This window comes from Molothrus aeneus, chromosome 28, assembly GCF_037042795.1.
Source record: "Molothrus aeneus isolate 106 chromosome 28, BPBGC_Maene_1.0, whole genome shotgun sequence".
Lineage (NCBI taxonomy): Eukaryota > Metazoa > Chordata > Aves > Passeriformes > Icteridae > Molothrus > Molothrus aeneus.
The window spans coordinates 862,295-972,758 of record NC_089673.1 but is presented as its reverse complement, the minus strand read 5'-3'; the positions used below and the strand labels follow the sequence as shown (position 1 = coordinate 972,758).

The 110,464-nt window shown below is 58.2% G+C and overlaps 7 protein-coding genes across 11 annotated transcripts; 4 read left to right on the top strand and 3 right to left on the bottom strand.

Annotated features, from left to right (window-relative positions):
* Positions 1-14,444: 14,444 nt before the first annotated feature.
* Positions 14,445-25,841, bottom strand: LOC136567406 (vasoactive intestinal polypeptide receptor 1-like). 2 transcript variants are annotated; one of them, XM_066567005.1, is made up of 13 exons: positions 25,692-25,841; positions 22,480-22,591; positions 19,603-19,710; positions 18,758-18,867; positions 18,164-18,261; positions 17,199-17,331; positions 16,419-16,572; positions 15,878-15,938; positions 15,543-15,609; positions 15,347-15,438; positions 14,995-15,124; positions 14,707-14,748; positions 14,445-14,545 (listed from the first exon to the last, which is right to left on the bottom strand). In XM_066567005.1, exons 1-13 carry the CDS (start codon positions 25,758-25,760, stop codon positions 14,453-14,455), a joined length of 1,269 nt encoding a protein of 422 aa, XP_066423102.1. In that variant the 5' UTR covers positions 25,761-25,841; the 3' UTR covers positions 14,445-14,452. The 2 variants fall into 2 exon arrangements, with proteins under 2 accessions (XP_066423102.1, XP_066423101.1); XM_066567004.1 differs by having other exon boundaries at positions 14,453-14,615; positions 14,666-14,748.
* Positions 25,842-32,781: 6,940 nt separating this feature from the next.
* Positions 32,782-39,545, top strand: PRR29 (proline rich 29). Of its 4 annotated transcripts, none has more exons than XM_066567017.1 (6): positions 32,782-32,863; positions 33,588-33,708; positions 36,468-36,577; positions 38,273-38,403; positions 38,496-38,563; positions 39,255-39,545. In XM_066567017.1, the coding sequence occupies exons 1-6, from the start codon at positions 32,792-32,794 to the stop codon at positions 39,287-39,289; spliced, it is 537 nt and encodes a 178-aa protein (XP_066423114.1). In that variant the 5' UTR covers positions 32,782-32,791; the 3' UTR covers positions 39,290-39,545. The 4 variants fall into 4 exon arrangements, with proteins under 4 accessions (XP_066423114.1, XP_066423112.1, XP_066423111.1 ...); XM_066567015.1 differs by having other exon boundaries at positions 38,493-38,563; XM_066567014.1 differs by lacking the exon at positions 39,255-39,545 and adding an exon at positions 38,694-38,852.
* Positions 39,546-43,441: 3,896 nt separating this feature from the next.
* Positions 43,442-50,995, top strand: AGPAT1 (1-acylglycerol-3-phosphate O-acyltransferase 1). The gene is made up of 6 exons (XM_066567012.1): positions 43,442-43,623; positions 47,676-47,809; positions 48,323-48,498; positions 50,030-50,125; positions 50,518-50,590; positions 50,772-50,995. Exons 1-6 carry the CDS (start codon positions 43,442-43,444, stop codon positions 50,993-50,995), a joined length of 885 nt encoding a protein of 294 aa, XP_066423109.1.
* A 4,200-nt stretch (positions 50,996-55,195) lies between these two features.
* On the top strand, positions 55,196-70,247 carry LOC136567140 (alpha-2-macroglobulin-like protein 1). The gene is made up of 36 exons (XM_066566644.1): positions 55,196-55,278; positions 56,103-56,292; positions 57,175-57,337; positions 57,814-57,866; positions 58,297-58,317; positions 58,406-58,559; positions 59,157-59,241; positions 59,737-59,845; positions 59,926-60,046; positions 61,301-61,410; positions 62,251-62,415; positions 62,520-62,741; positions 63,060-63,117; positions 63,365-63,510; positions 64,086-64,235; positions 64,395-64,496; positions 64,714-64,792; positions 65,004-65,163; positions 65,293-65,518; positions 65,996-66,122; positions 66,352-66,473; positions 66,627-66,678; positions 66,871-66,945; positions 67,082-67,258; positions 67,377-67,458; positions 67,551-67,707; positions 67,815-67,889; positions 68,060-68,216; positions 68,314-68,531; positions 68,622-68,837; positions 68,908-69,026; positions 69,122-69,212; positions 69,348-69,416; positions 69,506-69,608; positions 69,741-69,782; positions 70,231-70,247. The coding sequence occupies exons 1-36, from the start codon at positions 55,211-55,213 to the stop codon at positions 70,245-70,247; spliced, it is 4,281 nt and encodes a 1,426-aa protein (XP_066422741.1). The 5' UTR covers positions 55,196-55,210.
* Positions 70,248-70,846: 599 nt separating this feature from the next.
* FTSJ3 (FtsJ RNA 2'-O-methyltransferase 3) lies at positions 70,847-80,542 on the bottom strand. Its single transcript, XM_066566869.1, has 22 exons — positions 80,497-80,542; positions 79,394-79,519; positions 79,209-79,314; positions 78,163-78,209; positions 77,943-78,022; positions 77,733-77,832; positions 77,276-77,470; positions 76,507-76,622; positions 75,903-76,007; positions 75,720-75,820; positions 75,533-75,613; positions 75,277-75,429; positions 74,891-75,026; positions 74,604-74,800; positions 74,381-74,504; positions 73,650-73,743; positions 73,216-73,372; positions 73,051-73,127; positions 72,751-72,847; positions 72,467-72,650; positions 71,887-71,981; positions 70,847-71,698 (listed from the first exon to the last, which is right to left on the bottom strand). The coding sequence occupies exons 2-22, from the start codon at positions 79,458-79,460 to the stop codon at positions 71,509-71,511; spliced, it is 2,502 nt and encodes an 833-aa protein (XP_066422966.1). The 5' UTR covers positions 79,461-79,519; positions 80,497-80,542; the 3' UTR covers positions 70,847-71,508.
* A 304-nt stretch (positions 80,543-80,846) lies between these two features.
* On the top strand, positions 80,847-85,245 carry PSMC5 (proteasome 26S subunit, ATPase 5). The gene is made up of 12 exons (XM_066566748.1): positions 80,847-80,959; positions 81,447-81,518; positions 81,976-82,045; positions 82,377-82,474; positions 82,698-82,754; positions 82,847-83,077; positions 83,153-83,279; positions 84,183-84,373; positions 84,457-84,555; positions 84,648-84,758; positions 84,844-84,930; positions 85,136-85,245. Exons 1-12 carry the CDS (start codon positions 80,921-80,923, stop codon positions 85,187-85,189), a joined length of 1,236 nt encoding a protein of 411 aa, XP_066422845.1. The 5' UTR covers positions 80,847-80,920; the 3' UTR covers positions 85,190-85,245.
* Positions 85,246-85,318: 73 nt separating this feature from the next.
* SMARCD2 (SWI/SNF related, matrix associated, actin dependent regulator of chromatin, subfamily d, member 2) lies at positions 85,319-102,274 on the bottom strand. Its single transcript, XM_066566747.1, has 13 exons — positions 102,183-102,274; positions 95,147-95,334; positions 92,292-92,334; positions 91,746-91,868; positions 91,298-91,417; positions 90,170-90,265; positions 89,275-89,376; positions 88,429-88,590; positions 88,144-88,241; positions 87,137-87,272; positions 86,937-87,059; positions 86,328-86,429; positions 85,319-86,227 (listed from the first exon to the last, which is right to left on the bottom strand). The coding sequence occupies exons 1-13, from the start codon at positions 102,207-102,209 to the stop codon at positions 86,174-86,176; spliced, it is 1,374 nt and encodes a 457-aa protein (XP_066422844.1). The 5' UTR covers positions 102,210-102,274; the 3' UTR covers positions 85,319-86,173.
* Positions 102,275-110,464: the final 8,190 nt, after the last annotated feature.

The window sequence follows — 110,464 nt, the reverse complement described above, 5'->3', positions numbered from 1 at the left end:
ACTTACAGCCCTGATGGGAAAAGAGACTGGAAATGGAGCTGGGCAGGGGCTCAGCCTGGAGCAAAGGAGGCTCAGGGGGCCCTTGTGGCTCTGCACAGCTCCTGCCAGGAGGGGACAGCCAGGGGGGTCGGGCTGTGCTCCAGGGAACAGGGACAGGAGCAGAGGGAACGGCCTCAGGCTGGGCCAGGCGAGGTTTAAATTGGGTGTTGGGGAAATTTCTTCATGGAAAAGTTGGCCAGACTTTGGAAAAGTCTGACCAGGGCAGTGGTGGAGTCTCCATCCCTGGAGACGTTTAAAAGCCCTGTGGATGTGGCACCTGGGGACAGGGGACAGTGGTGGGGGAACAGTTGGGCTTGATACTCTCTGAAGGCTTTTCCAACCCTAAAACCTGATTTTCTGACTTCATCTTATTTAGGGAAAGCTCTGTCCTTGCCGCACGGGGTTATTTAACAGCACAAACTGAGTCACATCACTGCAAATGGAGTCCAGGCCCAGCCCAGCTTGTGGCCCCACCTGGTCCCACATGGGTGGGGAGGGGGATGGCCCCCAGAGGTGGGACCCCATCAAAGCAAACAAAAAGGGAATTTTGGGTCCTGGGTGTCTCTGAGAGGGGACAGTGCCTGGGCAGGGGACAGAGGTGCCACCAGTGCTGCTTTTCATTGAATTGCTCAGGACTTACAAACAGCTCCTGCTCCACTTGAGCAGCTCTGGAACCTTCCCCTCGATAACAGGGAGCTCAAAAAAGCTGAGAAGCACAGGGCTGTGCTGGGTTTATCACCCTAAATCCCAGGGGGAATGCGCTGGTGCAGGGGATCACAGAACAGCTCAGCTGGGAATGGATCCATTGGGGTCATCAGAGGGAGCAGCACACAGGCTCCAGCAGGACCCACAGGGCCCGTGGGGGAACCTTCACAGAATTCACAGAATCACAGAATTCACAGAATCACAGAATTCACAGAATCACAGAATCACAGAAACACAGAATCACAGAAACACAGAATCATCACAGAATCACAGAATTCACAGAAACACAAAATCACAGAATCACAGAAACACAGAATCACAGAAACACAAAATCACAGAATCACAGAATTCACAGAATCACAGAATACACAGAATCACAAGCCTGGAGGAGACCTTTGAAACCAATCCAGCCCCAACACCTCAACTCAACCCTGGCACCCAGTGCCACATCCAGGCTTTGTTAAACACCCTCAGGGATGGTGACTCCACCACCTCCCCGGGCAGCCATTCCAGAACTTTATCACCTTTCTGTAAAAAACTTTTCCTGATATCCAGCCTAAATTTCCCTTGGCACAGCTTGACCTTCCCAACTCATCTCTGGCAGCTCTGAGGGCTCAGAGGAGCTCGTCACTTGGGAGAGCCTCAGTTTCCCTGGCAATGGGCACTGGCAGAGCTGTCAGGAGCAGCCTGTGCCGGGGCTGTGCCATTGCTGTCCCCGCTCATGCAGGGGGTGCTGCCCGGGCCGTGGTTCCCCGGGTGCTGCCACCGCGGTCCCCAGCGCTGTCCCCGCTGCCGGAGGTGGCTCTGCCTCCAGCTGCCACCAGCGATCAGCGCCGGGCTCAGGTTTCTGCAGCCCCATGACTCTGCTCATTCCTGTCCCGGGGAGCCGCTGCGAGCAGCCCCAGCTCTGCTCCTGCCCTGGTCCCCTCTCCTGCCCCTGTCCCTCTCCTGCCCTGGTCCCCTCTCCCTGCCTGTGTCCCTCTCCTGGCCCTGTCCCCTCTCCCTCCCCTGTCCCCTCTCCTGCCCCTGTCCCTCTCCTGCCTGTGTCCCTCTCCATGCCCCTGTCCCCTCTCCTGGCCCTGTCCCCTCCCTTGTGGCCGGGCTGGAGCCCCCAGTCCCCTCCCCAGCCATGGAGCAGCACCAGGAGCAGGCTGGGAGATGCTGGGGCAGGGCAGCACTGCCTGAGATTACACTGGGAGGCTCAAAGGGGGTGTTGCCCCTGGCATGGGAATTCTCTGTGGCTTTTTGGGGTCTTTTGCAGCTCCTGGTGCTGCTCTGAGCCCTTTGGGGCCACTCAGAGAGGATGGGGTGGCCCCAGGGAGCAGGAGCAGGGCTGATCCCGTGTCCAAATCCCACACAGCACAGTGGAGAAGCCACCAGCATGTCTGGTGGCCTTCCATCCTCGGAAGCAAAGCCAAGCCTGGGCTCTGTGGGGGCTCAGCCCAGCACCCCTCTGTCCCCAGTGAGCCCAGCCCCATAGGGGGGCACAGGGTGGGGCACAGGGCTGGGTCCCACCAGCCCAGGGGAAGGGTCCCACCCTGGGACAGCCCCTGGCCATGGGGACAGGAGGAGCAGCCCCTGGCCCGCCCTGGCAGGTTTTTAGCAGCTCCTATGAATAACCCAGACCAAACTCCTTGTGCTCCCACAGGTAAAGGCAGCTCAGGCCCAGTGACAGGTGTGGCACAAGTCACCCTCAAGGTCCCTCTCCAGCACCTGAGTCCTCCAAGAGTCCCTGATTAAGGAAGATCCCCGTCCCTCATCTTTCCTGCTGGGCAATCAATCACTTTAAAATCTCTCTACAGAGCACGGATTTATTTGCTTCTTAAATTTTGGCCACCCAGCTGAGATGAATGGCTCCTTTTTGCTGTGACACTGTGGCACAGAGAGCAACAGAGAACTTTCCCAGGGAAAGGCTGTGAGAAGATCAGAGAAAAGAATAATAAATAATTCTTAAATTGTGAACATGTGGAATGTGTTATGGTGATTTGTTTACCAAAGAGTAGTTTCTTAATTAGCCAATGGTGTGATGGTGTTTGGAGTGGAGCACCAATTAGGTCCAAGAGTATTGTAAGTGTCTATAAATAGACAGTTTCTAAATAATGATGTAATAATAAAGAGATTGATCAGCTTTCTGTGAATCATGGAGCCAATGCTAATTGTCACCTGGCTGGGGCCCTGCGGCTGTGACACAGGCGAGCTGCAGCTTTGGGACCCTGCCCAGGGCATGTCCTGGGTGGGCATCTCAACCCCCAGCAGGGAACTGGGAGCAGCTCCTGGCTCAGGGGTGCCCAGGCTGCACTTGGAGAGAAATGCAGCTTCCTCTGATATTTTTGCTGCTGAGGGCACACAAAGGAATCAGGCACCAAAGTAACAGGACTGGTTTGGGAGCTCCCAGGGATGCTGTGTAAGAGGTTCTGTGGAACAGGACAGTGGGGGGGGGGGGGGGGTCTGAGGCTGCTGGAAAAGTGACCCCATCCAGGCACTTCATTCTGCCCAGAAAATAACCTCCATGGGCTGGGGAAGAGAGAGAGGGAGGGCATTCTTGGCTCTGGTGGACACAGGAGCTTAGGATCTCCCTCACCTGCCTGATCCAGGCTCCAATTCCTCCCTAAGGCATTTATTTTTTGGGGGATCACCTGCAAACCTGGAGCCTCCTGTGCTCTGGGGTGTTGTATTTGCTGGGAAATGCCCTGGCAAAGGCAGGAATGATGCACCTGACTCCATGTTCTCAGAAGGCAAATTTATTACTTTAGGATACTATATTATATTAAAGAATACTATACTATACTAAAGAATACAGAAAGGATACTTACAGAATGCTAAAAAGATAATAATGAAATCTTGTGACACTCTCCAGAGTCCCAACACAGCTTGGCCCTGATTGGCCAAAGAGTGAAAACAACTCCCAGCAGAATGCAATGGAACAATCACCTGTGGGTAAACAATCTCCAAACACATTCCACATGAGCACAGCACAGGAGAAGCAAATGAGATAAGAATTGTTTTCCTTTTCTCTGAGGCTTCTCAGCTTCCCAGGAGAAAAATCCTGGGTGAAGGGATTTTTTCAGAGAATGTCATTGCCACACTGGGGGGCACCTGCAGCTCTGGAGTTTCCCAGGGAACCAGAGAGATGCAGCTTCCCCCCAGGCACACAGGGCTGGGTGAGGACAGGGCACAGGGAATGGCTCCCAGTGCCAGAGGGCAGGGCTGGATGGGATATTGGGAATTGGGAATTGTTCCCTGGGAGGGTGTGCAGGCCCTGGCACAGGTGCCCAGAGCAGCTGGGGCTGCCCCTGCATCCCTGGCAGTGCCCAAGGCCAGGCTGGACAGGGCTTGGAGCAGCCTGGGACAGTGGGAGGCGTCCCTGCCATGGCAGGGGTGGAATTAAATGGTTTTTAAGGTCCCTTCTGACCCAACCCTTTCCATGATTATCAGATCCCTGGGCCATTCCTAACCCTGCTCTCCTAAACCTGCTGTGTGTCCAGGAAACCCCCTCCCCACCCCTGCATGCTTTGAACAGGTTTTAAAACCCTCAAATCCCACAGATTAAGCTGCCAGGAAAACACAAATTTGCTTCAAACCCAGCCAGGGCAGCAGGAGCCTGCAGGGTGACAGGAGCTGTGTTGGAAAATCTGATGGCTGCAGAAAACCCTCCTGGCATGGTCCCAGGGATGCCACAACCTCAAAAACTCCTATGGGCTGTTTGTTTGTTTAGTTCCTATGGTATTTCCCACAAGTTTTAGGAAAAAACATGGGAAGATTGAAAAAATCTGATGTGAAATGGGTTTTTTTTTATCCAAAAGTGGCACAAGGGCTGGAGAACTCCAATCCTGCAGGTGGGGGAAATTCACCTCAGCTCCTGCAGATTTCCCAGGGGCTGAGCAGGGCTGTGGAATATTCAGGATTATGGGAGTTTCTCTCAGGGACCCTGGCACCCTCAGTTGTGCCAGACAAAATCAACCATTTTATAAACAACTTTACATTCCTTTCTGTGCCATTTAAGAGTTTGATGCTTCCACCCCTGGAGAAATTGTGGTCCCTTAATTCTGTTCTGTAACTCCATTACAAAAACCATCTGGAAAGATACAGGAAATCTCCAGAATTTCCTTTCACACACAAATGGCTCCTAGGACACTGCTGTGGGATGCTGGAATTCCAGCAGCACGGTGGTTCTGGAAACTCGCGGGATTTTTAGGCTGCTTTAAAGGCAGAGGGTGGGAGATTTTCACAAGAAAACAACACCATTAAGAAAATTAAGTGACCCCAAGCCTTTTCCCACTCTATTTTAAAATAGTACCGGGCTCAGAAGACTTAGAGTAAGGAAATATATATTTTTTTAAATTTTCGAGCGTTATCCTTTGAATTGCAGATGTTTTAAGCACCTGGCGGGGCCATGTGGCTGTGACACCTCTGGCACCGGTGGCTCCCGTGAGTGGCACTGAGTGACACGTCCCCAGGGCGGGTTCTGTCACCACCGCGGCTCTTTGCCCTGCTCTGGGTGGGGTTTGTTGCTCTCTGCCTGCAGCGTGGCCCAAGCCAGGCGTGCCAGCAGGGATGGGGGATGTTTCCAAGTGCATCCGTCACCAAGGGCTGCCTGGAATGTCCCCGAGCCCAGCCAAAGGGAAGGTCCTTCCTTGGGAAACGATTCCAGAGCCAGGCCAGCACTGCTGGATGCCTCTTCCCAGCCAGAGCAGGGCACTGAGATGCTGCAGCAGCTCCTGCTCCTCCTGTGCCACCTCTGTCCTCCAGCCAGGCCACTGCTTGTCACCCACAGGTCACCAGGGCAGCAGCGCAGGGGGCTGGGGAGGGACTGGGGACAAGGGATGGAGGGACAGGACACAGGGAATGGCTCCCACTGCCAGAGGGCAGTGCTGGATGGGATTTTGGGAATGAGGAATTGTTCCCTGAGAAGGTGGGGAGGGGCTGGGATGGAATTCCCAGAGCAGCTGGGGCTGCCCCTGGATCCCTGGCAGTGCCCAAGGCCAGGCTGGAGCAGCCTGGGACAGTGGGAGGTGTCCCTGCCATGGAATGGGATGAGCTTTAAAGTCTTTCCAACCCAAACCATTCCCTGATTTCATGATTTTAAGCACACAGAGGATGAGTTCCCTGCTATGGGAACAATGCTTTTTGCCTGCCTCGAGCAGAGAGGAGCCCTCCCAATTCTCTGCAGCCTTTTCCTGGCAGCAGCCAGGCTGCTCCAGCCTGGTGCTGCACTGGGACAGGGACACCCTGCAACTGTGCTGGGGATTTCCAGGGAATGGGATGGATACACAGTTCCTTTGGAGCTGTGTCCTATTCTAGCAGCACCTTCTGTGGGCTCTGCACTGCCCTGGCTGCTCTGCACCTGCCAAAATCTGTGCTGCTCCCTCCTCCAGCTCCTTGCAAAATCCCAGCCGAGCCCACCCGGCTCTGCCTTCCCTTGGAAATCCAAATCCTCCGTGCTGAACCTCCGAGGGGGCACGGCTCCTCCAGGGACATCAACCCCAAAAAATCCAGCCCTGCAGAGGCGCCTCCGCTCCTGCAGCAGCACCAAACCCTCGTGGGAAGGAATTCCCCGCAATTCCCGGATCGCTGCTGCCCCGCAGCTCCTGGGGCTCGGTGCCCTGAGGCTGTACCTGCTGTGCTCAGCGTGGGGGTGGCACACACAGCCCGGGAGCTGTGAAATCCTGGGATGCTCTCCCCGGCCGCAGATGGAAATAGGAGGTTGCACCATCCTGCAGCCACGCACTGACCCGTTCCTGCCCGGAGCCGGGGATGCCACCCCATCCCCACGCCTGCTGTCCCTGCCGGGGGACAGGGCATTGCTGGAAAGGGGACACCGGCCTGGGTGGCGGCTCGGGGTTATTTTGGGGGAATTTGGCAGTGCTGGAGGCTTGAGCAGCCAGGGAAGGGTTAAAGTGGAGACCCTGCGCTTGCCCACTGCCCACCCTGCACTCGGGTGTCATCCGGAGCTGCGGCTCCTCCCTGCCGGCAGCTCCCGTGTCAGGCTCGGAAAAGATCTGAGCCGTGCCGGGAAGGCAGCGAGCGGACAGCGAGGGGACAGCGAGGGGGAAGGGAGGGTGGCGTGGGGCTGCAGTGACCCGCTGCCCCCCAGGCTCGGGGCACGGGGACAGGGATGCCCCCAGCCCTGGGGGATGCCAGGAGAGGCAGCAGCTCCCGCAGGGATCCCCAGCGCAGCACCAGGAGCAGGTCCCAGCCCTGCTGCTCCCGTTTGCAATATTGGGATCCCTGCAGCTTCCCAGGGCTGGAAGATGCCCCTTTCCCACTGCAGCCTCTGGATCCCAATGCCCTGGAGCAGATTCTGCAAAGCAGGATCAACACAGGGCACCTGGAGCTGCCACAGATGCTGAGCCCCACAGCCCCAGGGATCTCATCCAGATCCACCTGGAAATGGAGAAGGGGAACCCGAAGACGAGATGTTCCAGGGATTTATGGATCCCAGGAGGGAGGCAGCAGGACAGGCACAGAGGTTGAGCACCCTCCCTGCTCTCTCCCGAGCTAAACTGGGATCTTTTCCCTCACAACTTCCCAAAGCATCCACCACCTTCTCCCCTTTCTGCCCTGCACAGAAACCACCTCATTAATCCAACCTGCTGCAAACAGAACCTCATTAATCCAACCTGCTGCAAACAGAAACGGTGCTGGGCGTCTCCTCATGGCTCTGCTGCTCAGTCTCATATCCCAAATCCAGCAAATTTCCCTGAGTGGAGCTGGAGCTGCCCAAGGGACTCCACAGAGCCGGGCAAAATCATGAACTGGACCCTTTTGCACAGATTACAAAATAGAAAATGCTATTTAAATATTAGCACAGCACGGTCAAGGGCAGGACTTTGTGCTCGTTAACCAGTTCCTGTAAATATGCTCTTTCCCCCTCAAACCATTATAAATCCAACATTTTTCCTGGAATGAACCAGAGGGAGCAGCTCCAGTGCTGCATCAACCCATCCAGGATCTCCCCGGGATAATGGGAGTGACTGGGATGTCCTGCTGTCCCCAGGGCTTTGTGGAATTGTTGTTCCTTGGTGACAGCAGCAGTTCCATCCCTCGCCTGCCGCGGGCTGATCCCTGACAGCTCCATCAGTGCCCTGAGGGCAGGAAATGCTTGTGCTCCTCGGAAAACATCCTTCTGCAGGGATGGGGGAATGGGGGAAATGGGTGAAATGGGGGAAATGGGGGAATGGGAGGGAATGGGGGAAATGGGGGGGAATGAGGGGAATGGGGGAAATGGGGGGAATGGGGAAATGGGAACAATAAGGGAAATAGGTGGAATGGGGAAATGGGGGAAAGGGGGGAATGAGGGAATGGGGGAAATGGAGGAATGGGGGAATGGGGGGGGATGGGGGGAATGGTTTGAATGGAGCTGACTGCCCCTGGATAAACCCCAAAAGGGCTCTGGGGGAGCCCAGCGGGCCCTGCCCATGCAGCAGGGGATGGGAGCTGGCACAGGGGGGATACAGCACCCAAAAACCCTGACCTGAACCCCACCCTGGCACTGCCTGATTGCTGTGGGGGATCCAACCCTGAACCCCACCCTGGGCTCATCCTGGCACCCTTTTGGCTGTGCCTGTGTGCCCACAGCCCCAGGGTGGGAACAGCCTCCCCTTCCCTGCCACCCCATTCCCGCGTGGCACAGGGGTCCCAGTGCCCCCTCTGCCCTGGGGGTCCCCCCCTGCCGCCCCACAGAGCATGGGGGCTCTGCAGGGACAGGGCCCTTCCCGAAAGGAGACACTGGGAGCACCCGCAGACCTTTCCTGCAACCTTGGCTTGCCCAGGCCGGGGTTTATATTTAGACCTCCAGGAGGAGAAGCCAGGAGAAAGGAGCCTGAGACTTGTGCGCCCTGCCCGTGGCTCCTTTAGTGACACGGGGAAGGTGGCTCGGGAGCCCATTGCCTGGCTGTCCCTGACTGTCCCCTCTCAGCCCGACACAGCCCTGCGGCCACTGAGAGCCCGCTGGCTGCTGCCACCCTCGTCCGTGCCCCGCCTGCACCTTTGTGGGGACTTTGTCCCCTGTCCCGGACAGTTTTCCATGCAGGGGAGTCCAGCAGGTGCCTCCAGCCCTAAACACCCCCCTAGAGCCACCGGAGTCCATCCTGGTCCCGTCCACCTCCAGCACTCAGACTGCAAATCCCGGGACACTGCCGGTACCGCTCCAGGCACGGTGACAGTGACAAACCTGGGCACATCCCCGACCCTGCAGCCCCGCCCGGGGGCCTGGCAGCCGCCCAGGGCTGACCCCGGTACTTACTGTCGGGTGGAGAGTGCGAAATCCCAAGGAGAGACCTTTTAGGGCCAGAATTTCCCTCTCCTTCGACTCCTGGAGCCTTTGGCTCGGCGAGTTGGCAGCGCAGCTGCTGCTGCTGTCAGATGGTCATGAGTGAAACCTGAGGACATGCGGGCTCCTTCAGGTAGCCTGGCCCGTCTCAGCTGTGGCATTCGTTCCGTTCCGTTCCGCTCCGCGCCAATCACGGCGCTGCCGGGGCCGGAGCCCCCGCGGCTGCATTGCCCCCATGGCCCCATGGCCCCCATCACCCCCATGGCATCACCCCCATGGCCCCCATGGCATCGCCCCCATTGCCCCATGGCCCCCATCACCCCCATGGCATCACCCCCATTTCCCCCATGGCCCCCCTGGTCCCCATTGTCCCCATTGCCCCCATGGCCCCCACGGGGCGCGCTGCCCGGGCACGGCGCAGTGCCCCAGGTGTGCTGCGGCTCCGGGCCGGCTCCAGCACCCCAAGGGACTCGGGGAGGTGGAGGGGAGGTGGGAGCGACCCTGGCCAGCGCCTCCCCGGCAGTGACAGGCACTGGGAAGAGCAGCAGGACGACTGTGAGGGCGGGGAGAGCGCTGTGCCCGAGCCTGTGGCTTATCTCTGATCGGGATCTGTGTGCAAATCACCACCGGGATGGCACTGCTGGGAATGTGCCTTGAGCTGTTTTATGTTCCAGCGTCAGTCTCATTACACGGTTGTGACAATGGGAAGATGCCAGCAGCTCACATCCCAGGCAGCAGACCAAGAACTTAATGTTACAACTCACTTTATAAGTTTTTTGACCAATCACACAAAGCAAAAGCACATTGACAGTAGTTCCATCCAGTCACTATAAGCACATGTACCTTTGGTTAAACCAATGCCTGCTTATTTGCTATATTGCTGAGTCCAGTTCTGGGCCCCCAGTTTAGGAAGGACATGGAGGGGCTGGAGCGTGTCCAGAGAAGGGCAACAAGGCTGGGGAGGGGTCTGGAGCACAAGTCCAGTGAGAAGCAACTGAGGGAGCTGGGGTTGTTTATCCTGGAGAAGAGGAGGCATAGGAGAGACAAGGTGGTGTCAGGGCACAGGTTGGACTTGATGATCTCCAAGGTCTTTTCCAACCTTGCTGATTCTGTGACTCTCTGTGATTTCAAATACAATACCTGCTTGTCAGCCTTAAAACACAATGCACAGAGCTCCATTATTAAGCTTCAACCTTCCTAATATCTCACTAGATATACTTTTCTGTAGCTTAGAGAGTTATTCTAGACAAGCATTAATACACAGACCATTCTTCTATTTGTCCTTACTTTTCTACTTTTTACAGAATTTTTCTGCTGATCTATCTCATGGCTGCTGCTTAGCTCTAATCACATTCTGCTGTCTCTTTTGCAGCTTTCCCAAAACCCTTCTGATTTTGTGGATTCCCACCCCAGGCACTGGGGGTTAACCCTTGCCTGGCCGGGGCTGCCCGGCTGTTCCCGAGTGCCCAGAGCAGTGTGACCCATTCCTCACCCTCTGGGGCTCTTGGGGCTGGGCTCAGTGGCTGCTGTCACCCCGGGGTGACAGTGGCCAATAACCTTCTGCCCTCCATCACAAATCCTGTTCTGAACCCTAGTCGCTAACGTCCTCATTGTAACCTGAGATGGGGTGGTGGGGTAACTCTAAAAAGGGGTTTAGTCTTCAATCTTTGGCTAGTCCTTCTGGGCCGAATATTTTGTATCAGGAGAGGTCACTTAGGTGGGAGGCAGTGTTTTGTCCTCCGTTGAGGAATTAGGTTATGCTTAGGCGGTGGATTAAAGGGTTAAAGTATCCTAGGGATGCTGAAAAGTTTGAGAGAGGAGTTTGTTTTGTGAGGATGAGTGTTTGGGCTATTTTTGAAATTTCTAGGGCTAAAACGATGCCTAGGGCTGTTACGCTTAGGGCAGTTGTTTTAATGGGCAGTGCTATGGTTATTGGAAGGGTTTTTGTGGGGATGCTGTCCCCCGCTGCAGCGCTGCCATCCCCGCCGTGCCGCTCTGCGGAGGGGCCGCAGTGCCACCCTCTGGCCCCGGGCAAAACTCCGCCGTGCCCGGGCACCGCTGGGGACACACGGGACACGCTGCGGGAGGAGGGTGCCAGGCTGGGGCACTCCTGGGGAAGGGATGTGGGAAACCTGACCTGTTGGGGAAGATGAAACAGGAAAGCCTGATAAATATGATTGCCTGGCAAAAGATTTTGAGAATATGGAAAGTATAAGTGAGATTGCAATGAAAGCAAGCTTTGAGATCCCTCAGTTACTGAACAACTGGAAAACAATGGTGTGGCCACTGAAGGTGATCCCCTTTTGATGGAACAACACCCTCTGCTTGCAGACAGGCCCAAGGGGCAGAGCAGACCCTGCCAGCTTGGCAGAAGGGGCCAAAGAGGAGTTTTTAGGGTTTAAAATGTAACACAGTGTGGTAATGTAATGATTCTTATAGGCTGTATGGAAATGCTATAGGATTTGTGTATTGTACTAGATTGGTTAGTGAGAATTAGAAAATTCAACACAGAAAATGATTTATTGTATTGTAATGGGAACTTTGCTCACTTATTTCCTATAATCTTACTCTTGCCTCTTAGCTCTCAGCTCTTGCCTTGTGCTCTCTTGCCCTTTTACTCTCTCACCCTCTCTTCTCTCAGTCCTGCTCTGAGCTGTGGCTGCAGCTCCCAGCAGGGCCCTGCACCCAGGCCCTTTGCAATAAACCCCAAGTTCCAGCCCTGGCTGCAGAGATCTCTCATCTCCATCCATCCTGACTGTGCTACCCCCGTCAATCCTACACTGACCCTGCTCTGCCTGGGCTCAGTGCTCCTGAACACAGCCTTAGCATTGGGCAGGGTGGAAAAATCTGTGAGATTGTGGCGATCTCCGGAAGAAATTCCTCCCTGTGAGGGTGGGCAGGCCCTGGCACAGGTGCCTTGGATCCCTGGCAGTGCCCAAGGCCAGGCTGGACAGGGCTGGGAGCACCCTGGGACAGTGGAACTGTCGTTCCCCATGAGATTTAAGGTCTCTTTCAACACTCTAAGATCCCTTTCCAGATCTTAAGATCTCTTTCCAGACCTTAGAGATCTTAAGATCTCGAAGATCTTTTGCAGCTGCAGGGAGTGGTCCATGCTGGGAGCCTTTGGAAAACCTTTGCTGCAGGCTGAGGGTGATTCCCAGGCCCCTCCTGGAGCCACACTGGGCTCCTGTCCTGCAGGGGCTTCAAAGCCCAGCAAACCCCAGAGAGTCATTTGGAGTCATTTATCACCCCAAAAACCCATCTGCACCTCAAAATAGGTGCAGATCCAAAGTTTTTTAAAGTTTAATGGAAACAGGCTTTCCTACTGAACATCTCCAGTCCTGCTCAGTCTGCTGCTGTCTCATCTCTGCCAATCATCCCACCCTCATTGATGATGGAGAGGATTCTCTTCACCTCTGGTCCCTTCCTGGCTGCAGACAGGGATTTATTGAGCTCCTGAGCTCCTCTGGAGGGTTCCCGATGATTCAGGATGTGCTGGCTCTGGAGGGGTTTTTAATGGAACCTCTCCCATCTCGCCCCAGATCAGCTCTGGGGCTCTGTTTCCCTTCAGTGCCCTCCCAGATGGGATCTCTGGAGATTCTGCAGCCTGGACAGGGGCCAGCAAGTGGGGTTTATTTAGGGAAGGACATGTGGCACCCAGGCAGGGTGAGAAGCAAGGCTGGGATCGGGTGGCTCCGGTCTCAAGAGCAGGGGAGAGGCCAGAAAGTTTGGCAGGAGGGCGTTTGGGGCCTCTCACCCTCCTGGAGGCACCATTTTCCAGGGCAGGAGCTCATTCTGGGAGGATGAAGGATGTTCATGGTGGTGGAACAGGCTGGGGGCACCCAGAGGGGACAGGGCACCCCAGGACCTCTGGGACAGCTCATGGTGCCCCCACCTCAAGCTCCTCCTCCATCTCCTCTCTGTGAGCTTCATCAGGCAGGGGAAAATCAGAGATTGCCTGAGAGGTACTTCCAGGGGTTCCGTCATGGGCAGGGTTTTCATCCTGCAGCACCCCCAATCCCAAACTCCCTGGGTGTGTGGAGTGAAACAACACTCTGAAAAGTGAGGCTGGACTTGGAATGAGATTTTATTGGCAAAAACCTTCCTATCTCTGGAAAAAGACCCCCAGGGATGCCAGGTGAGTCCCATTCCTCAGAGCAAAGGGTTGGGAGAGCTCTCCTCGCAAGGGAACATCTCCAGCTCAATCAACCCACACAGGAAAGGGAAGGATTTTGGGAATGGGAATGGGGAGGAACTGGGTCCAGAGGCCACTGGGGGTCTCTTGTAGAGGTTTGGGATTTTGCCTCTCTCTGTATCCTCCCCCCACCCCCAGGGGGGCTCCTGGCTGTGTTTAGGAATCTTCCCAGACAGGAAATGATTTTGTAAACCAAGGGAGGGGTAAAACATCCATCAGTGAATCCCTTTAGTATCAGTGCTGCTCCTTTTCCTTCAGTGCAAACAAAACTCACCAGCTGTGCTTTGGTGAAGGATTTCTGTGTTTCCTTCCCAGTTTCAGGCAGAAAAGTGCAGAACTTCCCTTCCCTTGCCTGGAACTCTGCCCTGAAGCAGTGAGAGCCCTGGGAGTGAGGTGCTACCACAGGGTACAAGATCCACCAGCACTGAGCAGGCAGAGCCTCTCCCATGGTTGTTCCCAGCACCCTCTGAGGGTGGCAGACCCAGAGCCCCCAAAATCAGGAGGGGTTGGGTCTTTCTGGTTGTTCCCTTTTAGGGTGTAAGACCCAGAACCTCCAAAATCAGGGGGTTGGGTCTTTCTGGTTGTTCCCAACACCCTCTGAGGGTGTCAAACCCAGAATCCCCAAAATCAGGGGGGGTTGGGTCTTTCTGGTTGTTCCCAGCACTCTCTGAGGGTGTGAGATCCAGAACATCCAAAATCAGGGGGGATTGGGTCTTTCTGGGGGATTGTTCCCTTTGAGGGTGTCAGACCCAGAACCCCCAAAATCAGGAGGGTTTGGGTCTTTCTGGTTGTTCCAAGCACCTTCTGAGGGTGTGAGACCCAGAACATCCAAAATCAGGGGGGGATTGGGTATTTCTGGTTGTTCCCAACACCCTCTGAGGGTGTCAAACCCAGAATCCTCAAAATCAGGAGGGGTTGGGTCTTTCTGGTTGTTCCCTTTAGGGTGTGAGACCCAGAACATCCAAAATCAGGGGGGGATTGGGTATTTCTGGTTGTTCCCAACACCCTCTGAGGGTGTCAAACCCAGAATCCTCAAAATCAGGAGGGGTTGGGTCCTTCTGGTTTTTCCCAACACCCTCTGAGGGTGTCCGACTCACAACCTCCAAAATCACAAGGGGTTGGGTCTCTCTGGTTGTTCCCTCTGAGGGTGTCAGACCCAGAATCTCCAAAATAAGAGGATTTCTGGGCTGCAGCCATGGAGCTGCTCCTGCAGCAGCAGCTCTCCAGGAGCGCTGTCCTGCTCACGCCGTGAAGTCCTGGGTGGCCAGGTTGAAGACGTTGCTCTCCATGGACCTTTGCCACGTGCCCCAGTTCCTCCTGATCTCAGCCTGGACCTGCACCAACGACATGGATGGTGCTGGCACCCAGGGACACCAGATGGAGGGGACTGGGGGGCAAGGGGAACTGTCCCTGCCCACCCCTGGCTTTGGGGCACCCTCGGGGTGTCCCCGTGCCCGCTGTGGTGCCCGGGGTTGGGGTGGGGACACACACTCACCTCCCCGTTGAGGAAACAGTAGAGCAGAGCCACCAGGAAGCCCTGGAGAGGACAGGCAGAGTAATTTGCACCCAGAGGAAGGGGCTGGACCCCTCTGTGCTCATCTTCTCCCTCCCTTACCTTGTCCCACACCTCTGACCCACTGCAGAGGAAATCAGTGCCAGGTTCTCCAGGCCCTGCCCCAGGTGTTTGGGGGCACCCTCTCCCAAAAGAGACCAAACCCCCACATTCCAGAGGGTCCTGGTGTGATTTGGGGTGGGGCCATGGGCCTTTCCCTGCCCTTCTCACCTGGTAGGAGCCCAGCACCAGCTCGAAGTAGAGCCGGGCGTCCACGCCCACGTGCTCGGGGAAGAGCGCGAACACCACGTAGTGCACCCCAAAGAGGGGGATGAGCAGCAGCGTGGACTTGGTCAGCCTCCTGTGGAGAGGGACATGGGTCTGGGGGCTCCTGCTGCCCCATGAGACCCCCCCAAAACCTTGGTCTCAGCCCCAAGGAGGTTCTGTGTGAGAGGCAGGTCTTGGAGGCTCCAGGGCTGTCCTCCAAGAGGAGGAGGAGGGTCCCTCTGCCCTGGGACCCCGAGGTGGGCACAGCCCTGTCCCCACCCCAGACCCCAGGGTTGGCACAGCCCTGTCCCCTTACATGTACTGCTGCTTGTGGGTTCTGCTGAGGTCTGGGCACCGGATCTTCTGTGCCAGCATCCTGGTGACGTTGAGGAAGATGAGGAAGTTCACCTGTCCCGGGAGGCCACACCTCAGGCTCTGTGCAGCCCCTGGCTGGGTCCCCTGGCCATGTGGGACCCTGGCTCTGGGGTGGGACTCTCAGGGAGCACACTCACAAATATGGCCAGGAGGATGGGAGCCTTGATCACCCACCAGTACACACTGGCGTAGTCATCCCAGCACCTATGGGACAGCAGAGGTGGCTCTGGCACCCACTGGGACTTGTGTGGCCCAGCTGTCCCCCTGCCATTTCTTTGGCCAGACCCCTGACCCCTTTGCACCGCTCTTGCCACAGAACCCACCAGAAAACAGAAATAACATTTAAATGAAGTGCTGGCCCAGTCCTCCCCTCCTGAGCATCCATCCCATGCCAAAGGTTCATTTCCCAGCCCTTGGACTGGGACACGTGGCTGAGGTGGCCTGGACAAGGCCAAGGGACAGCTGCTCTTACCCGTGGTTGTCATACTGGAGCCTGGTGAGCACCCACACCCCGACTGTGACCATGGGGACACCTGCAAGGACAGGACACAGGCAAGGATGGTCCCTCCAGTGCTCTGGGAAGCCCCTGTGCCACCCCTCTGTCCCTTGTCCCCAGAGACATGTGTCTAGCTCAGTTCTGGATGTGGCAGGAAGGTGACAACCTTCCCACCTTCTCCAGGAGAAGGAAGTGGTGCCCATCACTGATGCTATGTCTGTGTCACCTCCTGGCCACCCTCCTGTCCTCATGCTCTTCCATCACACCCAAGCACCTGGGATGGGCATTCCCAGCCCCGGGTGGGTGTGGGAAGAAGGGAGGAGCTGTCCTGATCAGGCCATGCTTCCAGCAGCTCTGGGCTCTGGCAGGAACGGGTGGGTGCCCACCAAGGCATGCAGGAGATGTTGGGATGGGACATCCTGGAGCAGCCCTGGGGACCTCTGGCCAGGTGGGTGTCAGATCAGGCCATTCCCAGGTGGTTCCTGCCCAGGGATGTCCGGGATGTCCCCAGGCTCACCCCAGCCCATGAGGATGTAGCCCCAGGTGTAGCTCCTGTCGCAGGTGAAGGTGAGCAGCAGCAGCGTCTGCAGGTACAGCCCCTCCACCAGCAGCCAGTAGAAGTTGGCCAGCACTGAGTACTGGAAGAAGGCAATGGCTGCCTTGCAGGTCACCTGCCAGGGGAGGAGGGGACAGCTCAGGGTGCAGCACAGCCTGCCCTGGGGGCATGGGGGACTGTCACCCTCCTGTCCACCCTCTTGAGGACACCTGTGATGGCCTTTCAGTGATGGCCTTTCAGTGATGAACTTTCAGTGATGAACTTTCAGTGCAGTCCAGAGACTCTGCCCCAGCCCCTCACATCACCTGCACCAGGTTCTGCTCTGCCTGTGCCCCACGGGCAGGTGACCACGGGCTTGTAGGATCTTTAAAAACCCCGTGGTTGTGTTTGTGGTGTTCTCAGTGCCGTGTCTTCACTCAGGGGTTCCTGTTTTGATTGAAAACCTCAAATCTGAGCAGCACCTGGTGCTGGTGGGCTGTGCTGAGCTTTAGCCCCACTGGGGGACACCCAGCCTGAGGCCAGAGCAGTTTTGAGGACAAAATTTATTCCCTGCACGGAGGGAAATGCAGAAATGCTGAACCTCCCCAAGGCCACCCAGGACAGAATTTCCTCCATCCCACAGCCTCTCTCTCCTCTCTGCAGTGACAAATCCCCCCATGTCCCACCAGCTCCCTCCCAAGGAGCCCCTGCTGCTCTCCCTGCCGTGCTCCAGGGCTGGGTTTGGAGCAGTTTGGGATTCACCGTGGACATTGTGCAGTGGTCAATGGACTCATCCGAGAAGAGGACGTGGTCCTTGATGAACACGGCCGTGCCCCGCAGGATGAAGGAGGTGAAGAAGTGGATGTGGATGGAATTCCTGGTGCAGTGCAGCTTCCTGCAGGAGGGAGAGATGGGCTGGGCCCAAACAGGGGCAGAGAAGGTGCTTTGGTGTCCCCTTCCCTGGGATCACTGCTGGTGATGGTCACAAAGCCCTGGAGAAGCTTTCCTGCTCTAAAATCAGGAAGGGCAGGGTTGTGCTGTGTGGCATTCACATCCTCTGAAAAAATCCCTTTGCCCGGGATTTTTCACCTGGGAAGCTGAGACACCTCAGAGAAAAGGAAAACAATTCTGATCTCATTTGCTTCTCCTGTGCTGTGCTCATGTGGAATGTGTTTGGAGATTGTTTACCCACAGGTGATTGTTCCATTGCATTCTGCTGGGAGTTGTTTTCACTCTTTGGCCAATCAGGGCCAAGCTGTGTTGGGACTCTGGAAAGAGTCACGAGTTTTCATTATTATCTTTATAGCATGCAGTAAGTATCCCTTCTGTATTCTTTAGTATAGTATAGTATTCTTTAATATAATATAGTATCATAAAGTAATAAATTAGCCTTCTGAGAACATGGAGTCAGGTGCATCATTCCTGCATTTGTTGGGGAACCCCTGCAAATACAATAGTGCTCTGCTTGGGGCTGCTCAAGGACAAGAGAACATCCCAGAAACCTCTGGAGAGCCCAAACCTGCAGCACAGGGACATCTGCAAAACCAGAACCCGAGAGGGCCACCAGGGAAGGACAAGGCTGCCATTCCTCTCCTGCCTTCCCTGTTTCCCTGTTGGCTGGGATGGGACCTGGTTGCTCCAGAGGGGCCAGGCTGGGGGCAGCTGTTCCTGCTGGGATTTGTCCCGTGTCCCTCCAGCCCTGGAGCTGGAGCAGCTCCCAGCCCTACCTGAAGCAGCAGAAGATGCCGATGGCCAGGAGCAGCGCTGCCAGCGACGTGGAGTAGCCACAGGTGTAGAGCACCTTCATGGTGACAAAATGGCCTCTCTGCAAGGGACAGCACCAGTGGAAGGAGGGGACAGGGACGGGGAAGTGCTGGTGTGGGGCAAGCAGGAACAGCCAGGGGTGATGGGATAACCCAGGAGCATCTCCATGGTTCTGTGGCCAGTGGGCAGTGTGGGAACACAGGGACATGGGGCCATAGGGCCATGGGGCAGTGTGGGACCATGGGGACATGGAGACGTGGGGCAGTGTAGGGACATGGGGCCATGGGGACACAGGGCCATGTGGGGCCATGGGGACACAGGGCCATGGGGACACGGGGCCATGGGGCCATAGGGACATGGGGCTATAGGGCCATGGGGACACAGGGGCATGGGGCTATGGGGACATGGGGACATGGGGCAGTGTAGGGACATGGGGCCATGGGGCCATGGGGATATGGGGACATGGGGATACGGGGCTATAGGGCCATGAGGACATGGGGAAATGGGGCCATGGGGAAATGGGGACAGGTCCCCACAGCCCCAGTGGTCCCACGTGCCTTGGCCTCGGTGTCATTGCTGCTGCCAAGGGTTTCCAGCTGGCAGGCACTGTGGTAGGGGGGGCTGGGGGGGCTCCAGCCCCACTCAGTGCAGTTCCTCTGGATCAGCCCTGCAGGACAAGGAGGAACCTCAGGGGAGCCACGGGTGTCACCTCTGAGGGCACCCCCAGAATGCCTGGCCTTGAACAGACAGGGACAGCAGCGTGGTACCCATGGGCTGTCCCATCCCTCCCTGATCCCATTGCTCCATCCAGACCCTATCACTGCCCTTCCCTCCCAGACCCCATCCCTCCCTCCCTCCCAAATCCCATTGCTACCCCATCCCTTCTGGATCCCATGGCCCCATGCCTGGAGCTGCCAGGAAAACTTCTGACAGGGTGTGAACACAAGCACAGATCCCTCCAGGGGAAGGGAATTGGGAATTAAGGCTGTAAAAGTGCTCATTCATCCTGTGAGGGCTCCGTCGAGCCTCTCCTGAGCTGTTCCTGCCCCAAAGCAAACATTTCCCAACATTTCCCCAATTACTCCTGTCTGAGGAAGTGCTGGGATGTTCCAGTGGGAGCTCGGGAGCCCTGGGATGGTGAGTGGGAAAGGAGGGCAGTGAGGGGACTGTCCTGGTGTCACCAGGATGGGGATGAGGTCCCCAAGTGCTCCACCCACAGAGGTATGAAAGGATTTGGGTCCCTGAATCTCTGTTTTCCTGTCGCTGCTGGGGCTGCAGTTTCCACCGAGGACATTTTGGGAGAGGCAGGAGCTGTGGGGTCGGAGGGAAGGGCTGGGGTGGCTCAGGGGCCCTGGCAGGGCGGGTGGGGCCGTGGGATGAGCGATCCCCACTGGATCCAGACCTTTGGACTTCTTGAAGACGCTCAGGATCTCGGGACAGGCGACGCCTCGGGACTGGCCACGGGGCAGGGCGGGCCAGCAGCTGAGCCCGTCCCACTCGGTCGGGCAGCCTGGGGAGGGAGAGGAGCCCAGGGCAGGGAATTCCTGCTGTGCCTCAGTTTCCCCACTGATGCCATCAGTCTCTAAAACCCTGCCAGCCTCCAGTGCTCCTTCAGCCCAACTTCCCCTTCCCCTTCCCCTTCCCCTTTCCCTTTCCCTTTCCCTTTCCAGACCATCCTGGCTCAGCTCCTGGGCTCCTCGGGATCCCCTTTCAGCTCCTGTGGGAGCTCCTGGGGCTGTGTCAGACCCAGCTCCTATGGGAATCCCCTGTGTGTGCCATGGGCTGGGATTTGCCTGTGCCTCCTGAAATAACCCAAATTTAGTTTGGGTTTTTGCACCTGGAGGCTGAGCTCGGGATGTGTCCCCAAGGACAGAAGGAAGTCATGCAAGGATTTCTGCGTGACTTAAGATTAAACAACTTTTGCTTCGCTATCCAGCACTGAAATCCTGTTTGAATTATTCTCCAATTTTCTAGGGCCAGGCAGATTCGGGGCTGGGGGAATTTGTGATGGGACAAGGAGATCCCAGTGCAGGCCAGCTCCTGGACCAGCACAGCTCCATCATTAACCCTGCAGATCCACATTATTCATGGAGGAATTGGACAGGTCTGATGAATTTCCTCTGATTTCAGCCTGGGATGGCAGTCCTGGCAGGGAGGGATTTGCATCCACAATGCCAAAGTGGGGCTTGGTGAATTGGGGTCATCCCTGAGAGCAGTCACTTCATTTCTTGGGGTTGTGGGAGCAGGTAATCCTGGAATGATCTGGGTTGGAATGGACCTTAAAGCTCACCCAGTGCCACCCCTGCCATGGCAGGGACACCTCCCACTGTCCCAGGCTGCTCCAGCCCCAGTGTCCAGCCTGGCCTTGGGCACTGCCAGGGATCCAGGGGCAGCCCCAGCTGCTCTGGGCACCCTGTGCCAGGGCCTGCCCACCCTGCCAGGGAACAATTCCCAATTCCCAACATCCCATCCATCGCTGCCCTCTGGCAGTGGGAGCCATTCCCTGTGTCCTGTCCCTCCATCCCTTGTCCCCAGTCCCTCTGCAGCTCTCCTGGAGCCCCTTTGGGCCCTGGCAGGGGCTCTGAGCTCTGCCTGGAGCTTCTCCTCTCGAGGTGAGCACCCCCAGCTCTCCCAGCCTGGCTCCAGAGGAGCCTTTGGAGCCTCTCCAGGGCCTCCTCTGGAATTTTAGCCCCCACAGTCCAGAGGATACCATGGATATGGTGCAAGAAATGGAAGAGGAAAGGCTGGGTGTGCTCACCTGGAGAGGAGAAGCTCCAGGGAGAGCTCAGAGCCCCTTGCAGGCACTAAAGGGGTTCCAGGAGAGCTGGAGAGGGACTGGGGACAAGGCATGGAGGGACAGGACACAGGGAATGGCTCCCAGTGCCAGAGGGCAGGGCTGGATGGGATATTGGGAATGAGGAATTAGGAATAAAGAATGAGGAATTAGGAATAAGGAATAAGGAGATCCCAGGGCCCTCCCACGCTGTCCATGGGATCTGAGCCTGTCCTGGAGTCCTGCTCCCCACGCCGGTGCAAGCAGGGAAAGGGATGGGTGCAGCTCAGGTGGGCAGGGGCAGCAGGAGCCCCAGGATTAAACCCAGATTTTAATTATGCATTCCCACATCTCGGATATTTTCCTGCAGTGAGGTTCCTTCCCCTTGGCTGGCACAGTTCAGGTTGCAAAATGGACCTTTTCCAATCAATTAGGCTTTTCCCTGCTAAGCTGAAGCATAAATGACATCTCTGCAAAGTTACTTAAGCAATTATGCACCTTCATATGCATTTATTGCTTAATTTTTCCACTGCTATGAGATGAAACCCCTGGAATTATGCATTCCTTATTCTCCAGGTGACAATTTTTGCCTGGGATTTGGGCCATTCCACTTTTGGATGGAAACTGAGATGCAATTTAAAAAAATGATGTCCAAAAGCAGCACTAGAAAATTGGTTTTTCAACCAGTTAATTCATTTAAAATCCCAGATATGGGAAAACTGAGATGCTCAAAAAATGTTTGGCAGTAGAATTTACTGAACTAGGAAGGGGAGCAGATGTGAGATGGTGACACCACAGAGTGACCCCGGTGCTGGTGGCCACAGGGCTGGCATTGGTGCCAAGGGATGGAGGGGACTCTGGGGCATGGACCAATCCAGCACTGCCATGTTCCATGAATCCCTCCCTGTGGGAGTGAGAAGCTCCAGGGAGAGCTCAGAGCCCTAAAGGTCCTGAAGGGGCTCCAGGAGAGCTGGAGAGGGACTGGGGACAAGGGATGGAGGGACAGGACCCAGGGAATGGCTCCCAGTGCCAGAGGGCAGGGCTGGATGGGATATTGGGAATTGGGAATTGTTCCCTGTGAGGGTGGGCAGGCCCTGGCACAGGGTGCCCAGAGCAGCTGGGGCTGCCCCTGGATCCCTGGCAGTGCCCAAGGCCAGGCTGGACACTGGGGCTGGAGCACCTGGGACAGTGGGAGGTGTCCCTGCCATGGCAGGGGGTGGCACTGGATGGGCTTTGAGCTCCCTCCCAGTCCCACCCAGTCCAGGATTCTCTAAACCCACCAGGGCTGAGTTCTGTCTGTTGTTTGCATCCCCCAGTCCCCTCTATCCCATCCCAACAGCATTTCTGGGGCTCTCCAGGGATTCTCCTTGACCTTTGCCTTGGTGCTGCTCTCCATCTCCCTGGAAATCCCAAATCCACGCGTGCTCTCCAATCCCCTCCCATGGTCACCCTCCAGGGACTCCTCAGGAACTCCTCCCTGCTCCCAGGGAGCTGTTCCAGGCTCACCCTGTCCTGCCTGCCCCGGGCTGGGGCTCTCACTCCGGATCCTCTGCAGACATTCCTCCTCCAGCTGCTGGAAGTGGAGGACGACGGAGCAGTCGGGATGAGTCCCCTGCACCTTGGAGAGGGGAAAGAGCAGGTAGGAAAACCATGGAATTGTGGAATTGGAGTAATGGAATTGTAGAAATGGAATCATGGATTTGGGGTAGAAGGGACCACAAACACATCCCAATCCCCACCTGCCATGGAATAGTGGAATTGGAGTCATGGAATTGTAGAAATGGAATAATAGAGTTGGGTTGGAAGGGACCACAAGCCCATCCCAGTCCCCACCTACCATGGAATTGTGGAATTGGAGTCTTGGAATTGTGGAATTGGAGACATGGAATTGTGGAATTGGGGTAATGGTTGTAGAAATGGAATCACGGATTTGGGTTGGAAGGGACCACAAACCCATCCCAGTCCCCCCCTGCCATGGGCACGGACACCTCCCATTATCCCAGAGGAATGTGGGCACAGCAAACCCCACATTCCCAGCTCTGGGCTTTGCCAGCAGAGCTGATGGAGCACCAGGGAGAATGCCCAGATCCCAAAGACGTGAGAGATGTGGTGGCTGCAGGGATTGGATTGTCAGGGAATCCCTGCTTTGGGATTTGCCTCCTCGGCTCCCAGCTGGAGAACTGGGAGGCTGAGGCTGAACTGGGAGATGCCAGGAACTCTCTGTCCATTGCTGGGTATCCCTGCCCAATTCCCAAGTTCCATGCCCATTCCCACACATCTGTGCCCATTCCCAAGTGTGTGTGCCCATTCCCTGCCGATTCCCAAGTGCCTGTGCCCATTCCCACACATCTTTTCCCATTCCAAAGTATCTGTGCCCATTCCCAAATGTCTGTGCCCATTCCCAAGTGCCCTGGCCCTTTCCCACATCCCTGTCCATTCCCAAGTGCCTGTGCCCATTCTCAAATGTCCATGCCCATTCCCAAGCATCCCTCCATGTCCATTCTCACACATCTCTGCCCATTCCCAAGTGTCCATGCCCATTCCCAAATTTTTGTGCCCATTCCCAAGTGTCTGTGCTCACTCCCCCACATCTCTGCCCATTCTCAAAAGTTTGTGCCCATTCCCAAGTGTCCATGCCCATTCCCAAGCATCCCTCCATGCCCATTCCCACATCCCTGCCCATTCCCAAGTGTCCATGCCCATTCCCAAGTGTCCATGCCCATTCCCATATATCTCTCCATGCCCATTCCCACATCCCTGCCCATTCCCAAGTGTCCATGCCCATTCCCAAGCATCCCTCCATGCCCATTCCCACATCCCTGCCCATTCCCAAGTGTCCATGTCCATTCCCAAGTGTCCATGCCCATTCCCAAGCATCCCTCCATGCCCATTCCCACATCCCTGCCCATTCCCAAGTGTCCATGTCCATTCCCAAGTGTCCATGCCCATTCCCATATATCTCTCCATGCCCATTCCCACATCCCTGCCCATTCCCAAGCCTCCCAGCAGGTTCAGGGCTGGCTGGGGCACCCCTGATGCCCAGACCTGGGGTTGAGTTGCTGATTGTTTCAGTGAGGGGCCAGAGGTGTAAGAGCTGCAGGAACAGAGGGATGAGGGTGGATCCCTGAGCTTCCCAACACAGGGAAATGTGGGACCTTGGAGCATCCCTGGGCTGAGCCCTGCCCTGCCTGTCCTGGCCAAGCAGCTGCTCCTCGGGGTCCCCTCACCTCCCCCAGGAGATTTTGTGTCCTTTTCCTGCTGAACACAAGATTTCAAGGGAATTTCAGCCTGGAAAAGGCATTTTGGGGATGGCTTTGGACGCAGCACTGGGAAGGCCCAGGAATTCTCCTCCTCCTCCATCCTGCCAGTGATGGGGGGCATGGATGGGGCAGGGGGGTTTCTCTCACCCCTCTCTCGCTGCAGAGTTGTGGGTTTGGTTTGTTATTTATGACAGCAGGGCCAGGATGCTGGAGCAGGAACAGGGAATGTGCAGGGCTCCCTTCCGAGCTCCCTGCAGGGCAGGGAATTCCTGCTGTGCCTCAGTTTCCCCCCTGGAAGGGGCCTGATGCCAACAGTCTCTGAAACCCTGCAAGCCTCGAGTGCTCCCTCAGCCCAGCTTCCCTTCCCCTTCCCCTTCCCCTTCCCCTTCCCCTTCCCTTTCCCTTTTTCCCTTTCCCTTTTTTCCCTTCGCCTTTTTTCCCTTTCCCTTTTTTCTCTTTTTTCCCCTTTCCCTTTCCCCTTTCCGCTTTCCCTTTTTTCCTTTTCCCTTTCTTCCTTTTACTTTTCTTCCTTTTCTCTTTTTTCCTTTTCTTTTTTTTCCTTTTCCCTTTTTTCTCTTTTTTCCCTTTTCCCCCTTTTCCCCCTTTTTCCCCCTTTCCCCCCTTTTTTCCCCTTTTTTCCTTTTTCCCTTTTCCCCTTTTTCCCTTTCCCTTTTTTCCTTTTATTTTTTCTTTTCCTTTTTTATTTTTCCTTTTCTCTTTTTTTCCTTTTCCATTTTTTTCTTTTCTCTTCCTCTTCTGCTTTCCTTTCCCTTTTCCTTTCTCTTTTCCTTTCCCTTTTTTCCCTTTCCCTTTTTCCCTTTTCCTTTCCCACTTTTCCTTTTCCCTTTTTTCCCTTCCCCTCCCATTTCCCCTCCCTCCCCTTTCCCCAGCACAGCCTGACCAGCCCAGGGCTCTTCCTCTCCCTCTGGCAGCACAACCACCCCAGTCCCCCCATTCCCACAGGGATTTGGTGCCAGCCACGCCCATGGCCCTGTCCTGGGGGTCACCCACGGCTGTCCCTGTCCCCTGCACCCCCAGCCCCCCAACCCCTGTGCCTGGGGGTGCTCCGGGTGATGTGGGGTGGAAGATCCATTCCCAAGGGATCATCCCTGGGACCCGAACCCTCGGGACCTCTGCCCTGGGGGGGTCCCTGAGCACTGCCGGGTCCTGCGGGGTCCCAGCAGCACCTTTGTCACCACATTGTCCCCAGGAGCTGTGGGAAAGTCCCCAAGGGGGGCTGGCAGGTCTGGAGCATGAGAGACGGGGATGGGATGGGATGGGATAATGGGATGGGATAATGGGATGGGATGGGATGGGATGGGATGGGATGGGATAATGGGATGGGATGCCATGGGCGCCCCCACCCGGGGCAGGAGGACCCCTCACTGCTCCCAGCCCCGGGGGTGTCTGGCATGGGGGACCCCCGGTGCCCCCCGCGCTGTCCCCGGGGCCACTCACCTGGAGCGTGGGGAGGAGCAGCAGCAGCAGCAGCGAGCGGGCCCGGGGCGGCTGCCAGGGACCCCCCATGGCTGCAGCAGCGGGGTCCCGGCTCTGTCCCCGAGGGTCTGGGGACAGCCCAGCTCCTCCTTCACGGCCCGGGGCTCTGGGGGTGCCCCGCACCTCGCTGTCCTCTGTCCTGCCCCGTGTCCCGCGGGACCCTTCCCTGCCCGTGTCCCCGCTGTGCTGTCCCTGTCCCCGCTGGGCTGTCGCTGTCCCCGCTGTGCTATCCCTGTCCCCGCTGTGCTGTCCCTGTCCCCGCTGTGCTGTCCCTGTCCCCGCTGGGCTGTCGCTGTCCCCGCTGTGCCGTCCCTGTCCCCGCTGTGCTGTCCCTGTCCCCGCTGGGCTGTCCCTGTCCCCGCTGTGCTGTCCCTGTCCCCGCTGGGCTGTCGCTGTCCTCGCTGTGCTGTCCCTGTCCCCGCTGTGCCGTCCCTGTCCCCGCTGTGCCGTCCCTGTCCCCGCTGTGCTATCCCTGTCCCCGCTGTGCTGTCCCCGCTGTGCTGTCCCTGTCCCCGCTGTGCCGTCCCTGTCCCCGCTGTGCCGTCCCTGTCCCCGCTGTGCTATCCCTGTCCCCGCTGGGCTGTCGCTGTCCCCGCTGGGCTGTCGCTGCCGCCGCCGGGCTCGGTGTCACCGCTCGGGGATGCGGAGGCTCCTCCCTCCGCCGGGATGGATGGAGCAGCTCGGGAGGGACCCCGGGCTGGCACTGCCCCCCCCCCGGCACCACCGGCACCTCGGGACCCCCAGCCCGGCTCGGGGGTTCCCAGGGGGACACCGAGCCCCTCCCGACCCCTCGGGACCGCCGGGCTGGAGAACCGCTGGAAAACCGCTGGAAAACCGCTGGAGAAAGGCTGCGGGAATGGGGTGCGAGGTGCAGGGGTCACATCCCTTGGCGAGGACAGGGATGCTCCCTCCAGCCCTGCCCCAGGGTGGCTCTGCTGTCCCCAAGGTGGCCCTGTTGACCCCAAGGTGGCTCTGCTGTCCCAGGGGTGACTCCTGTCCCCAGAGTGGCTCTGCTACCCCAGGATGGCTCTGTTGTCCCCAGAGTGGCTCTGTTGTCCCAGGGGTGACTCTCCTGTCCCCAGGGTGACTCTGCTGTCCCCAGGGTGACTCTGCTGTCCCCAGGGTGGCTCTGCTGGCCCCAAGCATCACCTGGGCTCTTCTTACAGGAAAAAATAAAATTCTGCATCTGTAAATATATAAATATGGATAAAATCCATATAAATATGTATTGGGGATATGTAAAATAAACCCATTTATAGAATTCTCTCTGCTGGAAAGCTGCAGCCCCCTCAGCAAGGGGAATTTTGACTCAAACGTCACAATTTTAATTATTTTAGTAATGGGACCCCCAATTCTGAGGAGAATTTAGGGGTTCCATACCCAATTTTGGGGAGACTTTTGGGTTCCCATTCCTGGTTTTGGGAAGATTATGAGGAAATTTCTCTGTTTCCAAACCCCATTTTTGGGGAAATTTTTGTGGGTGTCTGGGGTTCCCACCTAAACTTTAGGGGAGACTTTGGGGGTCCCAAACCCGATGTTGGGAGGGGTCTCTGTGGGTCCCATCTCCATTTTTGGGGACACTTTTGGGGTTTTCTGGGATCACCATCCCCAGTATTAGGGGACATGTTTAGGGGTCCATTCCCAGTTTTGGGGGAGTCTCTGGGGGTCCCATCCCTATCCCTCCTGCTCCCCGTCCCTCCTGCTCCCTGTCCCTCCTGGTCCCTTTTTGGGGAGACTTTTGGGGGTTTCTGGGAGCTCCATCCCCAATAATAGGGGACATTTTTGGGGGTCACATTCCCAGTTTTGGGAGAGTCTCTGGGGTCCCATCCCCATTTTTGGGGGTTTCTGGGAGCCACATTCCCAATATTAGGGGAAATGTTTAGGGGTCCCATCCCCTGTTTTGGGAGAGTCTCTGTGGGTGCCATCCCCAGTTTTGGGGGAGACTTTTGGGGTCCCATTTGGGGTGGCTGTGTCTGGTGACAGCGGCAGTGGTGATGGGGAGAGGAGAAGGAAAGGAAAGGAAAGGAAAGGAAAGGAAAGGGAAAGGGAAAGGGAAAGGGAAAGGGAAAGGGAAAGGGAAAGGGAAAGGGAAAGGGAAAGGGAAAGGGAAAGGGAAAGGGAAAGGGAAAGGGAAAGGGAGGATTTGCCTGGGGCACACGGCTGCAGGGTGGCAGCACGGCCCCGGTGGCGGGACCGGCCCTTGTCCCCGCCGAGGCCCCGGGAATGTCCCCAGAGGCTGCCCCGGGCGTTCCCGCTGATCCCGCCGCCAGCTCGGGGTGACTCAGCCGTTTCCAAAGCAAAGGAAGTCACTGACAGGACTCTTCCTGCAGGTGACAAACGCTCATTTAGGGGGGGCTGGGACCGCCGATTGTGCCGCCTCCATCCCACCGGGGATGTGCCGGTGCCAGCTGCGGTCCCCGCCCCGCGCCAGCTGCATCTTCCTGGGGTTTTCCTTTATGGAAAGAGGCAAGTCTGGGAAGGGGAATTCCGAGGAAGAGGAGGCTGGTGACACCTTGGGGACGATGAAGATCAAAGCACCGGCAGCGTGAGACCTCCTGGGAAGCGAAAGGGGATTTTTGTAGTTATCGTTCAAAATGAGGAGCTTTAACCCATTCCCAGCTCCGGACACAGAGAGCGTCCCCAGAGGCGTGTCCTGAATGTGACAGTGATGGTGGGCAGCCCAGGGGACAGCAGCTCCCTGTCTGCCACCCCCCAGGCAGGGTTTGTCCCGGTGTGCAGTGACAAACAGGTCCGGGGCTGGTTTTGGGAGCCCCTGGGAGGCTGCAGCAGCTCGGGGGGATGCGTTGCCTCAGCCGCAGCGTTTCTTCATCTCCCCCGAGGCTTGGGCGAGGCTGATCCTGCCGGGGTTTCCTCACTCTGGGAATCTCTTGGTGTCCCGGGAAGGGAAGTGGCAGCAGGGATGTGCTGTCACCTCCAGGGCACCTCAGGGCTCGGTTCCTCCCCTCCCCTCCCGGTGCTCCCGGTCTGAGCCGCCCCCATGCCCTGCCCACCTCTGCTCTCTGTGCTGCCAGCGCTGGGTGATGCCCCAGAGAGGGGCTGGACCCCTCTGATCCCATTGCAGGGATCCCTCTGATCCCATTGCAGGAAATCCCTCTGATCCCATTGCAGGGCATCCCTCTGATCCCATTACAGGAAATCCCTCTGATCCCATTGCAGGGATCCCACTGATCCCATTGCAGGAAATCCCTCTGATCCCATTGCAGGAAATCCCTCTGATCCCATTGCAGGGATCCCTCTGATCCCATTGCAGGAAATCCCTCTGATCCCATTGCAGGGATCCCTCTGATCCCATTGCAGGAAATCCCTCTGATCCCATTGCAGGGCATCCCTCTGATCCCATTGCAGGAAATCCCTCTGATCCCATTGCAGGAAATCCCACTGATCCCATTGCAGGGCATCCCTCTGATCCCATAGCAGGGATCCCTCTGATCCCATTGCAGGGGATCCCTCTGATCCCCATTGCAGGAAATCCCTCTGATCCCATTGCAGGGGGTCCCAATGATCCCATTGCAGGGATCCCTCGGATCCCTTTGCAGAGATCCCTCTGATCCCATTGCAGGGGATTCTCTGATCCCATTGCAGGGATCCCTCTGATCCCATTGCAGGGGACCACACTGATCCCTTTGCAGGGGACCACACAGGTTCCATTGCAGGAGCTGCAGCAGCACCCACAGGGCCCAGGGGTGGCAGAGGGTCCCTGTCCCTCCTGGTCCCCAGGGACTGACCCCATTCCAAGGCCTTGGTCCTGACAAGAAAACTCCTGGTCCAAAATCCCTGTGCCTGAGCAGGGACAGGGCTGAGATCCCAGCCCTGGCAGGGGCAGTTTTTGAGGGTTTCCAGAAGAAATCCCAGAGCTTCCAAAGGGAGCAAATCCTCTGCTGGGCACCCTCAGGGTGTCCTTGGCACTGAGTGGCTCTTCCAGGAGACAGCAGGATCTGTCCCCATTGGAGCTGGAACATCCCCTGGTCCCTCCTGGGTTTTCCCAGTGGATGTTTTATGTTTTCTGTGTCCCCACCAAACACTCCAAGGTCAGCAGAGGTGTCACCTCCAGCTGGGGCAAGGTGACCTGGGGACAGCACAGCCACAGCCGCCTTTGTCCCCATCCCACCTGGACACTGGCACGTCCCTGTGCCCAGGCTCTGCTTTCCTGGGCAGCTCCTGTCCTGCCCCTCAGCCCCCTCTGCCATGGATCCTCAGAAGGGCTGGGAGTGCTCCTGCCCTGGGGCTGTCCCCAGCCCGACCTGCAGCCCCAATTCCATGACCCTGAGCTGTGACCAGGTCCAGGAGTTGGGCTGAGGGGATGTTCTGGGGGATTGAAAAGGGCCAGGGGCCAGGGGACAGGGACAGGGACAGGGAGAGGCAGGAGCCAGGCACAGCCCAGAGCTGAGCCCAGCCTGAGCCCTGCCCTTGGGACCAGCCTTGCTTGTGTTTGCTTTGGCTCAAGAAAACTTCCCAAATTCCTCCTCCTCCTCCTCCTCCTCCTCCTCCTCCTCCTCCTCCTCCCCTCTGTCCATAATGTCCCCCCAGAGGGCTCAGGCTGCCGTGGGAGGCTGAGGACATCCCGAGCAGGTCCCTGTCACCCCTCATGTCCCTGGCACGAGGCTCTCTCGGACTCCTCACCCCCATCCCAGTGTTTTAATTCCTCCTAAGGGGAGATAAGACCGGGATCAGCCCAGCCCGGCTCTGCCAAACGGGCAGGAAGCAGCACAGTAATTAAATGGGCAAATAATGGGAATTTAGGATTCTAACAAAAGGCAGAAAAGCAATCCAGAGGGGGTCGGGAAAATCAGGAACACAGTGAAAAACCCAATCAAGCAGAAAATAGCCCGGACTGGAGCCAAGGGAGGGGCTGAGGCAGCCGGGCTCGGCGGGGAGGAGGGGATTTGGGAGCTGGGGGGAGGATTTGGGGGGGTCTACAGTGCCGTTCTGGGGCAGAACGAGAGTTTTGGGAGAGATTTGTCCCCGAGCAGAGCTGGCTGAGGGCTGAAACCCCGGGAAAAGTTCCCAGATCGGCCCTGGGGGCACGGCAGAGCTGGGATGTGAGATCCATGGAAATGCCCCGGGGGGCGGAGGGGGCGGGACGGGCGGGATGGGGGCACAGGGGGCATTTTGCTGGGATTCAGCGTTTCCTGCAGACTCCCCATCCCCAGCATTTCCTGGGATGAGCTCTCTGCCAGGGGCTGGCTGTGCCCTGTGGGCACAAATCCCCTCGGGAACACCCTGGCAAGGACCCGCGGTGGGGTCCCAAACACTGGGGAGCTTTTGGAGGGTTCTGTGCTTCCCACCCCCAATTCCGGGGGGACTTCTGGAGGTCTCTGCGGCTCCTATCCAAATTTTAGGGAAGACGTTCGGTTCCCATTCTCAGTTTTGGGGGATTTTGGGGCTGTTCTGTGGTTCCCATCCCCAATTTTGGGGAGGTTTCATCCCAAATTTTGGCTCTGCTGCCAGCATTTCCTGCTCATGCCCGTGGTCACTGCATCCCTGGGGACATGGACAGGGAGCTGGGACACAGCCCTGGGGGACCTGGCACAGTGACAAGGACACCCCGGGGACCCCCAGGTGGCACCGAGGCTGTGACACCCTGAGGAGCGGCCCTGGGGTGGCACTGGGGCTGGTTAATCCCGGGGACCATCCCCAATTTTGGGAAGACTTTTGGGGGTTCCTAGGAGTCCCATTCTCCAGCACTGGGGGAGATGTTTAAGGATCCCATCCCCGATTTTACCGGGGTCTCTGAAGGTCCCATCCCAAATTTCTGGGAGACTTTGGGTGTCACCTCTCCAGTTTTGGGGATACTTTGGGTGTCCCATCCCCGAATTTTGGGGAGACTTTCGGTGCCCCATCCCCAAATTTGGGGAGATTTTTGGGGTTCTGAGGAGTCCCATCCTCCAGTATTAGGGGATATGTTTAAGGATCCCATCCCCAATTTTACAGGGGTCTCTGGGGGTCCCATCCCCAATTTTGGGGAGACTTTGGACATTTCATCCCAAATTTTGGGGAGACTTTGGGTGTCCCCTCTCCAGTTTTGGGGATACTTTGGATGTCCCATCCCCAGATTTGGGGATACTTTTGGGGGTTCTGAGGAGTCCCATCCTCCAGTATTAGGGGAGATGTTTAGGGATCCCATCCCCAATTTTACAGGGGTCTCCGGGGGTCCCATCCCCAATTTTGGGGAGACTTTGAGGAGGTTTTTGTGATTCCCAACCCCAATTCTAGTTGAGAATTTTGGAGGTCTCTGGGATTGCCACCCAAATTTTGGGGACACTTTGGGCGTCCCATCCATATCTTTCATAGACTTCATTACCCCAATGTCCCTCCCATTCCCTAATGAGCCTCAGATGCCACTGACTGCTCCTTTCACCCCTCACCACGAGGCACAGGGTTGGGTGTAGCCATGATATTTTCTGAAAAATCCTTTTCTTAGGATTTTTCCTCCTGAGAAGCTGAGAGGCCTCAGGAACAAAATGTAACCAATGGTTATCTGCTGCTGTGGAATGCACCAGGTGCATCTGGGATTGGTCTCATGTGGTTGTTTCTAATTAATGGCAAATCACAGTCAGCTGGCTCGGACTCTCTGTCCCAGACACAAGCTTTTGTTATCATTCTTTCTTTTTCTATTCTTAGCCAGCCTTCTGATGAAATCCTTTCTTCTATTCTTTTAGGATAGTAATATAATATAATATAATATAATATAATATAATATAATATAATATAATATAATATAATATAATATAATATAATATAATATAATATAATATAATATAATATAATATAATATCATACCATAACATATCATATCATAATATTCTGAAACATGGAGTCAGATCCTCATCTCTTCCCTCATTCTGGGACCTCTGTGAACACAGTCACAGTCAGGGACACGGCCCAGCCCCGTGGGGACCCAGGAACAGCCCGGGCCGGTGTCCCCAGGGCCTTTCCTGGGGATTTCCTGCCGGGAGGAGCTGCCCGGGGACATTCCTGGCACGGCCGAGCCTCCCTGGGCAGGGTTTGTTTCCCCGGAGCCCTGGAGACGATCCCGAGCCATGGAGCGGGGAGCGCCCGGGGACCCCCGCGGGCTCTGGGGGAACCCCCCTGCAGGGACCCCCCTCCTTGGGGTGAGCCTGGAGCGCTCCTGCCTCGGGATTGACGGGATAAGGGTGGAGAGGAGCTCGGGGCTGGGCTCGGGGCTTTGGGTGGGCCCTGGGCTTTGCAAACGCCCTGCAGACCCCGAAAGGTGCCCGAGTCCTGTCCCCAGGGGTGGGGACTCTGCGGGTCTGGGAGTGACCCAGGATGGGGGGGCGCTGTCCCGGGAATACCAGGGGAGAGCAAATTCCCATCTCCAGGGCTCCCGTCCTGCTCCCCCGGGCCACCCGCTCGTCCCACCACAGAGCCCTGTCCCCTCTGTCCTGCCACTGCCCCCGTCCCCTCTGTCCTGCCACCATCACAGTCCCGATCCCGCCTGTCCCCAGACGTGCCTCCTCTGTCCTGTCCCCACCCCAGTTCCCTCTGTCCTGTCACCACCCCTGTCCCCTCCATCCCGCCACCAGCCCTGTCCCCTCTGTCCTGCCATCCTTGTCCCCCTCTGTCCTGCCCCCACCTCGGTCCCCCCTGTCCTGCCCCCTGCCCCCAGCCCTGTCCCCTCCATCCTGCCACCATCCCAATCCCCTCTGTCCCCTCTGTCCCCACCCCCGTCTCTCGTCCCCGCCACCATCCCGGTCCCGGTCCCGGTCCCGCCTGTCCCCAGCCGTGTCCCCTCTGTCCCCTGGTGTCCCGCTGCCAGGACTCCGCATTAACCCTTGAATTTCCAAACCCGGTTTTCCCTCCCCTCCTCCCTCGCAGCCCCGCGCCCTGGGATCGCCCCCCGGAGCATTCCCGGAGCCCTCCCGGTGCCCGGTGCTGATCCTGCAGCCGCTGCCCGCGCCCGGGGCCGCCCCCGCGGGACCCCCGCCCGCCCGGCCAGGTTCGTGCAGGGCTGGGGGGGGCAGAGCCGAGCCCGGCGGGTTCAGCCGAGCCGCACTCGGCCATGTCCACCCATCCTTGGGTCCTTGCGTGGAGGTTCAGCACCACGGGCTGCGAATTTTGGGATTTTACCAACTCTGGGCTCCAAGATGCTCCCGGGGAACAGTTTTTGGTTTTTTGTTAGGTTTTTTTTGTTTGTTTGTTTTTTGTGTGTTATTTTTTCTGTTTTTTTTGTTGTTGTTGTTGGGTGGGTTTTTTTGTTTTTGTTGTGGGGTTTTTGGGGTTTTTTGGTTGTCTTTTGGGGTTTTTTGGGTTTTTTTTTGGTTTTTTTTTTGTTTTTTTTTGTTTGGTTTTTGGGGTTTTTTGGTGGTTTTTTGTGGGGTTTTTGTTTTTTGTTTTTTTTTTTCCGGTTTGTTTTTTTGTTTTGTTGTGGGTTATTTTGTTTTTGTTGTGTTTTATTGTTGTTGTTGTTTTTTGGGTTTTTTTGTTAGTTTTTTTTTGGGTTTTGTTTGTTTTTGGGGGTTTTTTTTTGTTTTTTGCGGTTTTTTTGTTTGGTTGGTTTTTGTTTTTTGGGGGTTTTTTGTTTTGGTTTGGTTTTTTTTCTTTTTTTTTCTGTTTGTTTGTTGTGGGGTTTTTTTGGTTTTTTTTTTTTTTTTTGGGGGGGGGGTTCGTAATTCAGCTGTTTTTGTTCTCCAAACCCCCATTTCCTGCTGGCATCCATCCATCCCCAGGGGACACCGGGGTGTGACAGACAGGCTGCTGGAACTGCAAGGTGGAGTTGAGAGGGGCTGGAACCCTCGGCTCTGCCCCTGCCCAGAGGGGCTTCACCCACCTGGGTGCCCCCAGGCTGAAATCTGGGCTGGGAGGGGCTGGCAGCAGGGCCAGGGCCTGTGGTGACATCAGGGACAGCAGAGACAGGGGCTGGGGACAGCAGGGACAAAGAGCTGTCATCACTGGGGACACACCACAGGCAGAGTCATTTTGTGCTGTGGGGAGGGGGAAGGTGGAGCTGTCCTTAAAAATCCGAGGAAAATCCTTAAAAATCCAAGGAAAATCCTTAAAAATTCGAGGAAAAAGGATGCTGCAAATCAGTGTGGAAGTAAACAGAGCCAGGCTGGCCCCAGTGGGATGGGTGCATCCACCCAGAGCTGCCAGCACCCTGTGTCCCACCCCAGTTCAGTCCCTGGGGTGCCCCCAGCTCAGCAGAGTCCCAGGAGGTGCTGGGGTGCTCCTGCCTGGAGGCACAGTCACCTCCTGTGTCCTGGCAGCCAGCCTGGCTGGAAGGACTGGAAGGGACCTTAAAGCCCACCCAGTGCCACCCCTGCCATGGCAGGGACACCTCCCACTGTCCCAGGCTGCTCCAAGCCCCAATGTCCCACCTGGCCTTGGACACTGCCAGGGATCCAGGGGCAGCCCCAGCAGCTCAGGGTGGATGAAGCCAGCAGGATTTCAGGGGATTCCAGCAGGTTTATAAGAATTTTCCACGGGAGTTTCACACCTGCAGAAAATGGGGGTGTTTTCCGGGGCTCCAGAGGCAGATTTGGGGTTTCCTCTGTGTGGATGAGCCTCAGCAGCCCCACACCCTCAGTGTGGCCTCCAGCCAAGGGGACAGGGACACTGCCCTGGAGCAGGCAGGAGCTGAGGAGGCACTGAGCATCCCCACCCTGCTCCTCCCTGGATCCCAGCAGTGGGGATTGGGGTCCTGGGCTCACCCCCAGCTCCTGCCCTGTAGGAGCATCAGGGGGTAGGACAGTCAGGATGGATGGAGATGAGAGATCTCTGCAGCCAGGTCAGGAACTTGGGGTTTATTGCAAAGGGCCTGGGTGCAGGGCCCTGCTGGGAGCTGCCAGGCACAGCTCAGAGCAGGGCTGAGAGAAGAGAGGGGGAGAGAGGATGAGAGGGTGAGAGAGTAAAAGGGGTAAGAGGCAAAGTTCCTGTTCCAATACAATAAATCTTCTGTGTTGAATATTCTAATTCTCACTAACCAATCTAGTACAATACACAAATCCTACAGCATTTCCATACAGCCTATAAGAATCATTACATTACCACACTGTGTTACATTTTAAACCCTAAAAACTCCTCTTTGGGCCCCTTCTGCCAAGCTGGCAGGGTCTGCTCTGCCCCTTGGGCCTGTCTGCAAGCAGAGGGTGTTGTTCCATCAAAAGGGGATCACCTTCAGTGGCCACACCATTGTTTTCCAGTTGTTCAGTAACTGAGGAATCTCAAAGTTTGCTTTTATTCCAATCTCACTGATGGTTTCCATATTCTCAAAATCTTTTGCCAGGCAATCATATTTATCAGGCTTTCCTGTTTCATCTTCCCCAACACTGCCCCTCATGCACAGAGCAGGGCTGAGCCTGGCATGCTCTGAACGCTGCCCCTGCCAGGGCAGCTGCCCCCCAAGGCCCTGGGCACTGCCAGGGCTGCAGAAACTCTGCCCAGAATGAGAGGAAAGTCTGGAGCCTCCAGCCCCATTAATCGCTGACCACAGCCCCTGGCCCTGCTGTCCCTGCTCAGCTCCCTCTCGTGAGCCAGCAAGGAAGAAAAGGCTCAAATATGGCAATTTTCAAGCTTTAGTCAAGCAAAATAATTTTTAAACACCACATGAGGCTTCCAGAGCAGGGTGGGGGAAGGCTGGCTGTGCTCCCACTGCTTGGGAACAGGGAGGAGCCTGGGGGCCGCCCCATCCCGGGCACTCATCCCAGGCTCTGCTCCCTCTGCTCCTTCTCTGATGCAGAATCTCCCATCCTCGGGCAGGTTTGATGGAGTTGATGCTGATTCAAGGCTCCCAAATGCACCAGCTGCTGATGCACGGCCTGGCCATGGCAGCTCTGATGCCCCGTGGTGCAGGGACAGCCCCAGCCCAGGTGAGGCTCAGGGGGATGGAGGGACCAAAGAGGGACCAAAGCGGGGGAAAAGGGGATAAAGATGGGGAAAAAAGACCAAGGACCAAAGAGGGGGGAGAGGGACCAAAGAGGAGGCAATGGGACCAAAGAGGGAGAAAAGGGACAAAAGAGGGGGCAGAGAGGGGGCAGAGGGACCAAAGAGGGACCAAGGAGGGAGCAAAAGGACAAAAGAGGGGGTAAAGGGGACAAAGATGGGGCAAAGGGGACCAAAGATGGGGAAAAAGGACCAAGGACCAAAGAGGGGGGAGAGGGACCAAAAAGAGGGCAGAGGGGACAAAGATGGGGCAGAGGGACCAGAGAGGGGGCAGAGGGACCAGAGAGGGGGCAGAGGGACCCCCAGGGCTGTTCAGGGTCACCACGTCCTGCTCTGGGACCCTCTGGGGGCAGCACCTGGGTGGTCCTAGCCCAGCTCAGAGCAGCCCTTTGGGGTTTTGGGGCTTTGTTTGGAGCCCAGCTCTGAGAGCTCAGAGAGCAGCCAGGCCCTCTGGAAGCACAGCCCAACCCAGCAGGAGCTCTGCAGGGGCTGCCAGTTAAAAATCCATCTCAAACCAAAACATTTCATCTCCTTGGGGGGAACAATGCAGCTTTTGGGGCAGGGCTGGGCTGTGGCAGCTGCGGAGCTCGCTGCCAGCTGGCACCTCCTGGCACCCAGCCCCTGCCCTCCCAGTGCCACCAGGGCAGGGCTGGCCAGGGCTGGACCCTGCTCAGATGGTCTCACACAGATCAAAGGGCTCTTCCCATGGGGTTTGGTCCCATCTGTGGGGCTGCCACCCCCTGTGTCCCCCCTGGGGCTTTGCTGGGACTGAGCCCACCCAGCGGGAGCAGCTGGGCGCGATCCCGTGTTATATTTGCCCAATTATCCCATCATTAAAAAAAACAAATCGTATTAGAGGTAGCAGCAATTTTAATTGAATAGTTTAGAAAATATATAAAATTGGATACACTTGAAGTATTGACAATATAATTTGATTAAAATAAGGGATGATTTGGTTCCAACAATAGCACATAAGCAAAAGATAACTGTGGGGTACGGAGTGCAGGGCTCTGGTCCCCTGCCACCTCACGTACGAGCTTGCCAAGTGAAGATTCCCCCCTTTTATGCCCTGTGTCAATGCCATCTCCTCCCATTTTTGATTCATCCCACTTCTACCTCCGCCCTCATCACCACCTTTACCACGCATGCTCCACCACTCGTTTTGGTGGTCACACAAGTCTTTGGGGGTCGTTTTTGATGAAGGCCTCTCCTCTTCCTCGATGTCCTTTAATTCACCTTTGGGTTACACATGCACACCAAGCCAGTACAATGTAAGCCAAGACTAACATAATATTATATTTAAGCATCAAAGCAATAAATCTCTCATTTTCCTGGGACCCAACCAGTTTTCCCTTCTTTCTGTTAATTTTTAGTAACTGTTATCTCTTGCTTTTTCCTGTCCTTGAACATCTGCAGGAAAGGGGGTGGGTGGTGGAACCCCTTCTCTCCCTTTCTTTCTTGGCATTACACCTTTTAAATGTTTTATTATTTCCAAATATTAATTACTATATCAATATTGATTACTGTTTCAATTTTGTCAGCATGAATCATTCCTATTTATCACACCGGCCAGCGGCGCTTTGGGAGCCCCGGCCCAGCCCTGCCTCTGTTCCCCCCCTCAGGTGCTGGCGGGGCCTTTGCAGGGTGAGGAGGAGGAGGAGGAGGCTGTGGTTTTCCACCATCACTACGTGCCCTGGACCCCTCCCTGCCCGGCCCCCGTGCGGTTCCTGCGCTCCTCACCCGGGGAAGGGCGGTGAGTGCCGGGGCTCGGTGCCACCCTGGTGTGGCAGCGCCTCCAGGGACGCCATCCGCCCCTCACCGCCCTGTCCCCGCTCCTCCCAGCAGAGCTGTGCCCCCCCCGCCGCCCCCCAGTGCCACCAGCACCGTGGGACCCGGCGTGTCCCCTGCAGCGGGTAAGGACAGCCCGGGGACACTGTCCCCATGGTCCCGACAGGGCAGCCGTCCCTCGGGCTTCCATCACCCTGGGCTGAGCTTCCCTGCTCCCGTCTCCATTCCATCCCATCCTGTCCCATCTCTTCCCAGTAATGTCCCATCCCATTATCCCATCCTATTATCCCATCCCATCTCAATAATGTCCCATCCCATTATCCCATCCCATTATCCCATCCCATCCTATGGATCCCATCATCCCATCCCATCCAATCCCATTATCCCATCCCATACCACCCCAATAATGTCCCATCCTCTTATCCCATCCCATCCTATGGATCCCATCCCAATAATGTCTTATCCCATCCCATCCCATTGATCCCATCCCAATAATGTCCCATTCCAATAATGTCCCATCCCATTATCCCATCTTATCCCATCCCAATAATGTCCTACCCATCCATCCCATGGATCCCATCCCATCCCATCCCATCCCAATAATGTCCCATCCCATTATCCCACCTTATCTCATCCCAGTAATGTCCCACCCATCCCATCCCATCCCATGGATCCCAACCCATCCCATGGATCCCAACCCATCCCATCCCATGGATCCCACCCCATGGATCCCATCCCATCCCATCCCATCCCATCCCATCCCATCCCATCCCATCCCATCCCATCCCATGGATCCCCTCCCATCCCACCCCACAGAGTTTTACACCATGGAGCAGCACTGGGGGCTCTGAGTTCTGCTTCCCTCCACCCTGAAGATCCTGGATGGATGCTTTTGGGGTTTTGGGGTGGTTTCCCTGCTGAGCCCCCCGGCAGGGCTGTCCCAGCCCCGGTGTCACCCTGGTCCCCCCAGGCTGGGGTGGCACGGGCCGTGCTGTGCCCGGGGGTGGGACAGAGGACGGTCCCCGCCTCCATTCATCCCTCCAGCTCCCAGCGCAGCATCGCCTGTAATTAATGTGCTTTGTTAAGAGAGCGCCCTGCTGTCGCTAATTAAACATCTGTAATTACATTAATTGCATCTGTAATCTGTAATGGGCTGGTGGCTCCGTGCCTGGGTGCAGGGGCTCCCTCGGGGCTGGGGGGGTCTGGCAGTGCCTGGGGGGCTGAGAGGAGCCCGGGAGGGGGGGTCTGTGAGGTCTGTGGGGGAGAGGGGGTGCTGGGGGGTTCCTGTCAGGTCTGGGTGTGAGGAGGTGCTGGGGGTCTGTGAGGTCTGGGGGGGTTTTGTTAGGTCTGGGGGCTCCCGTCAGTCTGGGGGGGTCTGTCAGGTCAGGGGGGGTCTGTCAGGTCTGGGGGAGGGAGTGAAGGGATGCTGGGGGGTTCCTGTCAGGTCTGGGGGGGTGAGGGGGTGCTGGAGCAGTGCTGGAGCTCCAGGCTGAGATCTCCTGGCTGAGCAGGGGCAGAGCTGGATCTTGTGGGGAGAGCAGCCTGAGAGGGAAATCCCAGAGTTTCCCAGCATTCAGTGACCCCTGAGCTCCCCGAGAGCAGGAGGAAGGGGGCAGAGGAGGTTTTTGGATGCTGGGAGCTGTCCCCTGCCCGTGCCACCTCCCCAGCCCTGCTGTGCCCTGGGGGGCTCCAGGCTTTTCCCTGGAGCAGAGCTCCTGGCAGGAGACCTCAGGGCCGGTGGTCTGGAGCTCTGAAGATGCAGAGAGGCACCGTAAACCCCTCCTTGGACAGCCCTGCCTGTCCTCTGCCGGTGGAAGGCAGGATTTCCCTTCCCTGGGCTCTGCAATGGGCAGATCCTCCCCAGCCTGGCCCCTGGAGGAGCCCCCAAATGTGGAGCAGGAGGATCAGGTGGATTCCAGCAGGAAGGTCCAGCTCCTCCAGCTGGGAGCTGTGACCGTGTTCACGGGGATCTGAGGATGAGGGAAGAGATGAGGATCTGACTCCATGTTTCAGAAGGATTGATTCATTATTTTATGATATATATTATATTAAAACTGTACTAAGAGAATAGAAGAAAGGATTTCATCAGAAGGCTGGCTAAGAATAGAAAAAGTAGGAATGATAACAAAAGCTTGTGTCTGGGACAGAGAGTCTGAGCCAGCTGACTGTGATTGGCCATTAATTAGAAACAACCACATGAGCCCAATCCCAGATGCACCTGTTGCATTCCACAGCAGCAGATAACCATTGGTTACATTTTGTTCCTGAGGCCTCTCAGCTTCTCAGGAGGAAGCATCCTAAGGAAAGGATTTTTCATAAAAGTTGTCTGTGACAGGGAGGGACTGAAGGAGGCATCCAAAAGCAAGGCTGGGATTGATGGGAGAGCAGCCTGGTGCCCAAAGGCTCCCCCATGGACACAGAATGGGGAGGAGGAGTGAGGAGTCACCTGGAATGGGCTGGGCAGGAAGGGTGGGCTCGGGATGTGACCCAATCTTTGCTTTAATATGAGAATAATGAGAGGAATGGGAGGGTGAAGCAATGGGCATTGCAACAGCCCTGGTGGACATAACCCCGGGGTTACTGGTCAAACTGGGGCACCCTCCAGCCTGGCCAGAGCCTGGGGACATCTCTGTCACCTCCAGGGTGGGAGGGCTCTGTGGTGGTGTTTGAGGGTCCCCAGGACGAGGGAAGAGATGAGAATCTTGACTCCATGTTTCAGAAGGCTGATTGATTATTTTATGATGTAATGTTATATTATAGTAAAAGAAAATTATATACTAAAACCATACTAAAAAAATAGAAAGGAGACATCAGAAAGCTAGAAAGGAATGAACAATAAAATTTTGTGGAGAAAGGAATGAATAATAAAATCTTGTGACTGACCAGAGCCCTGACACAGCTGGACCTGGGATTAGCCATTAATTAAAAACAATTCACAGGCTGGGTAAACAATTCTCCAAATCACATTCCAAAGCAGCAAAACATGGAGAAGCTGAAGCTTCTCAGGAGAAAATGTGCTGTCAAAGGGATTTTTCATCAAATATCACAGTGACAGGGCAGTGATGCAGAGATGCTGGGCTGAGGGTGGGTCCTGCCAGGGGAGGGCAGGGAGCTGGGGTGGTCCCAGCAGAGGTGACAGTGCCCAGGAGTGGCCTGGGGGGACTGGCAGCCCCCAGAGAGGCACAAGGGCAGGCACAAGAGGATTTTGCTGCTGCTGGGTCAGGGCTGAGCCCAGGGATGGCAGCAGCACAGGGATGTCCCCCCTTCCCCAGCCCTGGGGGTGTCCTGGGGGCTTGCAGCCACCTGGGATGGTGGCAGGTGTCCCTGCCATGGCACTGGATGGGCTGTGAGGTCCTTCCCACCCAAACCCCCCTGGGATTCTGGGATTCCTCATTTGGGATTGGACCAGCAGGGCTGGGAGAGGCTCCTGGGGGCTGACACCGGCCCAGTGTCCCTGCTGTCACCAGGACTTGGTCCCTGCTGTCACCAGGACTTGGTTCCAGGAGTTTCCACGGGGCTGGCCTGGATCCTGCAAGGCATCAGAGCAGGAGGAGAGGTTAATTACAGCCTGTGCTAATTGCGCCCCTGAAAACACCTCATGCAACACGGCCCCTGGCTGCCAACTGGGCCAAGGGCTGCCACCCCTGCAGGGCTGGCAGAGGGGGTGGCAGAGCCCGGCCCCAGGCACTGTGGGACCCTGGGGACACAAGCTGGGCACTGGGAAGGGAAGGGCAGAGGGGCTCCTGCTGCCCAAACGGAGCAGGGGATGGGGAGCAGGGGTTCCTGCTGCCATTCCAGGTGGGAGATGTCTCCCAGCCATCTGAGGCTCTGCAGGGTGAGGTTTGGGTGCCAGCAGGTGGCTGTGCCCAGCCATGGACCAGGAGCAGCTCCTGCTGTCCCCACAAGCTGAGCCTCCCTTTCCCAGGGCCGGCAGCCCCTGGCCAGGACTATTGTAAATCAGAGGTGAGGGAGAGAGGATGATGCATCTGACTCCATGGATATCACAAGGCTAATTAATGACTTTATTATACTATATTATTCTATACATCTAAACTGAACCTGCCCAGCACTCAACCCTGCACACACTGCCCAGAATCTCGTGGCTGTCAGTGACAGTCCTGACACACACACACACACCTGGCCCTGACAGGCCAAGGAAACAAAACTCCATCACTGTGGGTAAACAATCTCCACGTTGCATTCTACTTGGGCACAAACAAAGGCACAGCAAATGAGATAAGAATATTCTTGGGAAGAGTTCTGCCTTGCTTTTCTCTGTGAAGGGAAATGTGGGGCTCCACACTTGGCCCTAATAAGCCAAGGAACCAAAACCCCATCACTGTGGGCAAACAATCTCCATATTGCATTTTACTTTGGCAAAACACAGGCACAGCAAATGAGATAAGAATTGTGTTTCCTTCTCTGAGGTTCAGAGAATGTGAAACCTAGAAATATTCTTGGGAAGAATTCTGCCTTGTTTTCTCTGTGAAGAGAAATGTGGGGCTACACACCTGTCCCTGACAGGCCAAGGAAACAAAACCCCATCACTGTGGGTAAATAATCTCCATGTTGCATTCTACTTCGGCACAAACACAGGCACAGCAAGTGAGATAAGAACTGTGGTTCCTTTCCCTGAGGTTCAGAGAATGTGAATCTCAGAAATCCTTGGGAAGAATTGTCCTTGCTTTTCTCTGTGAAGAGAAATGTGGCAGCACAGGACAGATACCTGGGACAGGAAGAGTTCAGTGAGCAGCAGGTCTGATCTCACCGCCCTGGAGTCTTCAATAGCCCAGGAGGTGACAGCAGTGACACCTCAGGTGACTCAGGGTCCCTGTGTGACTCACAGCCACTCTCCACCCCTGGGTGGGTGTCCTGCTTCCACCTGAGCCATCCCTGAGCCGGGATGAGATGCACAAAGAGCCTTCCCCTGGGCCAGCCCCAGCCACCCACACAGGATGCTCCTGATTCACCTGGCCCGGCCCGGGCTGAGCTGGGGCAGCACCATGGACCTGCTGCTGCTCCAGGGGCTGCTGCTCCTGCCCCTGGCAGCGCTGCTGCTCTACAGGTGCAGCCCCCACTTCCAGTTCCTCTGCAAGGTGGCCTTCTTCAACTGCTGGATCGTGGCCTTGGCCACCCTGCTGTCCCCCCTGGCTGCCTTCCGGGGACGCTCCGTGGAGAACATGAGGTGAGTGAGGGATGGAGATGGGGAGAGCTGGCTGGGCTTGGCTCAGCTGCAGGAAATCCCATGGTTTGTGGCCACAGGCTCTCCCTGGCTGGAGCCACAGCTGGGTCACAGCTGGTGGCAGAGCCCTGGGGCCAAGGCCAGGGCTGTGGTCACATCCGTGGGGCAGTGAAGTGCAGCTTGTGGTGTGAGAGGTGCTGGCTGTGCCCAGGAGGGGTCAGACCATGCTGGAGTTGGGATTTGTGGTCCCTGAGGGATGAAATAACATAAAAGGGAACATTCCTGACCATGGCAATGTTGGGGTCATCACCTGGGTGGGTAATGGGGGGGTTTGGAGGTACCATCAGGGCAGGGGGCAGATACATGCCCAGTGCTGTGTCCCTGGCTCTGGTTTTGCCTATGGAAGACCTGGAAACAGCACCCTGGCAGAGGGATTGAGGGTGGAGAGTCCTGGTACAGATTATTCCATGGCTGCCCCATTCCTGGAAGTGTCCCAGGCCAGGCTGGAGGTGATTTGGAGCACCCTGGGATAGTGTGAGGTGTCCCTGCCATGGCAGGGGGTGGCACTGGGTGGGTTTAAGGTCCCTTCAAACCCAAACAATTTCATGTTTTTATGGTTTTGGGATGTCTTGGTGCCATCACCTGTCAGGGTCACAGCCCTGTCCCTGTCACAGCCATGTCCTGATCACAGCCGGGTCCCGACTCTGCTCCCGGGGGTGGAAGCAGGGAGATAACACCGGTGAGATAACAACACCGGGGAGATAACACCAGGGAGGAGATAACATCTCAGTGCAACACCGGGGGAAGGCCTGGGCGCGCTCAGGGTGTTGCAATCCCGCTGCTGGATTCCTGGGCAGGATGAGCACAGATTAATTACACAGGGAAAATGTCCCAGCTTGAGAAACTCTGAGGATTTGTGTGGAGGGATCCCGGCCTGCGGCGGGAGCGTGGCCGCAGGTTCGGTGTTGTCATCGGTTCAGTGGTACCGGTGGTGGTTCGGTGGGACCAGTCTGAGCTTCGGTGTTCTTGGTCTGAAGTTCGGTGTTATCAGTCCAAGGTTCAGTGTTCTCGGTAATGGTTTGGTGTTCCCAGCCGGAGGTTTGGTGATACCCTTCCGAGTTTCGGTGGTACTGGTCCGAGGTTCAGTGTTATCAGTCCAAGATTTGGTGGTACCGGTCCGAGGTTTGGTATTTCTGGTCCGAGGTTTGGTGTTCTTGGCAGTGGTTCAGTGTAACCAGCCAGAGGTTTGGTGTTATCAGTCCGAGGTTCGGTGTTACCAGTGGTGGTTTGGTGGTACTGGTGGTGGTTTGGTGTTATCAGTCCAAGTTTCGGTGTTACCAGTGGTGGTTTGGTGGTACCGGTAGTGGTTTGGTGTTCCTGGTCTGAGGTTCGGTTTTCCTGGTGGTGGTTTGGTGTTCCCGGTGGTGGTTTGGTGGTACTGGTCCGAGGTTCTTTGTTCCCAGTCAGAGGTTCAGTGTTCCCGGTGATGGTTTGGTGTTTTCAGTCCGAGGTTCAGTGGTACCGGCGGTGGTTTGGTGGTACCAGTCCAAGGTTCAATGTTACCAGTCTGAGGTTTGGTGGTGCTGGTCAGATGTTCGATGTTCCTGAAGGTGGTTCGGTGGTACTGGTGGTGGTTTGGTGTTCCTGGTCAGAGGTTCGGTGTTCCCGGTGGTGGTTCGGTGGTACTGGTCTGAGGTTTGGTGTTCCCAGTGGTGGTTCGGTGTTATCAGTCTGAGGTTCGGTGTTCCCGGCAGTGGTTCAGTGTTCCCGGTCCAAGGTTCAGCATTATCAGTCTGGGGTTCGCTGGTACTGGTCAGAGGTTCGGTGTTCCCAGTGGTGGTTCAGTGGTACCGGTGGTGGTTCGGTGTTTCCAGTCTGAGGTTTGGTGTTATCAGCCAGAGGTTCAGTGGTACCAGCAGTGGTTCGGTGCTCCTGGAGGTGGTTTCGTGGTACTGGCGGTGGTTCAGTGGTACTGGTGGTGGTTCGGTGTTCCCAGCAGCTGTTCGGTGTTATCAGCTGGAGGTTCAGTGGTACCACAGGTGGTTCGGTGTTCCCAGAGGTGGTTTGGTGGCATCAGCTGGAAGTTCGGTGTTCCCGGCAGTGGTTCGGTGGTACCAGCGGTGGTTCAGTGATACCAGAGGTGGTTTGGTGTTCCCAGTCAGAGGTTCAGTGTTCCCGGTGATGGTTTGGTGTTTTAAGTTCGAGGTTCAGTGGTATACCGGTGGTGGCTTGGTGGTACCGGTCTGAGATTCAGCGTTATCAGTCTGAGGTTCGGTGTTCCCAGTGATGGTTCAGTGGTACCGGCGGTGCTGCAGCAATGGTACCGGCGGTGGTTCGGTGTTCCCAGTCTGAGGTTTGGTGGTGCTAGTCAGATGTTCGATGTTCCTGGCGGTGGTTCGGTGTTCCCAGTCCGAGGTTCGGTGTTCCTGGTGGTGGTTGGGTGTTCCCGGTCGGAGGTTCGGCGGTACCGGCGGTGGTTCGGTGTTCCTGGTGGTGGTTGGGTGTTCCCGGTCGGAGGTTCGGCGGTACCGGCGGTGGTTCGGTGTTCCCAGTCCGAGGTTCGGTGCTCCCGGCGGTCGTTCGGTGTTCCCAGTGATGGTTCGGCAGTACCGGTGGTGCCGCAGCCTGTCCCGGGTTCTTCCCGGGGAACGCCGGGCTCATCCCGGGCTGCTCCAGAGCTTCCGGCTGGGCGGCGATCCCGAGGGCGGCTGAGCCTCTCCCGCCTTATCAGCGCCGCTTATCTCGTCCCACCGGCAGCTCCGTGCCCGCCCAGCTCCCGCTCCTGCGGATCCCAGAGCCTGCGGCTCGCAGCGCTTCCCTGTCATTATCCTGGCTTTGGGGCACCGCTCCTCCTCGGATCCTCAGGGATATTCGAGCCTGCGGCTCCCGAGGGATGGGGGCGATACCGCGGACCCTGTCCCGCATTCTCACCTGGTGCTGAGCCCTTCCTTGAGCCCTTCCCTGTGCCCTGGGGGCAGTGACAGATGTGGGGACAGTGGCACAGACCCTCTGTGGGTCGGACAGTGCCCCATTCCAACACTGACGTGTCCCAGGATTTTGTCTCCACGGCTGCTGGAATCCCTGGTGCCCCCTCCTCCCTCCACTCCTCTCATTATTCCCATCCTGAGCGTCACCCATCGCTGCCATCCCCATATTCCTCCTCCTGTCCAGCCCTCCCGGGATGTGACACTGCTGTTCTGCTCAGATCCATCTCTTCCCGACACTGCAGCTCCGGTGGAGCCATTTGTGATTCCCCATAGGAATGGATCCGGGCTGGTTTTCCCTTCCCCCTGCCGCACAAAGCAGTGCAGGGGCGGTCCCTGGGGTCACCCACATCCCTGGGGATCTGTCTGTCCCTCTGCCACCCATCCCCAGCTCAGCTCCTCCCTGCTGGGATTCACCTCTGGCTTTGGGAGTCTGGGATCTGCATTTCCATCCACACACGGATCCAGCTGAGCACCTGGGGAGCTTCTCCCGGGCAGAGACAGTTTGTCCTCGTTAGGATGTGAAGATCCCATCCCCATCCTCATCTCCGTCCCCTTCCCCATCTTCATCCCTTTCCCTGTCCCCATCCCCATCCCCATCCCCATCCCCATCCCCTTTCAATCCGCCACTTTCTCTTTTTGCTTTCCCATCATCCCTGCACATCAAAATCCCGGTTTTTCCCTGCCACAACCTCGTGCTCCTCACTCTCCCTCCTCAGCAGCTCCCTCTGCTCTGAGCCAGGAGCTGGGCTCAGCTGAGGTGGGAGCCAGGTGAGTTCTGAGCCTCACAGGCTGCAAATGTGTGAGAAATCCAAAATTCCCTGAGCCTGAGCCCGGGTCCAGCAGCACAGCCCGGCCTAACCCAGCCCTCCCAGAACCGTTCCTCACACGTATCCCTCTGCCTTATCTCGTTCCTTATCTCATCCCTTATGTCGTCCCTTTTCTCATTCATTATCTCGTTCCTTATCTCATTAATTATCTCGTCCCTTATCTCGATCCTTATCTGGCCCCTTATCTCGATCCTTATCTCGTTCCTTATCTCGATCCTTATCTCGTCCCTTATCTCGACAGGCTCCTACGGGCGGCGCTCCTGCCCCTCAAGCGCTTCTACGGCATCAGGATGCGGGTGAGGGGCTCGGAGCGGCTGCAGCTGCCGGGGCCCTTCGTGATCGTCTGCAACCACCAGGCTTCCCTGGACCTCATGGGTGCGTGGGGGGACCCCCGGAACGTCTGGGGGCTCCAGGGGTGCGCCAGGATGGATTTCGGGGGTCAGCACCGGGATCAGGGCAGGGATGTGTGGTGGGAACGGACCAGGAGGGCTTTTGGGACTGGGCTGTGCTGCAGGGAGAGGAGGGATAACAGGAGGTGATGCCACAGGGTGATCCTGGGATTGGGGACAGCTGAAAATCCTTTAAGTCAAGGCTAAAATAACCCCAACCTGGTCCTATATTAGGGTATGAATTATTAAATAGTGTATAAATTATATTAGGGCATAAATGATTAATTATTCTGTGCACTGATGTAATTTGGCCTCTCCAGAGAGCTTCTCTCTGCAGTTATCACCTCTCAGGACTGGCTGAGCTGCAGAATTTATTGCTGATATCCAGCTGGTTGCTCCAGCCTGGGGGGTTCCATTTCCAAGCAGTTTTCCCTGGTGATTTTTCTGCTGCCACTGCCGTGGGTTGGGAAGGTGTTAACGGGTGTTCTCCACGCCCCAGGAATGGTGGAGGTGATTCCTGAGCGCTGCGTGCCCATCGCCAAGCGGGAGCTGCTGTACCTGGGCACGGTGGGCTGGGCCTGCTGGCTCAGTGGCATCATCTTCATCGAGCGCCAGCGCAGGGACGCGGCCATCGAGGTCATCTCCCGCACTGCCAGCACCATGAGGAGAGAGAACGTGAGGGACAGGGCTGGGGGACACCGGGGGGGTCAGGGGCTCTTAGTGTGAATGCACCGTGAACCCCCTGGTAGGGAAGAATGATGCATCTGACTCCATGTTATTATATGGAGTTATTACTCCATAATTACTTTACTATTATTTTATTATACTATAATATTACTTTATTATTACTTTATTGTACTATATTATTACTTTATTATACTATATTCTATTAATTATACTATATTCTATTAAAGAATAATTATTATAGAATTTATTATTCTATATTAATAAAATATTAATGTAGAATAATAAATAATTTAAGAATATAAATTAAATAAATTAATATTTATTATTCTATTTTAATAGAATATAGTATAATATGTAATATATATATTATTATTATTATACTATATTCTATTAAAGAATACCATACTATACTATACTATACTAAAAAATACAGAAGGGATACTTACAAAATGCTAAAAAGATAATAATGAAAACTTGTGACTCTTTCCAGAGTCCTGACACAGCTTGGCTGTGATTGGCCAAAGAGTGAAAACAACTCACAGCAGAATGCAATGGAACAATCACCTGTGGGTAAACAATCTCCAAACACATTCCACATGAGCACAGCACAGGAGAAGCAAATGAGATCAGAATTGTTTTCCTTTTCTCTGAGGCCTCTTGTTGCCTTTCAGCTTCCCAGGAGAAAAACCCTGGGCCAAGAAATCATGTTCAGAGAATGTGAATGCCACAGGCTGTGGGCAGGACTGACCCAGCTGAGGTCGGGGTGTCTCAGTTTGAAAAGCCAGATGTCTGCTGAGGAAGGCAGGAGCCTCCCTTGAAATAGAAAATGCAAAGCCCTCCCTCTGAATTGTTATAATTTTGAAATTAAGCAGCTCTCAGGCAAAGATATGGGAGCAGGAATAACAGTTCTTTATTAGGAAAAATAAAATACAAATGCAATAGTACAAAAAATCCCCAACAACCACGGACAGAGTGAGAGCAGTCCCTGTCCCCTGTGTGTCAGGGGGGTGGCACAGCCCCATCCCATGGGGGCTCAGCCCTCCTGCAGTGCCAGCTGTGGCTCTGCTGGAGCAGGGATCCTGCACAAGGGGGGAGTTTTCCTCTGCAGCTCCAGGGCTGCTGGAGATGGGCCTGGGCTCCCTCTGGCCATGCAGGGCAGCAGAAGCTGCTCCTCTGGCAATGCACTGGGCAAAGGCTGCTGGGGTGTCCCAAAGCTCAGATTGGATCCAGGTAGGAATGCTTGGCTCCTCCCCTGGGCGCAGCATCTCCCCATGGGATGATGGGATTGGATCAGCCCTGCAGGGACACTCAGTGGCCATGGACAGAAGATAATTAATAATTAACGGCCCATGAACAGAAGAGATCTCCTGGAGGGAGGATTGGCTGTGGGAGAGATAAAGAAAATGCCCAAAGAACAGCAGAGAACTGCCCCAGCTCTGACAGATGGGGACAGAACACACATCCCAGCCACACCTTTCAGCCTAAAACATGGGGTCACCTCTGTCCCTGTCCCCTGCAGCTCCGTGTGTGGGTTTTCCCTGAAGGCACCAGGAACCTGGGCAAGTCCATGCTGCCCTTCAAGCGTGGTGCTTTCCACCTGGCCGTGCAGGCCCAGGTAAGGAAATGGGCAATCAAATGTTGGACTCGATGGGCTTGGAGGCCTTTTCCAAAATGTTTCCTTCCCTTTGGCTCACCCTGGATGGAGCGGAGTGGGTGTGAACCCTGGGGCAGAGGGATGGGGGGTGTTTGGTCCCCAGGGATGGATGGGGTGTTTGATCCCCAGGGATGCGGGGATTTGGTCCCCAGGGATGAGGGAATTTGATCCCCAGGGATGAGGGGTTTGGCCCCGAAGGATGGGGAGATTTGGTCCCTAGGACTGGGGGTCTTTGGTCCCCAGGGATGAAGGACATGGTGCTGGGCAGCACCAGGAAGGGACAGGCAGGAGCAGGAGTCTCACCTGGGGAGGGCTCTCTCTGGGGGCCCCCCCTGACCCTCCATATCCTGCAGGTTCCCATTGTCCCCATCGTGATCTCCCCGTACAGGGACTTCTTCAGCCCTGAGGAGAAGAGATTCACCTCTGGTAAGGGATGGGCAGGAATTCCCATGGCAGAGGGCAGGGCTGGCACTGGGGATGAGGCACCTGAGGGTGTCTGAGGGATGCTGAGGGGTGGGGAGGCAGCTGGGGTGGAAGATGCCTGGGGGAATACCCAGTTCCTGCTGGGATCCTCTAACACATCCCTGGCTTTTCCCTCCTCTCCCAGGGACCTGCACCATCCAAGTCCTCCCCAGGGTGGAAACGTGTGGCCTGAGCCCAAAGGATGTCCCCAAACTGACCGAGAGTGTCCGCCAGGCCATGGCCGAGGCCCTGGCCGAGATGTCCATGAGTGATCACAGGGACCAGGGCATGGAGCAGCCTCTGCTGGGGCCAGGGGAGGACAGGGACAGCCCCCAGGGCCAGGGGGACACAGCCAGGAGCAGCAAATAGGCAGGGAGCGAGTCCCTCGGGGACACCAGGGAGGTGTCCCTTGTCCCCTGAGGAGGTGTCCTGCAGCCCTGCCACCGCCCCAGCAGGACGGTGCCCTAAGGGGAGCAGAGCAGGGCAGGATGGGGACCAGGCAGCACCCCCAAAAACAGAGCAAGGTGCCCCCAAAAACTGAGCAAGGTGCCCCCAAAAACTGAGCAAGGTGCCCCCTAAAAACAGAGCAAGGTGCCCCCAAAAACAGAGCAAGGTGCCCCCTAAAACCCCTTGTTGTGACTGCATCCCCTGGATGTCCCTCTGCCAGACCTGGAGCTGTGGCTGTCCCCCAGGATGGCCCCTGCCTGCTCGCTGGGCAGGGCAGGGATGGTCCCAGCAGGGCTGGGGGCTCACAGCCCCATTTTCCACCCCTGATTGTTGGGCTCCCCCATGGATTCTCCTTCCAGAATTCTCCTGCAAGCTGGAAATGCCATTTGAGTGCAGCCAGATCTGAGTGTGTGGCTTGGGGGGGACACGAGGTCCAGGGGAGGTTGCTGGGGGGGAAGAGCATCCCAGGGGGGGAGAGCATCCTTGGTGCTGAGCTGTGAGCCAAGGGTGGGACATTAAAGAGTTTGGAGCTGGTGCTGTGTCCTGGCTGTGCTGAAGGGGATCCATCTCCTCAGGGAGACTTCACACTGCCCACAAAGCAACCCTGAAAAGGGAACACCGCTGAACAGAGCACCCCTGAACACAGAACACCCCTGCACCCTGCACACAGAGCACCCTGCACACAGAGAACCCAGCACAGGGAGCACCCTGCACACACAGAGAACCCTGAACATAGAGCACCCCTGAACAGGGCACCCTGCTCATGGAGCATCCCTGTACATGGAGCACCCTGCACACAGAGAGCTCACTGCACACAGAGCAGCCCTGCACACAGAGCACCCTGCACACAGAGCAGCCCTGAACACAGAACATCCCTGCACACAGAATATCCCTGCACATGGAGCATCCAGCACCCACAGAGCACCCTGCACACAGAGCACCTTGAAAAGGGAGCACCCTGCACATGGAGTACCCTGCACACAGAGCTCGCTGCACACAGAGCACCTTGCACATGGAGCACCCCTGAACAGAGCACCCTGCACACAGAGCACCCCTGAGCACAAAGAACCCAGCACAGGGAGCACCCTGCACACACAGAGCACCCTGCACACAGAACACCCTGTACGCAGAGCTCACTGCACATGGAGCACCCTGCACACAGAGCACCAGCACAGGGAGCACCCTGAAAAGGGAACACCCCTCAACAGGGAACACCCTGCATATGGAGCACCCCTGAACAAGGAGCACACTGCAGAGGGAGCACCTGCACACAGAGCACCCTGAACATGGAGCACCCTGCTCATGGAGCACCCCTGAACAAAGAGCACCCTGCACAGAGAGCACCCCTGAACAGGGAACACACTGAACATGGAGCACCCAGCACAGGGAACACCCAGCACAGGGAACACCCTGCACACAGAGCACCCTGCACATGTAGCATGCCATCCCCACCCCAGGGCTGGTGTGAGGAGCACATGGCAGGGTGGGGGTTACCCTGGTTTGGGGCTGCCCCTGAGGCAGAGCTCTCCCTGCACCAGTAAATGCATAAGAAGAGCATTCATTGAAGCCTCAAATGCCCAGCAACACCTGGGTGGTGCCCACCTGCACACAATCCTGCCTGGAGGTGCCTCTCCACGGCCTCTGGCCCATGGCCCATCCAACAGCTGGATGGTTCCCTGCAGCCAGGCGGGGATTTGGGATCTCCTGGCTCCTTCCCAGCTGAGCAGCTCCTATGCCAGCACCCCGGGGTGGCAGCAGGGCAGGGACAGGGCAGGGTGTGGCTGTCCCCTTGTGGGGAGCAGGGTGTGCAAGGCTTCCCTCCCACCCTGGGATAAAAGGTGCAAACCCAGGCACAGAGCTCCGGTTTGGCACCATTCCTGCTCCCAGGAGAACTGGATTATGGAGGAAATCCTCCTCAAATCTGTTGCAACACCAAACTGCAAAGAAGCTTCCCATGAGGAACAACTCACAGGATCAGGAGATGTCACATGGACATGGCCAAGGGTACAGGAAGGTCCCACGTCCCAGAAAACTCCTTTAATCCTTTCCTGCGTCCCAGGATTCCCAACATGTGCTGTGGTTTGTCAGCTCTGAGCTGGCCTGGGGGTCCCACCACACCCCCGGGGTGGTTTGGCTGCCCAAAGTTTGGGTCGGGGGGTTGAGCATCAATGGAACCATGGAATGGTTTAGGTGGGAGGAACCATAAAGCCCATCCAGTTCTGCCATGGCAGGGACACCTCCCACTGTCCCAGGGTGCTCCAATCCCATCCAGCCTGGCCTTGGGCACTGCCAGGGATCCAGGGGCAACCCCAGCTGCTCTGGACAAATCCTTGTCCTGCCTGGAGGAGCAGGGCCCATCCAGCCCTCCCTGGGTTTTCCCCTGCCAGTGGGAGGTGAAAGCTTGAGGAGAGGAAAAAGTCTTGGCATGGGGGCTCTGGGAACAAATTGCTTTTTCTGGTGCTCCAAGGCCTGCCCTGCCTGGCTGCTCTGGGTGCCCAGCCCTGGCACAGCTGCCCAGGGCAGTGCTGGGTCCCCATACCTGCAGGGGTGTCACAGACATCTTTTATGGAAAATCCTTTCCTTAGTATTTTTCCTCCTGAGAAGCTGAGAGGCCTCAGGAACAAAATGTAACCAATGGTTATCTGCTGCTGTGGAATGCAACAGGTGCATCTGGGATTGTTTCTAATTGTTGTTGTTTCTAATTAATGGCCAATCACAGCCCAGCTGTCCAGACTGTCTCAGTCAGTCACAAGCACTGGAGGGGCTTTAAGGTCCCTTCCCACCCAAACCATTCCGTGATTCCATGGTTCCCACAGCCTCAGAGGGAAGGGAACTGCAAAACCCCAGAGCAGGGGATGTGCTCAGGACTGTGGGGCTGTCCCACATTCCCACCAGGACACAGGGAAGCTGTTGGAACCCTGGACACTGAGAGTTTCAGACTTTCTGTGCTGCCAGGCACTGACCCCCAGGAGAACTCTGCATTGACCTGAGGCTGTGGAGCATCTTCCAAACTGGAATTATAGAACTGGGATTGTGGGTGTGGGGTTTGGATAGAAATGTGTAACATCACAGGGTGGAAAACTTGGAGTTTAAGGGTTTAGAATATAGTAATATATGAAAAGCAAGATGGAGGTTTTAGAGTGGAGGCTGGTCCTTCTTCTTCTTCACCTTCTTCTTCTCCTTCTCTTCTCCTTCTCCTTCTCCTTCTCCTTCTCCTTCTCCTTCTCTTTCTCCTCCATGGGTTTAGGTGGTTTTGTGTAATTGGATAAAAAAGTCTGCATTGCGGGTCACAGGTGCTTGGTTATTGGGTTAAAAGTAAAAACAATTTAATAATTAATTAACAAATAATTAATTTTTATGATTAGACAGCTTATCCTTAAAAGGCCTTGTAGAGGGAGAGATGGGCCTCCATTTTTAGTTTGTTAGAATGAAGTGCTGGTAGAACTCAGGGTTTGTGAGACTGTAACATAGAATAAGAACTAATAAACATTTGGATCTGAACAAAAAATATTGTCTCACACATTTAATCCCAACCTTAACAGAAAAAAGAGGCAAAGAATCCACAGGAAGCAGCTGGGGCCTGCCCTGGCAGGTGTCCAGCTCCCATGTGTGCAATGGGAGCAGATGGGTGATGCCACATCCCCACACTGTCCTGTTCCTCTGTCCAGACTGCATGAAACTGGGCAAAAAGCCAGCCTGAGACATGTGATTTGCCCAAACCTGGTTACATTTGAAATACCTGTAAATTTTTCATTTCTGAGAAATCAGCCCCAGCTCCCAGCCCGTCCTCAGGCTGTACTCCCTGTTTTCCTTTCCTGTGTGTTCCTGCTGCCTTCTGAGATCATTTCCCAGCAAACCCGTGTGGAGTCCTGGCTCAGAGTGAAACTCCAGGGACCTTTCCCAATACTGCAAACATCCCTGGAGTCCTTGACCCCCAGAAGCCGTGGGCAGAGGGCAAACATTGCCTGGACTTATCTGCAGGTGCCCAGGGCTCCTGTGGCAGCCCTGATTTCCTCAGTGGCTGGGACACACGGATCCATTGCAGAGCCTGCAGCGGATCAGACACAGATCCAGAGGGATCCCAGAGCTGCAGGGGGAGGCTGTGGCTGCTCCCAGCATCCACATCCAGCTGGAGACATGATGCCTCCAGCCCTTCCCATCCTCTTCACCATCCTGCTCCTCTCAGCCGGGGCCTCTGGAGCACCGTGAGTCCCCTCTGTGTCCGTCTGTCCCTGCTGGGGTGTTTAACCTTGGCTCCTTGGCAGTTCCCAGGGGGATTCAGTCCCTCCTGTGCCTGCTGGAGTGGTTTAACCTTGGCTCCCTGGCAGCTCCTCATGGGATTCAGTCCCTCCTGTGTCTGGGGGGAAGGTTGAGCTTCAGCCTCTTGGCTTCAGCCTCTCCTGGTGGGATTCAGTCCCTCCTGTGCTTGATGAGGTGTTTAACCTTGGCTCCCTGGCAGTTCCCAGGGGGATTCAATTCCTCCTGTGCTTGCTGGGTGCTTTAACCTTGCTTTCCTTGCAGTTTCTGGTGGGATTCAATTCCTCTTGTGCCTGCTGGGGTGGTTGAGCTTCAGCCTCTTGGCTGTTCCTGGTGGGATTCAATCCCTTTCTTTGTCTGGTGGGATGGTTGAGCTTCAGCCTCTCGGCTTCAGCCTCTCCTGGTGGGATTCAATCCCTCCTGTGCCTGCTGGGTGCTTTAACCTTGGCTCCTTTGCAGTTCCTGGTGGAACTCGATCCCTCCCATGCCCTGGTTGCTGCCCAGGGTGCCCCAGCTGCTCAGGCTGGGGGCTCTCCCTGCCCAGGAGCACTGAGGACACGGCCCCGGTGGCTCTGGTGGCCCCGGTGGCCCTGGTGGCCCTGGTGGCTCCAGGAGCTGTTGTTCCCTCACCTGCAGAGCTGAGCTGAGGCGCTCAGGGCAGCCCAGCAGCAGAGAGGGGACCCTGGGGTGGTTCCTGTGCTGCAGGGGCTGTTCCACTCTCTGTGCTGGATGTGCCTCAGCCCAGGGCTCTCCTGTCCCTTGTCCCTGCCAGGAGTTTCGTGGTGGTGTCCCCAGCTGTGCTGTACCACCCGCACCCTGCCACGCTCTGGGTGCACCTCAGGGACCTCCAGGGGCCCGTCCAGCTCCGTGTGCAGCTGCAGGGGGACAGCGGGACCCCTCCCACCACCCTGCTCAGCAGAGAGGTCCTGGAGCCCCACCTGTACCTCAACGTCACCTTCCCTGTGAGTGCCACCCCAATGTCACCCCAAAGGAGCCAGGAGCAGGTGGAGGGGCCCTGTGGGAGCTCCAGGCCGTTTCCATCAGGGCTGGGGACAGATGTGACTCCCCCATCTCGTGGCAGGGTCTCACCCTCGCCCTGACTGTTTCCTACCCTTGGTTGTTGGGTTCCCCCATGGATTCAGGCTCAGCTGGATTCAGGTTATCCCGGCTGGAATGGTCCCTGGGTGTTGTGGGAATCTGCGAAATTAGAGAGTTTTGGGAAAGCTGCAAAGGCAGGCCCCAGAGGCAGCAGAATTGTGATTAGAGCTAAGCAGCAGCCATGAGATAGATCAGCAGAAAAATTATTTAAACTGTAGAAAAGCAAAGACAAATAGAACAATGGTCTGTGTATTAATGCTTGTCTAGAATAACTCCCTAAGCTACAGAAAAGTATATCTAGCAAGATATTAGGAAGGTTGAAGCTTAATAATGGAGCTCTGTGCATTGTGTTTTAAGGCTGACAAGCAGGTATTGCATTTGAAATAAGCAAGCATTGTTTTAACCAAATGTACGTGTGCTTATAGTGGTTGGATGGAACTACTGTCAATGTGCTTTTGCTTTGTGTGATTGGTCAAAAAACTTACAAAATAAGTTGTTAACACTAAATTCTTAGTCTGCTGCCTGGGATGTGAGCTGCTGGCATCTTCCCATTGTCATAACCATGTAATGAGACTGATGCTGGAAAATCAAACAGCTCAAGGCACGTTCCCAGCAGTCCTGTCCCGTTGGTGATTTGTACACAGCCCCCAGCCAGCGTCAGCTGTGGGGGGATCCTGGGGCTGGGCGGGCTCGGGGTCACCCTGGCGCTGTCCTTGTCCCCACCCCGAGCCCGCTGATGCCCGCAGGCTCCAGCCCCCGCCCGAGGGAAGGAGGAGATCGTGTCCCTGCACGTCTCCATCCGAGGAGAGTCCCTGGATGTCTCCGAGAAGAAGAAGGTGCTGCTGAGAGCTTCGAGCCCCGGGGTGTTCATCCAGACCGACAAGGCTGTGTACAAACCCGGGCAGGAAGGTGAGGGGGCGGGAGGGACCCCCTGCCCTGGGGACAGCCCTGGAGTGAGGACAGGGGTAAGGGGGCCGAGCCGTGCTCCTGCACTGCCCGGAACCGGGGGGGTTATCCCGGGATGTCCTGGGTTGGGTTATCCCGGGATGTCCTGGGTTGGGTTATCCCAGGATGTCCTGGGTTGGGTTATCCCGGGGTTTCCTGTGTGGGTTTATCCCAGGATGTCCTGGGGGGGTTATCCTGGGGTGTCCTGTGTGGTTTTATCCCGGGGTTTCCTGTGTGGGTTTATCCCGGGATGTCCTGGGTTGGGTTATCCCGGGATGCTCTGGAATGCCCAGCACAGGCCCAGGGCAGTGCCAGGCTCGCTGTGGGCCGTGCTGCTGGGGGCAGGGCAGGGCTCAGGGTGGGTTTCCCTCCACCTTCCCATGGGGAATTCCCCTCCCTGCGGGATGAAGCTGCTCCTCCATCTCCATTCCCTTTCCCAGTGAAGTTCCGAGTGGTCTCTTTGGATAAGGACCTGATCCCCAGCAGCCAGAAGGTGAGAGCAGGGCTGGGACACGGGGAGGGGACAAAGGCTCCCTGCAGTGTCCCAGCAGCCGTGGGAGAGCTGTGGGAGTCACCTTTCCCCTCGGGAATGCTGCCCAAAGCCAGGCTCAAAATCCATCCCAGAGCCAGGCTCAAAATCCATCCCAGAGCCAGGCTCAAAATCCATCCCAAGCCAGGCTCAAAATCCATCCCAGAGCCAGGCTCAAAACCATCCAAGGCCAGGCTCAAAATCCATCCAGGGCCAGTCTCAAAATCCATCCAGGGCCAGGCTCAAAATCCATCCAGAGCCAGGCTCAAAATCCATCCAGAGCACCTTGAGGGCTCACAGCTCACAGCTTCCCACCCTCCCTCTGCCGTGCCCACCCTGCTGAGCCCCCAGAGAATGGAATTGCTCCTCTGACCATTCTCTCTTTGCCTTCCAGCTGCCCCTGGTGTTCCTGCAGGTCAGTTTGGGACCCCCAGTGGGACAGGGAGAGGGGGCCCAGGGCTCTCTGCCGGCTCTCTGGGCACTGATCCCGGTGTCTCCGGCAGGATCCCAGCGGGAATCGCATCGCGCAGTGGCGGGAGCTGAGCCCTCAGCAGGGAATCGTGGATTTGTCCCTCCCGCTGGCCTCGGAGCCGGCGCTGGGCACCTACACCATCAATGTGGGGAGCAAGAGCCACTCCTTCAGCGTGGAGGAATACGGTACGGGGCTCTGGGAAAGGGGAACCCCACCATGGGCAGCAGGTCCCGACCCCTGCAGCCACCCAGGAGGTGTTGTCACTGTCCTGGGAGTGACCCCTCCATGTCTGTTTTGCGGAGATAATCAAAACTCCACAACTTTGTGAAAGTTGTAAAGCCGGTATGTTTATTATTACAGCACCGGATGCAAGTGGGAATCATTCCCCTAAAATGACATGTGTACTTCTGGGAACTTCAGGTCCTTTTTTATCGCCCTCTCAGATACATATGCATGCAATATCACAATAGGTTCATACATATTCATTTTTACGAATTTCACATGACATTTGCCGCTAGTTCTTCTTTATCAGAAAGAATTCCTAGGTCAGGTTGACCTGCTCTCACAGCAGTCTCTTTGTCTCTATCACCCTCTGTCTCCCCCCCCCTTATCTCTGTCCTTCACTGAAGCAGTTTCTCTGAGCCTAGGTTCTGCAGTCAGGCTAAATAGCTATGGTTTCTAACCACAGACTCAACTCAAAAATATACATTTCACCTAAATCAAAATGGATTTCTACCCTGGAATATTTCCACTTTGCCTCATGTCCTTGTGCCTGTCCACAGTGCTGCCCAAGTTTGAGGTGACCATTCACCTCCCCAGCATTCTGGGGGAGCAGGACGAGAAGATCCCGGTGGAGATTTGCGGGCGGTGAGAGGGGAGAAGGGAACAGGGGAGATGGGGGGGATCCGGCGGGGTGGGGTGTGACCGTGTTCACAGGGGTCTGAGGATGAGGGAAGAGATGAGGATCTGACTCCATGTTTCAGAAGGCTGATTTATTATTTTATGATATATATTGTATTAAAACTATACTAAAAGAACAGAAGAAAGGATTTCATCAGAAGGCTGGCTAAGAATAGAAAAAGAAAGAATGATAACAAAGGCCTGGCTCGGACTCTCTGTCTGAGCCAGCTCATTGTGATTGGCCATTAATTAAAAACAACTAACATGGGCCAATCAAAGATCTATTTGTTGCATTCCACAGCAGCAGATAGTTATTGTTTACATTGTTCTTGAAGCCTCTCAGCTTCTCAAGAGGAAAAATCCTAAGAAAGGATTTTTCATAAAAGATGTCTGTGACAGTGGGGGCTCCCCAGCACAGCCTCTCCCCTGTCCTCACACAGCCTCTCCCCTGTCCCCACACAGCTACACCTACGGGAAGCCCGTCCAGGGGAAGGTGCAGGCTGACCTGTGCCTCAGAGGGAGCTTCTGGGCTCATGGGATATCGAAGATCTGCACCCGGGTTATGGGGCAGGTGAGTGTGGCTGGGGCTGGGCTGTCCCTGCAGGGGCTCCTTCCCAGGAATGCTGCTGATGGGGTTGATTTTCTCTCCAGACGGGGAAGAACAGCTGTTTTTCCACAGAGGTTTCACTGGCTGCCTCCAAGGAGAAGATTTTCCCTTCATTTTCAAGGAAGACACTTGAAGTCGAGGCATCGCTGGTGGAGGATGGGACAGGTGGGGATGGGGGTGCGGCCATCCCAAGGGATTGGTGCTTTCCAGGAACACCCAAAAGCACTGCTGGGGTTTAGGGATGCACATGCAAGGATGGGGTTTGGGTGGGGGTGTGGGTCAGGGCAGCCTGGCAACACTTGGAACTCCCAGTGCTGATAGCCATCAAGGCACCAGACACCAGGAATACCAGCAGGCTCAGCCTCTGGCACCCCTGAGCAGCCGCTGGAGTCCCTGCAAGGGCAGGATGGCCCCAGATTAAAGGGGTTCTGGACCCTTCCTAAGGCACTGGGAGATGCCACCTCTCTGTGCCACGCTGGCAGTGCCCTTGGCTCAACCATGCCAGAGCCAGGCTCAAAATCCATCCCGAACCAGGCTCAAAATCCATCCTAAAGCCAGGCTCAAAATCCATCCCGAGCCAGGCTCAAAATCCTGGAAAAATGCTGTTCCATGATGCAGCAGCTGTGGCAGGGCTGGGAGCTGAGCCCGGGCAGTGCAGGGTGGTGGGCTCAGCCAGGCTGCTGGGGTGGCCTCCAGGCTTGTCCCTCACTCCTGTCACACCAGGAGTGCCTGGCCTGGCTGCAGGGAGGAGAGCAGGGCTTGTCCCTCTGCCCAGCCCCCTCATGATGCTGCTTGGGTGAAGAACCTTTTCTTCTGAAGTGTCTGCCCCCAGCTGCACCCCAGCTTTAGGTCTGGAATATTCCACAGGGCTTGTGCTGCTCTTGTAGGAGATGCAAACTGTGCTGGAGGAAAGCCCAAATGTGGTGGTGTTCACAGGGGTCTGAGGAAGAGGGAAGAGACGGGGATTTGACTCCATGTTTCAGAATGATTTATTGATTTATGATATGATTCATTATTTTATGATATATATTATATTAAAACTATACTAAAAGAATAGAAGAAAGGATTTCATCAGAAGGCTGGCTAAGAATAGCAAAAGAAGGAATGATAACAAAGACTTGTGTCTCAGACAGAGAGTCTGAGCCAGCTGACTGTGATTGGCCATTAATTAGAAACAACCACATGAGCCCAATCCCAGATGCACCTGTTGCATTCCACAGCAGCAGATAACCATTGGTTACATTTTGTTCCTGAGGCCTCTCAGCTTCTCAGGAGAAAAATATCCTGAGGAAAGGATTTTCATAAAACACATCTGTGACACCCAAATGTCCAGGGACCTTTTCTGCAAGGGGACAGGGGCACTGGCCAGAGCTAAGCTGTGTCCTGCAACACCCTGAGCTCCCCACTGGCTCTCCACAGGGCTGGAGATGAAGAGCACCAAGAGCTGGAAGGTTTTACACAAAACTGTCACGGTCACCTTTGAGAACCCCGATCACGCCTACAAGCCAGGCCTCCCCTACAGCGGGACGGTAACGAGGGCTCCCCTCTGCCCTGGGGCTCACCTGCCCCTGCTGCTCCCATCCCCGTCCCTGCTGCTCCCATCCCTGTCCCTGCTGCTCCCAGCCCCGTCCCTGCTGCTCCCATCCCTGTCCCTGCTGCTCCCAGCCCCGTCCCTGCTGCTCCCATCCCTGCTCCTGCTGCTCCCATCCCTGCCCCTCCTGCTCCCATCCCCATCCCTGCTGCTCCCAGCCCCGTCCCTCCCATCCCTGTCCCTGCTGCTCCCATCCCTGCTCCTGCTGCTCCCATCCCTGCTCCTGCTGCTCCCAGCCCTGCTCCTGCTGCTCCCAGCCCTGTCCCTGCTGCTCCCATCCCTGTCCCTGCTGCTCCCATCCCTGTCCCTGCTGCTCCCAGCCCCGTCCCTGCTGCTCCCATCCCCATCCCTGCTGCTCCCAGCCCCGCCCCTGCTGCTCCCATCCCTGTCCCTGCTGCTCCCATCCCTGTCCCTGCTGCTCCCATCCCTGCTCCTGCTGCTCCCATCCCTGTCCCTGCTGCTCCCAGCCCTGTCCCTGCTGCTCCCATCCCCATCCCTGCTGCTCCCATCCCCATCCCTGCTGCTCCCAGCCCTGCCCTTGCTGCTCCCATCCCTGTCCCTGCTGCTCCCAGCCCCGTCCCTGCTGCTCCCAGCCCCGCCCCTGCTGCTCCCAGCGCTGTCCCTGCTGCTCCCAGCCCTGTCCCTGCTGCTCCCAGCCCTGCTCCTGCCCACCCCAGCCCTGCCCTTGCTGCTCCCAGCCCTGCCCCTGCCCACCCCAGCCCTGTTGTGCCCCAGCTTCAGCCCCAAAGTGCAGCATCTCCCCTTCCTTCCTGCCCAGATCCGGCTGCAGGAAGCCGATGGCTCTGGGCTGCCCCAGAGGCAGGTCCTGCTCTCCATCAGCAACCGGGGAGAAAAGAGGACACAAAGCTTCCTGACTGACAGCTCAGGGAGAGCCTCCTTCCAGCTGGACACCTCTGGCTGGGGTGACCGGGTCTCCTTGCAGGTTAGTGCCCACCTTTGTCCCCCGCTCCTCCAGTGGGGTGAGGCCTTGGAGCTGCACCAGCCTCGGGGGCTGCTGCTGGATTCACCCCCCGATTCCCCCCTCAGGCTGAAGCCAACAGGACAGCTGAGAGCCAGGAGGGCTCCCTCAGGCCCCGAGGTGCCTCTCTCACACTCGTGCCCTACTCGTCCAAGAGCAGGAGCTTCCTGCACATCCGCGCCCCGCGGGGGGAGCTGCCCTGCGGCCACTCCCAGCTGCTCCATGTGGATTCCATCTTTGGCAAGAAGGCTTTAGGCACTCAGCTGAGGAACCTGGATCTGGTTTTCATGGTGAGCCTTGGCCCAGGGAGGGAGGGCAGCAGGAATCAGGGTGGTTCTGTGGGAAGGGCCATATCTCCACAGACGTTGTTCATGGTGGTGTCCCCAGGGACAGGACAATGAGCAGCCTGTCCTGGAGGGACTGAGGGACCTGTCAGAGGAGGTGGCTACTGCCACTGTGGGGCCTGCACCCCCATGGGAGCTGGTGGGGGGCTGGAGACTGGGCATGGTCAGAAATCATCCCAGAACTCTCATTGTGGGTCCATCCTCTACCAGGGAACTTTGATTCCACACTCAGCATCTGTTTTGTTTTCACCCCCTCCTCTGCAGGTCCTGGCCAAGGGGTCCATTATGAGCATCTTCAGGAAAGAAGTCTCTGCAGAGCCTGGTATGTCCCATAGCATGGAGGGGCTGTGCAGGGCTCTGCTCCCTGTGCCTGCTCCTCACAGAGCCATGAATGATTTGGGTTGGAAGGGGCCTCCAAGCCCATCCCATTCCATCCCCCTGCCCTGGGTAGGAACACCCTGCACTCTCCCAGGGTGCTCCAAGCTCTGTCCAACCTGGCCTTGGACACTTCCAGGGCTGGAGCAGGCACAGTTTCTCTGGGTAACGTCTGTCCCCTTTCCATGGCCCAGGACAGAGAGCCTCCCTCTCCCTGGAGCTGCCCATCGGGCTGGAGCTGGCACCCATGGCCAAGCTTCTGGTCTATGTGCTGCTGCCCAACGGCGAGATGGTGGCTGATGTCACTGAGCTCTCTGTGGCCAAGTGCTTCCCCAACCAGGTGAGAGGAGCTGGGCTGCCCATGGCTGCTGCCTTGGGATCCATCCCACCCCAGGAGCATCACAGTGTCAGGGTCTCCCAACCCATTCTCTGCTCCCAAACCCTCTGAGAAGAGCCTTCGCTATGTGTGGCTGTGTCACAGACATCTTTTATGAAAAATCCTTTCCTTAGGATTTTTCCTCCTGAGAAGCTGAGAGGCCTCAGGAACAAAATGTAACCAATGGTTATCTGCTGCTGTGGAATGCAACAGGTGCATCTGGGATTGGGCTCATGTGGTTGTTTCTAATTAATGGCCAATCACAGTCAGCTGGCTCGGACTCTCTGTCTGAGACACAAGCTTTTGTTATTCATTCCTTCTATTCTATTCTTATCTAGCCTTCTGATGAAATCCTTTCTTCTATTCTTTTAGTATAGTTTTAATATAATCTATATCATAAAATAATGAATCAGCCTTCTGAAACATGGAGTCAGATCCTCGTCTCTTCCCCCATCCTCAGACCCCTGTGAACGCTGTCACATGGCTGGGTCTGCCCTCCACAGGAGGTGACTGCCCTCTGTCCCTGTGTCCCTGTGCAGGTGAAGATGGCATTTTCTGAGGCCAGGGCCCTGCCAGGGGCGGCGCTGAGGCTGCAGCTGGGGGCGGCCCCGGGCTCCCTGTGCGCTGTGCGGGCCGTGGATCGCAGTGTGCTGCTCCTCAAGCCTGAGGCTGAGCTCAACGCTGAGGCTGTGAGTGCTGGCCCTGCCTGGAGTCCCCCTGCAGCCCCAGGAGCAGCCTGAGCTGGGGTGGGATGATGTTGGCTCAAGCGTCCCTCACATGGAGCCAGTGCTGCAGTGGGCAGAGCCCTGTGCTCTGGAAATGAGGGTTTTCCATGTCTTTATTTGCAGGTCTACAAAGCACTGCCCAAATTCAGCAACCCCCACAGCATCCAGGATCAACCATTATGTGCCTGGCTGCACCCCAAGAGGGAACCCTACCAGTTATTCCAGGTGAAGCCCCTGGGCCTGCCAGTTCCTCCCCATCCTGGAGCTGCCCGTGCTTCTCCCAAGTGCTGGGAAAGCCACACCTGTGGCAAAGGACTTCCCTTTCCTGCCAAGCCCAGGCTCCTTCTCCACCTGTTTTCTGTAGCCCTGGGACTACTCTCTGCTGGAATGGGGATATTCCTCCTGCTGGCTGTGGGGGTGGACAATCTCTGCTTTTTCACAGGATGCAGCACTGAAGCTCTTCACCAAGACCAGGGAGCCTTGCCCGCCCAGGCTCCCCATCGGAATGCCAGGTCCTGGAGGTGAGCACAGCCCTTGTGCTGAAAAGAGCAAAGAGCTGGTGGCCAGTCCTGGCTGCTGTGTCCTCAGGGGGACTTGGAGCTATCCAGAAAACACCCTTGGCATCAAAGAGGATGGACAGGGATGGAAAAGGATTTTGGTCACCCTTGTGCCGGCTGCAGGCAAGGTCCAACTGAGACCTGAGGCTCCCAAGTTCTGCTTTGCCTTTTCCAGGACCCTTCAGAGTATCCCATGTGGAGGTGGAAAGCAATACTTATGAAGATATTATGCCACTGTTCACCTTAGCCAGCCCAGGCATCAAGGACGTGGAAGAGCCCCCAGCACCCCGGACCTACTTCCCAGAGACGTGGCTGTGGGACCTGGTCCCTGTGGGGTGAGAGAACAGCTCCCAAGGGGACTTGGGGACCTCAGGACTCCTTCTCCCTGTGGGCTGGCACCAGCAGTGTCACTCAGGCCATGCCACCAGCCACGGTGGGGTGGCCTCACGATGTTCTCCGTGCAGGGAGAGCGGCTCTGCCGAGATGACGGTGACAGTGCCCGACACCATCACAGAGTGGGAGGCTGGGATGTTCTGTACAGCCCCACAGGGCCTGGGGCTGTCCCCTGCTGTCACCCTCACTGCCTTCCAGCCGTTCTTTGTGGAGCTGGCACTGCCCTACGCCGTGGTGCGCCACGAGAGCTTCACCCTCAGGGCCACCGTCTTCAACTACCTGCGCCAGTGCCTGCGGGTGAGCGGGGACAGCCAGGGGTGGGGGAGCTGTGCCATGCTCTGGCAGGTTTGGGTGAGGCCAGGGAGGTGACCCTGGCTCTGATGGAGCTGTGCCATGCTCTGGCAGGTTTGGGGGAGGCCAGGGAGGTGACCCTGGCTCTGATGGAGCTGTGCCATGCTCTGGCAGGTTTGGGGGAGGCCAGGGAGGTGACCCTGGCTCTGATGGAGCTGTGCCATGCTCTGGCAGGTTTGGGGGAGGCCAGGGAGGTGACCCTGGCTCTGATGGAGCTGTGCCATGCTCTGGCAGGTTTGGGGGAGGCCAGGGAGGTGACTCTGGCTCTGATGGGGCTGTGCCATGCTCTGGCAGGTTTGGGGGAGGCCAGGGAGGTGACCCTGGCTCTGATGGAGCTGTGCCATGCTCTGGCAAGTTTGGGGGAGGCTGGGGAGGTGACCCTGGCTCTGGGGGCTGATGGAGCCACGGCTGTGCCCCCCACAGGTTCAGGTGACACTAGCAGAGTCGGCAGAGCTGGAGGTGTCACTGAGTGCAGGGGACACCTACAGGGGCTGTGTCTGTGCAGATGAAGCCAAGACCTTCCAGTGGGGTGTGCGAGCCACCAGCCTGGGTACAGAGCTGCCACCACCCCACCCTGCTGCCCGGGGACCCTCTCAGGGGGTGGGATTGGGTGGGCAGGGAGGGCAGGAACCCCACGGCCCCTGGGGAGTTCTCCCTTGCTCCACTCCACCCTTCCTGGGGACCCCCAGCCCAGTCCAGCCAGCCCCAGCCCAAGCCCAGGGGGCTGTGCTCAGGTTTGGGGGCTCCCTGGGGACTGAGGGCCGTGTTTACACCTTCAGGGGAGGTGAACATCACTGTGAGCACCGAGGCCCTCAGCTCCACCGAGCCCTGCGGCAACGAGCTGCCCCTGGTGCCGGCCCAGGGCCGCGTGGACACCGTGATAAAGCCCCTGCTGGTGCAGGTCAGAGGGTTGGGGAGGAGGAAAATGGGATGGATTTGGGAGCAGAGTGCAAACAGCCCTCGGGGGGGCAGTGGGACAGCACCCAGACATGAAGGGGACTGGGGGACAGGCAGGTCCCTCCTCCTGACTGACTCTGGTGCTGCTTCCTCACAGCCTGGGGGGATCCTGGTGGAGAAGACTCACAGCTCCCTGCTCTGCCAGGAAGGTAGGACTGGCCGGGGTGTTGGGCAGTGCCATGGGATGTGGCCAGGGGTGCTTGGCCACTGCTCACAAGGGCCACCAGAGCAGAGGTGCCAAGGGTCAGGGTGTTTGGGCAGGAACAGGCTGGGTGAGGCTGCCACAGGACAGGCTGGCAAGAGCTGGGCATTCTCACTGTCATGGCCCTCTGTCCCCACAGGTGCTGAAGAAGTGTCCTTGGAGATTCCTGCAAACATCTTGGAGAGCTCCCAGAGAGCCCACATCAACGTGATGGGTAAGGGACAGGCTGGAGGGGCCTGGGGACAGGGTGGGTGCAGAGGTCCCCAGGCTCAGCAGGATGTGGGACCACCCAGAGCAGACACAGAAGGGGACACAGGTGACACAGCTGATGATGTGTCCCCCTGGCACAGGTGACATCCTGGGCAATGCCCTGCAGAACCTGGACAGACTCCTGGCCATGCCCTACGGCTGTGGGGAGCAGAACATGGTTCGCTTTGCCCCCAACATCTACATCCAGCAGTACCTGGAGAAGACCGGGCAGCTGCTGCCGGACATCCGCGCCAAGGCCCAGGGGTTCCTGCAGAGCGGTCAGTGGGAGCCTGACTCCCCGCCTGGCAGGGACACCACCGTCCCACAGCCCCCTCCTCACTCCACCTGGCTCCCCTGGGCACAGAAACAGTGCCCTGTCCCCATGTCCCCCCACAGGGTACCAGCGGGAGCTGCTGTACAAACACGACGATGGCTCCTACAGCGCCTTTGGGAAGAGCGATTCCTCGGGCAACACCTGGTGAGGGCTCTGCAGCTGCACCCATGGCTTCTCCTGCCACCCAGGCAGCCCCAGTGCTGACCCTCAGCCCTCTGGTGTCTCCCTGGCTCCAGGCTGACAGCGTTTGTCCTCAAGTCCTTCGGGCAAGCCCGAGCCTATGTGGCCATTGAGGAGCGGCACATCACGGACGCGCTGCGGTGGCTGCAGCAGCGCCAGAGGAAGAGCGGCTGCTTCCGCAGAGAGGGCAAACTCTTCCAAAACACCCTGCAGGTGGGGCAGGGCTGGGCTGGGGACCCAGAGCATGCTCTGGGCAGTGGGGGTGTCCCTGTGTTGGTGTCACACCCCGGCTGGACCTGTGTCCCCCTGTCCCCTTGCAGGGCGGTGTCTCAGACGAGCTCTCACTCTCGGCGTACGTGACGGCAGCGATGCTGGAGCTGGGACTGCCCACGCTGGTGAGGATGGACCCTTCTTCCCCACAGGGACTGGTGGGGTGGGGACAGCTGCTGGGACAGGGATTGGCCATTCCAGGCCACCAGCATGAACTGGGCACAGCTGGTCACACAGGGCAGCACTGAGTGAGTCCCATGCCCTGGGCTGGCTCCTAACTCCTCTGCCATGCCAGGAGCCAGTGCTGAGCTCAGCCCTCAAGTGCCTGGAGGCTTCTCCCACAGACGACCCCTACACACAAGCCCTGCTGGCCTACGTGTTTGGGCTGGCAGGGCTGAGGGAGCAGCAGCAGGCGCAGCTGCAGCGCCTGGCCCAGCACAGCATCAGTGCAGGTACTGCCCAGGCTGGGCACCGTGGGCAGTGCCCCTGCCGGGAGGGACCCCAGCCCAGTCCACAGCAGGGGCTGAGCTGCTGCCCCTCCTCCTGCAGATGGGCAGCTCTACTGGAAGAGGAAGGGGCAGGCTCAGAAGGCCTTGGAGCTGTCCTGGGCTGCAGCCCCATCAGCCGAGGTGGAGATGACAGCCTATGTCCTGCTGGCCTACCTGTCCCAGCCCTCGGTGTCCCCTGCTGACCTGGGGACAGCGTCCCGGATCGTCCGCTGGCTCTGCAAGCAGCAGAACCCCTACGGGGGCTTTGCCTCCACGCAGGTACCGGCCCTGGGCTCCAGGGGCTGCTCCAAACTGGCCCCTCCGGGGAGTGGCACTCAGGGGTGACCCTGGCACTGTCCCTGTGCACAGGACACTGTGGTGGCCCTGCAAGCCCTGGCCAAATACGCCGCCCTGACCTACGGCAGCAACGGGGACGTCACGGTGACGGTGACATCGCCCACGGGGACGGTGCAGGACTTTGTGCTGGACAGCAGCAACCGGCTGGTGCTGCAGCGGGCGGCCCTGCCCGAGCTGCCGGGCACCTACGGGCTGCGAGCCCGCGGGCAGGGCTGTGCCCTGGCACAGGTGGGTACAGCCCGGGCTCCCTGTCCTGGGCCCTGTGCCCTTGCTGGGCTCATCCTGTGCTGTCCCCCAGGTGACCCTGCGCTATAACGTGCCTCCCCCGCCGAGCACCGGGGCCTTCGAGCTGCGGGTGGAGACGGAGCCGCTGCCGGGCACAAAGAACCCGCGGTTCCTGCTCCGCCTCTGGGCACGGTAGGGACTGGGGCTTCCTGGGTTTGGGGAGGACAGCAGCAGCCAGGGAGAGAGGGAGGGAATCCCTAAGCCCACCTGGGGCTCTGCCCTTGCAGGTACACTGGGGAGCGTCCTGCCACCAACATGGTTGTCATCGAGGCCAAGCTGCCATCGGGCTACAGCCCGGACAAGAAATCCACGGTGGAGGTGAGGAGCCCCCCGCCCCCCTTTGGGATACCCCATCCCACAGGCCTAGGGGCTGTAGGACATAGAGGGACACCTGCTTGGGGTGCTGGGTACCCATGGAGCAGCTGTGGCCCCTCCTGAGCCGTGTCCCTGCAGCTGAAGAGGCAGAAGCTGGTGAAGAAGGTGGAGGTGCAGCCTGACCAGGTGACCATTTACCTGGATGAGGTGAGATGGGGACAGGAGCAGGAGCCCTGGGATCTGGGGGGTTTCCCCATGGTGGGTGGCTACACCTCCCCCCTGGGCTGTCTCCACAGCTGAGCAAGGAGGAGAAGACCTTTTCCTTCCAAGCCCAGCAGGACTTCCTGGTGAGCAACCTCCAGCCGGCCACTGTGTCCCTGTATGACTACTACGAGACAGGTGAGCCCTGCAGGGCCGTGTCCCCTGGCCCTGCTGCCAGCCCTGCAGCCCCAGGGGCTCAGTGGGGTCTGCCTGATCTCCCAGCTCCCACTGATGAGCTCTGGCTCCTGGTCACCACCCCTCCCATTGCAGGTGACCGTGTGGATGTGGCCTACACTGCACCCCCCAGCTCAGGTAGGGGCTGAGCCTGCCAGGCCAGGGGTCCCCCCATCCTCGGGACTCTGATGGGGACCTGGAGGGCCCCAGGGGAAGGAGGGCAGGGAGTGGGGACAGAGGAGCCCATCCTGGAGTCCTGCCCTGATTGTTGGGGATTTGCTGGGCAGAGCTTGGGGGCAGGGGTCAGGGGCTGGCACTGGCACCCTGCCCAGGTGTGCAGGTTGGGGGTGCAGGAGATGCTCTTTGTGCCTCTTTGAGGGGGCTCAGCCCCCATCAGCCCTGGCCTTCCTGCAGCGACCCCCTGGAGCCCCCCCTGGGGCTTTGGGGTCACACAGGGGATGGGACACTGAGCTCCAAGGGATGGGGCTCAGCCAGAGGGTCAGGGGCAAGCAAGGGTGGTGGTGGTGGTTGGGGGGGTGGTTCTGGGGACTCCCCTCTCACAGCACCCCCATATTCCCTTTTGAAGAGAAGGAAAACGCCTGACTCAGCCTGGAGCCTGGCAGCCCATCCCTGTTCCTGCCCCAGCTCCTGCAGCCACCAGGGACAGGGACAGCTGAGGGTCTCTGCTCCCAGCCTGGCCTGGTCCTGACCCTCCACGCGGGCAGGAGGTGGCCCAGAGACCCTCCCAGCAGCACTGGCCCCCAGCAGGGCCCCTCTGGATGGAGTCCCAGCTCCGCCCAGGATCTGCAGCTGAGGGGCTCCTGCAGGCCCCAGGACACACATGGACTTGGCTGAGCAGCCACAGTGGGACAGGGACACTCCCAGGTCACCTCCTGCCAACCCTGCATGGGGGCTCGGGGGTGCCAGCCCTGGCCTCTCCCCTCCCCACAGCACCTGAAGGGGACCCAGAGCTCCTCCCTCATGTCAGAGCTTCCCTGGCAGGTCCCCACCACCCCTCACCCCCCCGGGATCCACAGTGCCACCCCAGCCCCCTCCCCAGCACTGACACAATGCCAGTGTCACCCCCAGGGACTTGGGGACACTGCAACCCCAGCACAAAGCAGTCAGGTGCCTCTTGGGGAGAAGCCAAGGCCTGGTGGACCCCAGGCCCTGCCCCTAAATAAAGCAATGCAGTCAAGCACTTCTTTACTCTTGGTCTTTCTTCTCCTTGAGGGAGAAAGGGGTGGGGACAGAGGGGACAGGGTGGCTGCTGTGGCCTGGGGAGCAGGTGAAGGCCAGGAGAGTCAATCCCTGTCCGACAAAGCTGGGAGGGCTCTGGAGGCATGAGCAGCTGTACAGAGCACAGCCAGCAGTGCCCTCTCTGCCTGTGACATGGCACAGGGGGACATGTGCAGCACAGGTCCCCCACCTCACCCAGGCACATGACACAGCCCTGGGCAGCCTCAGAGAGGTCAAACTCTGCTGTCCTGAGCAGCTGCTCCGGGCAGAGCCACCACTGTTCTGCCACCTCAGTGACAAATCTGGCCCAGGGCTGCCCCCCAGAGCCATACGCTCCCTGGGGACAGCTGTGGATGCTCCTGTGATGTCCCCAGGGGCGTCACCCAGCAGAGCCAGCCTGGTGACACCTGGAGCTGTGACCAGGGGCTGGGGCCACAGCACTGGGGCCAAATGACCCCTCTGTGCCCAGGGGAGGGCACGAGGCACTGTCACAGCAAGGCACGGACTAAGCAAGGTGTGGCCAAGCCCCAGCCTGTCCCCAGGGCTCCTGAGGTGGCAGTGGGGCACAGGAGCCAGCCCCGTGCCCTGAGCAGAGTCCCTTGCTGGGGATGCAGCCACTCCCACCTCACTTGTGACGCTTCTTCTTCTGCTCTTTGCGCTTCTGAGCCCTCACGTCCTTCTTGAGGCGGCTGTCGACCACCTTGAACTGGCCCTTGACGCCGGGGGGACGCCGCACCCGACGTCCCACGCCCTTCTTGGCCACCAGGTAGGTGACCTGGCGCTTCTCCTTGGCCAGCCCGGCCTTCTTGTAGATGCTGCAGCAGAGGGACAAAGGTCAGAGTGAGGTTGGGTGGGACAACACCGCGTACCACCCCTCCTCTGGCTCTGCCACCCCCGGATCAGCCTGCCTGGGGACACAGAGCTGTCCCAGTGGCTGCAGGGACATGGCCCCAGCACGGCCCAGCCACAAAGGGATGAGCTGGATCCTGGCTTGGCCACTCACCGGCGCAGCTGGGCCACCTTCTCCCGCTCCGAGATGTCCACGGTGCTCACCACAGCCTCAGCCTTCTTCTTCATCTGCTCCAGCTTCTTCAGCATCTGGGGGACAGCCCGGGGGGACAGAGGGTCAGAGGAGGGACAGGGGGGTCAGAGGATGGGACAGGGGTTGGAGGAAGGATGGGGGATCAGAGGGGGTGGTCACAGGAGAGACAGGGGAATTGGAAGAGGAATGGGGGGGAGGTCAGAGGTGGGACAGGGGGGTCCGAGATTGGACAAGGGCGGGGGGGGCAGAAAAGGATAGGGAACCAGAGATGGGACAGGGGCATTGAGAAAGGGACAGGAGGGTCAGAAAAGGATGGGGAATCAGAGATGGGACAGGGGCATTGAGAAAGGGACAAGGTGGTCAGAAAAGGATGGGGAATCAGAGATGGGACAGGGGCATTGAGAAAGGGACAAGGTGGTCAGAAAAGGATGGGGAATCAGAGATGGGACAGAGGCATCAGAGGAAGAACAGGGGGGTCAGAGGGAGCACTGAGGCCCTGGGAGAGGAGCCAGGGCACCCCTGGGAGCCCACCCCCACTCACCCTCTTCTTCTTGCGGGCCTTGGCCTCTGCCACCTTCTTGATGGGCCGTGCGTTGATCTCCTTCCAGCGCTGCCGATAGGCCTCCACCGTCTGCCTGTCCACGGGCAGCTGCCGGCGCCGGTGCTGCCGCTCCTCCTCCGTGAACCACTCGGGCAGCTCCCCCTCCTCCTCATTGTACGAGTACCTGGAGGGCCCAGGTGATGTGTGAGCAGGACATGGGGCCCCACTACACCTGTCCCTGCCAGGGAGCAAACCCTGCAGCCCCTGCAGCCCCCAGCTGGTACCTGTTGAAGGAGTCGTCGATGAGGTCCCGCCGGGCCTTTTTGGAGGAGACAATGACAGAGCCGAGGGCCAGGCCCTCTGCATCCAGGACTCTTTTCACTGTGGGACATGGCAAAGTTGGCCTGGCTGCAGCCCGAGAGGCAGGGAACAGCCCTGGGGAGCATGGTCTGTCCCTGTCCCCATCTCCTGTCCTTCCTAAAGGACCCCCAGGTCTGTCCCTTCCTCCTGTCCATCCCGAGGGACCCCCAGGTCTGTCCCTTCCTCCTGTCCATCCCAAGACACCCCCATGGCCCCCCACTCACCTGGCTTCTCAATAGGCACCACCTCGAAGCCACAGGGCTCGACACGGCCCCGCTTCCTCCCCACTGGTGCCAGTGGCCTGTGGAGAGCAGTGGGCAGGGCTGGGGTCCCTCAGCTCTCCAGGACTGTGGAGCTGAAGGGACACCCAGACCCCCCTCAGCCCTCACCTCTCATCCTCACTGCTGCTGTCATCATCATCACTGCTCTGCTCCTCTTTAGCTTCTTCACTGGCATCAGGAGCTGGGGCTGCTGCAGGGCTGGGCTCGGCTGGAGCCTCCTCCTGAGCCACCTTCTTCTTCTTCTGCCCTTTCTTGGTTGTTTTGTCTGGGAATGGGAAGCAGTGGGTGAGACAGAGCCAAGGCAGACCTTCCTCTAGAGATCCTGCTCATTAACACAGCACTAATGACAGCTCATTAGTGACAGAGGCTGGGAACACCCTCTGGTCTGCTGGGAGGTGTTCCTGCCCATGGCCAGGCTTGGAACTCTTTGAGATCCTTTCCAACCCAAACCATTCCATGCTGCTGCTCAGGGCAGCATTCCCACTGAGGCTGGACCAGGGCCCCACAGTGAGCTGTGGGACTGTCCCTCCGTGTCCCCTCACCTCTGTGAGCCTCACGCTGCTTCTCAGCCAACATCTGGGCCTGGCCCAGCTCCAGCTCCTCGTCTGCATCATCCTCAATGCCAGCGAAGGCGTCCTGGCATGGGGAACAGTGGGGTCAGCTCCAGGGCAGGCCTGGGGAGGGGGGTCAGCCTCAGGGTAGGGGGGTCAGCCCCAGGGATGGGGGATCAGCCCCAGGGATGGGGGATCAGCCCCAGGGATGGGAGGATCAGCCCCAGGGATGGGAGGATCAGCTCCAGGGATGGGGATCAGCCCCAGGGATGGGAGGATCAGCTCCAGGGATGGGAGGATCAGCCCCAGGGATGGGAGGATCAGCTCCAGGGATGGGGATCAGCCCCAGGGATGGGGATCAGCCCCAGGGATGGGAGGATCAGCTCCAGGGATGGGGATCAGCCCCAGGGATGGGGATCAGCCCCAGGGATGGGAGGATCAGCCCCAGGGAAGGGGATCAGCCCCAGGGATGGGAGGATCAGCCCCAGGGATGGGAGGATCAGCCCCAGGGATGGGAGGATCAGCCCCAGGGATGGGAGGATCAGCCCCAGGGATGGGGATCAGCCCCAGGGATGGGAGGATCAGCTCCAGGGATGGGGATCAGCCCCATGGCAGGGGGATCAGCCCCAGGGAGGGGTGGGGGTACCAGCCCCAGGACAGTCCAGGGAAGCTGCTGGGGGCTGAGGCTGCTCCATCATTCCTGCCCCACAAGTGGGACTCACCTTCCCAAACCACAGGCTGGTCTGTCGCTCCTCCAGCACCGACTTCTCCTCCAGGGGCACCAGCAGGGGATTTTCCACTTCCTGCCCTTCCTCCTCCTCTTCTTCCTTCTGCTTAAACTTCGTCCTGTGACCCGGAGCAGCAGGATCAGTGTCCCCAGCCCTGGCTGGGTCCTGGAGCTGCTCCCAGGGCAGCCCCAGCCCCAGGAGGTCTCTCCCCTCTCACCTCTTTCCCCGCTGCTCCCGCTGCAGCTTCCGCTGCCGGGCCTCGATCTCCAGCAGCTCCTCCGGGTCCAGGTCGCTGGCCAGGGACACATCATCCTCTTCATCGTGATCTGACACGTAAATGTCATCGTCCCCAGGGCTGATCTCCAGCAGGGCGTCAGCAGAGGCCATGTCCCCGCGGGACAGCTCATCCAGCAGCTGCAGCACAGCCCACAGAGTCACTCAAGTGACACAAGTGACAAGGCAGGCCCTGCCTCACCCCGCTGTGCCCAGGAGCTCCCCACCCACCGGGGTCCTGTGGATGCTCTTCAAGGAGAACATGCTGGTGTCACCATCGTCGGCGATGGACACTCCAGGCAGGTCCATCTTCAGCTCCACACGCTCCCGCTGCTTCCTCTGCTCCTTCAGGATCTTCTTCTTCTTCCTGCACGAAGCAAAGGAATGAGGCCACACCGTCCCCATCACACACAAACACCCCAGAGGCTCAGCCCCTGCCACCCCACTGGCTGCACCCTGTGAGGGGTGCCCTGTGCTGGGACAGCCTGGAACACCTGCCTGGAGGAGCAGAGGAGCCCAAGGACCCCAAACCCACAAATCCCCCCAGCAGAGGGACAGGTTGACACTGCCACCCTCTGTCTCCATGGCTGCAACTCCATCTCTCCTCCTCTTTGTACCTCTTCAGCTCTGCCAGCTCCTTGGCCTTCATCTCTGCCAAGGCCAGCTCCACCTCCTCTTGCTCCTTCTCCTCCTCAGCAGCTGCAGCTTTCGCCTCCATCTTCTCCTTCTTCTCCTCCTCCCTGCCCTCCTCCTCTTCACCGGAGCTTAAGCTGCCAAAAGGAAAGAGCTCAGAGGAGCTGTGCTGGGGACAGGCCACCCCAGCCTGGGGACAGCCCATCCCAGCCCGGGGACAGCCCTGCTCCCTGGCCCTACTTGATATCCAACTCCTTCGCCTGCTCCTTCAGCTTCTTGGCCAGGAAGCGCCGCAGCTTCGTCCTCCAGTTCAGCAGGGCCCTGGGTGGGGTGGCAGCTGTTAGGGACAGCCAGCAGGGCCAGCTGAGGGTGTGGTTGTCCCCCAGGCCCAGCTGGGAGGTGTGGCTGGCCCAGTGTCCCCCAGCACCTGAGCTCCTTGCGGCCCAGCACTCGGATGTCCCTGCAGCACTGGCGCAGCTCCTCCGTGGTGGAGCTGTGATTCTCCAGCTCCCCATCCCCCAGGGTGATCTGGCACAGGAAAAGGGATGGAAATTGAAATCCCAGCCTCCCCTCCACAGGACAGGGACAGGGAGTCCTTGCAGGCACTCACCTCGTTGGCCTTGGAGAGGAAGTCCACGGGGTTGGCAGCCTTGAGGAAGTCCATGAGGGTGAAGCGGTGGTACAGGGTGGTGTCACCCTCGGCATAGCCTTCGGCCTGGGGGGAAAAGGGGCTGTGGCAGCCAGGGCAGGGGACAGACAGACAGACAGCACCAGCCCTGAGCGGTGCATGGGGTCACCTAACTCATGTCTTGCTGCAGTGGCCACCTAAAAATGCCTGCAGGTTGTTCTCAAGGACTTCGGAAATTGTTTCCAACCTCAGCCTGACCTAAATCAAGTCACCAGCCCCAGCTCAGACACAAGGGCTGGCAATGGCAGGTTTGTGCCAGCTCCGTGCTGAGCTGAGAGCACCTGACACAGATTTACTGTCCTAAAGCCACCTCAGAGAGCCACAAACTCTGTGCTCAACCCCTGCTGGGTTTAACTGACCCAGCCCCAACCTCACAATTCCCACTTCAGTGACTTTAGGGCTCCAAACCTCCCACAAACTGGCTTTTCCAACACTTCCCATCCCAAAATCTTGCACTCTTCTGGACAATTTTAATTCTCACACCCTCTTTAGGCCCAATCCCGTCTGTGTCTGGGCTTGCTCATACCTTGGGCTTCTTTTTGCTGACCAGCTCACTGACAGACTTGGTGACAACCTCCACATCCTTGAAGGCATATTTGGGGTCAAAAAACTTGCTGTCAATTTTGTCTGGAGCCTGATAACCTGGGATGGAGGAATGAGAGCCATTGCTCTGGGACAGAGAGATCAGAACCACCTAGAATGGAGGAATCAGAGCCATTCCTTCTGGGATGGAGGGATCAGAGCTATTTCTCTGGGGAGAGAGGGCTCAGAGCCATTCCACTGTCTCAGGAAGAATCAGAACCATCAAAACCATTCCCCCTAGGATGGAGGAATCCCAGCCAGGAGAACCATTCCTCCCAGGATGAAGGCATCAGAGCCACTACTGCTGGGATGGAGGGATCAGAACCACCCAGAATGGAGGGATCAGAACCATTCCTGCTGGGATGGAGATCAGAGCCATCCAGAATGGAGGAATCAGAGCCACTCCTACTGGGATGGAGATCAGAGCCATCCAGAATGGAGGGATCAGAACCATTCCTGCTGGGATGGAGATCAGAGCCATCCAGAATGGAGGGATCAGAACCATTCCTGCTGGGATGGAGGGATCAGAGCTACTTCTCTGGGGGGAGAGAGCTCAGAGCCATTCCACTGTCCCAGGAAAAATTAAAACCATCAAAATCATTCCTCCTAGGATGGAGGGATCAGAACCACTCCTGCTGGGATGGAGGGATCAGAACCACCAGCAGGTTCTCCCAGCCCCATCCCAGCCCCTCCAGGCGCCCCTGGCTGCTCACCCTGGCACACCACAAAGATCTCAGCAGACTCGTTGCGGGAGGCCTGGGGCTTGGTGGCCTGGACCTTCTGGAAGAACTGCTGGAAGATCCACATGAGGGGCTGGTAATCCCGGGAACGGAACACCTTGGTGATGAACCAGCCACCCTTGCACAGGAACTCACAGGCCAGCTTCAGGGCCATGAGGGTCAGGTTGGCTGCAGCAGGAGAGAACAGGGAATGAGAGAGTGAGGGAGAGACTCTTCTCTGGGAGGGTAGAGAGGGACTGGAATGGGTTTCCCAGAGAAGCTGTGGCTGCCCCATCCCCAAGGCCAAGTTGGATGGGGCTTGGAGCAGCCTGTGACAAGGGAAGGTGTTCCTGCCCATGGCAGGGGTGGCTCTGGATGGGCTTTAAGGTCCCTCCCAAGCCACAGGAGCCCAGAACTCTCTAGCAGCAGTGAGCTGTCCCTGTGTCCCCACCCTGGGAGTAGGCATCGTGCACCCAGCTGGCTCCCACGTTGGGCGCTCCATCGTTCAGCACCACGTCCACCTTCCACGTCTGCAGCTCCTTGCGCAGGGCCTGTGGGACAGGGACACCCATTTGTCCCTCAGGAGGACCCCAGCCCACTCCCTGTGACCCCCCTGCCACCACAGGGACCTGCAGGGCCCCAGGTGACCCCGGGGCAGTACCTGGCGGCACTTCTCAGTGGTGATGTCCTCCTGCAGGGTCACCACGTTGGGAATGGGCTTGATGGGCACCAAATCCACCCCTGGTTGAAGAAACACAGTAAAGCCCCTCAGAAGGGGCTCCAGCCCATCCCAAGTGGCTTCCCCACCCAGCCCCCCCTTCTGCCAGGATCCCCTCTGTCTGTCACAGCCAGGGACTGTCCCCAGCTCCTGCCAAACTCACCGATGATCAGGCTGGACACCGGCATGAACTTGGAGGCCACCTGGAGCCTGGGAAGAACAGAGAGGAGCAGAGCTGAGCATGGCCCCAGCAGAGCTCCCAGCCTGGCACTGTGCTCCCAGGAGCCCAGCAGAGCTCCCAGCCTGGCACTGTGCTCCCAGCAGAGCTCCCAGCCTGGCACTGTGCTCCTAGCAGAGCTCCCAGCCTGGCACTGTGCTCCCAGCAGAGCTCTCAGCTGGGCACTGTGCCACCAGGGTTGGGCACAGAGCACAGGGACACCACCGGGCCAGCTGGTGGCACTGTGGTGGTGAGACATAAACTTTAAGGAATGTAGGGATTTTAGAGGAGTTGAGGTTTTAGTTAGAGATAAGCTTCATTGGAGGTAATTAAAATAAATGGGTAGACCTTGATAAAGTTAAGAGTTAGTAGTTGTAGTAGTTAACTAATAATTGATTGCTGGTCAGTAAAATGTTTGGTTAGCTGGGTTCATAATGAAGAATACAGAAACTGATAAATGGCTTTTGGGAACATAAGACAATTGTGGCCTCCTCTGTTCTGAAACCAATTGAAGATGGGGAATGGGAGTTCTACCAAGGGTTCATTTGTCATGTTTGCATTGAAAAGGCAGAAAGGTCAGAACGAGGAAGACTTCAGTTACTTCCTCATGTTGGGACCCCTCCCCATGAAAGGGACCACCAACCCATGTCAAGGAACAAACTATGCATGCTTAATAGCTTTTGAACTAATTACCATGTTTAATAGCTTTTGAACTAATTACTAATAATTGAACTAATAATTGAATTATATGAAGCAGGGAATGGGATGTACCAAAGTTATGAATATGCATTTGTAATTTGGGTATTCAATACCTGTACAGATAAAAGGACTCTGTAATCACCTGTAAACTGCAGTGTGTATTTGGGAGTTATCCCACAATAAACAAACACTTTCTAACTCTAAACTGTTAGAGAGTCTTTGTCCATCCCAGTTGACATCAGTACCAGATCCATATCCATATTTCCAATAACTCAGAGGCCTGTCCCACTCACCAGCCACCGGGGGCCGCACACAGGTCCAGCAGGGCCCGGGCCTTCTGCAGGAACTGGAATTTGCGATTGAGCTGCAGCAGCTTGAAGGAGGAGCGGGAGCGGAAGCCTGGGGGCAGCAGGAGGGTGGTTCTGGGGGTGCCCGGGGCTGCAGCGCCCCCATCCCCAGCGCCGGGCACGGCCCTCACCCGTCTCCTTGGCCAGGTGGTAGAACTTGTCCCGCCGGCTCTTGCCCAGTTTGCTTTTCTTGCCCATGGTGGTGCTGGGGTGGCCCCTGGGGGGGCTGGGATGTGCTGTCAGCTGAGGGCTCGGGCCTGGGGGGACACGGGGCTGAGGGGGGGCCTGGGGTCCCCGAGGAGCCTTGGCCTCTCTAAGTGTTCCTTCAGTGTCCTCCAGTGTCCCCTCCAGTGCCCCTGTGTCTCTCCAGCTCTCTGTCAGCGGTCCCCGTGATACCCCTCGGTGCCCCTCCAGCTCCTCCCTCACTGCCCTCCCAGAGCCCCCCCAGTACCCTCCCAGTGCCCCTCCAGTTCCTCCCTCACTGCCCTCCCAGTGCCCCTCCAGTTCCTCCCTCACTGCCCTCCCAGTACCCTCCCAGTGTCCCTCTAGTTCCTCCCCCAGAGCCCTCCCAATGTCCCTCCAGTTCCTCCCCCAGTGCCCTCCCACCACCCCTACAGCTCCTCCCTCACTGCCCTCCCAGTGCCCTCCCAGTGCCCCCCCAGTACCCTCCCAGTGCCCCTCCAGTTCCTCCCTCACTGCCCTCCCAGTACCCTCCCAGTGTCCCTCTAGTTCCTCCCCCAGAGCCCTTCCAATGCCCCCCCAGTTCCTCCCTCACTGCCCTCCCAGTACCCCCCCAGTACTCTCCCAGTACCCCCCCCGCCCTTCCAGATCCTCCTTCACTGCCCTCCCAGTGCCCTTCCAGTTCCTCCCTCACCGCCCCTCCAGTTTCTCTCCCACTGCCCTCCCAATGCCCCTCCAGTTCCTCCCTCACCACCTCCCCAGTACCGTCCCAGTGCCCCTCCAGTTCCTCTCCCAGTACCCTCCCAGTACACTCCAGTTCCTCCCTCACTGCCCTCCCAGTACCCTCCCAGTGCCCCTCCAGTTCCTCCCTCACTGCCCCCCAGCGCCCCCTCACCGCTCCCGCCATTGCCCCCTCAGGCCCACCCGCACCCACTGCCCCCGCGGCGCATCCCGGCCCCGCTGTTCTCCTGAAGCCTCCGAACACCCGGGCTCAACGTCCCCCCGACCCTGACACCCCCGTACCCCCTTCCCCCGCCCAGACCCCGATCCAGACCCTGATCCCGATCCCGGTCCCGGTCCCGGTCCCGCCGCGTGCCCGCACCGCCTTCCCGGCGTGCCCTGCGCGTAGACGCAGCTTCCGCTTCCTCCTGCTCTGGCCGCCATTTTGGGAGTGGCGCGCCCCTCCTCCGCAGCCTGCGGGCGGAAGAAGGAGAAGGATAGCGGGTCCCTCGGAGGTGCGGTGAACAATGACGGGCCCGCTCGGTGCCGCGATCACAACCGTGTCCGTCCCTTCGGTGCTTTACCCACGGTCATGTCACCTTTGACCGCTCCAAGATGGCAGCGCAGTCCCGACATGAGTGACTGCGCATGCGCACTACACCGCCCAATGTTTTTTCCGGAAGAGGAAGTGACGCCATCAAGCCGGCGGCAGGGCCCGGGCAGCGGAAGGCGGCGGGCGCCATCTTTGTTGGGGCCCTATGCCGGCGGAGAAGATGGCGCTGGACGGGCCCGAGCAGGTGCGGGCGGGCCGGACCGGGCTGGGGGAACAGGCAGGGCTCGGGGAGGCACTCGGGGCGCTTTGGGCTGCCCCGGGCTGTGCTGCGGCCGGGGCTGCTCGGGGCCTGGCGGCAGCATGACTCGGCGGGTCTGGGGAAGGCGGCGGAGCCTGAGCGGCGGGACGGGACCGGGACCGGGACCGGGATCGGGAGACGGGAGCGGGATTGGGACCGGGACCGGGATCGGGATCGGGGGGCTCGCAGGGGAACGGGAGCTGAGGCTGCTGTGGGCACCTGAGGGATCCAGGACTCGGCTCGGGCGTGTCGGGCAGGGAGTGAGGGGAGGGAAGGGACACTCGGGACGGGGCACCGGGGACTGGGACCGGGATGGGAGGGCGAAAAGAGGAGCCAGGAGCCGGCCCGGCGGTGGTGATGGGGAAATCGGGTTAGGGAATTAAGGCCGGTGGGGTGCGGGGGGTGTTGATGGCGCTGAGCTCTGCTGTCCCAGATGGAGATGGACGACGGGAAGGGCGGCTCGGGGCTCCGGCAGTATTACCTGTCCAAGATTGAGGAGCTGCAGGTGAGCACAGCTGCGGGGGACACCCGGACCGTGTCACTGTGCTTCTGACCGGGATGGTGTGCCCGTGTCCCAGGGCTGTGGGCAGGCAGGACCATCCCTGGGGGCTCTGGGGACACGAGCTGGGGCTGTGCTCTGAGCTGGAGGTTGCTCCTGTCCAGGTCCCTGTCCCAGCTGCCAGAGGGCAGGGATGGATGGGATATTGGGAATTTGGAATTGTTCCCTGAGAGGGTGGGCAGGCCCTGGCACAGGGTGCCCAGAGCAGCTGGGGCTGCCCCTGGATCCCTGGCAGTGTCCAAGGCCAGGTGGGACGGGGCTTGGAGCAGCCTGGGACAGTGGAAGGTGTCCCTGCCACGGCAGGAGAGGGATGAGATGAGCTTTTCCAACACAAACCATTCCACAATTCCCTGTGCTGGGTGTGCCTGAGCCCGAGGCCTCTCAGCAGAGCCTTTCCCTGCAGCTCATCGTGAACGAGAAAAGCCAGAACCTGCGGCGGCTGCAGGCACAGAGGAACGAGCTCAACGCCAAGGGTAGGGGCTGCAGCTCCTCCTGCTTACCTGGAGCTGGGCCAGGGAGCTCTGGGTTGAGCTTTGGAGGGCTCCGGGCTGGGCCTGGGGGTCTCTGGGGGGCTCTGGGCTGGGCTTTGGAGGGCTCTGGGCTGGGTTTTGGAGGGCTCTGGGCTGTGCCTGGGGGTCTTTGGGGGGCTCTGGGCTGGGCTTTGGGGGACTCTAGGCTGGGCCTGGGGGGTCTGGCCTGGGCTTTGGTTGGTTCTGGGCTGGGCCTGTGGGCTGGGCTTTGGGGGCTCTGGGCTACGCCTTGGGGCTGCAGCTCCCAGGCTGCAGCTGAGCTGTCCCTCTGCAGTGCGGCTGCTGCGGGAGGAGCTGCAGCTGCTGCAGGAGCAGGGATCCTACGTGGGAGAGGTGGTGAGAGCCATGGACAAGAAGAAGGTGCTGGTCAAGGTACGAGGTGACAGGGCTGGGCTGGGGGACAGCCCCGTGTCCCCAGGGGATGGGACAGCTCGGGGATGTGGGGTGGGAGCTCCTTGTGCAGAGAAGCTCGTTGGGATGGCTCTGCTGGGCCTGGGGCTGCCCTGGGGTGTGCAGTGGGGTTGGAGCTCCTGGCTCCTCCCTCAGCAGGGAATTCCCAGGGAAACAACTCCTGGGGGTCTTTGCTCCTTTACAGGTGCACCCAGAGGGGAAGTTCGTGGTGGATGTGGACAAAAACATCGACATCAATGATGTGAGTGCCCTAGGGCTGTGGGGGGACACCCCAGGGCCGGCAGGGACACCCCAGGGCCGGCAGGGACACTCCCCTGCGTGCTGTCCCCACAGGTGACCCCCAACTGCCGCGTGGCGCTGCGCAACGACAGCTACACCCTGCACAAGATCCTGCCCAACAAGGTGGACCCGCTGGTGTCCCTCATGATGGTGGAGAAGGTCCCAGACTCCACCTACGAGATGATCGGGGGGCTGGACAAGCAGATCAAGGAGATCAAGGAGGTCATCGAGCTGCCCGTGAAGCACCCGGAGCTCTTTGAGGCGCTGGGCATTGCCCAGCCCAAGGCAAGTTCTGCTCTGGGGGGCCCTGGGCTGGGCTGTGCCCCGGGCAGGCTCTGAGGGGCCCTGTGGCTGTTGCAGGGGGTGCTGCTCTACGGCCCCCCCGGCACGGGGAAGACGCTGCTGGCGCGGGCCGTGGCCCACCACACCGACTGCACCTTCATCCGCGTCTCGGGCTCCGAGCTGGTGCAGAAGTTCATCGGGGAAGGTACCGTGTCTGTGTCCCTGTCAGGGCAGGTACCGTGTCTGTGTCCCCCTGTGAGTCTGTCAGGGCAGGTACCATGTCTGTGTCCCTGTCAGGGCAGGTACCGTGTCTGTGTCCCCCTGTGAGTCTGTCAGGGCAGGTACCGTGTCTGTGTCCCTCTGTGAGCCTGTCAGGGCAGGTACTGTGTCTGTGTCCATCTGTGAGCCTCTCAGGGACCCTCGGCCAGTCTTGAGTTGGCAGACAAGGGGGAGACACTCTCCCGTGCCCCAAGGGTACTGAGGGCACCTGGGCTGGTCACCTTTGCAGCAGAAGAGACACCAGAGACATTGGTAGATGATAAAGGGCTGATTCTTAGCAGGGGTTAATCCAAGGCTTTATTCAGGGGCTCTGGGGAGCTCCTGCACCTCAGGGGGCTCCTGCTGAGAGCCCTGGGAGATGTGCCAAGGTTACATTTAAAGGGAGGTGGAAACCCAAAGTAGATAACATTTTACCAACCAATGAGTGACCCTAAGGGATGGGTACTGGGGGATAGACATTTAGGACAGCCTTAATTTTCCTATTTAAATATAGGTTAGCCTATAGGCTGGCCCCTGGCCTCTGGCCAATCACTTGAGGACCTGGACCGAAGCTTCTAGATGGAGGGGATGGGATGCTGAGTGATTGACAGAGAGCCAGGGTGGGGGTTTGGGGATGGTCTCATCCAGGGAGAGGGATAACACAGGTAAAGGGAGGGGGGTACAGTCTGGGATAAACCATTTGGGAAAATATGGAGATACAAAACCAAAACTACTTCAAAGTATTACAGAGTATAAAAACACACTACAACAGTACTGGGGTGGCTCTGGGGCTCCTGGGGCTGCGTGGGCTCCGTGCCAGGCTGTGCCAGGCTGAGCCCCGTGCCCGCAGGGGCCCGCATGGTGCGGGAGCTGTTTGTGATGGCGCGGGAGCACGCGCCCTCCATCATCTTCATGGACGAGATCGACTCCATCGGCTCCTCCCGCCTGGAGGGCGGCTCCGGCGGCGACAGCGAGGTGCAGCGCACCATGCTCGAGCTCCTCAACCAGCTCGACGGCTTCGAGGCCACCAAGAACATCAAGGTAGAGGGGCTGGCCCTGCCTGGGGTCCTGCCAGCCCTGCAGTGCACAGGGTGGTGACAGCTGTGCCCCTGTCCCCTGTGCAGGTGATCATGGCCACCAACAGGATCGACATCCTGGACTCGGCCCTGCTGCGCCCCGGCCGCATCGACAGGAAAATCGAATTCCCCCCTCCCAATGAGGAGGTACCAGAGCCACCCCCTGCTGTCCCTGCTGCCCCCAACCTCTCCCTGGGAGCCATTCCCGGGCTCCAACCCTCCCTGTGCCCCTGCTCCAGGCCCGCCTGGACATCCTCAAGATCCACTCGCGGAAGATGAACCTGACCCGGGGCATCAACCTGCGGAAAATCGCGGAGCTGATGCCCGGGGCCTCGGGGGCTGAGGTGAAGGTGAGCTGGGGCCTCTGGGGACACGGGGCTGCCACGGGGGCTGCCGTGGGGGGCACTGGCTGATGCTCCTCTCCTGTCCCCTCAGGGTGTGTGCACAGAGGCAGGGATGTATGCACTGAGGGAGAGGAGAGTGCACGTCACACAGGAGGACTTCGAGATGGCTGTGGCCAAGGTGGGTGCTAGGGGAGAGGTGACACTGGGGGCACAAAGTGTCCTGGGTGGTGTTTGCCAGCACAGACAAGGGGGTTGTCACCACGGGAGTGACATGGGAGAGGCTGCTGAGCCCTCCCTGTGCAGGGCTGTTGGGGTGTTTTTTGGGGTAATTAACACCCAATTTGGGCACTGAATGTTGGACCCACCCCTGTTCCCTCCTCCAGGTGATGCAGAAGGACAGTGAGAAAAACATGTCTATCAAGAAGCTGTGGAAGTAATGGTGAGGCTGGAGCTGCTCCTTCTGTGCTGTCAATAAAGAGCTGCTGTGGCCAGGCCTGGGTGCTGAGTTGGGGACTGATTTGGGTATGGGGTGGGGGCTGCAGGACACAGCACACACCCCTCAGAGCTGCTGCTAACTGCTTTTATTAGAAAAGATCCAAAATAGACAAAAACTGGTTACACAAGAGGCAGAGCAGGAACCCCTGAGCCCAACCCTAGGAATCTGTAAACGCCCCCCCACCCGGAGCCTGCAGGGGGGCAAAGGCACTTCCGTGGGGTGGCAGTGGTGGCACTGCCCCCCTGGTCCCCTCCCTCCTCCCCAGTATCTCCAGTTCTTGGTGCCCCTGTGCCCCCACAGGCTCCTGGGGCAGAGCCAGCCTCTCTGCCCCCAAACCTCGTCAAGTCAAGTGGTTAATTATGGAATTATGTAAAACAGTGGGAAGGGGGGAAGGAATAAACTGATTGTCACAAAATGAGCCCCAGGCCGTGGCTCCGTAGCCCCAGAGCAGCCCTGGGAGCCTCCCTGAGCCCCTGCAGAGCCCAGTGCAGGAAGAGGAACTCAATATATTAATTAATCAAATACAAACCCACTGTACAAAACGCTGCCTTTTTTTTTTTCTTTTTTCGTGTTTTTTTTTTCTTTTTATATAAAACCTGTTCACAAAAATAGTGCAAAACGTCGGGGAGAGCTGGCGTTTGGAATGACGAACTTTGGTAGAAGAGGGGCAGGGCGGGGCTCGGGTGGGGCTGGCAGCTCCTCCCATGGGCTCGGGCAGCGCTTCCCGGCTCCAGGGGGGTTTGGGGAACCCGCGGGGAGGGGCGCGATGCAAAGCGGAGGAGGCGCTGCGGGGGCCTGGGGGGAGCGGGGACTCCGCTGTGCTCGGCCCGGGGGAGCCCCGGGGGGCTCCCACCCATCCCTCCAGGCACATGGGGTTTGTGCAAGTGCTGTGGCTTCCAGTCGGTACCGTCCGGCTCGGGCAGCCTTAGGTCAGGCGGATCCCGAGCACTTGTTCCAGTTCCTGCCGGCGCTGCTGGACCTGGGGACACCGCGGCCGTCAGGGAGGGACAGGGGGCACTGCCCGCGCTCCGGGGGCTCTGTCACCGCCATCCCGACCCTGTCCCCACCCCCGAGCTCACCTTGGCGAAGATGTGTCTGCCCACGGCCTCCTGCGCCCAGGGCTGCTGGTAGAACTCGGCCCGCCGCTCCTCCTCGGGGTTCCCGATCACATCCGTGATGATCTGACCCGAACGGGACGGGGCAGCGGGAGTGAGGGATCCAGAGGGATCCACGGGGGACCCAGACCCCTCCCTGAGCTCCGGGATGGACCCAGACCCTTCCCTGAACTTGGGATGAACCCAGACCCCTCCCTGAGCTCCAGGATGGACCCAGACCCCTCCCTGAGCTCCAGGATGGACCCAGACCCCTCCCTGAGATCCGGGATGGACCCAGACCCTTCCCTGAGCTCTGGGAGGGACCCAGACCCCTCCCAGCCCCCCACTCTGCCCAGCCCCAGGGCTTCAGAGTCATGCAATTGTTAGGGTTGGAAAAAACCTTCCACCCTTAGCCCAACACCACCACCACGTTCACCAGTGCCCCATGTCCCCAAGGGCCACATCCATGGTTCTGGACCCCTCCAAGGATGGGGACTCCACCACTGCCCTCTGTGCCAGCACTGGACAACCCCTTCCAGGAAGAAATTTCTCCCAATATCCAACCTAAACCTCCCCAGAATTGTTCCCCTTTACCTTGAGGTCCCTCCTCTGGGATTTGATCCACTCCTGGATGAAATCCTGGGGGTTGTTGCTGAAGCTCAGCATGAAATCCCTCTGAGTCTTCAGCTGGTTGATGGACTCGATGGTCTCGTGGATCTGGGCAGGTGACAGGGGTCAGAGGAGCTGTGTCCCCTCACAGGACACAGCTGGCCCCCGGCAGTGTCCCCTCCCACCTTGGCATCCAGGGAGGCGATTTCCTGCTGGTTGGTGGTGGAGGCCAGGAAATTGCTCATCTGGGCTTTGAGGGGATCGTCCACCTCCACGTCGATGTCATAGCAGGCTGTCTTCTTCTGGTCATTGGGGTCCACACTGGGGCAATGGGGTTGGGCTGAGCCCCCACCTGGCTGGGGTGGATGGACCCCCAACAGCAACACCAGTGCCCCAGAAAGCCTCAAATTTGGTGGTTCTTCCCCTTCCAGGTGACTTGGGCTGGTCCTTCAGGCTGGAGACCTCAAAGCCTCCTGTGCCCCTGGCCCATGGAGCCCCCCAGCCTTGTGGACACTGCTGGGCTCACAGAGGCCCCCAGCCCTGGGGACACTGCTGGGCTCACAGAGCCCCCCAGCCCTGGGGACACTGCTGGGCTCACAGAGCCCCCCAGCCCTGGGGGCACTGCTGGGCACACAGAGCCCCCCAGCCCTGGGGACACTGCTGGGCTCACAGAGCCCCCCAGCCCTGGGGGCACTGCTGGGCTCACAGAGCCCCCCAGCCCTGGGGACACTGCTGGGCTCACAGAGGCCCCAGCCCTGGGGGCACTGCTGGGCTCACAGAGCCCCCCAGCCCTGGGGACACTGCTGGGCTCACAGAGCCCCCCAGCCCTGGGGACACTGCTGGGCTCACAGAGGCCCCAGCCCTGGGGACACTGCTGGGCTCACAGAGCCCCCCAGCCCTGGGGGCACTGCTGGGCTCACAGAGCCCCCCAGCCCTGGGGGCACTGCTGGGCTCACAGAGCCCCCCAGCCCTGGGGGCACTGCTGGGCTCACTCCCCACCCTACTGAGCACTCCCAGCCCTGGGGACACCTCCTGGCCCATGGAGTCCCCCAGTCCCAGGGACACTGCCCACTCTCCACCCCATGGGGCACCCCAGTCCTGCAGACACTTCCCCATCCCATGCAGCTCCTTCAGCCCCCTCCATTGCCCACCCAGTGCCCAGCCCAGGGCCGTGCCCAGGCTGTGCCCCCACCTGATGGTGTGGTTGATAATGATGGGGTCTGGGTGCTGCAGGAGCCCTGCCAGCTTCATGGGGATCTCGGAGAAGCGCATGCGGACGCAGTTGAAGATCTGGGGGGCAAAGCAGAGCCTTGGGCACCCATGGCAGGGGCTCCCCTCACCTGTGCAGCCAGCTGGGGCATCCCCAAGCTGGTGGTGCAAGCCAGGGCCCAGGGAAGGGGCACAGCCAGAGCCTGGAGGGGCTGTGGGAGCTGTGGGAGGCTTTTCCCAGCTGGATGAGGGGGGAATGTGCAGGTACCTGGCGGAAGTAGCGGTTGCAGTTGATGAACTCCTTCTCGTGGCTGTCCTGCAGTTTGTTGTGTTTGATGTAGAGCCACAGGGCCTGCATGATGCTGGCCCTGGTCTGGGTGTGCACCCCCAGCAGCCGGGCCAGCCGTGGGTCCAGCTTGTACTGGGGGGGCTGTGGGGACAGCTGGGGTCAGCCATGGGAGCAGCCAGGCTGGAAAAGCCCCCCCAGAGCAGAGCCCAGCCTGACCCACCCCTGTCCTGACCCCAGCCAGAGCACTGAGTGTCCTGGGACAGCCCAAGGGATGGGTCACTCTTTAGGCAGTTTGTTCCACTTTTTAACTCCCTTTCCACAGAGAAATTCCTCCTGCTGCCCAAAGAAAATGCACTCAGGAGTGTCTCCCACAGCCCCTGTGTCACTGCAGCTCCATGCCCAGAGCTCCTTGTGCACCTTTTGATCCCTTCATCCCCCAAACCCTCATCCAAAGCCCTGTCCTAGTTTTTAACTCCCTTTCCATGGAGAAATTCCTGCTGCTGCCCAAAGAAAATGCACTCAGGAGTGTCTCCCACAGCCCCTGTGTCACTGCAGCTCCATGCTGGGAGTTCCCTGTGCTCCTTTTGATCCCTACATCCCCAAACCCTCATCCTAGGTCCTGTCCCAGCTTTTAACTCCCTTTCCATGGAGAAATTCCTGCTGCTGCCCAAAGAAGAGGCACTCAGGAGTGACCCCCCCAGCCCCTGTGTCACTGCAGCTCCATGCCTGGAGCTCCCTGTGCTCCTTTCAATCCCTGCACCCCAAACGCTCGCCCAAAGCCCTGTCCCAGCCCATCCCCACCCCTGGGTGCCCCCCAGGCCGCACCTGGTGGTCCAACATGAGCAGCAGGGTGCACTTCACATTGACATCCCCGGGACGCTTCACCTGGAAGCCGTCGGTCTCCTGGGTTGTGGGCATCCGGTGCCACTGCCAGGGACAACGGGGACACAGCTCAGGCAGGGCCATGGAACCAACCCTGCCAGCTGGGCTGGGGCTCTGGGTGGGGGCAGGCACAGCCACACAGCCTGGGGCACCCCTGGCAGCTCCTGGTCCCACTGGTGGCAGCTCAGAGCTCTCCCAGTCCATCCCAGCCCAGGCTGTGCCCCAGCACTGGGATGGACTGGGGCAGTTCCAGCCCTGAGTGCTTGGGGTGCAGGGCTCCCAAAGCTTCTGGATCAATCCTGCAGGAATGTGCACCAGAGCTGCTCCCAGCTTCCCCTGGAAGGGGATTCAGCCTCTCCACAGGATCTCCCAGGGCAAAAGCAGGAGCTGGGTGCAGGGAGAGCTCCAGGCAGGAGCACCCAAAAAAGCCTTGATCCCTCTCCCAGGCAGGGGACAGGCAGGAGGGCAAACCCTTCTTCCCCCAGGGCCCTGGGGTGAGGCTCTGTGGGGTCAGCACCCTCTGGGGACCCAGCTGTGCCAGCCTGGGGGACAGCTGCCCCTGGGGCCACGTCCCTGTCCCCACACACCTCAGCTCCAGCTCTGGCTCAGACCTGGGCTGGGAGGGGGCAGAGCTGAGCTCTGCCAGGGGCAAAAGGGCATCTCTAAACCTGAGCTGGGAATGCAGCAGAGCCTGGTCCCCATGGAGAGCCTGGCACTGCCCCAGCCCCAAAAACCTGTTCAGGTCCCTCTCCCAGCAGGACAGGCCCTGGCCTGGGAGCTGAGCACCCAGAGGGGGAGCACAGGGCCCCGTTTCCACTGGGATCCCCTCCCAGCTCACCTCCACCAGGTGATTGTCTGGCCCATAGAGCTCCTTGTCCAGCTCGATCACGAGGCTCTTGAAGAAGGAGGAGAACTTCCTCTTCTGCTTGCTGGGCTGCAGACATGGCAGCAGAGATTCCTGAGCCCAAACCCAGCCCCAGGGCCCAGGTGCTGCCCCAGCTGAGCTCTCAACACAGCACCAGTGCTCCCAGCACCACCTCATCCCCCCTGGAGGGTCCTCAAGGACCAATGCTCCTTCTCCCACCTCCTCATCCCTCCTGGATCCTTATGGACCAGTGTTCCCACCACCTCTTCATCCATCTTGGATTGTTATGGATCAGTGCTTCTCCTCCCACCATCATTTTTCTCTCCTGAGTCCTGATGGACCAGAGTTCCTCCCACCACCTCCTCATCCCTCCTGGATCCTGACACACCAGCTCCTCCCTCCCTCCCCCTGGATGTTCCTCATGGACCAGAGCTCCTCCTCCCACCACCTGATCCCTCCTGGATGATCCCCATGGACCAGAGTTCTTCCCACCAGCACCTTATCCCTATCCCAGCTCCTCCCACCAGCACCACTCCATCCCTCCTTGGATCCTGACAAACCAGCTCCTCCCTCCCTCTGGCTGCTCCTGATGGACCAGAGCTCCTCCCACCACCTGATCCCTTCTGGATGATCCCTATGGACCAGCTCCTCCCACCACCACCAGTCCAACCCTCCTGGATCCTGACCAGCTCCTCCCTCCCTCCCCCTGGATGCTCCCGATGGACCAGAGCTCCTCCTCCCACCACCTGATCCCTCCTGGATGCTCCCGATGGACCAGAGCTCCTCCTCCCACCACCTGATCCCTCCTGGATGCTCCCGATGGACCAGAGTTCTTCCCACCAGCACCTCATCCCTATCCCAGCTCCTCCCACCAGCACCAGTCCATCCCTCCTGGATCCTGACCAGCTCCTCCCTCCCTCCCTCCCCCTGGATGCTCCCGATGGACCAGAGCTCCTCCTCCCACCACCTGATCCCTTCTGGATGATCCCTATGGACCAGCTCCTCCCACCACCACCAGTCCAACCCTCCTGGATCCTGACCAGCTCCTCCCTCCCCCTGGATGCTCCCGATGGACCAGAGCTCCTCCCTCCATCTCCTCACATCCTCCAGCAGCTTCCCCTCCACACGGAGCTCCCAGGAGGCCACACGTTCCCCCCCCTCTCCCTCCTCCTTGGCCGGGGTGAAGGTGTTGGAGATGTAAATCCTGAGCTTCCGCTTTTGCTGTGGAATGGGAACAGAGAGAGGCAGGATGGAGTGAGAGGGACTGCAGCACCCAGCTCCAGCTCAGCATCAGAGGAAACGGCCTCAGGGGGGGTCTAGATTGGATATTAGGGAACATTTATCCATGGGAAGGGTTGGAAAACATTGGATGGACTGCCCTGGGCAGAGGTGGAATCCCCCATCCCTGAAGTGCCCCAGAAACCCGTGGATACCTCACCTGGGGACACGGCTTAGGGTGATGGTTGGACTGGATGACCTCAGGGGATTTTTCCAACCTTAATTTTCCCATGATTCCATGATTCCCAGCCCCTGCCAGGCCCCAGCTCACCGTCAGGGGTTTCTTGATGGCCTCCTGGATCTCCATCCTCTTGCGGGCAATGGTTTGGTCCAGCTTGCGCTCGAAGGCCAGCAGGTCCATGTAGGCCTGGGATTCTGGGACCAGCTCCCGGATCTGGACACAGGAATGGTCAATCCCAGCCTGCTGGCATGGGCTGGACCCCCCCACAGCCCCAGCAGCCAGGGAGACACCAGGTGATGAGTCCAGCTTTTATTTCAAACCCAGCCTGGAGCCCTGCAAAGCTCTGCCCAAACCAGTCTGAAGCCTGTTGCTGTTCCCAGCAGCATTCCTGCATGGAATGGAACCCTGGAATCTCAAGAGGGACTCTTAGGGACCTCCTGAGATCTCCATCCCACCCCGTTCCTGCTCCTTGCTTGCTCAGACTCCAACCCCACAGACAGAAACACTCCAGGGTGGTTTGGGATTGAACAGAAATTCCCAGGGGCAGGAGGAAGCTCAGGGAAATCCCCCCCTTTTGGGGACCCCCCATGCCCTGCAGCAGCTCAGCTCTGTCCCCCAGGCTGAGGTGACACTCACCCTCTGTGGCAGCACCTTGTCAGCCATCTTCCTCCTCTTCACCCTGGGAAACAGGGAAAATGGGAGCTCCCACAGGACACCCTGCTGCCTGCCCTCTGGGGGGACGGACACTGGGAAAGGTTCTTCACCACCCCAGAGGTGCTGGCACTGCCCAGGCTCCCCAGGGAATGGTGCCAGAGCTCCAGGAGGGTTTGGACAGCGCTGCCAGGGATGCCCAGGGTGGGGTTGTTGGGGGGTCTGGGCAGGGCTGGGGGTGGGACTGGATGAGCCTTGGGGGTCCCTTCCCACTCAGGATATTCCTGGGGGAAGGTGCTGGATGTTGCAGCCTGACCCTGGGGAAGAAAATCCAAGGCAAAGGCAGGGCTGCAGGACAGAATTCCCACATTTCCCCTCTCAAAGCAGCCATCCCATTCCCCCACTGCTCCAAATCAAAGCCACTGCCAGGAACTCCCTTACACCCAGCTCAAACCAAGCCCTGCTGTGGTGGGGCTGAAATCCTGGGAAAATCCAGCTTGGCTGGATCCAACCCTGCCCACTGCAGATTCCCATCACCCTGAGCCCACCCCAGCAGCTCCTGCTCAGCCTGGGAACATCAGGGAAAGCTCTGCTCTCCTGTTTTCCTGCTGGGACATGGGGAAGGGAATTCCTGTTCCTCCAGCTGCACCTGGAGCAGCAGGATCACACAGGAGGGCTCCAGGAGAACTCTCCAGGAGAGGTCAGAGCCCTGCTCTGGAGCAATTCCTGCCCCATCCAACCCCTCCTCCTGCAGGGTCTGGACACCCCAGGGCAGCTGGAAGCTCCTAATCCCTTGATCCAGCAGCTGTGAGCAGGGCATGCCCAGCTGTGAGCCTGGCTGCTCCCTGACCCCAGCCCTGATGTCCCTGTGGGTGCCAGGCTGCTCCTGTCCCCAGCTCACTCCAGCTCTGCAGTGCTGGGATGGCCCAGGAGGGATCAGGAGGTCAAAGGAGCTGCCAGGGAAGGGAATGGGAGCTGAGCATCCACGAGCACCAAGGGATCCTGCCTGGAGATCCTAGGAACCAAGCAGCCCCCACAGAGGGATCAGCAGGGCTGGCAATCAGTGAGGAGCTGCTGGCAGAGCCCAAACAAAGAGTCCTGCCCTGACTGCAGCTCCAGGGAGCATCCCCAAAACCTGCCAGCCTCATCCCATGCTTCCCAAAACCTGCCACACATCCCAAAACCTGCCAGCCTCATCCCATGCTTCCCAAAACCTGCCACACATCCCAAAACCTGCCAGCCTCATCCCATGCTTCCCAAAACCTGCCACACATCCCAAAACCTGCCAGCCTCATCCCATGCTTCCCAAAACCTGCCACACATCCCAAAACCTGCCAGCACATCCCACACATCCCAAAACCTGCCACACATCCCAAAACCTGCCACACATCCCAAAATCTGCCAGCCCCATTCCACACATCCCAAAACCTGCCACCCCATCCCACACATCCCAAAACCTGCCACACATCCCAAAACCTGCCAGCCCATCCCACACATCCCAAAATCTGCCACCCCATCCCACACATCCCAAAATCTGCCAGCCCATCCCACACAACCCAAAACCTGCCACCCCATCCCACACTTCCCAAAATCTGCCACCCCATCCCACACTTCCAGCCACTTCTGTGCCTGTCAGAGGCACCAGGCACCCCTGGGAGGATGAAGAAGACCCCCAGGAGCTGCTGCTGGGGATCCCACAAGGCTCTTTGGTTCCTGGTGTGGAGATCAGAGTGAGAGGAAGCTGCAAGCTGAGGAATCTCTGCCTCCATCCTAAAACATCCCATTCCCAAGCTCTGGCAGGTGCCAGGCTGGAGGAAAACCCTGCTGGTGCCCCCCTCTGCAGCAGGACAGGAGCTGTGGCACTCTGCATGATGTGACACTTGAATGGGGACCTGGAGAGGCTTTGGGGTCTCAAAGGGAGTCAAACACTGACTGAACCCAGCCCTGGGACCCCTGTCCTGAATGGAATTACAGCCATCTTTTTACAGCTCTGTATCTGCAGTGACATCTCATGATATCTACATTGATATTAAATATTATTTATATTTATATAGGTATTTCCAGAACAGGGCTCTCCTGTGCTCTGGAGAAGTTTCCCAGCAGAAGATCCTGTTGGGAATGAATTATTGTACCTGCTCCTGGCACAGCTTATTATTATTATTATTATTATTATTATTATTATTATTATTATTATTATTATTATTATTATTATTATTATTATTATTATTATTATTATTTTAATAACTAATATTACAATATTCTTGATAGCTATATCATAATTATGAATTAATTATTATTATATTAATTATTAGCAGCTCCTGGCTCAGTTCAGATGGAAAACAGGTGGTGAAACACAACCTGGCTGCATTGAGAAGCAGGGATGCAGCTCCCATGGATTACTGTGGTAGTACTGGGAATGGTCCAGGAGCTTGGAGCACGCTGGGAGAGTGGAAGGAGCCCTGGGGTGGGCCCTGGGGTGGGACTGGGGTAGGACTGGGTGGGCCCTGGGGTGGGACTGGGCTGGGCCTTGGGCTGGGCCCTGGGCTGGGCCCTGGGCTGGGCCTGGGTTGGGCCCTGGGGTGGGACTGGGGTGGGCCCTGGGGTGGGCCCTGGGGTGGGCCCTGGGGTGGGCCCTGGGGTGGGCCCTGGGGTGGGCCCTGGGGTGGGACTGGGGTGGGCCCTGGGGTGGGCCCTGGGCTGGGCCCTGGGGTGGGCCCTGGGGTGGGCCCTGGGGTGGCCCTGGGGTCCCTCCACCCCAGCCACCCCCCGATTTCACCGAGTGCAGCCAGGGCCCAGCAGGATCCCCCCTCCTCCCCTGGGGAGGGACACGCCAGCCTTACCCTCTCCTGGGGGTGGCCATGGGTGGCTGTGCCTGGGGGGTCAGCAGGCGCTTCCTGAAGGGATCCATCATGGCCTGGGGCAGGCCGGGCCTCAGCGGCGTCGCTGCTCCGTACGGGGGGGCCCCCGGGGGTCCCACCTGCAGCCCTGCCATGGGCATCCTGCCCCCGGGGGGCATCCCGGGCCGCTGCTGCACAGCGGGGACAGGGCTCAGATGGGATCCTGGCTGTGGGGCCGGCCATCCTCAGTGCCACCCACCCTGGGTGCCACCCACCCTAGGTGCCATCCCCGTCTCTGCCACCCATCCTCAGTGCCACCCACCCTGGGTGCCACCCACCGTGGGTGCCATCCACCCTCAGTGCCACCCACCTCTGTGCCACCCACCCTTGGTGCCACCCACCGTGGGTGCCACCCACCCTGGGTGCCATCCACGTCTCTGCCACCCATCCTCTGTGCCACCCACCCTGGGCACCACTCACCGTGGGTGCCATCCCCTTGGTGCCATCCAGTTCTGTGCCACCCATCTTCAGTGCCATCCACCTCAGTGTCACCCACCCTGGGTGCCATCCACCCTGGCTGCCACCCACCCTTGGTGCCATCCCCTTGGTGCCACCCATCCTCAGTGCCATCCACCTCTGTGCCACAAACCCTGGGAGCCACCCACCCTCAGTGCCATCCCCTTGGTGCCACCCATCCTTAGTGCCATCCAGCTCTGTGCCATCCCCTGGGTGCCATCCACCTTGGTGCCACCCACCCTCGGTGCCACCCCTTCCCCAGGGCAGGGAATGCCAGCAGGAAGCTTTGGGAAAGCAGGAACAGGAGAGGCCAAGGAGTGCAGGGAAGCCTGGCCTGGCAGCAGTGGAGCCAAAGTCAGGCCCTGTGCCACCCCCACAGCAGCACCAGGGCACTGCCAGCAGTGTCCCCACCCTGGGGACCTCGTGGGTTCCCCTCTGGACAGCAGCAGAGCAGGGGGACAGGGCAATCCCACTTCCTCCCACAGGGATGGAGGAGGCAGCAGCTCCCCCCTGGCAGCAGCCTGTCCCCTCCTGCCCCTTCCACACATGGAATTTGGGAGCCACAACACAGCCCCGAGGGCTCCCAGCCCTGGCAGCCCCTCTGCAGCCTCAGAGCATGATTGGGCAGCACCCATTGGTGCCCCAGGTGCCACCAGGACCCACCAGCCACCCCTCCTGCTCCTCCATGCTCCACCTGGGGATCCTCTGATCCTCAGCTCCCCCTGCCGAGGTGGGAGGCTGGGAGAGCCACCGAGCCAGCAGAGCAACATTTCTGCCCTGCCCCAGGCTCCTGACGTGCCAGGACATCCCCACAGCCCTGCAGGGCAGGGAGCCAAGAAAACACCTCACTCCCTGCACACAGGGATACATCTGGGAGCAATCCCTGGATGCAGGGTTGGGAATATGGGATGCAGCCAGCCTGCCCTCCACAGCTCAGAGCTGTGGCAGGGTTGGTTTGATGGAGCTGCAGCCAAAAAAAACCCTAAAAACCACCCCCAGCTGTGTGAAAAGCTGATAGACACCAAGCCAAGAGCTGCCCCTGGTGCCTCTGGCAGTGGCAAATGCCCAGAGGAGCAGTGTTCCAGCAGGATCAGGGCAGCAGCAGGGCCCCAGGATTAGGGCTGCACGTGGAAGCTCAAACCCCCCAGGCCCAGGCTGAGCCCTGTTACACAACAAGCACAAGCACACAGGCTGCAGAGCCTTTGAAGCAGCAAGCCCAGAGCCAGGCTCTGACCCTCCCTTCCCCAGGGCAGGAGGCTCCTTCTTCCTGCTCCCAGATGTTCCTCTCCTCCTGCTCAGCCCCGTTTGTGCAGCTCCTCGTGACTCTGGCACCTCTCTGTGCCAAAACCACGAGGCCAGGCCCAGTTTCTTTGGGTTTATCAACAAATCCGTTGTGGCAGGGCCGGGTGGACCCACAGCCTGTGCAACACCACAAACCACAGTGGAGGTTGTTCTGCTGCTCAGTTCCAGCAGGACTGTGGAACCCAAAGCTGTGCTGACACCTGCCAGAGCTTCTGAAAAGCAGAGAAACCCCCCAGAAGGAGCTGGGAAACTTTTAATTTGAAATTCCTGGGGCCCCAGAGCAGCTGAGTGCAGAGCCCAGGCTGAAAGCAGAGGCTGCACTCCCTGGAGGCACCAGGAGCAGGAAATGGCTCCCAGGGAAAGCCCCGGGTGTTTATCAGTGCCTGGAAGGGCAGGGAGGCTCCACAGCTCCAGAGACATTCCCTGCCCTGGGAATGCTGTCAGGAGCCCGCTTGGAGCTGCCCCAGCCATGCCCAGCTCCTGCCCTTCAGTCAGAGCAGCCCTGAGGTCTCTCCTCCCTCCCTCTTGCCCCTCCATGGAGCACATTTTGGATCTAGCCCTGAAGTGAGAGATTTGGAGGCTTCAGAGAGTCTCCACATCCTGGGCAAGGTCTTGTGTGTCCAGCTGCTCCTTCCAGGGCTCCATTGAGACAATTCCATCGGCAGGGAGAGGTTCAGCACAAGGATACACAGATTTGTCACACTTTAACTTCACCAAACCATCTGAGAACCATCAGCCACAGCTCAGCTGCCAGGGAGCGACTTCCAGCCCACCAAGGACCCACACTGGACTGCCTGGATGAGCAATAAAGGGAGGGCAAAACCCTCCACGTGGAATTTTCCTCTCAGTTTACTCTCAGGATTTTCAAATTTGCAACAGAGAAGCCTCTTGGCTCAACCAGTCACCAGTGCCTGGGGCAGATTTGCTCCCAAACCCTTCTCACACAAGCCCAGCCTAAAACCTTCAGCCAAGCCTGGAAGCAGCACCACAGCCCCAGGGTGAAGCCTGTCTGCAGCCCCTCTTGGAAAGTCTGGAAATTCCCAGGATGCAGAGGGCTTAAACTCAGGAAATTTGATTAAACCAGCTCTGAGCAGGAGCTCATTCCTGCCCAGCACCCCCAGGCCCTGTGCCACCCCCAGGGCCCACCCTGTCCCCTCCCCTCGGAGGGGCAGACAAAGGGCAAACCCTGCAAGCTCAGCGGGAGGAAGAGCCTGGATCCCATCCAGAGCTCCCTGCAGAGCCTCTGGAAATGGGACAGTGAACAGCTCGTGTTTGCTCCCTGCCAGGGACGGGGCTGTGCCCGGGGTTCATGCCAGGGCACTGCTCAGCCCACGGGCCTGGGGCAGCTCTGCCCAGAACCGGCCCTGGCTGAACCCATCGGAGCTGGGAGGGCTCCTGAGGGATTCTGCTGGCATGGCAGGAGCCTCTGAGCCTGCCAAAGGTCCCTGCTTGAGGAAGGGCAGCCCAGAAATTGGGGGCTGGTAGCAGGAAGGAGGAGCAATAAATCCCAGGATGGATCTGCAGGAAGAAGCTGGGCTGGAGAGAGAGCTTGAGGCAAAGCAGGAATTCTGCAAACAGCTCCAGAGCCTGTTCATGGCCCTTCCAGGACCCTGGCTCTTCCTGCACCTCCCCAGCCCCTCCTGGCTGCTCCAGGATCCAGCTCTGCACAGTGACAGGAACCAGGGAGCCAGAGCTCACATCCATCCTCGCCCTGGGCTCTGGAGCACAGCATGGCCCAGCACCAAGAGCTCCTCCTGCAAGTTCCTCCCCTGGTGCCCAGGCAGCAGCACTTCCCACAGGGATACAGAAACAGTCCCTGCTCAAACAGGGCTCCAGCTCCATGCTGGGCTGGGCTCCAGGAGAGCTCTGCTGCCCAGGGCTTGGTGTGGATTGGGATCATGAGCCCCCTGCACACCCCAAAAGAGTGATTTTCCCCTTTGTTCCTCCTTATCTCTGAGCAAATCCCTCTTGGGAGGGTGCCAGGGAGAGCCTGGCTTGCTGCTGGCACAGACCTTGAGCTGGGAGGTGCTGCTGGGATGGAGATGCTGCTGCTGCTGCAAACTCTGCTGCAGCTCCCTGCAAACCCCAAACTCCCCACACTTGGAAAAGCTCCGTGTTGGACACAGGAAGAGCTCCAGGAGCCAGATCTCAGCTGTAAAGCTGACATGAGGAAGTGGTAAATCAAAAGGAGAAGGGCACAGCACAGGCACAGCCCCCAGCAGACCCAGGACACATCCTGGAATGTCTCCAGCAGCAGCAGCAGCAGCAGAGCTGTCTGGGCTGGACAAACCTGCCTGTCCACAGCCCTGCAGCTGGAGCCCTGAATGTTCCAGGGCAGGGAAAGGAGAGGTCACAGGGATTCAGATCCCACAGGGGCAGGAACAAGGAACAAAGGTGCTGGGGAGGAACAGCCACGGGCCTGGCACAAACCCTGCCCGTGGTGCTCCTGCAGGGCCAAACTCCTGGAGGGCTCCTGTGGAAGCAGAGGGAGCAGCAGGGCTGGAGGTGCTGCTGCTCCCCCTTCCCTGTCACGTTTCCCAGGAGCAGCAGAGCGTGCCTGGGCTCTGCTCTGCCCTCCTCCCCCTGCTCCAGAGGACAGTGTCCATCTGCTTTGGATCAGGCTGGAAGCAGCTCCAGGCTGGGCTCTGATGAAACCTGCCTTGGAAAGCCTGTCCCTGGGGAAGGGTGGGGTTCTCCAGCACCAGCAGCCTTCTGGAACAGCTCCAGCCCTGCCTGCTGGCCCCTGGCCCCCTCCAAGGCAATCCCCAGCACTGCATGAGCAGGAACACGGCTCTCCTTGCTCCCCAAGGGGGGATTTCTCCCATGCTGCACCCTCTCCAGCACGTCCAGGCCTCCCCAGCTTCACCTGGCACAACATTCCACACTTCTTCAACTCCATGGATTTCTCCATGAAGCACAACCTTCCTTCCCACTGCCCAGGGACAGAGCTGCTTCCAGCCTTGGGAATCCTCAAGCTGCAGCAGCCTCCTGGCCAGGGAATCCAGGCTCTGTCTTCCCAACACGTGCCTATAAAATCCATTTAATGGGGACCTAATTCTGCACCAGGGAAGCATCAGCTGGGGGCAACTGCAAGGTCAGAGTGCTGAGTTCCAAGGTCTCATCCCACGCTGCTCCAGGACACTGTGTTAATCCCAAAACTTGGGAAAAACTCTCCCAACCCTGAAACCAGCACCTAAAAAAACAGGAAGACTCCTTCCTGCTGAACTTCCATGGAACCTGGCTGCTGGGGCTCAACCTGGGTAGCCTGGCTGCTCCAGGGGCAGGGAGAGAGATCAGGATGGGCCCCACCAGCTCTGATCCTCCTGCTCCTAGAAAAGGCTTCTCCTTCCTGCTCCGGGCATGGCACCAGCCCCTGGCTGCTCTGGAAACATCAGCTCCCACCAAAGGTGCCCCCTGGATTCCCTGCCTGGGCTGCCAGGAAATCCCCAGCAGGCACACAAGGATGTCCAAAGGATGAGCATATGTTTAATAATCCCAAGATTAGAGCTCCTAAGCCCTCGCTGGCCTGGCCAGGGCCTCTTCTGTCTCGTGGTGCACAAACAACGCAGCTCTTCCTAAAACTGGGACAGAACCAAGCCCTGGGGGGATGGCAGGGAGGGGAGGGGCTGTTTTCCTCAGCTAAGAATTGCAAAACAAAGGGCAGACCCTTGGGATCCTCTCCTTTCCCATGCTTCTGGGACAGGCCACCCAACACCAGCCCGGGGGCTGATCCTGCTGTGCCAGCGGTGCCAGACAGCGTGGGGACATCAACATGGGGACATTACCGTGGGGACATCACCGAGGGGACATCGCCCCCTGCTCCCAACACCTGCTGCCAGCCCAGCCGCGGGGGAAGCAGCATCTGCCAGCCTGTTTACTCCCAGCTGGATTTTGCACCCTGCACATGGAAGGTCAGGCAGTGCCCCCGCCTCGAGTTACCAGCGGCTCACGCTCGGCCAGCTCAGCTTCCAACACCATTTTCTGGCGTTTTCAAGGCTGCAGGAGGAAGTTGTTTCCTTCTCCTGTGTTAAGGAGCCGGAATTTCCCTGAGCTTGGTTTATTTCCTGAGTTTTAAATCATGCAAATCAGATGCAGCTCTGGAGGAGGCAGCGGCGGCCCAGGAGAACGTGTTGCACAACGGGGCTCCTCCATTTCCAGCCTGCCTGGAAAACTGAGCTTCACATCTGAAAACTCATCCCAAAGTAATCAGCACAAGCTTGGGAGTGAACGGGGAAGCCAGGTGTGCGAGGGGGAGCAGAAATGGGTGTCAGGATATACTTCTTACTGCTGGAATAATATAGAAACATGGAATTGGGTGGGAAGGGACCTTAAAGCCCACCCAGTGCCACCCCTGCCATGGCAGGGACACCTCCCACTGTCCCAGGCTGCTCCAAGCCCCAGTGTCCAACCTGGCCTTGGGCACTGCCAGGGATCCAGGGGCAGCCCCAGCTGCTCTGGGCACCCTGTGCCAGGGCCTGCCCACCCTGCCAGGGAACAATTCCCAATTCCCAATATCCCATCCATCCCTGCCCTCTGGCACTGGGAGCCATTCTCTGTGTCCTGTCCCTGCAGGCGCTTGTAAACACAGTTCTTACTTCCTGAATTTACTTTTAAAAGATGCCAGGCTGAAGAGCGAGTGATTTCACGTGCTCTCGGAGGGCTGCTCGTTGTTTTGATTTACTTTCCCCAACATTACCGAGCGCCTGCTCCCCTGTCCCACCGCCAACCAAGCCCGGTCCTTCCGGAGGGCACACCGAGGATACTCCGAGGTTACACCGAGGCCACATCTGCACACCACGCGTTACCTCCGCCTTTGACAAGGACACGAACGCGTTCCCGGCTCGGTGCCGGGGATGGGACGGGCCGGGCCGGGCCGGGGGGGCTGCGCAGCCGGATCGGGCCCTGGGCCCAGGGCAGCGACCCCGGCCTGGGCCCGGCTCATCCGCTGAGGAACGGGACGGGCCAGGCCCAACTTTGAGCGGGCTCTGAGGGTGCAGAGTGGCAGGAGGGAACAGGGAGGTGCCCCGGCTAACAGAGAGGTGTCCCGGCTAACGGGGGCAGCAGAACGGCCGCACCGGGGGTGCCGGGCCCGCTCCGGGCGATACCGGCCAGGCCCGGCCGCGCTGCCCCGGGAAGGCCCTGCCGGCCCGCCCGGCCACCCCAGCGCTGCCCCGGGCCCCCGGTGCCCCCCGCGGCCCTCCCGGCGCCCCGGGGCTCTCACCTGGTACTGAGCGGCGGCCGGGCCCATGGCGCGGTAGCCCGGGGCGGCGGCGGGCGCGGGGCTGGGGCCGCGCAGCAGGGCGGTGCCGGGCCCCGGGGCCGGCGGGGCGGCCGAGGGGGGCAGCGGGCTGAGCGGGAAGGCGCCGCGCCCGGCCATGGCGGAGCCGCAGCGGACGGGACGGGGCGGGGAGGCCCCGGCGGCGGCGGCTCCGAGCGGCGGCGGCGCCGGAACGGGAACGGGAACAGCTCCGCGCCCGCCGCCTCAGGCCCCGCCCCCCGTCATAGCCCCGCCCCCGGCAGCATCCCGCCCCGGCGTAGGCACGCCCACCGCCAGAGCCACGCCCACTCATCGTCAGGCCCCGCCCCCTAAGTGCCACGCCCGCGGCGCCGCGCGCGTACTCGGGAGCTCCGCCCACCTCGGCAAAGGCTCCACCCCCAGCCCGCCTGTGTGACGTCAGCGCGTGTGGCGTGTCATGTACACGTGTGTGCACCTGTGTGCACGTGAGTGTGTGTGCAGCTGTGCGTGAACACCTGTGAGAATGTGTGTGTGTGTGTATGTGAACACCTGTGAGAATGTGTGTGTGAACAAGTGTGTGTGTGTGCATGAACACGTGTGTGTGTGTGTGTGTGTGTGTGTATGTGTGTGTGAACACGTGTGTGTGTGTATGTGTGTGTGAACACGTGTGTGTGTGCATGAACACGTGTGTGTGTGTGTGTGTGCGTGTGAAAACCTCTGTGTGTGTGTGTGCATGAACACGTGTGTGTGTGTGTGTGTGTGTGTGTATGTGTGTGTGAAAACATCTGTGTGTGTGTGCAGATGTGCGTGAACACCTCTGTGTATGTCTGTGTGCAGCACAAGCCCAAGAGGGTGTGCAGGTGCACACGTGTGGATGTGTATGTGTGCGAATTGACACACATTTGTGTGTGACACAGGTGTGTGTGACACAGGTGTATGTCTGACACAGATGTGTGTGTGGCCCGTGTGTGTGACACAGATGTGTGTGTGACACAGGTGTGTGACACAGATGTGCAGGGGTGTTTGCACACCTATGGGGTGAGCACTCGTGCATTCTCACCTCGTGTTTGCACACGCGTGTGTGCAGGGGCGGCACAAGGGGGATGCAGGGACACCGCGGGACGGGCAGAGCTCGGCTGTGGCTGTGAGGAGCCGGGGGGTCATACACACACCTGGGGGCGGCTGCGGGGCGTGGGGCACCTGCGGGAACCGAGGGGCTCCCGGGAATCTCGGTGATCGTGGGGGTCCCAGGGGTCCCGGGGGTCTCAGTGATTGCGGGGGTCGCGGGCACACGCGGCTGCGGAGGTCGCAGGTGTCTCGGGGGTCGCGGTGGTCCCGGGAGTCAGGAGATCCCGGGGGTCTTGGTGTTCTCAGTGGTCCCGGTGGTCCCAGGGTTCTCAGAGGTCCTGGTGGTCCCGGTGGTCTTGGTGGTCTCAGAGATCCCGCTGGTCCTATGGTCTCAGTGGTCCCGGTGGTCCCGGGTTTCTCGGTGTTCTCCGGGGTCCTGGTGGTCCCGGGTTTCTCGGTGTTCTCCGGGGTCCCGTGGTTCTCAGCGGTCCCGGTGGTCCCGGGTTTCTCGGTGTTCTCCGGGGTCCCGGTGGTCCCGGGTTTCTCAGTGTTCTCCGGGGTCCCGTTGTTCTCAGCGGTCCCGGTGGTCCCGGGTTTCTCGGTGTTCTCCGGGGTCCCGTTGTTCTCAGCGGTCCCGGTGGTCCCGGGTTTCTCGGTGTTCTCCGGGGTCCCGTTGTTCTCAGCGGTCCCGGTGGTCCCGGGTTTCTCGGTGTTCTCCGGGGTCCCGTTGTTCTCAGCGGTCCCGGTGGTCCCGGGTTTCTCGGTGTTCTCCGGGGTCCTGGTGGTCCCGGGTTTCTCGGTGTTCTCCGGGGTCCCGTGGTTCTCAGCGGTCCCGGTGGTCCCGGGTTTCTCGGTGTTCTCCGGGGTCCCGGTGGTCCCGGGTTTCTCAGTGTTCTCCGGGGTCCCGTTGTTCTCAGCGGTCCCGGTGGTCCCGGGTTTCTCGGTGTTCTCCGGGGTCCCGTTGTTCTCAGCGGTCCTGGTGGTCCCGGGTTTCTCGGTGTTCTCCGGGGTCCCGTTGTTCTCAGCGGTCCCGGGGGTCGCTGTTGTTCCACGGCTCGGCCGCCAGGAGGCGCTGCAGGGCCGCGCTCCGCGGTGAGGTCGGCGCAAAAGCCCCGAAATGTCCCAAATTCCCATTAAATGCCACCAAATCCCGTTAAAATGTCCCAAATTCCCATTAAATGCCCCAAATTCCCGTTAAAATGCCCCAAATTTCCGTCAAATGCCCCAGTCCGGGTCGGGACCGCCCCGGGCCTGCATGGAACGGGGGTTCAGGGCTGTGTCTCCAAACCCTCCTGCTCTGCAGCCGCACCTGGACGCTCCCCCAGCGTGCTTGGACCATCACTGAAACCCTTCGGGAGGGCTGACGCCTCAATAAACACAACCAAACCCTGTCCCGGGGCCATCTGAGCCGCTGGAAACCCACAGGGAAATCCCGGGAAAGGCTGGAATTTCTGGGTGCTGCCACAGGGCGCTCAGAGATGCTCAGAGCCCGCTCCATGCCCAGGAATTCCTCACTGCTGAGTCCATCCCAGGCTGGCATCCCACCCTCACTGCAGGTGCAGTTGCTGTCTCTCATCCCAGCGAGTTTTCCCCTGGTTTTGGGGAGGTTTCCAGGATTTTGGGGCAGTCTGTGTCCTGCCTAGCCCCTGTCTGTCCAAGGACAAGGATGGGCAGGAAAAGTGACAATGACATCCCCCTGCAGTGGTTTCAGCACAACACCCCAGGCACAGGGCACAGGTGACAGCTGAGGCTCCTCACACCGTGGGTGTCACTGAAAACCCTTCCCTGAGCAGAACTCCTGTTCATTAAAGGTTGGAAAAGGCTCCTTTCCCCCTTACAGGGCTCAAGCCCTCAGTGGGATTTGTCCCAGTCTCGTTCCTGGTGGCTCTTGGGACATCAGTGGGGACAAGGGTTCATTCCCAGGGCTCTGCTCTTCAGTCACTGAGATGATTTTCCTGCTTCTTTCAGAGAGGGCTCTCTTTCCCTTTCCCATAAAAAACAATTTTCCAGGATCCAGAGCTCCTTTTCCCACTCGTAGGTAAGAAAAAAAAATCTGAACTGGAGAAGCCTCTCCTCGTGGATTCTTTGCTTTTACTGAGAATGGAAGCAATGCTTCCAAAGCAAAATAAACTGGAAACTGGGTGGGCAAGGACAAGGCTTGAGCTGAGCCTGATTTCTCTGGGATGCAGAAGGGATGGGATTGCAGGGAAATCAGGCAGGGATTGTGAGGATTAGGCCTTTGTTGTTTTTCCAGCTCTGTTGTCATTCCTGTTGTCTTACCTGAGCCCATGGAGTGTCCCAGGGCTTGGGGACACCCCAGGACATCAGTTCCTCCTCCCATCCCTGCCTGGCTGAATGACCTTCAGGAACTTGCTTTTTTTCCCTTTTTTCCCCCTCTCTCCTCAGTTTTCCCTGCCCCTGTTGGAGTGGGAACTGCTCCATCCCAAAGTGCTGCTCCCAGCAAGAGCTTCCTCTGCCCGGGGCAAAGGCTCTCAAAGAACCACAGCTCCGTTTTCCCAGCAGGAAAACACCTCTGGAAGTATTGCCAGTCCCCAGCAGGGTGTCTTTGCTGTGCTGCCTGCAGCACCTCCCTGCTCCTCTCCACTCCCAGGGCTCATCAGGCACTTTGGAAAAGCCTCATTCCTGTTTTCCCTCCCTGCAGCCCCTGGAACTCCCAGGAACACCAGGCTCCATCTTCTCCCTCCCTCAGGTGCTGCTTTCAGTCTCCTCCTCCTGGAGGAGGAGGTTTTTGGAGGTTTTCCAAGATGTGGAGACCCCAGCAATGAATGGCTTTGCTGGAATTCCTCTGGAAATGAGGAACTTTCCCAGCCAGCTCAGGATAAACCCAGAGGATGCTGATTAAAGGATCATTTCTGTGGTGGTTAAAGGTGATTACTCTGCCTTCTTCTCTATCATTAGGCTGAAACCCAATTAACCAGACTCTGCTAATCAGCCTAGGTGGGGCTCAGTGCTTCCCTGGGAAGATGTTTGTTCCTGGAGGGAATCTTTTGTTGAGTTTGTGAGGTCCCAAGGACGAAGGAGGAATTGAGAATCTGACTCCATGTTCTCAGAAGGCTGATTTATTATTTTATGATATATTACAGTAAAGAATGCTATACTAAAACTATACTAAAGAATAGAGAAAGGATACAGACAGAAGGATACAACGAATGATGATGAAAACTCGTTAATCTCTCTCCAGAGTCCCGACACAGCCTGACCATGATTGGTCATTAAGTAAAAACAATTCACATGAAACCAATCAAAGACTCACCTGTTGGATAAACAATCTCCAAACCACATTCCAAAGCAGCAAAACACAGGAGAAGCAAATAAGATAATATTGTTTTCATTTTTCTCTGAGGCTTCTCAGCTTCCCAGGAGGAGATTCATGGGCAAAGAGGATTGGGAATCAGGGGCTGGAGCTGTGGGGATCAGGGGCTGGAGCTGTGGGACTCAGGGGCTGGAGTCAGTGGGAATGAGGGGCTGGAGCTGTGGGAATCAGGGGCTGGAGCTGTGGGAATGAGGGGTTGGAGCCATTGGGAATCAGGGGTTGGAGCCAGTGGGAATCAGGGGCTGGAGCCATTGGGAATGAGGGGCTGGAGCTGTGGGAATCAGGGGTTGGAGCCATTGGGAATCAGGGGTTGGAGCCAGTGGGAATCAGGGGTTGGAGCCGGTGGGAATCAGGAGCTGGAACCATTGGGAATCAGGAGCTGGAGCCATTGGGAATCAGGGGTTGGAGCCATTGGGAATCAGGAGCTGGAGCCATTGGGAATCAGGGGCTGGAGCCATTGGGAATCAGGGGTTGGAGCCATTGGGAATCAGGGGTTGGAGCCATTGGGAATCAGGGGCTGGAGCTGGTGGGAATCAGGGGTTGGAGCCATTGGAATCAGGGGTTGGAGCCATTGGAATCAGGGGTTGGAGCCATTGGGAATCAGGGGTTGGAGCCATTGGGAATCAGGGGCTGGAGCTGGTGGGAATCAGGGGCCAGAGCCGGTGGGAATGAGGGGTTGGAGCCGGTGGGAATCAGGAGCTGGAGCCATTGGGAATCAGGGGTTGGAGCCATTGGGAATCAGGGGCTGGAGCCATTGGGAATCAGGGGCTGGAGCTGTGGGGATCAGGGGCTGGAGCCATTGGGAATCGGGGGCTGGAGCTGTGGGGATCAGGGGCTGGAGCCATTGGGAATCGGGGGGTTGGAGCCAGTGGGAATCAGGGGTTGGAGCCAGTGGGAATCAGGGGTTGGAGCCATTGGGAATCAGGGGTTGGAGCCGGTGGGAATCAGGAGCTGGAACCATTGGGAATCAGGAGCTGGAGCCATTGGGAATCAGGGGTTGGAGCCATTGGTAATCAGGGGCTGGAGCCATTGGGAATCAGGAAGTGGAGCCGGTGGGAATCAGGGGTTGGAGCCATTGGGAATCAGGGGTTGGAGCCAGTGGGAATCAGGGGCTGGAGCTGTGGGGATCAGGGGCTGGAGCCATTGGGAATCGGGGGGCTGGAGCCAGTGGGAATCAGGGGCTGGAGCCATTGGGAATCAGGGGCCGGAGCTATTGGGAATCAGGGGTTGGAGCCGGTGGGAATCAGGGGCTGGAGCCATTGGGAATCAGGGGCTGGAGCCATTGGGAATCAGGGGCTGGAGCCATTGGGAATCAGGGGTTGGAGCCATTAGGATCAGGCCTCAGCTGCGCTCCACAAACCTGGCATCTGTTAATTGATATTAATCCCATCAATGCAAATCATATTAAGCTCCCTGGACCCTTCCCAATGGCAGCACTGATAATTCCCTATAAATCAAATTTAGCGGCCCATAAACATTGGAACATCCCTCGGCCATTTTCACCCTCCTAAAAACCCATCAATTGCTGCCTGCCTGGATTAGAGGGAATAAATTCCAGAATTTATCTTCCTGCCACGATCATGGACAAAACCACATTAAAGAGACACTTGGAAGCTGCTTTGTGTTGATTGTTACAGAGCTGCTGCTCCTCGGCTCCTTCAATACACTCAGAATTGGGGATAATTGAGGGATTTGAAATCCTTCAATGCTTAAATGATAAAGTTGTTGCTTTTCCGAGCCCTCAAACACCTGTGGGAGCAATTTTCGTGCAGGTGAGGAATAAAAAACAACTTTATAAGGATCAGGGCTTGGGAAGGAGAATAAATCCCTTTATTTTTCTATTTTTAGGGCTGGGGGGAAAGGAGAAAGGATCTGATAGATGGAAAAAAAAAGAGTTTGAGCTGTTCAGCTCCTCAGAAAGAAGACTGGGAGGTGTTCTTATTCCAGTGGGTGCAGCCCTGGAGGGGCTGAACATCCAGGGGATAAGGAGCAAAGGGGAGTGGTGGCTGGGAGGGAATGGGGGGAGGAACGAGGTGATTCTAGCAGGGGGAGCTTCAACACATCTGAAGGAAGAGACGAGATTTCCTGCTGAGCCCAGAGGGTTTGGGAGCTGCTTCATTCCACAGGATTTATGGGAGTCCTGCTGGGAAGGTCTCGAGGGTGAACATCCCTGGGATGAGGAGAAGGGTGGGGACCAGGAGGCTGCAGATCCTGGGGATGTCTCTGCCTGCCATGATTGTCCTCACACCAGGACAGGCCTGACCTTCCTCCAGGATGCCCTTGGATCTCAATCCATCCTTCCCTGCACACACTGCTGGGCTGGTGGGGTTTGCTCTGCAGGAGAGGAGTGTGGGGACATCTGTTGGGGAAGATGAAACAGGAAAGCCTTATAAATATGATTGCCTGGCAAAAGATTTTGAGAATATGGAAACTATCAGTGAGATTGAAATGAAAGCAAGCTTTGAGATCCCTCAGTTACTGAACAACTGGAAAACAATGGTGTGGCCACTGAAGGTGATCCCCTTTTGATGGAACAACACCCTCTGCTTGCAGACAGGCCCAAGGGGCAGAGCAGACCCTGCCAGCTTGGCAGAAGGAGCCCAAAGAGGAGTTTTTAGGGTTTAAAATGTAACACAGTGTGGTAATGTAATGATTATTATAGGCTGTATGGAAATGCTCTAGGATTTGTATCTTGTACCAGATTGGTTAGTGAGAATTAGAATACTCAACACAGAAGATTTATTGTATTGGAATGGGAACTTCACTCTCTTACCCCTTTTACTCTCTCACCCTCTCATTCCCTCTCCCCCTCTCTTCTCTCAGGCCTGCTCTGAGCTGTGCCTGGCAGCTCCCAGCAGGGCCCTGCACCCAGGCCCTTTGCAATAAACCCCAAGTTCCTGACCTGGCTGCAGAGATCTCTCATCTCCATCCATCCCAACCATCCTAACCCCAGCAATCCTACAGACATCTTCTCCTCGGGGGACAGCCACTTGTCTCTTCCCCAGCCTCCTGAAGTCACACAGGAGCTGCAGGTGGCCCCTCTGTCCCTCCCAGCAGAGCTCTCCTCCCTCTTCCATCTCCTCTGCTTCCTCTCTTCCCAGTTTTCCTCCCTCTTCCTCCTGCCTGGCCGAGGTTGGAGCATCTCCCCTGTTCTCCTGCCCCTCTCTGCTCCTCCACCTTCTTCTCCAGGGCTGCTCAGGTGCTGAGATCCTGTTTCCATGGCAATGCCTCGCCAGCTCCAGACTCATCAATGGAATGTCCCTGCACAGGAGCACTGCTGTCCCCTCCTCCTCGGGACAGAAACCCAGAGTGAAGTGGCCACCAGAACCCCCTGACAGCCCCAAACCTTGGTGTGCTCACCCTGGCTGGGGACAGAAGCCCAGGGCAGGGTGTCCATGGCTGGTGGCTCATCCCTGCTCAGCCCCAGCTGGGTGCCATGGGGATGTCACCGAGGTTGGTGACACCTCATCCCTCCTCCCTGTGCTTGGGGACAGGGAAGGATTGAGATGTTCCCAATTTAGATTTATCCATTGTTTCTGTTCCAGGAGCACTGAGGTGGCTCCAGGGGTTTATGGCTCAGGAGAAATATCCAGGGATGCTTCCCTTGGCACATCCCTGGGTGGGACAATGTCCAAGGGCATGGCCCCAAGGGACATCAGGATGGGCTCCATGTGGAGCTTGCAGTGGTTTGCCGGGAATTTGGGATTTTCCTGGGAAGTCTCAGTGCTGCTCTGGAAATTGTGGATGGAAAAGGGAGGGGTCCTGCCCTGCCACAGAGCACGGGGAGGAGCTGGAGGGCAGAACCTCCAGGGGGGTGGGGAGCTCAGGATCCAGCAGGGGTCAGGATCCAGCAGGGATCAGCATC

Excerpts from the sequence above, each read along its gene's own strand:
- LOC136567406 (XM_066567004.1), bottom strand. The coding sequence starts at position 25,760 with ATGGGGGGTCCCTGGCAGCCGCCCCGGGCCCGCTCGCTGCTGCTGCTG. Across the intron at positions 16,573-17,198 it reads ACCACTGCACAATGTCCACG|GTGACCTGCAAGGCAGCCAT; the intron begins GTGAATCCCAAA and ends CTCCCCTGGCAG. Across the intron at positions 14,749-14,994 it reads TGGTGCTGGGCTCCTACCAG|GGCTTCCTGGTGGCTCTGCT; the intron begins GTGAGAAGGGCA and ends TGTCCTCTCCAG.
- PSMC5 (XM_066566748.1), top strand. The coding sequence starts at position 80,921 with ATGCCGGCGGAGAAGATGGCGCTGGACGGGCCCGAGCAG. Across the intron at positions 83,078-83,152 it reads TGGGCATTGCCCAGCCCAAG|GGGGTGCTGCTCTACGGCCC; the intron begins GCAAGTTCTGCT and ends TGGCTGTTGCAG. Across the intron at positions 83,280-84,182 it reads GCAGAAGTTCATCGGGGAAG|GGGCCCGCATGGTGCGGGAG; the intron begins GTACCGTGTCTG and ends CCGTGCCCGCAG.
- PRR29 (XM_066567013.1), top strand. The coding sequence starts at position 32,792 with ATGGAGCGGGGAGCGCCCGGGGACCCCCGCGGGCTCTGGGGGAACCCC. Across the intron at positions 32,864-33,587 it reads CAGGGACCCCCCTCCTTGGG|CCCCGCGCCCTGGGATCGCC; the intron begins GTGAGCCTGGAG and ends CCTCCCTCGCAG. Across the intron at positions 38,404-38,492 it reads TCCTCACCCGGGGAAGGGCG|CAGAGCTGTGCCCCCCCCGC; the intron begins GTGAGTGCCGGG and ends CGCTCCTCCCAG.
- AGPAT1 (XM_066567012.1), top strand. The coding sequence starts at position 43,442 with ATGGACCTGCTGCTGCTCCAGGGGCTGCTGCTCCTGCCCCTGGCAGCG. Across the intron at positions 47,810-48,322 it reads GGCTTCCCTGGACCTCATGG|GAATGGTGGAGGTGATTCCT; the intron begins GTGCGTGGGGGG and ends TCCACGCCCCAG. Across the intron at positions 50,591-50,771 it reads GGAGAAGAGATTCACCTCTG|GGACCTGCACCATCCAAGTC; the intron begins GTAAGGGATGGG and ends CTCCTCTCCCAG.
- LOC136567140 (XM_066566644.1), top strand. The coding sequence starts at position 55,211 with ATGATGCCTCCAGCCCTTCCCATCCTCTTCACCATCCTGCTCCTCTCA. Across the intron at positions 58,560-59,156 it reads CTTCAGCGTGGAGGAATACG|TGCTGCCCAAGTTTGAGGTG; the intron begins GTACGGGGCTCT and ends GCCTGTCCACAG. Across the intron at positions 69,213-69,347 it reads ACAAGAAATCCACGGTGGAG|CTGAAGAGGCAGAAGCTGGT; the intron begins GTGAGGAGCCCC and ends GTGTCCCTGCAG.
- FTSJ3 (XM_066566869.1), bottom strand. The coding sequence starts at position 79,460 with ATGGGCAAGAAAAGCAAACTGGGCAAGAGCCGGCGGGACAAGTTCTAC. Across the intron at positions 73,744-74,380 it reads CCAGCCTGTGGTTTGGGAAG|GACGCCTTCGCTGGCATTGA; the intron begins GTGAGTCCCACT and ends TCCCCATGCCAG. Across the intron at positions 73,128-73,215 it reads AGCAGCAGTGAGGATGAGAG|GCCACTGGCACCAGTGGGGA; the intron begins GTGAGGGCTGAG and ends TGCTCTCCACAG.
- SMARCD2 (XM_066566747.1), bottom strand. The coding sequence starts at position 102,209 with ATGGGCCCGGCCGCCGCTCAGTACCAG. Across the intron at positions 91,418-91,745 it reads CCATCAAGAAACCCCTGACG|CAAAAGCGGAAGCTCAGGAT; the intron begins GTGAGCTGGGGC and ends CCCATTCCACAG. Across the intron at positions 86,430-86,936 it reads CCCAGAGGAGGGACCTCAAG|ATCATCACGGATGTGATCGG; the intron begins GTAAAGGGGAAC and ends CGTTCGGGTCAG.